Consider the following 144,179-nt stretch of genomic DNA (forward strand, 5'->3'; position numbering starts at 1 on the left):
CACTTGTTATTCTTGCAAAGGACACAGGTTCTATTCCTGGCACCCACATAGAGGCTCACCACCTCCTCATACACTAGGCAGACATTTGGTGCATAGATGTATATGCATTTTTAAAAAGCACTCATGCACACAAAATAATACAAATAAATCTAGTTTTTTTTGTTGTTGTTGTTGTTTTGAGACAGTGTTTTTTTCTGTATTACAGCTCTGGCTGTCCCAGAACTCACTTTGTAGACCAGGCTGGCCTCAAACTCACAGAGATCCTCCTGCTTCTGCCTCCCAAGTACAGAGATTAAAGGTGTGCACCACCATGCCCAGCTAATTTTTTTTTTAAAGTTTTATTTAATTATTTATTTATTAATTATACAGTGTTCTGCCTGCATGTGTCCCTGCAAGCCAGAAGAGAGCACCAGATCTCATTATAGATGGTTGTGAGCCACCATGTGTCTGCTGGGAATTGAACTCAGGACGTCTGGAAGAGCAGACAGTGCTCTTAACCTCTGAGCCATCTCTCCAGTCCTAAAATATTTTTAAACTGAAATTCCTACCCAAAATTAACTGAGCCCTTCAAAAAGTCAATGCACTAGGGCGAAAAGTTAGAGCCACTATTCCAAACTAAACAAACAAACAGGCATCATAACAAACTGTAGTTCATAAAGTCAAGAGTTGGGTCCTAGTTTAAAAGGAAAAGCAACCCTGTGCTGTGCAGTCACAGCACTCAGGAGGCTGAAGCAGGAGAACTTCAAGTTCAAGGCCAGCCTGGGCTTCATAGCAAGACCTGATCTCGAACAAACAGGTCCGAGAACAACATGAGATATTTTTGCAATAACTTGTAGCAACTGAGAACAGGCTGACCTTAGGTGGCATGAAATTACCTTTGGTTTGCACAGGATATCATTCTTAGGAGGCATACACTAAAATATCCAGGGGTACAACACACTTTCAAATGACAGGGTGAAAACATTAAGTTTGTGAGTACCCTTCATGTAGTTACATGTAACCATTCTCCAATAAGATAACTTCCATTCTCTCCAGTAATCTATTGCATGAATATAGCATGATTTAGTTATCCATTTTTCTGCTGATGGAGTTTAGATTGTTTACAGTTTGATATTATGAATAATGCTCTCCTGAACACTTTTATGCTTCTAACGGTCAAAGACAGGCATTTCTATTATACACATCTAGGGGCAGAATCGTTGCCTATTAGTGATCTTAATAGCTAATGCTAAAGCATTCTTCCAAGAAGTTGGATTAGTTTCCTTCCCCACTTGTTCTGGTTGCTCCACATTCTTTCTAACACTTGGAAATGTATTTTTTCTCTTAGTCATTCTGGTACATGTATGCACACATGCATGCATGTACACACAGACATGTGTATTTGAGACAGGGTCTCACTATGTAGTTTTGGTGTGTATTTAGAAAGGACTAGTTTTGAATTCAGATTTTTCCCTGCCTTTTCCTCTGTGTTTGGGTTATAAAGATTTGTGCCCTATTTAGAGATACCTTGCTGTGGCTTTTGTTTCTACTTCCCCAACTTCTAGTAAGGTTGAACATTCCTTCATTCCTTTGTATGGATATGCTAGTAGTTTGGTTCCCTTAAAGTGCCTATCCTGTGTGTGTGGTGTCTATGTCTGTCTGTGGTGTGTGTGTGTGTGTGTGTGTGTGTGTGTGTGTTTCTTTCCTTTCTGGCACTGGGGATGGAACCACCCAGGGTCTCATGCATACTAAGTAAACACTCTGTAACTAAGCTATATCCCCACCCCTCTGGCCTTGAACTCACTCTGCAGCTCAAACAGGCCCTGAGCATGCAATCCTCCTGCTTCAACTTCTGGAGTAGCTGCAATTAAAGGCCTATGCCACCAGACTTATCTTTTTCCTGTTTGGCATGATTTCTTCACATATTCAGTATTCTTATTACATGTTTGGAGCATCTTTTCCTGTGTTGTGGCAAGTCATTCATTCATTCATACATACACACACATACATATATAAACACACATAATACACACACACATATATATATATATCTTCATTGTTTATTGGGAGAAAATACTCCTTAACAAGCCTGGAGGAAGGTAGCTAAGTAACCAGCAAAGCTGAGAAACTTGGAAATTTAGCAGCCTACCACTGTTGAGGTCCGGCTTCTTCATGTCAAGGACACCAGGGTCCTCCTCCTTCTTCAGGAAATTTTAAAGTTATAACTAAAGAAGCAAAGCAAAAATATTCTTTTTTTCCCCCCCTTTGAGACGGGGTCTCAGTGTATAACATTGGCTGTCCTGGAACTTGTACTGTAGACCAGGCTGGCAGAAATCTACCTCCCTCTGCCTTCTGAGTGCTGGGATTAAAGGCATGCACCACCACTGCCCAGCACAAAAATAATATTCTGACCTTGTTTGTTCCTGAGAGTGAGGCAGACAGTTATTTTGCTTTTTCTTCATTGGTTTGGAAGTCATACTCTATTTCTTACAAGCAACACTTGAAATCCACATGTACATTTAACTTAGCACAGCCTGCTTCTCTACTTTTAAGCTTATTTCAGTTTAGTCTTCAGCCCACATTAGTACATTTCCAGCCGTACCATCCCTATGAAGAAGCTGGTATATGCGTCAGATGCTGAATCCCACAGTCCCTTCCCTGCCCACTTGGCATCTGTGACCTCTCCACTGGTCCCTAGGGTGCCCTGGTTTCCCAGGATGCTCTGATTGCATCTGTGACCTCTCCACTGGTCCCTGGGGTGCCCTGGTTTCCCAGGATGCTCTGATTGCATCTGTGACCTCTCCACTGGTCCCTGGGGTGCCCTGGTTTCCCAGGATGCTCTGATTGCATCTGTGACCTCTCCACTGGTCCCTAGGGTGCCCTGGTTTCCCAGGATGCTCTGATTCTACATCTTCATCCTCACCCCATCTTCTCTTTTTGGGCACTTCCTCTTCAAGCCCTACTCAGAATGAATTGTTCCCCCAAGGTTCTTTTCCTAGCCCACACTTCTCCTTTCACTAATTCACTGTTTCTGATTCCATCCACTCCTTCCATGGGGCTAACTCTCAAGTTACTTATTTCCAGGCAACCTCTTTGAACCTCAGACTCGAACCCAATTTCCAGCTGTCAGACTTGACAGGCAGCCTAAATGCAGCATGCTTGTCTGCTTCTTCCATTAATTCTTGGCACGCCCTAGAAACTCAGAATGCTGACCTCCCACCTCTACCTCCTGGTGTATTTTTCTGGTTGCTTTTTCCAAGTGGTAGTTCATGGACATTAGATATTTTAGAAAAAATAGATTCTATAGTAAAGTTAGACTGCTAAGTGCTGGAAAGCTATGGAAAACTGTTTCCACAGGAGACACTCCATGGCTATTAGATTCTAGGTACACGAGGTGTAGTCTAGATACACACGAAGTGTGAAATCTTTCCCAAGATTATTTTAGGATTTCTACAGGGCACTGGATAGCCTTGAACCAGTCCATTCTTCCCTAAACCATGCCAGTGCCCTGGCATTGGCTCATCTTGCCTCCTTAGACATGTTATCCACAGTGGAACAAAAATAAGTTATTTAGAACTCAAATGAAAAAAAAAAAGACAACTATTGTTCATTTTGGGGGGGGGGGGTAAGGCTGCTTCCTGTGTGGCTTGAGAAGCATTCTGTGACCTGGCCAGCTCCACCTGTCTCGTCTCACACCACAGACCTACTTATACTGTAGGAATCTCTACCTACTCTCTTCTCTCCAAATACTTTGTTCACATGGTGCCATCTGGAATGTTCCTTCCCTTTCCTCTCCTCACTGGATAACTGCTACCTCTCTAAGATTTAGCTTGGATGCTACTATTCTCCAACCCTAGCTCATAATCCATCATCAGCAATGATTAAACATATTGTGCAAAGCTTAAGATCAGGAATTTATTCTTTTTCTTTGTTTTATAAGACAAGGTTTCTGTGTAGCTTCAGCTGTCCTGGAACTCACTTTGTAGACCAGTCTGGCCTCAAACTCGGAGCTCTGCCTGCCTCTGCCTCCCAAATGCTGGGATTAAAGGCATGCACCACCACTGCCTGGCTAGTTTATTTTTTTCTTAAATCCTAAAACCTAGTGGGTCCCAGGGTTTAGCCCTCTTCTCTTGATTTGACCTCCAAGATAATCCATCTGTACTGATACCTCCCAACTCACGTCTCCAGCCAGCTCATTTTCAGGGCTCACATTTGCTTTACTCTTCTCTAGAGCTCCACCACACTGGTAGCTTATTCAGGTCTATTAGAATATAACCTCCTCCGACACATTCCATCCAAATCCCCATGCTCAGCGAGGTTGATCTGATTGTCCATCTTTCCTACTGAATTACCCCCACACAACCAGAGCAGCTCCTTACTGTGCTGTCTCTAGTGCTTCAGACAGTGTCTGGCACAATGTTTACAAATTAAATACGTGCTGGATGAATTAATGTCTTACACGTCTGACACATAATTCTAACTGACATTTGAATGCTTGCCAACTGCCCTGTATTGTGTTAAATGCACCACAGGAATTACTTTGTCTCAAGGCTACAATTAGCTCCATTTTATACTGAGACCCTTAGGGATAGTAGTTTGTTGGAATTCCGGTTAAAAAGGACATGGATAGCAGTGGCTCACTGTGCACGGACCGTGCTACTCTCCCACTTACATGGGTAACACTCAACCATGTGCTCAAATGGAAGGGTGGTGAAGGTCGGAGATGGGGAGGGAAGGGAGTCAAGTAGAGGACATGCACTGCTGACCCAATGTTGTCCTTTGCATTTTGCCCTCCCCACCCTAGCCAAGCAGAGCACCATCCTTATTTCATGATGGAGAAGTCAAGTTCCTCCTAGCTTTCACTGCTTAGAGGCTGGGTCACCTTTAACCAGGCAACCAAATGGAGCTACTGCTCCCTTGCCAGGGAGGAGTTTCATCTACATGTTTACTCATCTGGGTACAGGGAAAGAACAAAATGCTCACAGATCAGTCTTGGAGTCTACTGTGGGCTCTGTCAAGGAAGGGTTGATGCCTGGTAACTGCATTCCTTGTCTAGGTCTCAGCTTTTCCACCTTAGGGCTACACACTCCAGAGTCTGACGTTTCACAACCCTTACAGTGCAGAGCCCCAGACCCTTCTGCTCACTGCTCCGGATACCACTGGAGGAAGGTCTCCTTTCTATCTTCTGGCCTGGCCTGGCCCTTGGCAAACCAAGAAAAGAATTCTTTAAAATGCAAGTGAAGGTGAAGATGCCCTTGGAAAGCAAAACTCCTGTGTGTGTGTCTTACTGTCTTCCAAGAGTGACACAGTGACAGCCGAGCAAAAGGTCCTTCCCTGCAATATTTATTAAGGAATTTACACATACACAGGAGAAAGGCAACCAGGCGCTGTGGTTCCCACACATGAGATCTTTGAAGCAAAGTTTTCTTGTTTGAGTTTTCAAGTGGGGTGAACAATGGCCGAGAGAAAGCTGTCCAGGCTCTCTGCCTCTTACACCTGGAAAAGGCGGGCAGACAGCACTCAGACACGAGGGTATCACAGATGGTGGATGGGAAAAGGGAAAGCAGGAGGGAGCTATCAATGAGATGGCAAGTTTTAAACAGTTTTAGGCTGTTGAGAAATTAATTCCTCTCTGTTGTAAACCTAGAACTATAAAAACAAAACACCCACAGCAGATGGGGAAGTGGCAGGTGGGCTCGACACCCCCCCCCCACACACACCCACACACACACACACACAAGCCGTGCACACATTAAGCTCTGCATTTCCTCATAGGGGCTGGTCTTTCAGCCACAGGGCCAGATCCTGCCCTAGGGCAGGCAAGGGGTGTGTGGGACCTTCATGGAATCTTTGGTGCTAATAAAGGCTGACTGAGCAGCGAGTCCTGAAGCTCTCAAGACGGAGTGATACTGTTGCTCATCCTCATAGGAAGGGGCTTGCCTCACTCCAGGACCAACTTGACCCAAGACCCGAGGAGTATCTGGCTGCAGAACTTCCTTCGTTCCCACAAAGCTGGGAACAATGCCTCCCTCTTCAAGCAAAACTGCCAACATTTAGAAACAGCTTAAAACAAATAAAGGACTGCCCCACGTTCCCCCTGCCAAGCACTCAGACTCTACAGACTTTCCTGGGGGCCTGAGAGGAGGCTCAACCTCAAGGCAAGGTACTGAGCAGTTCATGTACCCTCTTCTGCCGATAATTTCTAAGGTGCTGGTGCCGGGAGAGGGTGGGGAGGAAATCAGGACAGTCGGGATGTGACCAACACAAAGCAACAGAGAGGTCTGTGAGTTGGGAAAGGGGCTGGATTGGGCATGATGCCAAATCCCAGATGACTTATGTGCAACTTCTAAATCAAACAGAGAGAGCTAGGATAAAGAGGAGGAGATGGCTGGGAAAGAAGAGAAAAGGGAAAGCAAGGGCTGAAGAGTGGCAGCCATACAGGCGCTTTGCTTTTATTTCCACATCTGAGGACTTAGCGTCTGATTGGCTGCCTGGCCATTTCCACTGCCCATTGACTGTCCATAGTTCATCATGCCGTTGGCGCCGTAGAAGTTCATCCCAGCCATCTGCTGGGTCATCTGAAAAGGACAGAGATTTCTGGATCAGGCCTTGGCCACTTAGCCAGTTCGTGCACAGAGCAGGGGAGGGGTCCTGTCTGTGGGAGGGGAAGGCGTCCTGATCTAGTCACCAGAAGACCTCCAGTGAGCTTCTCTTCTTTCCAGGCCCTCTCCTCATCTCCTCACTTGGGGCCCACTGTCAGCTGGCCACAGCCTGCTCTGCAGTCTTAAGAACAGGCCCCTGCTGCAGTGCTCCACCTCACCCCCAGCAGAGGGCACTAATGCAGGTATGAGACAGGGTCTTACTGTGTAGCCTGACTGGCCTGGACCTCACTGTGCAGATCAGACAGGCCTCAGACTCGCAGTGGTTGTCCAGTAGGGACTTCTTTGTAATTAGATAAAAGACAGACTGAAATTTGCTAGATAAACTCTTTTTCTTCCATCAGCTTTTCCCAAAAAATCTCAGTTTTCCTTAAAATTGAAAATTAGGGAAAACTGGAAGAACAATGTAACAAAATCCATGTTTTGTCTTTAAATCCACAAGTTGTTACAATTTTAGCCTCATCTTCTTCTGTGTACACATACATACAGGTATAGGCATACAAAACTTTTAAGGTAATTTTGATGTGCAGGTATCACACCACTGCACCCCCTGCCCTGGAGGTGAGGGAGCATCCCACCAGGACAGGACAAACACTTTCCCAGAACCATGCGCCAGTCCACCCAAGAAATGTCACGCTGCTACCACTGTCCATACTGCCTCACTGCCGCAACTCTTTCCTCTCTAGCCTGGGTGTTTATTTCTGTTTAATGTGTAACTGACAACTTCGTGTGTGGGGTGATGTGCAGAGGTGGCCTCAGCCCAGAAAATTTTCTTGTTCTTTGGTGCACTCCTTTAATCCCAGCACTTGGGAGGCAGAGGCAGGCGGATCTCTGAGTTTGAGGTCAGCCTGGTTTACAGATCGAGTTCTAGGACAACCAAGGCTACACAGAGAAACCCTGTCTCGAGAAACAAACACACAAACAATACAGGGATCCTCCTTTTATATTATACTCTTATTTCCAGAGGTGTTAGTTTGTTTTTTTTTTTTTACAGTTTTAATATATCAACCCTGTCCTGTGATCTTATTTTATTCTTTAGTTATCTACAAACACATATGCTACCCATTCTTTGCCTGCTTCTATATTACTTTCTATGATTCTTTTTTTTAAATCGATCTATTTATTTTTATTTTATGTATGTTTTGTTTGTGTGTTTGAATGCGTACCATGAGTGTGCCTGGTGCCTATGGAGGCCAGAGGAGGGCACCTGTTCCCTTAAACTGGAGTTACAGACAGTTGGGAGCTGCTAAGTGGGTCCTGTGGGGAGCAGCCAGTGCTCTCAGCTGCTGAGCCATCTCTCCCACGCACTCCGGTTTTTACACCTTTGTTTTGTTTTTAGTTTGTGTCTGTGCGCCTATGGGGGAGTATGCACATGGACACTACCCCTTTTTTTATATCTAGTTTCCTTCTCCCACTTATTTCACGCCTTTTGCTATCAAATATATTTTTTAGCTGAATCCATTCACCTCATTGTAGTCTTTCTTTCCGAGATTATTTTGTCTTTTCCTTCAATTTGCCCCGAATACAGTGAACTTCCATTTTATAATTTACAGTTTTCACAGTTCTCCTGACTCATCCTCCTGAATTCTGGGATTTCAGGTGCTGGCTGCCATTCCTGGCTTCAAGCAGTTTTTCTTATTTGCAAATGTTTGTTTAAGGGGCCTTCATTCAGGTTGGTATTCTTTTTTTTTTTTTTTTTTTTTTTTTTTTTTTTGTTTGTTTGTTTGTTTTTTCCTGCTTTATGATTGGGGGTGGGTTCATTATAGGCAATTCTTTGACTTTTAAAAATGAGTTCTTTGGGTGTGGTTCATGTAACCTGTTTCGATCATATTTACCCCTCACCCTAACACTTCCCCATTTCACCCAACTTCCTCACTCTCTCAGCTGTGTGTGTCTTTCTTCTTCTTTTTAATCCCTCAAGAACAATTTGTTAACCAAATATTCTCAGATATGGCCTTCTACTGGAGCGGTCAGTTTACCAGGGCAACACTCTTAGGGAAAGCTCTCTCCTCCCCCCAGTTCCGTGCCCTAGCTCCACGGCTCAGGGTGGGATCATGTGCTCTGACTTTTGTTTTCTACTTTCACCAGCTACCACGTTCTGCTTACTTCCTAGCACTTCATTCTTCTGAGGCAGTGATCATGCAAACAGATATGAGGTTCGGGGACATTACTAGACAGGAGTTCCAGAGCGCCCTCTCCTGTTAGTGGAATGATTGCATAGATGAATGGATGGTGTGTCTTCTGATTTGTAAGTCTGTGTTCCATCCCTCACTTCTTTCTTTCCCATCACCCAGTTTTTCAGACTTTCGCCTTCCTATGTCATGGTCTCCTCCCCACACAGTATCTTTCCAAGTTACCAACCAGAGGTCTGTGTGTTTCACTCCCATGTCTGTGAGGTTCCAGGTGCCCAGAGCTCTACTCTGCCATGCCTTCTGCCTGTTTTCAGTATGCCTCTACCAGGACGGGCCTTTCTCCTTCTGGTTTCATCACCTCTAGGCCTCTGCTCCCTCTCCTCTTTTTGTGTAGCCTCCTCTCTGGCTTTGTGGGGATTCAGGCGCTCCTAACATTAATGTCACGTCATGTGTCATGTACTAGCACTTTTGCTCATGCCCCTTGCTTGTCTATAGAGGTTTGTTTGGTTTTCAGAAGGTGTGGGGAGACTCAGACAGTCTATGGGTCTTGTTCTCTAGGAGCTCAGGAACCCTCAAAAAGTCTGACTTCACCAGGCCTTCTAGGGAAATAAAACGAGGTGTATCTCTGGCATTAGTTTGTCCATGTGGAAAGGACTTGGGGGATGGAGGAGTGGCGCCAGGTGGGACAGTGAGGACGGCTCTCAGGTCCCATCCGGGGTACAGTGAGGCTGCTCACCTGAGTAAGGTTCCACTGTAGCTGCCGAGCTGGCTGAACCCCATACACAGTCTGGGGCACAGCCGCCATGCTCGCCATGTAGCCGGCCTGCTGAGTGGTCACCATCCCGTTCGGTACTCCCATCATGGAAGCCTGCATTCCCCCCATGTAGCCTGCAGGCATGGCCATGGGGGCAACCATTCCAGAGGCTCCTGGCTGAGCTACCATGCCTACTGGCGGGGGCATCATACCCCCCATGATACTGTTAGGTGGTGTAACCCCAGGGAAACTGGGGTAAGCTGTGGGATATGCCATCTGAGCAGGAGCCATGAACATTGCTGCCAAGAAAGCACACATAAGGGTCTGTTAAAGAGTAAAAGACAGAGTTAGCCCGAACCCTCTGCAGCTATCCCTCTCCTGGGAGTTCTCCGATTACTCACCTTGGAACCCTGTTATCTACCCACAGTGAAGCAGCAGGGTGGGCTCTCTACAAGTCTCTCTGAGGTTACACTGGGCCTTGCTCTCATCACCCAGGGCCCCGTCCCTGCTGTAGTCCCTCTCCATTACTCCTCCTTCCAGTTTCTTATCACATGTGTCAATAAAACCTTCCCCTCTCGTGAGCCCCTTTCCAGTTTCTCAGACTCTAGCCTCAATTACTCTCATATGTGGATTCTAGCACATAATTTTTGCACGTTTACTTATGTGAGAGCAACATTAAACATGTGGTATATGCATTTCTAAGCCTGGGTTATCTCAATATAATTTTTCCCAGTTCTAGCCACTGTTTACGAATTTCATTTTCTTTATGGCTGAGTAAAATTCTAATATAGCATAAATTCTTACATGCTTGCTCTCAGTCTTCCCTGGAGCAGCTCTGTGACTTCACAGACTTTACCTTGGGCAGGCATTTGAGGCGTCTGGGACCCATACAGTGACAGGATGGAGTCCTTGGAGAGCTGTTTCTTGCCTGTTTCTTCTGATTTGCTCCCTGGCTCAGGAAACAGGTTCAGGTTCTCAGGGACAGAACCAGCACTCCCTGCAGTAGGCATGGAACCCACAGCCTAGGGCACAGAGGACAGTGGGACAATTGGTTGGCATGGAACCTATAGCTTTAGGGCAGAGGGCAGCAGGACAATCAGAACGGTTGCCTGTGTAAGGATCCTAGCAGTTTCTGATACTTCTATCATCTCTGATTACAATTAAGGGCTCATGTATAGTTGAAACAGCTCACACCTACAATCCCAGAATTCAGGAGGCTCAGGCAGAAGGCTAGATGGAAATCTGAGGCTACCTGGGCTACACAGTGAATTCTAGGTCGGCCTGGACAATGTTGTTAAAGTGTGAGACAATGGGGGATAGAGGAGTAGAGAAAGAAAGAAAAGGATGTATGGCGTATGTTAAGTCAGCAACTTCCTGAAAATTTCATCACAAAAACACTTGACAAACCCTGTAAGTTTGTTCTCCAATAAAGCAATAAGACTGGATAATAACTAAATAAAAACAACCCCAAAATGATGCAGCACAGAGAGCTAAGTTTGGTTCAGTATACAGGCTGGGACAGCTCAGTGCCAAAGTGTTTGCCTAGGATGTATAAGGTCCTGGGTTCAATTCCCAGCCTTTCTCTCTTACACATACCAAAATCCCAGAGTAGCTATTCACATAATACAACCAGAAGAAACTTCCACAACTAAGTGTTCTCATCAGCAAAATACACATTTTAGAGAATTCCTGGGAGACATGAAAGTAAGCAAAATATACAAAGTGACACTGTGGTAGTTTGAATGTAACTGGTCCCCACAAGCATGAGGAGGTGTGGCTTTGTTGGAGTAGGTATTGGAGTATGCCTTGTTGGAGGAAGTGTGTCACTGTGGAGGTGGGCTTTGAGGTCTCATATAGGCTCAAGCCATGCCCAGTGTCTCAGTTCACTTCCTGTTGCCTGTGCAAGATGTACAACTCTTATCTTCTTCAGCACTTGTCTGCCTGCATGCTGCCATGTCTCACCATGATGATAATGGACTAAACCTCTAAACTGTAAGCCACCCCAATTAAATGTTTTTTCCTTTATAAGGGTCATGGTGAGTCTTCACAGCAATGGAAACCCTAACTAAGACAGACACAGACACCAGTTCTGGGGTACAGTAGCAAGTACTCCACAAATAAGAACTGCTGAAGTTCAAGTCTCTCATTTGCACAATACCCTGGCAGGGGTTCAGACTGAGGGGCTCATCTCAAGAATCAGCCTTTAAATAACTGACATCCCTGTGCCACAGACCCATTCAACGAGTCACTCTCTGGGGGCAAAAGACAAAACAGTATGAAACAGCAATCGTGGACTAGGATAAGATAACACAATTCCAAAGAGAAAATGAGAAACAGAAGTTCAGCACTACCAAGGAAGCATGAGTCAACTCCATAGTCAAGCTACCAACTTTCCTAGAATGTTCTTTAACCCCGAGAATTGCAGAAGACTCACCTTTCTGGAAACTGAAGAAGGGGATGGAACAGAGGCCAAGAGATCTAGATCCTTTTCTAGGGTGTTGCTGGTCTTACTGTTTGCAATTGAGCAGGCCACAGGGGCATCTAGGAGGAAAGGCAGAATTAAATACAGCACAGCTATGGAGACATGTCCTCTATGTGAGACAACAAATGGACACAGCAAGGCCACAGGTTTTGGCCCAGGGAGCCTGCATAGGGTTTTCAAAAGAGGCCTCATCCCACATTCCCACAAGTGCTCTGGAGTAGGCTATAGCCAGTCAGAGGGCAGCAGAAACTCAGAAGACCTCAGTGCCACAGCTGAGCGGCTGGCTTCCTCCTGGTTACTAGAAGGACAAAGTGTGTAGGACTCACTTTGAGAGAGAAATGAGGTATGGAAATTGGAGCCATGGTAGTTGTGACCTGAATTAGCGGCAAAGACCCGGAGGTACAAGGTCTGTGAGAGAGAACACATTTTCTCCTTGAAAATGGCAAAATCAGGGCTGCACAAAGAAAACGGCTTGCAGGGTAGCAGGCCATCTCAGAAAATGGCCGCACAGGACTAGTGGCTAGCGGGGGGAGTTCAGGAAAGTGGCAAAGGTGTTGATGTGAAATTGCCACCATTTACTAAGGGCTTGGCGGAAGCAGGAGAGGGACCAGCAGCCTCAGAGGTAGAGACTGACCCGCCACACCACACGGTTATGAAAGTAACATTCAAGGTTAAGTAAACTACCCACGATCCCAGACAGTAGGTCATACTTCAGGGCCAGAGGCCCTGCTCTCAGACACTGCACTGAGATGCTGCTCTGGAAAAGGCTGAGCAAACACTCTCTTAGAGTAACTGTTCAGAATTAAACAGGAAGAGCATCTGAGGACAGTCTTAGTGAAGCAGGCACAAACATAAGCCCTGACTCCCAGTCTGCCTGCAGTGGCTGAGAATTCACCGAATCTGCAAGGACACAGGAGTTGAAAGGTCTAATTCTTACCAAGGCCCAACAAGTCCATGACAGGGGCTGCGGATTTCGGGGAGCTTTTCCGAGGTAGCTGTGCGTCTTCTTTTTTCTGTGGCTAAGGTGAAAACAATGTTATAAAAAAGAGCAAGCAGTTGTTTTTGACTACACCCCCATCACTGTAAAGCCACAGGTATTCTTGTGGTATGGCTGTTTGTCAAAGACAGTTACCAAAGAAACAAGACTCAGGAAGTGCCAGAAAGCATAAGTGCATGAACTGTCCACAAAGTGACAGTGTGTGGAAACAGTCCATCCTGTGAGCAGGCACCAACAAAAACTGGTTTTGGTTGGGGAGGGGGGAACACACACACACACACACACACACACACACACACACACACACACACACACACACGACAACACCCTGAAGGGACTACACAGCAGATAGAGCAGACAAAGCCAAATCTGACAGCCTGAACTCAGTTCCCAGGACTCTCGGGGCACAAGGTGACAGCAGATTCCCACAAGTCACATTCTGACTTCCACGTGTGTGTGTCACAGTACATGAATCCCACAAATAAACAAATAAATTGGTTTTTGTTGTCCTTTTGTTTTTGAGACTGGGTTTCTCTGTGTAGCCCTGGCTGTCCTGGAACTGAACATGTAGACCAGGCTGGCCTTGAATTCATAGAGATCCACCTGCCTCTGCCCCCGAGTGCTGGGATGTGTGATACTATGTCTAGCCCAGTTTTACTTTTTAATTAAAGAAAAAGTCAGGTGGCACAGCCTTTAATCCCAGCACTCAAGAGGCAGAGGCAGGCAGGTCTCTGAGTTTGAAGCCAGCCTGAGTGAGTTACAGGTCAGGCTCCAAAACAATACAGAGAAACCCTGTCTCAGGGGGGGAAAAAAAAAAAAAAAAAAAAAGGAAGGAAGGAAAAGTCAAGAACCAACATATTTCTCATTTTGTTTAGAAGCCCTTTTACTCTATACTAAAGGAGATCACTTTAAAGAGTCCCAGTCTTCTCTACCATTATCACATGGACATGGACAGAGTCTACAGACGCGCTTCACAATGACGCAAAGAACCTCTCCTTAAGTAATAGTAAAAGTAGCATTAAAAAAAAAAACAAAGTCTGGAGGGATGGCTCAGTGGTGAAGAGCACAGGCTGCTCCTGAAGAGGACCTGGATTTAGTTTCCTGCAACCCACATGGTGACTCTAGTTCCGGAGGACACAGTGACTTCTTCTGGTCTACTCGGGCATCAGACACACATGTGGCACACATATTTACATGCAGGTAAACATTCACATATATAAGATAAAAACAAATAAGCCTTTAAAAATAAAAACTAATTGACCATCTTTTCTCAGAGGATCTGCTCACAGCCACAGTGCCCTCTGGGGAAGAAGTGGGTATGACCTTACTCCTGGGCTGCTTCACACTGCAGCAGGGAGAGGAGATCAGAGGTCTGCCAAAACTAACACAGAGGGAACATCTGCTTATAAGGCATCACATTGCCATTGTACATTGGCAGAGGATATGCACCTTGCTCAAAAGGGAAAGATACAGTTCCCAAGCTTCCATCTAGCCTACTCTCAGAGAGAAGAGCTATAAGCTAGACGCAGTGTGGCACACCACTAATCTTAGCATGTGGGAAGCAGGTCTCTGTGAGTTCAAGGCTAGCCTGGCTATACAGTGAGACCTCTCCAAAAAGGGAGTTGGGAGAAGAAAGCTGGGGTGTTGGGGGGGGAGGGAGGCAGACTACAGAGCATATTAGACAGCACCAGGGACAGGGCAAGCAGCAGGTTGGTCTGTACTACATGTGGGCCTTTAGTCCCAGTAAAACAGTACAATATGGTTTCAACCCACTCACCCTCCTCCTCCATATATGTGAACACGAGACCACCCACATGATGAGAGGTTCCCACTTACCATTTTTACTTTCTCAAAAACAACAGGCTCCATCTTTTTCTCTGGAACAGGTTCACTCCCTCGTTTCCACTTATCATCCTTCTCTTTCTAAAGTGATTTAACAGACAGGGATGTCTTAGCATTAGTACAATCCAAATGCAAACAGGACATCAGAGCTCCCTAAGATTCTGATGCAGCAATTCATCCAACCTGGTATGAGGAATGAGCACTGACCTCCTCTGCCTGATTTACTCATCACCTTGAAATTTGTAACACAGGCTATCTATAGAGGTTTAAAAGATGCCACCCATTTGTGCCCTTTTAGAATCTCCTCTGTGTTATAAACAACTACATGAAGTCAAAGGAATATAGAAAGTAAGTACTAAAGACAGGCATGGTGGTGAATGCCTGTAGTCCCATCATTTGGAAGACTGCGGCAGGAGGGTTTTGCATTTGAGACGAGTCTAGGCTATACAACAAAGACCCTCAAAACAACAATCCTGAAACAGGAATAGCTCCGGCCGGGCGGTGGATCTCTACAAGGCTAGCCTGGTCTACAGAGCTAGTTCTAGGACAGGCTCCAAAGCTACAGAGAAACCTGTCTTGAAAAACCCAAACCAAACCAACCAACAAACAAAAAACCAAAACCAAAGAAGTTCAAAGGTAGCTTTGGCTACATATCAAGTTTGGTTTATTTGAGACCTGGAAGAAGGAAGAGAGGGAGGGAGGAAATGATGGAAGGAAGGAAGGAGGGAAGGAGAGAAGGAAGGAAAGAGGGAAGGAGGGAAGGAAGGCAGGTAGGAAAGAGGGAAGGAGGGAAGGAAGGAAAGAAGGAAGGAGGGAAGGAGGGAAGGAAGGAAAGAAGGAAGGAGGGAAGGAGGGAAGGAAGGAAAGAAGGAAGGAGGGAAGGGAGGAAGGAAGGAAGGAAGGAAGGAAAGAAGGAAAGAAGGAAGGAAGGAAGGAAGGAAGGAAGGAAGGAAGGAAGGAAGGAAGGAGACCAGGCATAGTAGCTGACACCTGTAATCCTAGCAATTATGAGACAGGGGCAGGAAACTCAACCTGAGTTTGAGGCCACCCTGAGCCACGATGAGACCTTGTCTCAAATAACTTTCATATTTCCTGTAAAATAATTTTATCGTTAATAGTATTTTGTCTTTCTGGGTATTGTGTGGCACTGGAATTCAGAACACTATTCCTTTCTGTCTCTGTTTTTGGAAATGTTAGTCCAGGTTGGCCTCAAACTCACTATAGCCAAGGTTGACCTTAAACTCCTGATCCTTCTGCATTTATAGCCAAAGTGCTGGGATTACAGACAGGCCCAGCAGAACACTATTTACAAACTGAAGTTGAAAATGGTTTGTCTATTTTTAAAATGAACTTTTGATGGGAGTAGTATGCACACTTTTAATCCCAGCTCTAAGGAAGCAAACATGGATCTCTATGAGCTTGAGGTTAGCCTAGTCTACACAGTAAATTCAGGCTAGTCAGAGCTATATAGTGAGTTTTTTTTTTTTTTTTTTTTTGCTTTGTTTTTATTGTTGTTATTTCCCTTTTTCAGACTATCTATGTAGTTCATGTTGGCCTCAAACTTGCGGCAATCCTCCTGCTTCAGTCTCTACAGGCTGGTGTTACAGGTATGTGTCATCATCCTGGCTGCTGAAAATACTCTTCTTCTTTATGGTGCTAGAGACTATAGTAACTACTAATTCTTGGTATAACAAGAATGTAAAAGCATCTAAGCACACTGAATAAGGAAATGACTGCTTCAGTTCAAAGGAAGCATTTCCTTTCCAGATGCAAACACTTGTTTTGTGGGGGTGGCGATACAGCAATACCAAGATGAGCGCTAAGTGTCTTCCTGCCATGTCCTCAACCCCACCATCTTCTGGATCACTCTATGTATTCCCTCATTTAGTTTACACTTAGTACAGTGAACACAGCTTTTATTTTCTATAACTAAAAGAAACTGTATATGTTTGGGTTCAAACTCTTTCTAAAAGATTTACTTTATTTTAAAATTGTGTGTAATGTGTGTGTGGAGAGAGGTATGCTGTACACAGGAGTGCAGAGCACAGGAACTGGAGTTACAGGCAGTTGTGAGCTGAGTGCAGTGGACTGGGGACTGAGCTCTCATCCTCTGCTATAGAGTAAATGTTGCTGACTGCTCTAGCCCTGTCAAATCCTTTTGGATGATGCTCTCTGGGTGTAACTCTACAAGGAGTTAATTCTTTCTTGGAACCGTTAACTGATAACCTTATTTTTTCAGATGACTGTGAGGAGTCCTTCGTATTAAGCTGGGAAAGAGTTCCTCTTCCCTGACTACCTGCACTACCTTGCATTTACCTGCCTGTCCAGACTCACCAGCTAATGCCCTTCTCCTATGCTGCCAAACGTCCATCTACAGCTGGCTCCAATTAGCTTAACTTTTAACTATCTGGGACAGCTTTTACATGAAATGGTTTAGGGAGCCCCATGAGAGCATAGTAACTTCACTGACTATTATATCATCCATTAGAATAAACAGCAAAAGGATAGGGTATGTAGCTCAGTGGTAGAGTGATTCAAGCTCTAGCAATGCAATAAAGAAAGTGAGCAGTTGAATAAAAACTAGAAGACAGACAGATGATGGGTGGACGTGACCTGTGCTAGGACTACAGAATTTCATACTTCCTATAATTCCATGGCTGGGAAGAAAACATCAATTATTCTAAAGGATCTCGGCAAAGCTGACTGAAGCTCTAGAGTGGCATCTTTACTGCTTCTTCCTTAGTCATCATTAGTGGGCACACTCTCTAGAAACTACATTGCATTCCCTCCTGTGAGTTGTCATTGTCCCAGTTATACACATGGCAACTAGTACCCATCCCTCTCCTTCTGAAACTCTTCTAGGGACAAAGGAAGTGTCCCATTGGCAATGAGTGCAAAGCAGCGACCATCAGCACATCGCAGTGGTCAAACTGAGGAAACCCTGATGAGGTAACTAAACCTGCTTCTTTGGCTTCATTAATAAACAAAAAGTGTATGTGCACATTATTAATGTATACATACACATGCACGCAATATCATTTTGCTTGACCTATTACATCCAACATGTCCATCTCTAAAAAATAATCTGAGGCCAGCAGACAGCTCAGTGGATGGGGCCTTGCCTTGCGGACTCTCTCTCTGAGTCCACTCTCTGGGGCCCATGAGGTGGAAGGGGAAAAGGGACTCCAATAAGTTACCTCCACATGTAAACCACACACACACTAGATTAAATAAACAGCTTTTAAGGTAGGAATTTGGGATCAGATATAGAAGATTCCTATAATCCCAGGACTCAAGACAGTAGGGACAGGAGTTCTGAGGCCAGGCTGAGCGGCATAGTGAGACCTTGTCCCAAAAACTCAAAAAAGGAAGGTGGGAAGGAGGAAGGAAGGAAGAAGGAAAGGAAGGAGGGGAGAGGAAGGGGAAGAGGGAGGGAGGGAGGGAAGGGAGAGAGGGAAGGAGGAGAATGGAACTGGGAATCAGTAGCACTTCTCAATATAGAGCAGGGCAAAGAATCCACTGGTAACTGTCCTGCTTGCTCAAGAGTTAGGCTCAGAGGGTGTTCCATATCATGACCTTTCTCCTACTTTCACATTTTACTTTTGTTTGTTTATTTATTGTAGCCTTAGTTTGAGACAGGGTCTATATTTGTTCATTTACTGTAGCCTTAGTTTATTTATTTGAGACAAGGTCTGACTATACAGCCTTGGCTGGCATGGAATTGCTATGTAGACCAGGCTGGCCTCAAATCTGTAGTGATATATTATTTGTGACTTATTAAAGCTTGACTGAGGATTCAGAAAAGTCGAGTCAGCCACAAGCTACAGAGATCAAGCACTGGTGATATACACCTTTAATCCCAGCAGCCAGAAGCTAGGAGAAGGTGGTATATACCTTTAATCCTAGGACTCAGGATTAAGAGATAGCCGGATCTCTGTGAGTTCAAGACCACCCAGATCTACACAAGAGTGAATCAGTCTAAAAGAGAATTATAGCTCATACCTTTAATCACAGCATCAGAGGGGTGTAAAAGACAGGAGTGAGGGTGGAGTATGAGGCAGTCATTCTCCAGCCACACTGAGGAGAGGTTACAGTCTGAGGCTTGGTGAGCACTCGTGGAGACAGGATCAGCTCATTCAGCCTGAGGTAGAGGTAAGAAACTAGTGGCCAGCTGCTTTGCTTTTCTGATATTCAGCTTGAGGTTTGAGCCTCAGTATCAGTCTGTGGGTCATTTATTTATTCATGTTACACAAATTCACAGAGATTGCCTGTCTCAGCTGGGATTAAAAGTGTCACTGCCATGACAGGCTACTTTCACATTTATTAACTGACCCTTTGGGACACTTTGCTGCTTCACTGATATTCCGTTTATTATGTGAAAGTCTCAAATTCTTCCTGGCCTGATTAAAAAGTAAGCCACTAGAATAAACAAAATGAAAGATTTACAACCAACCCTAAGGGCATTGATGTCCAGACTTCGGTCCATATATTTCTTCTTCTCATATTTATCTCGAATAAATCCTTCAACAGCTCTGTAAACACTTATTAAGGACAAATCAAGAGTGACTGCAACGGTGGGAATGTGAAAGACCAATTTGTCCCCACAGCGATGCTCTCCTCTTTCCTTCCTGCCTGGTTTCCCCACAGGAATCTTACATGCAGCTTCCCTGACCAAAACCTTGAAATCATCCCTTCAAAGTTACTGCAGGTGGCCACCATTTTCTGGTGTCCCTTAGGACTGATGACAGTGGCAAGTGGGACAACCTTCACTGAGGGCGTGGCACCTGTGGCTGCTGTATTAACCTTCACTGAGGGCGTGGCATCTGTGGCTGCTGCAGGATGCAGGAAAAGCAGTAGGTGATCTGTTTTAAGGTGATCAACAGATGGCAAAGGCACCTAAAGGCCTCCCCGCAACAAGCTTAGGCCTAGCTGCCAGATTCTGACTGATGGGTCTCTGCTACCTAACAGGCTCCACCAACACCTACCAAAGTCAAACCCTAAAGAGGTAAAGTCCCCCTTGAGGAACACCACCTTCAAATGGGCTTGTTCAGCCCCTGCTGAGGGAATGGAGGAAGAACAATACTGGCAGCCTGGTCAAAAGTGATCAGTGCTTTCACACAAGCTAGTTTTAAGAAGCAGTAAAAAATGAGTGCCAGTTTTGCTAATTGCCAGGGTTCAACAGAGCACAGTAAACCATTCTTTTCATCAAACAATAGTTTCAGAGATTCAGAGACTATTGGAGCTGTCACTCTATGGAAGAATTCACAGTAAAGTTGCTGCAGCCCTAATTACTGTGCTTTCCCTGCATGAAACTACATGACAATTCCAACATCAGCACACACGTGCCTTTTCTATCTTGGGTGAAGGAGAAAGAAAAGCCAAAGTCTTTGACTAATCCACACAGAGATGCCCAGTCCTCTCACAGCCCTTGAAGGTCATCTGGCTCTTCCCCAACATCAAAACTGCACTCAGTTACCACTCCAGTAAAAGATACGGGTCTATCTGAGGCCGCCGAAAGGTCTCAGGAAGGTAGGCTTCGTAGAGTCGGTTTGCCTTCCCATTCCCCATCTCTTGCATGCACTGCAACGAAAGAGAAGAAGAGCAGATCAGACCAGAGTGCATTCGTCTCACCCAGTTCTGCCACTGTGCAGACGAAGAGCTGACTCCAGAGAGTGGCAGAACCACTGGGTTCTGGTTTCCCAACATTTTGTTGCTACAGCTTTTCCCTCTCCATAGGTTACTTCAATTTTTTTTTTCTTTCTGCGTATGGGTGTTTCTCTAGCATATACATCTGTGCACTGTGTGTGTCCAAGGAGGCCAGAAGAGAGTACCTGATCCCCTGGGACTAGAGTTACAGACAGTTGTGAGCCATCATGTGGATGCTGGGAATGAATCCTGGGTTCTCTGGAAGAACAGCCAGTACTCTTAGTCTCTGAGCCCCTGGATAGTTGCTTCTGTTGCTGTTATTAATTGAAAGAAGTGTCTAATAAGAGACAAATAATTCAGTAACAATTCATGCTACATAACTATCCATCAAATTTCTACAGGGCCAGCACTAATGGGTGCTATGATTCTAAGTTAATAAAAGTGTCTTTTGGCAATGCTGAGATTGGACTCAAGGCATAGTACATGGTAGGCAAATGTTCTACCACTAAGCTACCTCCCTCGGCCCTTCTAAACTTACACTTTTAGCTAACTTATTCAGTTCTATTATCAGTAAATAATGTTTTTTCCCATTAAGCATTTAAATGGACCCCTGTGCTGACTATAAGCTTGATACAACCTAAAATAGTCTCAACTGAGGAATTATGTAGTTCTGATTGGGCTGTGGGCATGTCTATGGAAGACTGCCTTAACTATTAATTGATGTAGGAGGACCCAGCCCATTGAGGGCAGCACCATTCTCCAGGCAGAAGTTTCTGGACAATGTAAGAGAAGCAAAAGCTAGATGAAAGGCAGCATTCACCTGTGTCTCTGTGCTCTGACTGCTGGTGTGAAGCGACCAGCTGCTCAAGTTCCCGCCATGACATACCCCAAATAGTGGCTTGTAACCTAGAGTTATAAGCCAAATAAACCCTTTCTTTGCTCCATTATGTTGCTTTTGGTCAAGGTGCTTTACCACAGCAACAGAAATGAAACTAGAAGAAAAATGTCACTCACCATTTAGACCTACAGTGGTCTATAAATACAGTCAGATCATTTCTAAAGCCTCTTCAGACATGAATGATATAAAACCTAATTTCTCCCATTAACTTTTAGCTAGTTTTCTTTGGATCCTCCCCCTAATGCCTCTGCCCAAAAAAGAAACAAACAAACAAACATACAAAAACCAACAAAACTTCAATAAAGTGTTTCAATATAGGAAGAAAATAAAGAATAAAGCTACACCAGGGAGCAGACCTCAGGCCACCTGGCAACATTGATTTATCTGTCACCCTGAGCCTTCCAAGCTAATAGCATGCAAGATAGATTCATGCATTTTAGCAATATAACATTTCTCTAAGGCCTGGAGCATAGCTCAGAAGCACAACTGAGAGTATCTGCTTAGTATTGTGTGGCCATGGTTCAATCTCTAGAACAAGGAAGAAAAATGAGTAGTCTATAATTTGGAAAGTTTTTGGTTTTGCTTAAATCTAGCAAACTTCTTTCAAGCTAGGCAAATACTCCCTCACTGAGCTATACCCTCAGCCCAGGAGGTTTTGTTTAAATGACTGCCTACATCTAAAACTACAAATGTTATATCTGTCAATGCCAAAAGTCCTAGGTAGTCACAGATGTCTTGAAAGAGTAATAGTTTTATCAACTAGAAAGACACATCTGTAACCTCAGGACTTGGGAGGCTGAGATAAGTGGGAAAGAGTTAGAGGCCTGATTGTCTCAAAACAACAACAAAAATAACAATTTTCTGGGTATAGTGGTACATGCTTTTAATTCCAGCACCCAGGGGTACACTGTGAAATCCTGACCTAAATAAATAAAATAAAAATTAGAATTTTCAAATGTGTTTGACAACTAAATTTCCCTCTTCCTTTCCCCTCACCTTCATGACCAGGTTAGAGTTCACCTAGAAATATTATTCATACTCAGGGACAAGAGAAGTTGGCCATCCACTGTGATCATACCTGGATCTGCTCTTGAGTCCACTGGTCGAGGTTCACTGATTTTACCCTGGATATATGTACCCCCAGATTTCTGTGGATTCCAGCACACCGAATGCAGATAAACACGCCAATGTTCCAGGAGGCCCATCGAGGCCCTGTGAAGACAGAACAGGACAATCACGTACAAATTATGATAACGTTCCCGCCCATCTGTGCAATTTAGATTATCAAGCAACATTTATGCTAAAACCAAAAGAGAGAGATTTTACTGCAATTACCTTTATATTGACTTTATTCATTCCTATGAATCAACATTTGATTTTTCATCATAAATGGTTCACAGGGCATCACAGAGCTGTGCAGTGACCATCACTCTAATTCTAGAACAGCTTGATCACTCAAACCCCAAACCTACTAGCAGGCACTCTGCATCCCCCTCCCCACCTACCCCTAGCTCCCAGGTCTTGGCAATCACAGATCTATTTTCTGACTATGGCTTGCCAGTTGCAGACATCTAATCTCCATGGAACTATGCCATGTGCAGACACAGGACAGGTTTTCAGCATCTAGTGGGTATTACTTGTATGATGAGAACTCCCAGTAGAGTGGTGGGAAGCCACGTCACAGCCTCTCTAGCCTGGTACCTTACACCAACAGTGGAAGACACTGAAGGAGAGGGGCCTGCCTTCAGCTTTCTCCTAGGAAAAAGGATACACACAGTGCAGGCTAGTCAGGTAATACTGAAACTGAAAACGCCGTAACCCTCTCTTCTCCTCCGGCCTATGAAATATGCATCCACAGTAACCTAACAGGATCCTCTCCCCTGGCCTGATGTCCCTACTTTACCCAACTACAGAATTATCTAGATTCAGAATTGGCAGATAATATAATTACTTGAATGTTTATTGGTACAAAAGAGAAATCTCAGACTTGAATTTAATAGGCTGTTTCAGAATCTCTTATCCCCTGACAGTTCTATTCACCCTAATAATATCTCTGGAAAATCCCCAAACTCCTCATAATTTTATATGAAAAAAAATCACTTTTATATGACAACTGCCAAAGACTGATTGAAAAATCTGGCATAGTTCCCTCTCCATCATTCCTCAGAAACTGATGACATAAATTAGGCACAGTATCAAAATTAGAGGCTTTGATTAAGCATTGAAGTGACACCAATACTGACTTTCTACAGAGCCCGTGCTTGGAAACAGACAGTTGTCCAGCCTGTGGATTTTCACAGCAGTTTTAATGAACAAATGCTAGAATTCTGTGAGAAATCTTCGAAATCTGAATCCATAATTATTACCAGAATTTTTGATTCAGGTAAAGTTCATTACGGCAAAATACAGCACAGGAAACGCACATCCTCCTAATCACCACCAGGAGGCGCTCTCTGCTTGAACCGTTATTGCTATTCTCCTGACAGGCTCGGGTTTATCTTCAAAAAGATCGGCAGCAGCTCCAGGTCGGGAGCCAACTGCAGTCTTCCACAGACTAACAGACACACAATGACTCATATACTTGTTTCTGGTAGGGGGGTGTCATACAGATGCAAAATGAACGAGGTTTCTCACAGTCCTGAATTCCTGTTTTTGTGAACAGTTTTCAAAATTCCCATATGGTCTTTAAAATTTGTAATGGGACCAAATATCATTATTTCATGTTTCTTTGACACTTTTCCTTTGTTCTAGATTCTAAAGTCTTAAAATCAAGACAGTTGAGATTGGGCAGGTAAGATAGCTCAGCAGGTGAAGGTGTTTGCCACAGAGGCCAATGACCTGAATGAATAACCCGGAATCCATACAGTGGAAGGAGAGACTGCACTCCCATAATTGGCCTCTGGTCCCCACACAAATGCAGTGGAATCCCCTCTCAATATCCCCCCCCACACACACACACAATAAATAAGGTAAAAGTAAAAGCAGGCGTTGGAAAGCAGTTAGTTGTGGAGTATTAGGCTATCTGCTTCCTGGGTCTGAGTCAGAGAAAGCAGTTTGCAATCATCGCAGACACTGGCATCACTGTGGAGTTTCTCCAGACACTCTTGGGTTGAAAGTCTTTCTGCCCAAGTCTACAGGGCCCCTTGCAAAGGCCCCAGAACAGAAATACAGCAATTATCTTTTAATAAGCAACCCCATGACAGCCTCCTCTTCCTCTCCCACGGGCATTTTCCCAGTGAAATAGTGAGGCTTCTCATTCCTGCCTCACGCAGTCTCTTTCCCCCTCACCGCCCTCCCCAAACCCGAGTCTGAACCAATGACCTCATACTTTCTGGGCAAGAGCCCAACTACTGCCCTACAACTTGGGTTCTCTTTTAATTTTCAGCAACTAGACTTATTTGTCACCAATTGCATAATCCATAAGACAGTGAAATCAGGGAGGACAAAAGTCACTTCTGGGCTAGGAGTAGGGCTCAGTGGTAAAGCACTTGCTTACTATGCTAGATTCTGGGTTCAAGCCCCAGCACTCTTCCCACAACTTATATGGCTGAAAATGTGAGGAAATGGTGTGGTTATTTAAAGTATAATTTGTGGAGTCAGAAACGACTTAGGTTTGACTGCAACTCCATCAGTGACTACACATATGACCTTCAGCAACTTCTTCTTCCTAGGCCTCAGTTTCCCTGTTTATAAAATGTATATAATAGCATCTACCTCCAACTGCCTAGAACACAGAGAAGCAATAAATAGCAATTGCACATAAGAACCTGGTACAGGGGGCTGGAAAGATGGGTTCAGTAGTTAAAAGCACTGGCTACTTTTCCAGAGGCCCTGAGTTCAATTCCCAGCAATTACATAGTGGCTCACAACCATTTGTAATGAGATCTGATTCCCTCTTTTGGTGTGCATGAAGATAGGTTACTCATACACATAAAGTAAATATTTTTTTAAAAAAGAACCTGGAACACAATGAGAATTCTAGAACACATTTCCCATTCATCTCCACATGTGTAACCCAACACTGTACAATACTACAGAATGCTAGAGGTTTGTGGTTTGTTTTGCTGTTAGCCCTGGCTGGCCTCAAACTTGTAGCAATCCTTCCTCTCTGCTTCTGCAGCATTAGGCTTATAGGCAGGTACCACTACACCTGGCTTCCCCCCCCCCTTTAGTTTTGAATTCGATTTATCGTGTTTCATGGTACACACTAAATTATAAGATACACGAAAATGGTTACTACAGTGGAATGGACTCAGTTTCAGTGTTTCAAGAAACATGAAAAAATAACTAATTGAGCCCCAGACTCCTACCAGAAGAATCATGTCTCTAAAATACAAGTTTATACCAATGAGTCCTAATTATAACTATAAACCTTCCATGGTATTTCATATACAGGGGTAAAAGTGAATTTCATTTGCACATGAGAACACAAACACACACAGAGATAGATAGATGATAGATAGATGATAGATAGATAGATAGATAGATAGAGAATTAAAAATAAATCTTTAAAAAGAACAAAATTCTCAATAGTCTCCAAGGGCCTTTTAACTTATTACTCTTTTGTTACAGAGCTTGTTATGTAGCCCAGGCTGGCCTGGTACTGGCCATGTAGCCCAGGCTGATTTGATACTGTGGCATTCCTCCTGTCTTGGCGTCTTGAATCCTGAGATTAGAGGTGTGCACCAATATCCCTGGCCTCCAAGGTCTTGTGCCTACCCATGCCTAGACATACCCGACTGTTCCCAGTGCCTCAAATGCTCTTCCCTGACCAGCAGCCACCACTGTAGCCAAACCAGCCACATAAAGTGCTTTCTGCCTAGTGTCTGGGGCACCAGTGGCACAGTGCTTGTTTCAAAGGTGTGAGGCCTGGGGTTCCTTGGTTATTAATCTGCACAGTTCACAATCCTCCTTCTGTCTTTCCTTTTTCATCTTACATTTTATTATGGAAAACATCAACCACACGACAGCAGAGTATAACTAACCACCAGCTTCAGTGATTCCCTACCCACCCGCCATCCACAAACCTCAGATTAACTAGAACAACTGAAAGAAATGTATAAATCCCAATCCCATCTTTTCACTTGAGTGTCTTCCAACCTACATCTTTAAAGCAGTAGGGTGTAGGTGCTATGAGCCTGATTCTCCGTTTTCTAACTTACACTATGCTTTGTTATTATGTACTTATGTCTGTGATTGTTCCACACTTCTTTCCTGTTAAACTATAAATGTCACAAGAGTCGATGGCCCTCATTGTCATCATTAAGGTACAGCATAGCTCCCCACATATAGCAGAGAGGCAAAATTTATTTAAAACTCATTTAAAAGTTAGCAAATCCTTTGCACCCCTCTCCCCATCACCTGTAGGAATACATTAAGGGAAAAGCAGGTCTGATACATGAATATGTTAAAAATTGTTTATTATTGTTGGGCATGTTGGCATTCACTCCACTCCTGTTATCCCAGACATTGAGTTCTGGGCCAGCCTGGGTTACAAAATGAGACTCATTCTCAAAAAAAAAAAAAAAAAAAAAAAAAAATATATATATATATATATATATATATATGTATGTACACATATACATATATATATATTATACACACAATTATATATGTATATGTTAATTTTAAAAAAATGGTCTCACAATCTAGTTCCAGATTGGCCTGGAACTCACAGGCCACTTGTGTCTCACCTCTCAAGTACTAGGACTGCAGACATGAGCCACAATACCTGGCTTAATGTTGCTTTCTAAAAGCTAAAAAAAATACATTGTTAGACTATATAAAGGAGTTATGAAAATTTAGGTCTCCATTTGAATAGAAATAGTTCTGTTCTGCTGGGCTTGGTGTTGCACACGTTTAATCCCAGTGCTTGGCAGGCAGAGGTATGGAGATCTCTGGAAATTCAAAGCCAGCCTGATGTTGTGGAACTGTCTTTTTGTCCACTGGGAAGATGTGTTGCTCTCTCTAGTTTAATAAGAAGCCAAATGGCCATTAGCTAGGCAAGAGGTATAGGTGGGACAGCCAGACACAGGATGCTGGAAAGAAGAAAGGCAGAGTCTCCAGCCAGATGGAGAGGGAGCAAGACAGGTAAATGGCACAAGCCACAGTACTGCCACAGGTAAATGCCACAAGCCACAGCACTGCCACAGGTAAATGCCACAAGCCACAGCACTGCCACAGGTAAATGCCACAAGCCACAGCACTGCCACAGGTAAATGCCACAAGCCACAGCACTGCCACAGGTAAATGCCACAAGCCACAGCACTGCCACAGGTAAATGCCACAAGTCACATGGCAACATGTAGACTTATTTAAAAAGGGGGGGGGTTAATTTAAGTTGTAAGGGCTAGTTTGTAACAAGCCTAAGCTATCAGCTGAGCATTTATAATTAATAAGAGGTCTCTGTGTGCTTATTTGGGAGTTGGCCTATCTTTTTTTTCTGCCTTGCTCAGTGAAGGATGGAATAGTTTCCAACATGCTGAGCACTCACAGGAAGGAGACGAGCTAACAGATGAGGCCATGCATAGATGGTGGCTGTCCCATGCTCTGGGAAGAATATTCTAAGTGAAAACAAATGGCACACATCCAGAAACAGAGAAGTCCCACCAGGGGCAGAGGCTAAGCTCTTGGGGATGGCAGAGAATGAGCCTGTGTGGCAAAATCAGTGAGCAGGTGAACAACAGGGCTTCGATTCCTTTCTGCTGTTACAGTTCCAGCAGATGACTTGCGGGTGACTTTTCCTGTGATAAATGCAGCTTGAGCCTCAATATTCTACCATTGAGCTATATTCCCAGCACCATGGCTGGTTGTTTTTTAGGTTCTTTCCTGTGTTTAGTCACTGTGACACTGTTTGAGCGTAACAACTCAGGGAAGAAAGATTTATTACAGTTTCAGTTCTTAGCCCATCGTGGTGAGGAGAGAACAACAGAGCTCATGGCATAGTGATTAGGAAGCAGAGAGGGAATGCCTGACTGCACCAGACAGATCCCACAGCCTCCCAGGCAGTGCTACACATATGCAGATCTCCCTTCCTTAGTCTTCTCTAAACTTTATTAATCTCCTAGGTAGTTCACAATCCATTCAGACTGACAACATTAACTTCATGCTCCTTGGCAGCCATTAGTGGCTTTACAAATGCCAAATGAAGAAGTGAAATAAAATAGCTCAGCAAGTAAAGGCATTTGTTTCTAAGTCTGATGAGGGACCCACATGATAGAAAGAGAGAACTAACTTCTGCAAGTTGTTTTGTGTCTCCATATGTATGCCATGGCTTGTGTGCATAGGTATGTGCAGTGTGAGTGTGTGTGTGTTTGTGCGTGTGTGTATGTGTGTGTATGTGTGTGTGTATGCAAAATAAGTACATGCCAAATGAAGATGTCAAATGAAATAATCAGATTATAGACATATTAGATGTTAATGAAACTAAAACAGTCAAATTCAGTTCATGAGCCTAAAACTGGCACTGAAAACTGGTTTAAATGTGATAATGTCCTGGTTTTTGTGTCAATTTGACACAAACCTAGACATATCTAGGAAGAAGGACTCTCAATGGAGAAAATGCCCCATTGGCCTGTAGGTAAGTTTATGGGACATTTTCTTGATTAATGGTTGATATGGGAAATTAAGGAGGGCTGCAAGAGGTTATGTTTACCAGCCTGTTTTTATTTATTCAAAAAAGCATCCATCCAGTTCCCTATACCAAAACAGTAAGAAGTAACTTCTGTAAATACAAGCAATGTAAGGAACATGAGACTAAAATAGGGCTTGCTCAATCAAGCTCTGCAAGAGAAGCCACGTGTTCCTTCCGGGCCAGATTACAACAGTGTTGCTTCTGTCTGTCAAACAGGGGCATGGTCCACATGTACAAAGTCAAGGAAAGGACAGACGTTACACTTCCTAAATGTCTGAGACAAAGAAAACAGAAACATTTCTCAGGTCACTTAAGGGATGAAGGAGAGTACTACACTAAGGAGTTAAAAAGTCAGAGGTAGAGCTGGGCACACACCTTTAATTCCAGCACTTGGGAGGTAGAGACAGAAGATCTCTGTGAGTTCAAGGCCAGCCTAGTCTACAGAGTAAGTTCCAGGACAGCCAAAGCAGAAACCTTGTTTCAAAAAAAACAAAACTAAACTAATCTAAAGTCAGAGATGGAGAGATTGGAGAGATGGCTCATTGGCTGCTCTTCCAGAGGATCAAGGTTCAATTCCCAGCATCCACATGACAGCCTTCATACTTGCATACATGCAGACAAAACAACAGTGCACAAAACTGAAAAATAAATAATTTATAAATCATTTTAAAAAAATCAGAAGGCTGGAGAGATGGCTTAGCTGTTAAAGGCTAAACTCTCTCTCTCTCTCTCTCTCTCTCTCTCTCTCTCTCACACACATACACACACACACACACACACACCAAAAGGAAAAAAAATCAGAGAATCACAGGTACAAAGAACCTTGAACCTCAATGAGCCCAGCTTCCTGAACTGGATGCAGGAGACCCTTCAGGTTAGCAGTTTTAACCTGTGGGTTGTTACACCTTTGGGAGTCTAACAACACTTTCACAGGGGTAGCATATCAGATATCTTGCATATCAAATATTAAAACCCATAACAGTAGCAAAATAATTAGTTTTGAAGTATCCACAAAAAGTTTTGTTTTTGTTTTTTAAGACAATGTTTCTCTGTATTTCTTTGGAGGCTCTCCTGGAACTCTCTGTAAACCAGGCTGGCCTCGAACTCAGAGAGATCCATCCATCTGCCTCTGCCTGCTGAGTGCCGGGAATAAAGGTGTGTGCCACCTATGCCCAGCTGACAAAAAGTAATTTTACGGTTGGGGGGGTCACCACATTATGAGGAGCTGTACTAAAGGGTTGCAGCATTAGGAAGGTTGAGAGCCACTGCTTTCTTTAGGTAATGGCTGGCTCTAGAGTGGTAGTGAGTTAGGGATCATCTCAAAAGGTAGCAGGTTCTACTGTTAGATGGCAGACTGCTAGAGAGGGCCAGGTTCCAGTCATCTGCAGGGACCACTTCCATCTCCCAGGGCTGCTCTTCACTTCTCCTAGATTTACATAAAATATGCAAGGTGGAGGCTAGGAGATTCTAGCAAAGAAGAGTAGTGCTTCTTACAGTCAACAGAGTCGACATAATCAAGGGGATCAATAAATGAACAGATGCAGCAATTGGATTGCTATGGTGTCAGTGGAGGTGCAAAGCAGCCTTACCTCCTACCAGGAGCCAGGGAAGGAGGTTTACAAAACACAACACTGCCAAGTACTCACTGATGAAATAAATGATAACCAGAGCTGATCTGTGCCGATTTCAGCAGCCAACAGGGCCTTTCTCAAAACACAAAACAATTATCCAAAAGTGAGAAAATAAAATTCATAAAAAGCAAAACAAAATAAAACAAAAACTATTTGGATCCTTCTCCACACTGTAAGGAAAACACCAATCTCTGGAGTCCCTACATTCTACATTGATGCAGGATATAAATCAGGAGATAGAAGTAAGGTGGTTCAAAGCCCTTATAACTGTGCAAAAGGCAGATTTGTATGTCATTCTAATGGTACTAATGGACTTTACAGAGCCTCTCATGATAGTTACTGACTCTCAATATGCAGAGTCATCTTACTACTGAATATATTCTTGATGATACAGAATTAACTTCATTATTTATACAATTACTAGAAATAATCAGGAATAGGGATCATCCCAAATATATAACACATATCAGATCTCATACAGGTTTGCCAGGTCCTCTAGCACAAGGTAATGATGAAATTGATTAATTACTAATAGGAAGTGAGCCGGAGGCCTCAGAATTTCACAAAAAAAAAAAAAAAAAAAACAAAAAAAAAAAAAAAAAAAAAAAAAAAAAAACACCATGTGACTAGCAAAGGTTTAAATAAAAAAAGATTTTTTTCCATCACTTGGCAACAAGCTAAGGAAATTGTAAAAATCCTACTTGTTCCTTCTATAACCAAGCTCCTTTACCAGCATGAAGTAACCCTAAAGGTATGAAAAGAAATGAAATTTGTAAGTGGATGGGTTTCATTTTACAAAATTTGGAAAATTAAAATATGCACACCATATAATAGACACATTTTCAGGATTTCAATGGGCAACTGCTTTGAGCTCTCGAAGGGCTGATTCTGTAATTACAGACCTATTAGAAATAATGGTATATCTGCAAAAATAAAAACTGACAATGCTCCAGCACATGTCTCCATTAAATTAAAATAGTTTTTTAAAAATATTATAACATAAAGCATATTATAGGTATACCACACAATCCTACAGGATAAGCAGTTATTGAGCGATCTAATCGGGCCTTAAAGGAAAATGCTCTATAAACAGGCAGGGCGAACCAAGACTCCCAAAAACAAACTGCATAATGCTTTACTAACCTTGAACTTTCTCAATGCTAATGAGAAAGGAACAACAGCCACAGAAAGACATTGGACAATAGAAAAAACTTCTGAGCTACATCAGGGATGTATTGACCTCACAAACCAGGATATGTGCTACATTGGGGAAGGGGTTTCACTTTTGTTTCTACAGAAGAAAAGCTATGAATACCATCAAAGCTAATTTGATTTGAACAGGAGAAACCCCTTGATGAGGAGAAATGACATCTCATCCACCAAGGTAAAATCCCACAAGTTGTAAAGAAACTTCACAAAGTTGGGACAGGGTTCTATTCTTGTCTTTACAGGAAAACAGCAAACACCCATCTTCAAGAAGCCAAAAGACATTGGAAGTATAGATGCCTAAAGAAGAAAGGATAGCTATCCAGAAAGAATCATCAAATAAAGAAGAATCTGATTTATGGTACCAATATGTAATACAGGATAAAATCTCATTACCTAAACACCGATATCTCCTTACTTCCATTATAGTGGTATTCCTGAGTCACTTAAAACTCAAAGTTGGCTTTCGAGTTGGACCGTGGCTCTCTCCTTCTCTAAATTCAAGCATGTTGTCAAAAGAAAAATTCAGTTTCTGTCTCATAAGAGCCAACTGGTATGAGAAGAAAACAAAAATCTAGGGACTATTACAGTCAAAACTGTTATCTCTCAAAAATCCTAACTTTCCTCATACTTATTTTCATCCTTATTGGTACCTTTCCTCATTTGCATACCTTTACATTTTGATATTAATGTTTAATATTAAATAATGGAAATAGTGAACAGTAAAATTTCCTAACAGCAATCTCTGAAGTCTCCAGAAAGAAGATGGGGCCCCACAACATTGATTCCACTTGATTCAAAATGATGTCTTTGAACTAGTAAACACCACTCAATGATTGGTTTTGGACTAAAACTGCTCTAGACAATTCCATATTTTATAGCTATGATGGTCTGCCTTCTTACAACACTGTGGCCAGAGCTTCAGATAAGCATTACCTGCTATTCAGAGACCAGCTACAAATGTTACAGCTCTTGAGACTTAACCATTGCTTTAGTTTTTTGTTTTGTTTTGTGTTTTCCTACAGGATCCCATAGACACCTTCACCCCCATGGCAGCTGGAAGTAACGCTAAGAAAACAATGCCCCTTTCCCTATATTTGGCTTAGAAGGTGTTTTGTTTTTTCCTAAGGATATAGACAGCTGTCATCTGCTTAGGGTTGGTTTTAAGTTGTGTACGGTTGGGGGTGAAATATGACATTCAGGATCAGGAATCTCTTTTAGAAAAATATAAAGGGAATGGATGACATGGGATATAGGTAGATTAGTATCTCTTCTTGTGAGCTATTTTAACAACTATTAGCTATAGACAACTCACATTGTTATAGGTTCTTGTATATTGATACTTATGTAAAATTAATTTTGTCTTCCTGTCTTGGATAATTTGTAGATTGTTTAAACTTGAAATTATATTTGTCATACTGTGTAGGCTTCTCTTCCTATTTACAATGTTTTTGCACACAAATGTAAAGTTAACTTTATCATATTGTATTATGTATGTTTCTACATATGCTTAAGATATTTTATATATTGATAAAATTTAGGATATTCTTATCATTTTATACAATACAGTTCTATATCTGGTCAAGTTATTTCAGTTCTACCTCTGATCTAAAGATTTACACATATATGTACATAGTTACAAGTTTGAGGTCACTATCCACATGGTGCACATCTGTTTAAAGATTGTTTAATTGCTTCAGTCAGTAAGCAATATATGTTCCTGAGAATTACAGATTATAGTCAACCATGCTTCTTTTACCTAACAATGTTAGTCAGGTTCCCTATATGCTCAGAGGTGTACTCAACATAGATATTTGATCTTCAAACACTTCAAAGACCTACAGAATGGCATTTAAATGTTTTAATGATTTAGAACTCCATTGACATAAGACACAATTGCTCCTGCAGCACCAAGCAGTTCCAGAGAGTATGATGGGCACTGATGACATTCCATTTGGAGTTCATTTTCTTCTTGGGCAAAGAACTGTCCTTGCCTTGACTGATGACATTGGACACGCTGTCCTAAGTGGACAAGCAGGAGATAAACAAAAAAAGACTGCTGAATCTTGTCAAGTCAGGGTAGGACAGTCTTTCAAATTTTCCTGCTTCTGATATGGTCTGTCAGATACTTTAAGCCTTAGCCAAATTTGGTTGCCCCAATGTGACTGTGAGACCTTGGGTGTCTGTCCAGGTAGCCTGCTGTTTCTGCCATTTCTTGCACCTTTAGAAAGTTGCCCACTTGCACTTCCTACTTACCCTAGTAATGTTATTTCCCTTCTCAAGTCTTTGATGAGGTTGAAGACTAGATAATCACATCTAATACCCTCTCTTATCTTAGGCTAGAGCATATTAGTACAAGACTTAGACTTTCCAGAATAGGAAAGCAATCAAAGTAATCTCTGTTATTGCCATTACCCTGGGACTGGACATCTAGTATGTGTTTCTTGCTTAATGTTGCTCTTACTGGTAGTAGGTCTAAATTTGTACATGTTTTTACATTTCTTTCTCCTGGACTATACTTGAGATTTGTTATCATTATACATAGGGTTTGTTGTTGTTGGTTTTTTTTTTGTTTGTTTGTTTTTGTTTTTAAGCAGGCTTAAAACCCTCTTATTTAGACAAAAGGGGGAATGTAGTGGCATCTTGCTTCACCAGTGGACTTGAGTGGTAACTGCATCCTAGGAGCATGACTTCAGGTATGCAAATGTAACTCCTTATGAGGAAAAGGAGGGGTTGGCTCGCTGTTTTGGGCTGTGGTTGGAGCATCTGTAAGGGCAGAGACTGCTTCTTCAGGAACAGGAAGACCTCGTGATTATTTAACATAATTGTGTGAGTATTCCCCTAATAAATACCTGTTAATCATTTATCAAAACTATCAAGAAATTACTGAAATGTTAGGCAAGAAAAGGAGGAGGATTTTCCATCTTTCTCAAGTGGTAGCCTTGCTTCTTTGTCTTTCCTCAGCTCCCTGAAAGGAAGGGTCACAAAAGAAAATACCGTCGAAAAACATGAAAGGATTACAAGTCCATAGTAACCTAACAGCCAAAGTGCCAGGAAGTATCACCAGGAATTCCCCATGAATCCTAGGAAACCCAGTACTTGGTCTGAACTGGTTACCTGCCTGATCCCTGCAATCCACAGAACTAAAGATAAAATATGCTAACCCATTATGTGACTTTGTCAACTCAACTCTTCAATTTCCTTACTTAGATTAGATTATCTCTAAAATCTAGCTCTTTTGAAGCATAGTTACAATGATCTAAAATTCATTAAACTGCTAGGTCCTATATTACCAGCTACGTGTAATCTTGTAATCCCAGCCATTGCTGAGGGAAGATTGCAAATTCAAGGCCCACCTAAGTAGCTTGGTTTGACAATGTCTTAAAATAAAACAAAATATAATAATATTTTTTTCTTTTTCCTTTTTTGGTTTTTCAAGACAGGGTTTCACTGTGCAGCCCTGGCTTTTCTGGAACGTGCTAGCCTCGGACTCCAAGATCCACTTACCTCTGCCTCCAGAGTGCTGGTATTAAAGGTGTACACCACCACCACCACCGCCGCCCAGCAATAATAGTAAATTTTAAGAGAGAAGTAGCACTGGCAGAGTGCTTGCCTAGCATGTTTGAGGTCCTGAGATAGATCTCTAGCTGAGTGTGCATACACAAATGCTTGCTCACGTGCACACACACACACACACACACACACTAAAATACAACACCCACAAAACATTAAAATACTAAACTGTATGGTAGCCCAAGCCTTTAATCCCAGCAATTGGGAGGCAGAGGTAAGTGGATCTCTGAGTTTGAGGCTAGCCTGGTCTACAGAGCCAGTTTCAGGACAGTCCAGGCTACACAGAGAGACCCTGTCTTGAAAAACAACTCATCAGACAGAAGAGCTCCTGGGTGTGGTAAGTTACTGATAACAGCCACAAAAATCTACAGCTACACATGTGGAAACACCATGTTGCAACTCATATATGTGTATGTAATTTCCATGTCAGGTAATTCCTTAATTTAAATAATTATGCACAAGGCCTTGGGCTTAACCCCCAGCACCAAAGGAAAAGATCAGAAAAACAGTTACTAGGTGGGTGGCTGTGCATGGCTGTGGTAGTGCTATCTAAAACTTTGGGACAAGCCTAAGTGTCTTGGCATTTCCCTAAGAAATTCTGGTATGTGCTGCTATGATTTTTTTTTTTTTAATAAAAACCAGACATATTTTAAGGAAAGAGGGGGAAAAAAAAAAGCTGGTCAAATGATTTCCTGCCTGTGTTGAAGAATCTTGTTAAGTAAGGAAGTGAATTGCCCAACCACAGAAGCCCAAAGCTACTTCCAGTAGAGACCAGCCCTCTAAATTTACAAGCCACTAAATATCATGGATTTTGATTTTGGTTTTGTTTCATTTTGAGACAGGTTCTATGTAGCCCTGGCTGTCCTGGAACTCAGAGAACTGCCTGCCTCTGCCTCCTCACTGCTGGGATCAAATGTGTGCCGCCATGCCCAGTGACTATAGTACAATTTTAATGAAAGAGCTGGACATGGATTTCTATTCTTAAAATCTCAGTTCTCAGGAGGTTAAGGCAGGAGACTGTGAGTTCTAGGATGGTGAGCTAGAGACAGCTACCCTCAGGATAGGACAGGTTGAACTACAATACCCAAGAAGCCTCAGGAAAGAAGCAAAAAGTATAGGAACTGGGAACTGAAAAACAACAACAAAGCATGCTGGGGAAAAAAAACTCAATATATGAGCCAACTATGCTCAGTTCTGGGGCATCCTGCACACTCTTCAGGCTTCTGTGGACATTAGGTATGCACGCAGTACAATTACATACACCCAAGCAAAATACTCAAACACATTCTAAAATATACATTTAAAAAGGCATATAAAATAGTAAAAAATTATAAGTGAAAACCTAGTAGGTATATTTTTGTGAAAATGACTTTTTATAGAGGAATGACACCAAGTCACTGTAAACATACCACATAGAACGTCAGAGGAATAGATGTCTATAATGTTTCACGTCCCCCAGCCAGCCCACGACAGTTTGACTCTAACTAATTCCCTCTATACAAAGACCTGCTTAAAGCATTTATGAATAAGCTATAAGAGTAGTGGCTGAGACATGCTTCTCTGCAAGGGGTTGGGGGGGAGACAAAAAATAGCTGCTTTCATGAAGGGCAGGAAGGAGGTTGCTTCATGAGGAGCCAAACAGTGAAGACTATCTCAGTACAAACGATTGTTTGGCTTGAAGGCTCCATGTGGGGAATTACTCCAGCAAAGGCTCAGCTGGACGAGAAGCAGAGCCTGCCAGAACCCCAGGACAGGGACTAACACAGGCTCGAGTGTCAGAATCATGGTACTGGGATCCCAGCACATCCCTTTGAGGATGCCCACAGAACACGGCCTCCTTTTCTATGCACCACTCTGAACCTGAGCCAGTGAAGACTGAATTTAAATAGTCAGTGGGAACAATTTCAATGTTATTCCTAAACTGACATTTTATAGCAAATGTTAATAAGTAGAAAAGTTCGATGTCTTGAGATCAATACTTCTGGAAATCCAACATGTTTCAATCATCATTTCAAAGAATAGCAGCAGACTGGTGGAGACTGTTCTTGCAAAGGGTTGCTTAACAGCTAGACAGGTGCAACAGATTTGAACCCATACACATGACATTTCAAACCAACCATCCCAATTAAGCTATGTTCCTAGTACTCATGACCTCACTTCAAGTCGTGAAGCTAACTTGGTTTGTCAGGAATCACTGTCTTCCCTTCTGAGAACATTCAGTTCTCTGGTGATTTATAGGTTACTTTAGGTTAAAATTTCCTTACTGTAATAATTTTGTGATAAATTATTTTAAAATTTAATATTTATTAAAAAATAATCTACTCATGTCCTTAAAACATACCACACCACACACCCCCCCACACACACACAGGAACAACACTGGGCAGAGTGATGCATGTCTTTAACCCCTGAACTCAGAAGGCAATACATGTGTGAGTGTGTATGTGCGGGGTTCAGCCCTGAAAATATACATATAAGTAACATACAAACTAAGCAGGTTGTATTTAGGGGTATGCGTGTGTGTGTGAGCTCAAGTGTCTGTATGTGTGTATACATGGAATGACAACAAATAAAGAGGTCAAGTATTGAAAGAGAGCAAGAAGGGGTATAAGGTAAAGTATGGAGGGAGGAAAGGGAAGGAAGAAATTATGTCATCTTATTATAATCTCATAAAGAAAAAAAAACCCACTGGAAATGCAAAGAGAGTATGCCCACTGGGAGAGATAGCACAAATTTTTGGAAGAAAAATGAAACTAACCCATGAGTTGTTCTGCATCCTCCCTCCATAGGATAGATTTCTCTGCCTCTACCTAATGATGAAAAGCTGATTGCTTCCCTGGGTAGCTGAAGGGCTAACTGTCATAGCACTGGATTCTCACACAGGACCCAGCCCTGACCAATGACTCACATTGCTCACCCAATAGTCTCTGCATAGAAAGGCTCTCTCTCCTGCATGCAAGTCACTACCTCATGCAGCCACTAACAGCAGACCAAAGTAAGCAGGTAAGCAGGGAGGGTTGGCTGAGCTAATAGCTATATAACCATATCAAAGCCAGCCAGCTGCATTTGTATTTCAAAACCTGGAATTATCATCAGAGTCCCTCCACTGAATACAAACTCGTCGATAAAACAAGTGAGAGGCAGCAGAGGAACAACATAAAAATGGACAGTAACCCCACCCATATCCAAAGAGTCCCCCTCTTGTCCCTCTAGACCTATGGTGCCCAACTAAAGCAATCTCTACTTTAAGATGTCTCTGGAAATTTTTGGCTGTAACAACTAGTAGGAGGTGGAAACATGCTAGGCATCTAGAGGCCAAAGAATGCTGATAAATTCCCAAAAAACACAGGGCAATTCCCACAAGGAACTACCAAAATGTCAGCAGCGCTGAGGTCAATATGCTGCTCTAGAGGAATCAGTCTTAAGCCTTTAGTTTGAAACTGGCAAGATTAAAAAACAAAACAAAACAAAACAAAACAAAACAAACAAAAAAAAAAAAACCCACAACACCAATTCTGCAGATCCGTTTTCTCTTGTTCTGTGGCTGACAGGCATTTACAGTCTACTGTAGCTTGCATGGGTGCTCCATAGGCCCATATGTCAAGTCCAGGGTGGCACTCCTGGAGATGGTGTAGCACTGAGAAGTGGGGTCTTGTGTCTGCCATCAGAGGGGGTTGTGAGACCCTAGTCTCATCCTCTTTGTTACTTCCCAGTTGGCCAAATCACGTACTCCAGCCATGATGTACTGCCTTGTCTTGGAGGGACCCTCCAGAACCATACTTATTTTATGTATATGTGAGTTTTGCCTGCTTACATGTATATGTACCATGCGCACACCTGGTGCCCCTGGATGCCAGAAGAGAGTGTTGAATCCCCTAGACCTGGGGTTACAGATAGTTGGATGTAATCTGCCTTTCTCTCTCCTCGAAATAGGGTTTCTCTGTGTAGCTCTGGCTGTCTTGAAACTCACTCTGTAGACCAGGCTGACCTCAAAACTCAAAAGAGATCTGCCTGCCTCTGCCTCCTGAGTGCTAGGATTAAAGGAGTGCATCACCGGACTTTGAAATTTTCATTATAGTGACAGAAGGCTGACTAATACAAATATATTATTCTAAAATTTGAAAAATCTTCGAGATTTTCTAGTTCAAGCACAGTTGAGAAACTGAACTCAGAGAGTTCAAGCTCATTAAAGAAATGATCATCAGTTGAACTGAAATTAGAGTCCTCTTTACACACCCAAATGTATCAGACGGTGGTTAAAAGAAGCAGATGCTCAACAGTAGTTACTAAATGACTACTCACTCTTTAGGCATTCTTTTTACTATAACGTGATTGTGTAGCTAGGGAATGGAGCATCTGAGACTGAGTGTGAAGACTATTCTCAGGTTTTCCAGACACACTCCTCCGCTCCTCAAAAGGAAGCCCAGAAGAAAGAACATAATGACACACTGGGTCTCAGGACCCGGCAGCCAGGACACATGGAAGAGGAATGCCATTTACCAAATCACAACCATATCTAAACAAGTTAGTCAGCTTTGATCTCTAAACAAACAGCAGCATAGAAATTAATTCTGGGATCAAAGTGCAAATGGCTAGTCCAGTGGCATGCTGAATGTCAGTCACAGAAACAGTCCTGCCTGACAGGAGGCCAGCAGGAGGTGATCTGCCCTCTCCCTGAAATGATCCATTATGGTGTTTAAAGCTAGGCACATCAAAAGCAAGTATGAGATATACACATAGAAAGATTTGGTATGGGATAGGGCAAAGATGCTAGCCCTGCAGAGAGATCTGCACAGGGACCTGTATGCAGAGACAAGGGTGGGTCCCTAGAAAAATAATCACAGCTTCCGAAGACTCAAAGTAAGATTCTTCAGTGAAGCAGACCTGTTCCAGTGGGGACAAAGAGAGCCTCTAGAACTGCTATAAAGCTATTATTAATTTCACTAGAATAGTACCTAAATATTTACTCCTGCTCCAGGCAAGGGCTAAAGGACTGCTATTCCAGTCTCCAGCTTCACAGCCCTTGCTACATTTCCCCCAGATGATGTGTCACACTGAAGCCTCCTACAGAGGGCAAGGGATCATCTTCGTGACTGGTTCCAGCTTTCATGTGGCACAGATGCCAGGAGTACACAAACCAAGCAGTGCAAAGAAGCAATTACCACAAAGCAGCCACGAGACTCGCCTCTCGGCTTCCTAGAATGTCACAGGTCTCCAACCATCTGAGACAACAGTGTGAAGGGGGCTGTTACAAACCACAAGGAGAATGTGATCTGAGCACACAGTATCAAAACAACACTGTGTGGTGGGCACAGGGCACTACCAGACATCATGCATCCAATACGCACACAGGAAGACATAGTCCTTTGTCTCTATTTACAGACTAGGAAAACCCTCGCTCAAAAAATAAAAGCTATAGCAATCACCATTCCCTTTCTAGCAATGTAGGGCCTCTAAGCCCTGGATCTGAGTGGGTTTGAGTGAAGGAAGACTGTGACACCTAAGGGGCTAATCATGGTGTGACAACACAGACAGAGTATGGTGTGCTGGCCCATCCCGCTATGATGTGACACATAAAGCTGCCCTATGGTCAGCCAGGACTCCCCAGCTCTCCACTCCTTGCCTCAACAGATGTCTACCACAGAGAAGCAATTCAATGACAGCTGCTACAGCATAGCTATCTCCCAAATGGTCCCAACCCAGGAGATACCGCCCACTTCTTTAGAGGGGCCCCTGACTACTCAGGGCTGAACATGTAAATAGCTCATCAGCCTAAAAAAGCACAAAAATTCACCCTGCACTATTGTCTGTAATGACGAAAACTGAAAACCCAAATGTCAACCCTTTGTGTTATGTAAAAGATGACACACTACCACAACAGTATGTTTTTTTAAAGGTATTTACATGTTTTAACACCATGAAAATACCTATGACAAATGTTAAATGAAACAATAATGTCATAAAAATTGATGAAGTACAAACTCAAGTAAATAATGAGCAATGAGAATTCGGGGATTCTGTTTTCTCATACTTTCCAATTATTTTATCATGAATACAGGCAAGTGCCATGGTCAGAAAAGCTGGAGGCTCTGCTTTTAAAGGTAACAGCTTCTAATGTCTAGAAAATAAGCACACCTCTCCACTCCACAAATTTCATATGATTAAGTTAAAAAAAAAAAAAAAAAAAAAAAAAACCCTGCTCTAGGAGTCTGTTCCCATAGCAACAAGCCTTCCCCTCCCCCCTTAAAGACATGAACAGTCTAATGAAATGAGGATCTATTTTTACTCTGCCATAATGTAGACCCTCAATTGGAGTCATTTTGTGCCAAGCTGCTTCTGCTCAGACAAGGCTCAGAACCAAGGAGGATGCTCAAGGGATCTAAAATGCATCCTTCTGACCGGAAAGCTTCATTTGAAGATGCACCTTGCTGTCTTGTCTGAGCTGGAAACACACAGCAGGCCCATTACAGGAAAGACCTTTTCTTAGATTCCCTGTCTGCAGCAATTCCTCTTGCCAAAGTCCCCATGCCCACTTTCAGAGTGACAACGCCAAGCCCTTGCCAAACCCGGCATGAGAGCCTGACTGAATCTTTTTAATTTTTTTCTTTATCTAGTCAGCTGTCACACTGAAATTGGTTTCCAACAGCTCTGCTGTTTGCCGCCTAGTAAGGGCAGGATCCTTGCTAGCTCTCCTCTAAGGGCTTGTGTCAGTTATCACACAAGCTAAAGTATCAACAGCAACACAAAGACCCGGAGGCTGCAGACTGCAGCAGACTAAGGCCTCACGATCTACAGAGAAAGTTCTTGTAAGAAATCATATTTCAAAAGCTAAGGACTGCTGGGTGTGGTGGCACACACCTTTAATCCCAGCACTTGGAGGAGGCAAAGGCTGGCTGTTCTCTTAGTTTGAGACCAGCCTAGCCTACAAAGTGAGCTCCAGGACACACACACACACACACACACACACACACACACACACACACAAAAACCCTGTCTTGAAAAACAAAACCAAACAAAATACAACTTAAGAACTAAAACCACTATTAAAGTGATATTAAAGCAAATTCTTTCAAGTCAAAGCCAAAAATGCCAGGGAACTCATTTCTAAATCTGCACATTTGGGGACTTCCAGTCAGGTAAGAAAAGAGGAAGAAGCTGAAAAGAACATGAAGCTGTGTGCACTTGGGCAAAGGAAGTGAAGGAGCGCAATAGGACGTGCACACAAACCCACAGCAACAGATGGGTACTCTGGGAGAGGCTAGGGATTTAGTCTAGCCTTCACTAGCAACTGTTGGAAAAGACAGTGTGCTGATTGGTTTTTATCAACTTGACACAAACCGGAGTCATGTGGCAGGAAGGGGACCTCACCTGAGGAAATGCCTCATCAGACTGGTCAGTCTGTGGGCATGTCTGTTGAGCTATTTTCTTGATTGTGGATTGATGTGCCAGGACCCAGCCCACAGTAGGCAGTGCCACCTCTGGGCAGGAGGTCCAGGAAAGTATATGATGGGAGTCTGGCAGCAAGTGAGCTGGTAGCTTTCCTGCCTTGATGTCCCCAATGTCAGGCTATAATCAGGACATGTAAACCAGATCAACCCTTTCCTTCCCAGGTTGCTTTTGGTCATGGTGGTTATCACAGCAATGGAGAGCAAACTAAAACAAACAGCTCTCTGAAGGAAGAAAGGAAAAGATGTTTTCCTTGCTGTAGTCACTGCTTTGGGACACAATTACCCACATCGAGTGTACTCTCCCTTTCTCCTGGGTCCTTTATTATTTTCAGTATACCACAAAATGGGACCATCACACATTCTCCAAGTTGGGGGTGAGAAAAACAATAACAGGAAGCAAAAAGGATCCAGTTTGGGACTAAGAAATTTCCTGTAAAAGCTGAGTTGAATTTTCTAAAAGAAAAGGGGGGGGGGGGGAATCAACAAAATCTCCTGCTGGTAGGCTTATAAAACCTGGTACGTTTTAAAACTGTATTCTCTAGGTGTCTAAAATGAACCTGGGATGAAAACCTGTTCAAAGACTACATGCATCATCATGAAAAGAAGGAACAATAGAGAGCCCTATTCCTCCACAAGTTATGAAGGTGGGGTTGGGGGCAGGTCTCGGTCACACAAGAGGGAGCAAGGGGAGAGTGGAGAGTTAACAAACTGAATATAACCCCCACAGCAACCTTACACTGCTGGATGGCCACAGCTGAAGGTGAATTTGGCTCATCTCTGGGGCTTTCCACTGGGGAAGGACCTGCCGTTCAGCCATCAACGGACCAGCCTTCACCAAGCCTGTGGGGAAATACAGGGTCCAGAAGAGCGGGGAGGGAAGGAGAAAGTTTGAGAAAGGGAAGAGTCAAACACAGTAAAAAATAAATACCATTATAAAACATGAAGCTTTACAAAGGCATAGATGTGCCTTTAAGATGTACCCTTAGCCTGGCAGTGGTGGCACACACCTTTAATCCCAGCACTCAGGAGGCAGAGGCAGGTGGTTCTCTGCCTGTCTACAGAGTGAGTTCCAGGACAATCAAAGCTACACAGAGTAACCCTGTCTCAAAAACAAAACAAAACAAAACAAACAAGGACAGAACTGCCACAAGATCGAGGCCAGCCTGGGCTACAGGGTGAGTTCAGGCCGGTCTGGTCTACACAGTGGGTTCAGGGCAGCCATAGACACATGGCAAGACCATGTCTCAAAAGTAAATAAATAGTAAATAAATAAAACCCAAATTACATTTAATTTTATCTGTGAATTATAGGAATGCCTGTCAAGAGGAAATTAATTTTTTCAGAGAAAAATTAAAAAAAAAAAAAACATGTGATTTTCATAGTTGATGACAATTTAAACAATGGCAAGCCCTTAATCTGTGGAAAGTAACAGCCCCAAAACAAACATACTCACACTGAACTGAAACCTTTTGTTGGCCTAGTTCCACCAAAGCCATTAACGTGGTCAGATCCCAAATGCAGGTGACCTGATTGACAAAAAAAGCGCTTCTAGAAAGTGCTGAACCGGAATCACAGAACACAAATGCTTTTATAATCAGGAAGGAAACGATCGGCCGTAACTTGGCAAGCTTTGCATTCAGATGGAACAGTGACATTCCTTGTAAGACTCTAACACTTTTCAGGGTTAGTGCAGAAGATAGATCTAGTGATATCACCCTCTTTCTTCACCCAGTACTAACTAACCCACCTGAAGTTCTTGGGAGACACCAGCCACCGCCCCCCCATGCCTCACCCCACAAGCCTAAATACAGTGGTGCACGACACAAGGAAAATTAACTGCACTGCAACTACCTTCATTATCTAGGAGAGATTAAGCCATGCCATGTTTTAAGGCTTCCATCCACAAAACTCTGCATCTTTGTATTATTGACTCAAGTCACTCAGTGAGGACAGGGCAACATGCCAAGACCCTAGGCTTCCCAGAACTGGAAGGGTAACCAAGTGATAAATCAATACATAGCTCCTGTCATAGTCATAGTCAAACAGTTTCATTCTGGCACACACCCTTACAGGCTATAACTTATTGTCTCATTACTACAAGGGACTAAGTTTGGATCCTTTAGAAAAGCACATGAGGTATCCCTATCTCTTGTCCACATTTACCTGAAAGACTTCTATAGCCCTCATCCCTAATAACTAAGGAGCACATCTTGGAGATATTTTCAGTGTCTTTATGTCTGTCAGTACTTGGATCTTACCCTTATTCTCCTCTATCACAGGGGAGCAACTACATTTCCCAGCCTCTCTTGCCAAATGATTTCTGGATAAATCCTCTCAATGACAGACTCTAGTAAGGATAAATGGCAAAAGGAGGAAAGAAGTCAAGAGTTCTCTTATTCAGCCTGGGTTTCAGCTGCCATCAAACAATTCCTTTTTTCCATGCCTCTGGAACATACTACATGGCTTCTGGCACTTTCTAATTTCCTTAGTCACATGGTAGCTCCTGGATACCCAATGCCTAGGTGTCTCAGCCACTTAGCTGTAACTGATTCCCTGACCTACTGGTTTCTATTTTCCCTAACTGGTCCTGAACTGAGGTATGTCAAACATATTTTTAAAACTGTATTTTTAGAAAATAATTTTCTTTTATCCAGATACCCTGTAGAAAAGTTTCTTCTAGGGAACAATGTACAGATGATAATATACATTCTTTCACTCAATGATTTGCTTAGGCCTTATCACTGCTCAGAAGATTAGTGAACATAGTCCCAAGTCCTTAGCTTAGTGGTAGGGTGCTTGCCTGGCATGTGAAAAGCCAAACCCCAGCACCACAAAAAACAATTAAGCAATACAGGATTACTGTCTTAACAGTGGAGGACTGAGGTAATTGAGTTAATATTAAGGTATGCTGTACTGAGCTCAGAACTCCAGGAGTGGTAGAGAATTTCCTCAAAGTTACTATCTACTTAAACTAACCACTTGTTCAAACAGAAGTACAACTGTGGCAAGGTCTAAGCAGATACCATATGGTTGGAAGGTACAACAAGTGAGTATGACACACTCTTGCTGGGCATCTTTGTAACAGGAGATATCAACTGGAGAAAGAGTCAAACTCTGCTTAATGTAACTTACTCTTTCTCTGTAGCACAGGTAGAATCCACCAACATAGCATGCAATGTAAGTAATTAATAGTGTGTCACTGCCACCAACTGCACATTATTTTCAGATTGAAATTTACAGGCAGAAGAACAGAAACAGACAATGACTCATATGATGAGCAGTTATATAGACAACTGTGCCCAAGAAAGCTGCCACCTACATCCTATAATGACATCAGATGACAAAGGCAGAAGGGGTAGTTTTCAGATTTATCTGGAAACAGCATTTGCTACCAAGAAAGTACCTTACACAATCCTGAAGACACAACAAATATTCGACACAGAATCCTGCTCAGCTTCCAAAAGAATAGGCACTGGCTGCAGAGATGACGGATAGCCAGGGCTGCCATTTCACTAGACTGTTCTATGAGGAATGCATGTGTCCGTGAAAGCACACCGCCACACTGATGAGCAGGCTCAACACTCAAACCTCTTTTACTACTTGGCAACAACCAAGTATTTCATGCCTGTGAGACTTATAACCCCACTGGAGAAGCAGATGGACCTACAATGTAGATGTATACCAAAAACTCTAAAGCATAATGCATATTCATAATTTCAAAGCCATAAAAGTCACCAGGAGAGCTATAATTTTAACCTTATAAGCCTCTGGTTAGCCACCAAATTCTAACCCACACACTACACAATATGTAGTCAAATCACCTTAAATAGAAACACAGACACACAAAGATAGACAGACAGACAGACAGACAGACAGACACACACACACACACACACACACACACACACACACACGTGAGAGAACAGCACAGAACATCACAGAGGCTCTGTACATTTCTACCTCCCCTTCCTAGAGTATAGCTCCCTAAGTTCACCTGGCAAAGCCCTGTGTACTCACTCCTTCTGCCAGCTTAACTGCCTCTTTGAAACCTTGATTTAAGACCTTTTGCCTTGTTTAGTGTTTTCCCTGTTCCTTGTACACAATGTCATAATGGTTTGCTTCATACATCTACTTTCCCACTAGAATATAAAACCTTTGAGATCAAAGACCTCATCTTTGAATCCTATCATATGTTCCTACACAGTGTCTGGTACAGAGTGAGTATTTAAATTTTTTTTGTTGTTTTATTGGGGTGTTTTGTTGTTGTTTGCTTGCTTTTTTGGAGGGATCTTTTAAGACAGAGTTTCATAACTACGCATGGTGGCATATGTCTTTAATCCCAGTATACGGGAGGCAGAGGCAGGTGATATCTGTGAGTTCGAGGTCAGCCTGGTCTAAAGAGTGAGTTCCAGGACAGCCAAGGCTACACAGAAAAACCCTGTCTCAAAAAACAAAAAAAAAAAAAACCCTCAAAAAAAAAAGGACAGGGTTTCAGTAGATGTATCCTAGGCTGGCTCAGGATAATCATGAATTCCTGATTCTCTGGGTGATATGGTTACAGGTATGTACTACCACACCCAACTTTAGGATACATTATTGAATATGTATGTATATGCACATATGTACATACATACATACATACACACACTTACAGTGTGGACTCTCCAGTCTAAAGTAAGCTCTTCCTAAAGGAACTCTGTCTGTCCTCTTTTCCTCATTACCACAGGGTGCTATTTAAAGGGAATGCAGAAGAGACAAGGAAATGTCTCCCAGAGAGCAGTCTTAGCATATTAAAATTATGAGGCAGTTTAATGGTGCCTTTATTAATTACTATTAGTAAACTTGTCAGTATACTCGTGACTGTCAATTAATACATCAGCTGTAAAAGCTCAAAAAGTTATTTGATCTTGGGTAGAGGATATAACAGCAAGAAAACTGGGAATAGAGAACTATGTCTACATCTGATAGATTTTATTTTAACCCCTCAAGAAGGTTAAAAAATGTTTCTGCATTATTCATATGCCACTGGCATGTAGCTTAAACAACTTAAAACTGACAGGAAAGTTTGTGTTCTGAGGCATGATAATTAAAAAGCAATGCTGCAGCCATTGATAAACAAATAAGAGAGCTAAGATTAAAGTTCAAATGTTAAAACTGGGCTGGTGAGAGGCCTCAGCAGGTAAAGTTCTTGCTGCCATGTTTGCCCATCTGAACTCAATTCCCAGATCCACACTAAAGATAGAACTGGTTCCTACAAGGTTCCTACATGTTTTGTGGCATGAACACACACACACACACACACACACACACACACACACACACACACACACTTAGTTAAAATGTAATAAATTTTTAATTTTAAAATTTAGGGCTACTACTAGAAAAATCTCTACACAAAGAAATTCCCTGGTCTAATCTTTCATACATGTCTGAAGAGGCAGGAAACATCCAAGCTATCCTCAAGGGTCACGTAAAGCACATTTGCAAAAATGCCAGAACTCCCATATATAGGAAATGGTTTTGGCTTAAGGACTAGGGAATTACTATGAGTCATTCTAACTGTGGCTTCCAGTAACCAGAGTATTTTAAGGATATAAAGTTAAAAAAATGAAACTAATGAACTCAAGATAAAGTATGAAAGACCAAGAGTGGTAAAAAATAAAGGATGTTGACATCTGAGTAACACTTTCGTTTACAAGGCACCTTCATTTTTTCAATTAAGAAATGAAGCTGACAAAGCACTTTATTGCTTTTCCAGAGGTCCTGAGTTCAATTCTCAGCACCAGCATGGTGGGTCACAACCATCTATGGCAGTACCTGATGCCCTCTTCTGACCTGCATGTGTACATGTGGAAAGAACACTCATACAATAAAAGAAAAGAAAATGATGCTGAGAGAGTGGGGCGGCATGCTGAAGGGTCAAACCTGGAGTTCCATCGCCAAGGGGACGTCTTTCCACCACTGCCACCATATGGATCCTGGGAACTAAACTCGGGTCCTCTGCTAAAGGCCCACGTGCTCCTAACTGCTGAATCATCTCTGCAGACCCATGCACACTTTTCAGTGCTGTCTTCCATGAGATAAACTGTCTTCCAAATTGTTATCTCCAAGCTTAACAGAAGTACAGCCTGTGTACAGCCTTGAAATAATGCAGAAGCTCTTCAGTGTATAAGGACAGAGAATCTTCACTGTCTCCATGTTATACTGTTGACTGAAAAATCCAAGAGACCAAAAGCAGTGGGTAATTGTGCTATTTGCACAAAAGTGCTGAAAACCTATACATTTAATGTCATTGTTTAATATCCACATGCACACACACACACACACACACACACACACACACACTAAAGAAAATGTGACTGTTCATCAATGCATGTATTACCTCTCAGAAGTCAGGAATGGGAGGCTGGGGAGAAGGCTCAAGAGTAAACCACTCCCCCTGCAGGTGTAAGGACTGAATTCAGATCTCCAAAGCTCACCTAAAAGCCAGGTGGGCATAGCAGCCTGCCTACAATCCCAGAGTACAGGAAGCAGGCACAGGAATCCTCAGGCCAAGGTGGCTAGATTGGCCAGAACCAATGACAAAATCTGTCTCAATAAAAAAGGTGGAGATCTATTGAGTTAGACTCCCAAGGTCAACATCAGTCTTCTACACAGACATATGTGTATGTATCCTCACACACATGTCCCCACACATACATTTAAAACTGAGGTCAGGTAAGGCAAAGCACTTGGGAAGAAAAGGCAGTAGGATCACAGTACATTTGCATCTAGCCCAGTCTACATAGGAGTTCCAGTTCTGCCAAAGCAAAGTAGAACTGTTTGAAATACACAGGTAAGAAACCAGGTACAGGGGTGCATGCCTGTAATGCAAGCTTTGGAGAGATGATAGGGAGTTCATTTACTCAGGTACACTGAGGTTAGGGCTTACCTGGACCACAAGACCCTGTTTCAAACTAATAAAAGATAGGTAAGAAATGGCCAACACTGGTTACACCCAGGAAGAGAACAAAGGTGGCTGGGTCACTTTAGGACAATGACTTTTCACACTTTGTTGTCTTTTGGAATTTTTGAATTTCAAACCACAAGAAAATCAACTTAAAGAAAACATATGTAATGGGAGATGAAATAGGCAGTGGGGAGGTGATTGGGGGAGACATTTCACAGACAAGGTGTAGTAGAAAGTGGAAGGGAACCCAGCAAAGCCCTCAGACTCCACAACCCCACGATGTGTTTCAGTCTCTCTCATATCCCACAAGCCCTTCATGTACCCCATGTCAGCTCCTCATTAAACAGCTCTCTGTTCCTCACAAACCTTGACACTGGTGATGTCCCAAAGGTGGACAGGAGTATGCAGGTCTTCAGGAAGGCAGACCCTCCAATGGTAAATGGTAGCATCTGGCTTTAACCAGTCTCTGAATGGGTTAACGCCCACACATGGATAAACACTTGGAGTTTGGAGCTAGAGTCTAGCCTTGGGCCACCGTGACCCCAAGTACAAAGGAAGTAGATGGAGCCAGGTCGCAAGCAGCCAGTTACTATGGAGATATTTGAGTCTTACACTAGTTTGCCCTCTGCCTGTCACTACTGAAGTCATTTAAGGTATTAACATGGGAGCTTTTATGACAAGGAAACTGTATCTTGGGCTAAGAATAAGTCACACATGTGGGAAAGGGAGCTTTTTGAGACAGGGTCTCACGAAGCCCAGGCTGGCCTCAGACTTGCTGAGGATAACTGAACTGATCTTCCTTCCTGCCTCCAGCTTCTAAGCACTGGAATTACAGGCCTGGCCAATTCAGATGGTTTAAACTGTGCCATTTTGTTTGTTTGTTTGTTTGTTTTTACAAAGCAGTGTCAAAGCAGTTCTGGACACACGGGAACCTGGTTCAATTGTTCCAATCTCTATTGTAGCGGTTCCCAACATTCCTAATGTTGTGACTCTTAATGCAATTCCTCATGTTGTGGCAATCACCAACCATAAAATTATTTTTTTGTGTGTTTGCTTCAGTTTTTTCAAGACAGGGTTTCTCTGTGTAACCTTAGTTGTCTCAGAACCCTTGTAGAATAAACTGGCCTCAAACTCACAGAGATCTGCCTGCCTCTGCCTCACAAGTACTAAGATTAAAGATGTGTACCACCATGCCCAACTCCATAAAATTATTGTTGCTACTTCATAACTGTAATTTTGCTACTGTTATGAATTGAAATGTCAACATTTTTGGAGACAGAGGTTTGCCAAAGGGGTTGAGACCCACAAGTTGGGAACCACCATTAATAAATTACATCATTTTAAGGATCAACTAACAGATATTACCCCGAAATATGATGTTACATAGAAGACTCAGGTGACTATATAGAGAAGTTACTCTGTGGTTCCTAGTTCCCTGCTCTTTAGAAGGCCTGAGTTCAGTTTCCAGCACCCACCTCAGGTGGCTCACAAACACCTGTAACTCCAGCTCCAGGGAATCTGACACCTTCTCCTGGCATCCACAGGCAATGCACTCACATATACACATAATTTAAAATAAAAATAAAATCTTTATGAATGATAATTTTCATAAAAAATAAATAAATAGAAAAGTCAGGATGGCAAGATGTTTCAGTGTGTAAGGGAGGGTGTTTGCTACCAAACCTGACCATCTGAGTTCACTCCCCACATGGTGGAAGTTGTTCTGTTACTTACAAACACCCCCCCCCACACACACACATTAAAACATAATACAAAATTTTAAAAAGAGGAGTCATTGCCGAAGCGTTATTTTAGAACATTACAAAAGTATGCACTTATAGGTCTGTAGTCCAAGCTACATCAATTAGGGCTAACAATTAATAGATGAACACTCTCCAGACCCTGTCTGGTGAGCTCTGAATTTTCTGAGAAAGGAAAAGATAAAAATAAATAAATAAATATTTGTTAAAACAAAACAAAAACCTCAAACCCAAATCTTATTTGGTGAATAGTTTTAAATTCTTCCACCAAGTAACAGCCTTTTATCAGAGCTGAGCAAGTCATGGTGAGCTGGTACAAACGCCTTTCCTTCCCACCCTCTGAGAACTGCCCACATGTTCATTACAAAAGCAGAAAGCAAAAAAGAGGAACAAAAGGAATGAGGGGCTTACCCCTGGACTGGGCTGGATAATTCTCCAACTAGATAAACAGAGGCCTCAGCAAAAGCCTGTTTAACAGAACTGAAAGGTAACGGACACATGGCATCTCTTTTTTAGTAGTGGTGAAATGTGCTCAAAAGCATGTCTGACTTTGGAATGTTCAGGATCTAAGGTTTGAGCATCAGTGGCTACTAGTTTTTGCTTTTGTTTTTTTACATTCTATCTGCTGATTTTGTAGGGGTTTGTACATGTACTACAGCATCCACACAGAGGTCAGGGGATAACTGTGGGAGCGGGTTCTCTCCTCTTATCACATGAGTTCTGGGGATCAGACTCAGGCTGCCAGTCTTAGTGGCCAGCACCTTTATCCACTGAGCCATTTCAAAGGCCCCAGTTACTAGTCCTCATTATGAATTAACTAAAGCTTCATGTCTGAGTTCCCAGTAGGACCATGAATAAAGGGCAATGGGAAATTTGGAGGAAAAACTAGTAAATTAACCTCTCTCTTCCATATGGTATATTTTACTGGAATGAGTAAGTGTAAGAGCAACGTGTTCTAAAAATCACCAAAACGGTATCTGATTCCCCAAATGTGGTTGTGTGCTTGCTCACCCAGGGGCTGCCTCATTGTGACTTAAGAGCTGTCAACTGAGAACACTGGAGTATCTGAGTGAAACCAAGGTGCTCCTAAATTTTAAATCAAACCTTCCAATAGCAAGAATCAATCTAGCCAGGTGGTGGTGGCCCTCATCTTCAATCCCAGCACTCAGGAGGGAGAGGCAGGCAGATCTCTGTGAGTTCGAGGCCAGCCTGTTCTACAGAACAAGTTCCAAGACAGCCAGGGCCACACAGAAAAAAACCTTGTCTCAAAAAAAAAAAGGAGGGAAAAGCAATTAATAAATAAAAATTCAGGAGAGAAATCCAGAAACATACTTCCCTAATAGTACATTCCATTTCCTACTGATAGAGGTCACTAAAAAAAAATATTACTAGGAGTCTAAATCAATGCATCATCATTCCTGGTGCCCTCCTTACATAACCCTATTCTAAAATAAACCGTAATCACATGAAGCATAGGTTAAGCATCTACTGCTTTTCTCAAAATTAATACACACACATTTGAATTTGTTCTATCCTACTTGCCCACATGCGATACAGCAAATGTGGGAAATGGAACTAGGGTACATAAACAATAGCTCCCCAAAATATAATTGCTTACATCTACGAAGCCAAGTACAAATATTTCACTAGTAAATTTTCCTACCATATTGACCTTTAATTATACCAAAGCATGAACCTTTAAGGGCACAACAAAGGCCAAATGGTTGTAGCCCATGTGTAATGATCCTTCCTATTTCTCCTCTAGAAATGTAAACACAAGGAAGCAACGAATTCCATGAATTCCTTTTCTCCTTGCCTGAAAGGGTCCTGCACTACAGCCCAGATCCTGCTGGTTTCGGCCACCACACAAGCATGAGGCCTCCAAAGACCAGGCTAGGCTATCTAGAAATCTGCACTGTGTCACTGCGTAAGGCAGCTTCCCAGTGCACACATCCTTAGTGAAGAAAGCCACCTAAGCACTCTGTCGGAGCTCAGCAAGGTGGTAAAATGACTGGAGTTGCTAATGAAATAACAAATAGCAAGGAATACCACCTTTAAAATTCATTTCGACAGTTTTCCTCTTCGTCATCTCACCTTCCTCCTCGCCACCCCCCCACCCCCACTACACTGCAGCTCACCCACAGCTTTGCCAAGTGAAAGGCTGCCAGCTCTGGATGACAGCGGGCCCAGAAGCCATTCAGAGCCTGCAACACAGATATTTTCACCTGAACACATCGGGCCACCCCACCCCCCCACTATACCATCCTCACCACTCACACACACCAAACCCCAAGCCCCAGGAAACCCAGCAGGCTCTTGAGCCAGGGTGGCACCCGTTGCCATCCAAAGAGGACTCGCCCCTGGGCTCCAGAATCCCCTCCCCACTCAGGCCACCAGCACGCCGCCGCCCCGCAGCCAGCCCCTAGTCGATGCCGCGGATGTGCTACCTTTGGACTGGCAATCAGCACAGAATTTGTTATCTTCCTCCAGCAGCAGGTTGGCCAGGACCGCCTGGTACCGATCCACGTCCTTCACCGACTTGCCCGTCATAGCCAGGGTGCCGGCGGGGGCAGAGGGCGACGCGCCCCCCGCGCCCCCAGGAGCCCCTGCCTCGGTCCGGGGCTGAGGCCTCGGGGCCCCCGCCTAGGCGCACCTCCCGAGTGGGACAAGCCGTGTCCTCCCGCCCCGCCCCGAGCCGTCCCGGGGTCAGGGTCTTCTGCCTCCCGCCCCGCAGCCCCTCGGCGCGGCGCCCCCTGGCGGGCCTCGAGCAAGGAGGGGACCCGCGGAGACTGCAGGACCCGGGATGCGGCCTAGGCGGAGTGAGCCCTCGGCCTCAGGCGTGTGGGGCGCACAAACGACCCCGGGGCTGAGGGTCTGCCACCGCACTTCCCGCCTCGGTTTCCCAGGCAGCTGCGGCCAGCTCTGCCGCCACCTCCACCGCCTACTTCCGGCAGCTCTTCCTCTCCTCCTCCGCCCAGCCCAACCCGCGCATGCGCCCCGCCCACCGCTCCGCACTGGGCTGTTCCCTCAGCTCCGCCTCCTAGGAGCCAATCCGGGAAGGGGAGGGGGCGGGGCTTAGGTGAGAGCGGCAGGAGGAAGGACACGCCCCCTTCATGTCCTTGGAAAAGAATGAATGAAGGCTGGTGGGAAAGGAAGGTAAGTGAAGAGAATAAAGTAAAGGTAACTACGAGCACTTACTGAGTTCTTACTGTGTGGTAGGCACTGCGCTGAGCACTTTATGTCAATTATCTCGGTATGCTCTTCACAGCAACCTTTATGAAATGTATAGTTGTTCTCTTTATATAACCCAAGTGTTATGGATATCACAGACGCTCCCAGCTTAGGCCTTCCTTCTAGAGACAAAATAACTCACCCTTTGACCCAAGTTAAAAAGACATTACACCCTCCCACATGATCACTTCTTTTTGTTGTTATTTTCCTTTCCTTTTTGGTTTTTCAAGACAAGTTTTCTCTGTGTAGCCCTGGCTGTCTTGGAGCTCACTCTGTAGACCAGGCTGGTCTCGAACTCGAAGATCTGCCTGCTTCTGCCTCCCACGTGCTGAAATTAAAGGCATGTGCCACCACTGCCCAGCTCTTATTGTCACTTCTAACTTGGAATACCTCCTGCCTACTGATATTCATTAGTCTTTGTCTTGTGACTACCACCCTCTTTGAGCAATGTTCTGCCATTTTGCTTTTCTTCTTAAAAAAAAAAAAAAAATAGTTGTGAACAGGTTCTCCCTATGTACCCCTGGATGGTCTGAACGCCATATTGTGGGCCAGAATAGCCTTGAACTCACAGAGTTTTGCCTACATTTACTTCCAAAGTGCTGTGTGTGTGTGTGTGTGTGTGTGTGTGTGTGTGTGATGTGATGTGTACAGGTTTCCAAGGAGTCCAGAAAAAGGGCATTGTATCTCCTGAAGCTGGAGTTATATGCTGTTATGAGCTTCCAGATTTGCTGACCGATTTGGACGTTAGAAACTGAACCAGGATCCTATGGGAAATTACTGGAGTCTCTCAACTGCTGAACCATCTCTCCAGCCACCTTCTTACTGAAGTCCTCACAAAGCAAAGAAGCAGTTTTGTGGAGAGACTTTCACTAAAGGTTGTTTGGGAGAAAGTCAGTTATAGGTGGGTATGGAATAAGCAACTACTTAAAATGGTTATTAAATATTATTTCCCAAAGCCATTCTTGCTACAGATAATGTATGATGGCTGTCTTGAACCAACTGTCATCTCACTTGGGTTCACATTCCTCCTCTTATTCTTTGAAGGAAAGGAAAAAATCATTCTTTTACTCAACAAATTCTTACAAGAAACAGATAGGAAACTTTTTGATTCTTCTGAACACTGGAGTAGTAGATCAGGGATGCTAGCAAGGCCAAGTGTGCAGCTCCCACTAAGACATCCCTCTTGTCCATCTCTACTTTCTTCAAAGAACAGGTTTCTCTCAAAATGTTTATATTTTTAATGGAAAATGCTTGTTACTTTATTAATCAGAATAGTTTATTACTCTATCCAAAATCTTTCCATTCTAGCTAAGCCTCAAAGAATTTACTTTCATAGGTGTACAGTTCATAAAGTATTTTCCTAAGACAGATCCATCAGACTAGATATCATCTTAGCCATCTTTTAAATATTTTATTACTTTATTTTATTAAGACAGGGTCTCACTATGTAGCCCTGGCTGACCTGAACTCACTATGTAGACTAGGTTAGCTTTGAACTTAAAGAGATCTGCCTGCCTCTGCCTATAAATGCTGGGATTTGAGGAGTTGCAACATTCTGGCCCAGAGATTTTAAATATTCAATGATGCATATGTGTACTTGTATGTGGATGTGTACACATAAGTGCAGGTGCCCTTGGAGGCCAGAAGTGGGTGTCCAAGTTTCTGGAGCTTGAGTTATAGGCGGCTTTGAGCCACCTGACACCTCTTGTTTGACAATCACACTGAACCAACCTCACTGGGATGACACGCACATGCCATGAAGCCTGAGATTCACAGTTCCCATACTATTTTTGTGGCTTTGGCAGATTGCTTAACTTCTCCATGCTGCAGTATTTCATCTATGAAGTAGAAATTATAGCAATGCTAAGAACCAGCTTTGCAGGATTGATGCAAAGCTTTACTGACCTAATACTTCTAACATATCTAGAACAACTCTTAGCACATAAGGAATGATAGGCAATTAATACCTGCTGCTGAATATGTCTGGCTTTTGGCATTATCAGTCTATGATAGTATTTATTTCCTGATCTGTTTGTGGTCAGACATAGTCAATGGGCCAAGCAGAAACATGTCATTTTGGGGGGTTTTTTGTTTGTTTGTTTGGTTGGTTGGTTTTTTGAGACAGGGTTTCTCTGTATTGCTTTGGAGGCTGTCCTGGAACTAGCTCTTGTAGACCAGGCTGGTCTCAAATGCACAGAGATCCACCTGCCTCTGCCTCCCAAGTGCTGGGATTAAAATTGTGTACCACCACTGCCCGGCTCAGAAATACGTCATTTTTATGCCTGAAGCCTTTATTTGCTGCTTTGGCTGAGACACACTATCCACAAAGGTCAGAACAGTTGTGACTATAGAAAACAGAGCCAGTTTCTGATCTCTGTAAGGGCAACCTTTGAGGTTCCAGACTGGGCTGCATAATGATTGCTTGAATTTGTTTCAAATAGGCAAGAGCTCTCTGCTAGTCCACAAAAGATAGGAGGTGATGAGTAACAGAAAAGCCTTCTTTGTGTTAAGTTATGAGTTGTTTTCTCACCAAATTGTAACTTAACTAATCCTACATAAAAGGGTTAGTCAAAGCCAGTTATTGTGCCTGTGATCCCAGCACTTGGTAGGTGGAAGCAAGCAGATCAGGAGTTTAAGGCTAGCCTCAGCTACATAGTGTATATTAGGATCTCCTGGGAGATCCTGTTTCAGAGAGAGAGAGAATCATTAATACTCAGGTATATTTATTCATTCATTCCCTTTGTGTTTGTTTTTGTAGCAGAGTACCTTGCACCATGCCTGGCTCAGAAGTCAGTTTTCTCTTAAGTGGCTATGTTAGAGTAAACACTGCAGCAGTAAAATGCTCAGAGCGCGACTCCAGAGGCACTGTGGGTGAACGTTTTTGGACTATTACCACAGGGAGCTTTCCATTCCTGCACCTTCTAGCTAAGAAAGCAAACCTCTTGAGTCGTATATTGAACTAAAATGGTTTCCAACCCACTGGTTAGTCAGACTACCACTTTAGGGTAATACTAATTAAATGGCTTTGTCATTAAGCAAACTGGACTAATTTTCTGCTTTCCTGTCATCTCCGTGTTAGATGTCACAGTAAGTGGATTCTGGATCTCCAATGAACTCATGGCCCATTCAGCCAACTGCAGCCACTTTTCTTTGGATGTAGAGAATTTGCCATGACTTAGCAGAAGACTGCTCTGCCAGCCTTGAAAATGTGGCTGTACATAAACCAGCTGTGAGCCCTGCTTTCTGGCCCTTCTTTCTGTCTAGAATTCCCATCTGTCCACTTCCACAGCCTGACTCTGAGAAGTGCCTTTGCTGAAGGTGCCTGACAGGACAGGGTCAGTGCTCTTCTTAGTGGCGCTGTGTCCTGATGTTCACACTGCTTGGGATTCCAGCAGTCATTGGTCCCTTCCAGACAGAGAAAGGTGCCCCATTATCTGTTTACACATTGTATTCTAGACTCCAAACTTTCCTCCCTGCTTGTGGACAGTCTCATGAAGACTTTCTTGTGAGCCTATTGGCTGTCTTCCTCCAAAATTGAAGCCCGGGCTCAATGCCAGGACCAGGGAACCTAATGGGAATGGACTTTGTGCTAGGCCAATCTGTCATTCTCCTTACAATAAATTGAGTCCCCCATCTATCAAGCGCCTTTCTCTGCCCTAATTTCACTAAAACCCTCCACAATTATTTAATGACATGGGTGCTGGGAGAGGAGGCTGGACCAGCTGTGTGTAACTATGGCACAGCAGCTCACTGCTGTCACCGGGCCATGCTGATCTTGCTTGCATTATCTCCAGCTACATGATAGTACGGACAGCATCTGAGAGCACTCTCATTTCCCTCTGAACTGTATCAATAGCTCCTGCATTGTCAGGGCCTTACAAAGGACTGGGTAAGCACACCTGGCCTGCTGGGAGGGACACTGAAGGAAAGGAAATCACTCCACACCGCAGTTTATCCGCTGTAAAAAGCAAAACTGGTGGGGGGGGGGGGAGGAGGTAAGGCCAGGAGTTTCCAGAAAGGAAAAACAAGTCACATGTAGAAGGTCCAGAAAGGAGAATAGCACAAAATTCTCAACAACAGCTGTGGAAACCAGGAGACATGGAACAGTGCCTCCAAAATTCTGAGAGAAAGAGTTGCCAACCCAGAATTCCAAGCTAGCTACCCAATCTAGAAGCAGTGTGGAAGAGGGCAGTTTTTTGTTTTGTTTTGTTTGTTTGTTTGTTTGCTATACTTGCTTTCAAAGTTGTACCTCCCCCTGTGGCTGTGTTCTAACACCTCCCCTACACACACACACACACACACACACACACACACACACACACACACACACACTGTCTCTGCCATCATCGCTCCCTGGGCCCCAGAGTCTACAATGGAGAGCATCAGCCAGGTCCCTTGCAGGCAGGTTCCTGGTTGTGCTCAGCCATTAGCCAACAGGAGGAGCAGGCAGCAGACCAGAATGATGCTGAGTTATTTATTTCTCTGCTTTCTTCCTGCTGCCAGAAGCACTTCCTTCCTGTACTGGCCGCCAGCATTCCTGTGAGGAGTGCTTCTCCCACAACTATAGCTCTTACCATGATCTTCCAGAACCCCGCCCCCCCCCCCCCCCCCCCCCCCGTTGCTCCAGAGTCTGAGGGTAACAGCTTTTTGGTGAGGCTGCCCTCAAGATTTTGAGGACTTTCCTTAACTGCCACTTTCAGACTGGCCACGAGCTCCTGCTCAGATCCTTGCCAAGCCACCTCCTAGGCATACAACTATCCAAAAAAGACAGAACAGTCAATACAGAGAGATAAACCAACTGTGGAAAACAGAGATACAGGCTCTTCTCAGTGATATGAAGGTCAAGCCCAGGGTGAGGGACCTGTGGCAGAATGGACCAGCAGAAAAGAAGCTTTGGCATAGACAATGCCAAGACTGGGAAACTGACAGACTAGCTAATACGTTGGAATTTATTAAGAGGTGGTGGTGGCACACACCTTTAATACCAGCACTCAGGAAGCAGAGGCAGGCGGATCTCTGAGTTTGAGGCCAGCCTGGTCTACAGAGCTATTTCCAGGACAGCCAGGGCTACACAGAGAAACCCTGTCTCAGAAACAAAGAAAGGAAGGAAGGAAGGAAGGGAAAGGGGGGAGGGAGGAAGGAAGGAAAAGGAAGAAAGGAAGGAAGAGAGAAAGAAATAAACTCTTGGCCAGGTCAGTGTTGATAGTAATTCCAGCCCTCTAGGGGTACAGGCAGGGAGAGTCCAAGGTTTGTGCTGCACAGAAGCATAGTGAATTTGAGGCCAGCCTGGGCTACATAGCAAGACCCTTGGTGAAACTGGGGAAGGAGAAAGAAAAAAGAAACACCCTCCCCACCCAAGGATTAAGAGATGAATTAATCAGGGGCTGGAGAGATGGCTCAGCAGTTAAGAGCACTGACTGCTCTTCCAGAGGACATGGGCTCAATTCCCAGTACCCACATGGCAGCTCACAACTGTTTATAACTCCAAGATCTGACACCCTCACACAGGCATACATGCAGGCAAAACACCAATGCACATAAAATAAAGATAACTCAACTATTAAAAAAGAGATGAATTAATCATAGAAATTAAACACTTCAGCACAGAGTGATCATTTGGCTCCAGAGAAAACAAAGGCTTAAACATCATAGAAAATCTATCCAGTGATTCCAATGGTCAACATGATATTATAGACATTATCATCACTCAACTATATCAGGAAATCATTGGAGAGGAAGTCTAGGGATAGAATAAAGAAATTTTTGTCATCTTGTAGGGCAGAAAGGGATAAACAAAGATGGAGAGTAAATAAGAGTAATTCAGCAAACTGTTTATTCAAATTCCTCAATTACAAAAGAAAGCTCTATAAGAGTCAAAAACAGTTACTTCAAAGGAGTGAGCATCTAGTGGGCAGGGATGCGATTGGGCAGTACTGGCTGATATTATAAACCCTGTACATAGAATCTTGGGGTTTAAATTTATTTCTTAAAATATTTTATGTGTGGGAGTGTTTTGCCTGCACATATGTATGTCTGTCATATGTGTCCTGACACATATGACAGTAGATCCCTTGGAACTCCAGTTACAGATGGTTGTGAGCTGCCATGTGAGTACTAGGAATTAAACCACAGTATTCTGGGAGGGCAGCCAGTGCTCAATTCCTCAGCTATCATTCCAGTTCCATTGAATTGTTTTTAAAACAATTTTTTTTTTTACAAAGTCAAAGGACAGTTTGAGAAAGTAAGCTCTTTCCTTCCCTGCTGCGTGGATCCCAGGGACTGAGCTCAGTGCTCAGGCTGGAGGTGGGCACTTTTACCCACTGAACCATCTCACCCATCCTTTTCAGTTTCTTACTTCTTTTTGTGTTTGGGTTTTGTTTGCTTGTTTTGAAATAAGGTCTCAAGTAGCCCAGGGTGGCCTTGAATTTACTATTTATGAATATGACTTTGGACATCCTGATCCTTCTGTCTCCACTTGCAAATGCTGGGATTATGGATGTGAGCCACCAAGCAGGCTTATTGTGCAGTGCTGGGCTTTGAACCCATTGCTTTGTGCACTCTAGGCAAACTCCCTACCAATTAAGCTACAATCCTAGCTCCAAGTTCAAAAACCTTTTAAGTGGAAATGAAAAGAAATCAAACTGGGCTTGAACAAACAGTGGTTAATTCTCACTGAGTGAGAAATTCAGAACCAGGGCAGTTGTTTAACTGACTCAGCTCCCTGAAAAGGAGCACCAGGGTACTATCATCCTGCTCTGCCTTGCTTATGTTCAGTGATCCTCAAATGATTCCCAGATGAGCAGCATCATCATCACATGGAAACTTGTTAGTAATGGAAGTCCTCTCTCCAGATCTATCAAGCAGACCCTGGGCTATATGAATCTCAAAGAGAGGGAGAGAGAAAGGGAGATGATAGATAAAAGGATAGATAGATAGATAGATAGATAGATAGATAGATAGATAGATAGTATGAAGAAGAAGAATGGAGGATGGATGCATGCATGCATGGATGCATGGATGGATGATAGATATACACAGAAGAGGAGGGGGAAGAAGAAGAAAGAGAAGAAGAAGGAGGAGGAGAAGCAGCAGCAGCAGCAGCTCAACAGCCAAATGGCTCAGCAGGTAGAATATTTGCCACTAAATGTGGTGACCAAAGTTCAATCCCCAAGACCCACATGCTGGAGGGAGAGAATTGATGCCTGAAAGTTGTCCTCTGACTTCCACGTGCACATTGTGGTACCCATATAACCCACCACCACACACACTTTATATACATACAGGATAATAATAATAATAAAGTTTAAAGGAAGGTTCTTCACCTGACTAATTCTGTTCACTAATGATGATGTTTGGGCTGTTTCCCATTAATTCTTGAGCTCAACCCTTTCTTTAGGTGCTGTGTTCCTGAAATATTCAGCTGAGTGGCCCCAGTAGACCTGAAAAGAATGTCCTTGGTCCTGAAATTAAGGTGGGAACCTCCCATGACTCGTTGGTCGGGGCTCAACTTGCCCAAACATATTTCACAACTGGTTTCTGAGCAGGAAGTGGCCCAGATTTGCAAATCACCATGCATACAAGCTGCACAGTCCTGCTCTCCCAGGAAACAGATGTGTCACCCATCAGCACCACCACCACCACCACCCCCTTTTTTTTTTTTTGTTCTCAAAGATCAAGAGAGTACAACTTCCTGGGCCTTTCCTGCCCTGGCCATAGGCTTACACCATGCCATCATGGGGTAGGAACCTCAGATTAACCTCTGCAACCTTTGCTGATCTCAAAAAAGGTATGATGGTCAGATTTCAATCTGTGGCTCCAGTGTTGACTTATTGGCTGTTTGGTGATCCTGTTACCCCTACTGAGAGCCTTCACTAGGAAACAGGTGGCTTCCTCTTATTTATTTATTTTATGATACATATTATCTCTGCTTTATGATACATATTAGCTCTGCTTTATCAGAGCTGATCATGGTAGTGTGAGCTTGTAGTCTCAGATATGTAGAAGGCTGAGGGAGGAGGATTGCTTGAGACCAGGAGTTGGAAACCAGCCTGGGCAACATAGCAAGCCCACAATTCAAAAACCAAACCAACAAGCCTGGGAACCTGATGGCTGGGGAATTATCAGCCTGTTCAGACTGCAACTGATTTTAAAACAAAAGCCTTCATCATTAGGAATGTGTATTTTAGAGAAAAAGCTGAGGCTGTAGATCAGGGATCAGTTGCTAATACGATCAAAATGTCAAAGCATTCCCGAGAGAAAATGCTTTTAAGATTAAGTGTGTGGCACACATATCCCCTCAGTTACCTCATTGGAAGCCAAAAGTAAAAATGGTTGTGGACCGTTGACCCGTGTGTTGGCTTGAGCCTGCTTTCAGTACCCAATGCTTTTACTCTCATTTCTAATGAATCTGTACTTTCCCTTGAAAACAGACAGGCTATCTAGGTTAACAACAATGGCACATGCCTGTGGTCTCAGCACTCAAGAGGCTGAGGCAGGAGGATCACAAGTTCAAGGATTCCCAGGACTACATAACCTTGAGCTACACAGGGAGACTCAAAATCCAAAAGGAAGAGGCGACGAGGGGAGGGGAGGGGAGGGGAGGGGAAGAAAACAAGGCCATCATCTAGGGAAGAGCCATAAAGAAATCTGATGGAGGGAATGACCATGACATACACAAGGGACCCACAAGGTTACTGAGGATTTCATACCAGAAAAAAATACTGGAATATGGACTGAAGGGGAGAGAGTACCAAATGACAGGGAATGCACTCCTGCAAATCCCACACACAGGCAACTACACAGCTGCACGTGTGTGCTCCTTTCATGCTGTCTGGGCTGGGGCGGGGGTGGAGGCCCATGAACCACAGGGCATTGGCCATCCCTAGGTCCTAAGCCTTGTTTTGAAACTGTTTGGGGCTGTTTCTTCCACTTCCTCCTTCTGCGTGGGACCATCTATCCCCGTTCTCCCTTGTCCATCCCAAAGCTGTGTTTCTAGCTCCATGCATCCACAGAGAGTAAAGTATAGTTGGTGTGTCTCATCCAACACATAACACAGGTCAGTTCGATGATGAGATTTGATGTTCTTGTCCTGAAGAGACTTAGGATAGACTGGGTTTTAGTGGACTGAGGGTAGGCTCCAGGAATAATTACGCACCAGAGAGAGGCTGGCAGTAGGCAGAACAATGGCCCTCCAAGCATGCTTATGTCCTTAGTCCCTCAGAACTTGTGAATCAGACATATTAAATTAAAAACATAGAAACTCTATAAGAGGAGATAAAGTTAAGGTCAGCACAGGAAATGATAGAGTAACTGATGGGCCTTATCTATGTTCCTGCCTGGGTCCTTCCATGTGGAAGAGAGAGGCAGAGGGGGGTTTCACTATAGCTGGACCAGTGAGATGATTTGGAAGGTAAAAGTGCTTATAGCCAAGCCTCATGGCCTGAATTTTGTCCCCTGAACCCACATGGTGGAAGGAGAGAAGAAATCCCTAAAAGTTGTCCCTGACACAGGAGCTGTGGTGCATGCGAGCTCGCACACATGTATGCATACTCTAATAATTAAAAAAAAACATTTTTGAGAAAGAGTTTCTCTGTATAGCCCTGTAAAAACAAATTTTTATTTTATTTTATTTTATTTATTTGGTTTTTCAGGACAGAGTTCCTGGCTGTCCTGGAACTCACTCTGTAGACCAGGCTGGCCTCGAACTCAGAGGTCTGCCTGCCTCTGTCTCCCAAATGCTGAGATTAAATATGTGTGCCACATATTTAATGTCAGAGAGATGTAATTTTGCAGACTTTGAAGATGGGCACCTTGAATGAATGCAAGAAGCTTCTAGAAACTAGAAAGGATGGAAAATGGACTTATCCCTAGAGTCTTGAGAAAGAATCAGAAGCTGCAAACAGAGATACAATGGACATCCAAGAGTCTGGCTAAGCAGCACACAGCTGGTATGTGGCCCAGTTAGTACAGAGCTTGCCCAGCACTCACAAAGCCCTGGGTCCCTTCCCCAACAGCACTTAAAACCAGGTGTGCTGATTCCAGCTCATGGGAGGAAGCAGAAGGACCAGGTGACCAAGGACAGTAATGTAGTAGGGATGGAGAGAACTGAACGGATTAGGAAAATGTGTGTGAGAGGTGTAGACACTGGGTGTGGGGAAGGAGGGATGGAAGAGTTGAGGCTGCTAACCATTTTTACCTTAACTAATAGGGCAAAGGGTGAAGCCACCTGTGGACTATTATTTTAACTAGGCAAAGTGTGTTACATTTGTATAGGCTGCAGAATATTACTTAAACTGTCTAAAGGTGTATTGCGGTAAATAAGGATCAGGATAAACAAATAAGCCGAATAGATGTTTATTCAGGGAGAAATAACTTACAACCTAGACAGATGAACACCAGGAAATTCAACCCGATCCTCTCCTGTCCGAGTCACGCCAGAAAGAGAGCGCCTTCCTGGCCCCCTCCGACCTCCTTCCTCAGGTCACCTCCGCCCATAGCTCCACCCCCCAATGGGCGTGGTCAGTGCTACAGAAGGACTACCTCACTACAATTCCCCTTTTAGTCTAAAGAAAAGATTTAGGCTTAATACAAAACTATATACAAAACAGTGAATAACAAGTGTGCTCTAAGAAAAGGAAAATCGAGAACAAAATGACCTACATATCTAGTCCTAGGGTGAGGGCATAATGGAGTTTACAATAGAGTTGTCCTAAGCTGGAAAACGTAAGTCTAGTACCTAATATATCTAACTAGGAAGAGAGAATAATAGTTGTGATAGTTTAATCTTCAACCTCATCAAGACCTGAGAAGGAAAATAACAATACTAGAGTAGACAGGAAATGCGGATGGACAACTTCCAAAACGGTGCAGCAAGGACAGAAACAGCAAGCCACCTGAACAGTCACCCTAGGTCTCACAGCGATGTTGGTACACCCAGATTTGGCTAAGGCCAAGAGAACTTGACAGACCACAACAACAGCAGGGAAATAGAATGGCTGTCTTACCCTGACTTGGCAAGGTCAAGCAGTCTTCTATATTTGTCTCCTGCAAGCACATAGGACTGCATGTCCAAATCAGTGGTCAAGGTGGGGGCAATTCTATGCCCAACAGGCCATTAGCTGAGGCGAGATTGAACTCCAGCAGGAGCAACAACAGTGTCCAACATATTTTCGGGAAAATGCACGGTGCTGTCAGGAGCAACAGTGTCTCATGTCAATGGAGTACTAATATTAAAACATTTAAATGCCATGTTCTGCATGTCTATGAAGGATTGAAGATTAAGCATCTATATCTGACTAATCTCATAGGTACAGGAAATGTGAGTGAAGATAATCTGTAATACTCGGGAACTTAGCTAAAAAGACTGATTAAAACTTTCCTGAGTAAAGCAGGAACAAATACTTAAACAATATAACTATTTACATGTACCTACATGTAAATCCCTAAAATAGAGGTAGAGTATAAGTGCCAAGACAAGAGGTAGAACTATAAAGGGCAGCAAGATAAATATCCCAAATTGTATCAATATACAAAATGTCTTGAATACAGGAAAAGTATACATACATAGAATATGGTAAAAAATAATGTGCGTAAATATTATAAGTGGAAACATTTAACACAATATAACAAAATATAAACTTAATTTTACATAGCTTACCACATAGGAATACATAACAATGTAAGCTGTAAAATACTATCTCATTCATACTCAAATTCTCAAGGAAATAGGCTAATCTACTTATATCCCCTCTAAACCATACCTTTACCCACCATTCCCTATTCCTGTCTAAAAGATAAACCCGAGTGTAAGCATCACCCAATCCCAAATAACTAAAACCAACCCAAAGACGATGACTATTATCCCAAAATTCCAAGGGTAGGGAAAGGGGGCGTAGTCATATAAAGATTACTTCCTGCTGAAATGGGACGATGACTGCTCCAATGGATCCTGTAGGAAGAAAATTTTTAGCAACCAAATTTCTCAATAGAACTGGCTGTGACATATGTAGTTAGGCACTGTGTGGCAGAAAATTCTTGACTATAGTTCTATTTGAAACTGGCCAGGGTGTAATAAAAAGGTGCACCATTACAGCTAGCTAGTCATGAGTTGTCTCGAGCAAAACAGTCTCAAACCGGTTTTAGGGTGATGTTTGTAGTTCCGATGCATCAGGTTGAGTCAAGTGGAAATGATGATGTGGGGCCCCATCTTCTTTCCGGAAAGTTCAAAGACTGCTGTTAAGAATCGTTATTATTCCTTGTGGAAAAGTTACACATCAATATTAAAGTAAAATTTTCAAGTTTTAAGGTATGCATTAGGGAAAGACAACAATAAGCATTAAAAGTATGTGAGAAAATTAGGATTTCAGAGAGAAAATTGCATAAGATATGAGTCCCCAGATTTTGTTTCTTCTGCCTTACACCAATTGGCTTCTTGATTTAAGGCAGAAACCATGAATTTAATCTTAACAACATGCTTGAATTTAGAGAAGGAAAGCCAAATCCAACTCCAAAGCCAGCATTGGTTTACAAAATTTGGGACTTCAGGAATACTAGATAATAGAGAGAAATAGATTTCTATATAGAAATAGTTTACTACAATTAAATATTTTTTTTTTTTTTTTTTTTTTTTTTTTTTACCATATATCAGATTCTGCTTCCTTAAGTGATTGTTTCTGAAGAGCTGTCTTCTCTTCTGTAGGCACCTACATGTTCAGTGTCTTTTGGCTGTTTGATGATAGGTTTTCTCTGTTTTCCTGTAAAAACAAGAACAGAACACTTCCCCTACCTTTGAGAGGCCTCCGCACACCTCATAGGACCTAGTTTGTTGGATGACTTGTCATTTCTCTTCATTAAGATGCTTCTCTTGTTCAACTCGGATCTTGATTAACTTAGATGGTATCCATAGTTTTTCTTCTCCTGTAGATACAAATGCAAAACCCCTACCCCAACGTAACACATATCCTGATTTCCATTCTGAGGTCAGTACATCCTTGAAATACACTGGCTGATTTAGTTCAGAAGTTTTTTCTATCGTCCAATGTCTTTCTGCAGCTGTTTTTCCTTTTTCATCAGCATTAAGAAAGTTTAATGTTAATAAAGCATTATGTAATCTGTGTTTGGGTGTTTTGGTTCCTCCTGCCTGTTTATGGAGCATTTCTTTTAAAGTACGATTGGATCTCTCAACCACTGCTTGTCCTGTAGGATTGTGTGGTATACCAGTTATGTGCTTTATCTTGTAATACTCAAAAAACTCTTTCAATTTGCTGGAGACATATGCTGGAGCATTGTCAGTTTTTATTTGTGCAGGTATGCCCATAATGGCCATTACCTCTAAAAGGTGCGTTATAACAGAATCAGCCTTTTCAGAGCTCAGAGCAGTAGCCCACTGAAACCCTGAAAATGTATCTATAGTGTGATGTACATATTTTAATTTTCCAAATTCTGCAAAATGAAACACATCCATTTGCCATATTTCATTCCTATTTATACCTTTAGGGTTACTGCCTGGTGGTAAAGGAGTTTGGTTATAGAATGAGCAAGTAGGACATTTCCTTACTATTTCCTTGGCTTGTTCCCAAGTGATAGAAAAATCCTTTTTTAAACCTTTACTGTTCACGTGGTGTTTCTTATGAAACTCTGAGGCTTCTAGCACACTTCCTATCAATAAACGATCAATTTCATCATTGCCTTGTGCTAGAGGACCTGGCAGACCCGTATGGGATCTGATGTGTGTTATATATATAGGATGAGTCCTCTTTCTGATAGTATCTTGTAACTGTATAAACAATGAAGTTAATTCTGTATTGTCAGGAATAAATTCTGCAGTCTCAATGTGTAAAACGACTCTCTCTGCGTATTGAGAGTCAGTAACTATGTTGAGGGGTTCTTTAAAATCCATAAGTACCATGAGAATGGCATACAATTCTGCCTTTTGTACAGAATTGTAAGGGCTTTGAACCACTTTGCTAATATTTCCTGATTTATATCCTGCCTTACCTGATTTATTTGCATCAGTGTAGAATGTATGAACTCCAGAAATAGGTGTTTTTCTTACAATGCGTGGAAGAATCCAAATCGTTTTCTTTATGAATTTGATTCTCTCAGTTTTGGGATAGTTGTTGCTAATTGTTCCCAAAAAGTTACTGCAAGCTCTCTGCCAATATTCGTTATCTTTCCATAAGGAAGAAATTTCCTCATTAGTTAAAGGTACTATAATTTCTGCTGGGTCCCTTCCTATTAGCTGACGAAGTCTTAATTTACCTTTTATAATCAAGTCAGAGATCTTTTCTATATATGTTTTCAGTTTTTTATTCTGTTTATGTGGTAGGAATATCCATTCTAATATGATATCTTCTCTCTGCATCAAAATCCCTGAAGGATATTCTCTAGATGGTAATATAACCAGAATACAGTCTAGGTTTGGATCCACACGGTCCACATGTGCTTCTAGTATCCTCTTTTCTACCCATTCTAATTCCTTCTCAGCTTCAGCTGATAGTATTCGTGGACTATTCAAGTCCTTATCTCCTTTTAGGGCCATTTTCAAGTTTTTCAAATCATGCCCTTCTACTCCAATTATGGTTTGCAATTGAGAAATCTCTCCTAGTAATTTTTGAAGATCATTAAGAGTCTGGTAGCGATCTCTTCTGATCTGTACTTTTTGTGGTCTAATTTTCTGTAGACCTATTTTATATCCTAAGTAGTTGATAGACTCTCCTTTTTGTATTTTTTCAGGTGCAATTTGTAATCCCCAGCGAGGTAAAACTTCCTTTACTTTCTCAAACATTTTTTTCTAATATTTCTCCTTTAGAGTCAGCTAACAATATATCATCCATGTAATGATAGATTATGGATTGTGGAAACTGTTTACGAATTATTTCTAACGGTTTTTGTACGAAATATTGGCACAGGGTGGGGCTATTTAGCATTCCCTGTGGCAAAACCTTCCATTGATATCTCTTCACCGGTTGAGAATTGTTATAATTAGGTACCGTGAAGGCAAATTTCTCTTTGTCTTGTTCTTGTAAAGGTATAGTGAAGAAGCAATCCTTTAAATCAATAACTATAATAGGCCATTCTTTGGGTATCAAAGAAGGCAAGGGCATTCCAGGCTGTAGAGAGCCCATTGGCTGGATAACTTTATTGATGGCTCTCAGGTCTGTAAGCATTCTCCATTTACCAGATTTCTTTTTGATCACAAATACAGGAGAATTCCAAGGGCTGGTTGATTCCTCAATATGTCCAGCATTTAGCTGTTCCTGAACCAGGCTTTCTAAAGCTTCTAACTTCTCAGAGGTCATAGGCCATTGTCCTACCCAGACAGGTTCCTCTGTTAGCCATTTTAAAGGTAGGGCTTTTGGTTCCTCTGTTTGTTCAGCATTTGTATTTTGTTTTTGTACTGCCTGGATATTTGGTCTCTGTCTTGTATAGTACTTAACAGTATTCTTTCCACAATCATGAGGTCGTCTATGGTTCCTATCTAATACAGGAGGAATGTTAATCTGTGTATTCCATTGCTGTAATAGATCACGACCCCATAAATTTATCACTACATCAGCCACATATGGTCTCAACCTCCCTCTCTGTCCTTCTGGTCCTATACAGTCAATCCATCTCGTGCTTTGTTTTACCTGAGCCAGGGTTCCAATCCCTAAGAATTGAACATTTACCTCATGCAGGGGCCATCTTTGAGGCCAAGATTTATTAGATATGATAGTTACATCAGCTCCTGTGTCCACCAGACCCTCAAACAGTCTATTATTCATCTTAACTATCAATCTAGGCCTATGACTATTTATAGCAGTTTGCCAAAATATACGTTTTTCATTTCCTTCTGTCATGTTTGATTCAACTTCCGTCACTAGTTCGTCATCCAGAGCAGTATGAGTTTTTATAATAGGCACAGAATTTTCTAATTGTCCTGTGGGAGATTGTCTTCCACTGTGACTGGGAATGTTCGAACCACCTGTGACGTGGGGGCCTTCGAGAGGCCCCCAAGGAGTTTCCCGATGGTAAAGGGTTTCCTTGCTTGTCTCTGGTCGATCTACACTCATTTGTCCAGTGTCTGCCTTTGCCACACCTTCTACATAACCCAGGAGGCTGAGGCCTTCTGTTTGATTCATTCCTGGGGGTGTTACTTCTAGGGAAGCTTTGCCTACAATTTCTTTTTAGATGTCCTATCTTACCACAGTTATAACATCTGACATTATGATATCTTTTCAAACCTTTGGGGATGGCTTCTCCTACCCAAGCTTCTAAGTCACCATAGTAAGGAACTCTGTTATCTTGATATCTTCTCTGACCTTTAGATATGGCTTCTCCTATCCATGCTTCAGTCTTATTGTCATTATACTCAATGTTGCCTGTATATAGGACCCATTCATCCAAGGGTGCTGATCGCATTTTTAAAGGCCAAAGCACCTGTTTGCATTGAGGATTCGCATTCGTATAAGCTAAAGATTCTATGAGTATTCGCCTAGCATCTATGTCTGCTATCTCTAATTGTACTGCCCTAGATAATCTTTCTAAAAAGATACTAAAACGTTCTCTAGGTCCTTGCTTTATCTTGGTATAGGGTTCTATCCTCTCTCCTAATTCATGAACCTTATCCCAAGCATTCAAAGCTGCTGTACTGCATAGAGACAAGATGTGTTCATCATAGGCAGCTTGGGTTTCTGGGTCAGCATAGAGACCCTCACCAAGAATTTTATCTTGGGGAGCTTTATACCCTTTCTTTAAGCCCTGAAGTTCAAGAGCTTTTGCTTCCTCTCTCCATAAAGCCCTCCATTCTATTTGAGAGGCGCTTTCAAGGACAGCTGATATTAATTGATCCCAATCCTTAGGGGTTACCTTGTTATTCCATGCCCATGATTCTACTAATTGCTTCACATAAGGTGAATGCATGCCATAAGAGACTACTGCTTCCTTTATACCTTTTAAATCTTTCATACGTATTGGTTCCCACTGATATGCAACGACACCTTTTGGATGTTTCTTCGTTGCTGGCTTTTCATGAATAGATACAGGGAAAGCTCCCCTGACCCTAAATGGTGTGGAAAATTTTAAATCTTTTTCATGCCCTATTACCTGTAGTTCTTCTTCTGATGTATCAGACTGAAGGTCTTCTAAAGCCTGAAATCTATTCACCATTGTTTCTTTGAGTGTCTGAACTTCTTGAATCAAATAACTTTCTAGAGACTTCATTGTATCAGTCAGTTTCTTACTTTCTCCAACTACAAATGATTCCATGTTTTTAATCTTATCATCCTTAGATATTATCTGAATGGCGTGTAAACTGCCTTCCAGAAACAATGTTCTATCTGCTAGCTTGCCATTATCCTCAGACATGGAAGAGATTCTGTCATCTAGTCTTTCTATCTGATGTTCCAGTTTTTTAAACTTATTAGTAGCTTCCTCCGACCAGGAGTGGGCTGTTTCTGCTAGTTTGTTAATGCATTGCATTGTTTCTGTTCTGGTTATTGAAGTATCTGACATTAAACAAATTATACCTTTCAGCTCGCCAACGCCATCTTCAATATTCTGAATCTTTCTTTCTATATTTTCTATGCTTTGAATTCTATCATTTTCAATGTTTCGAATCTTTGTCTCTATGTTTTGAATTCCATCATTTTCAATGTTTTGAATCCTTGTCTCTATGCTTTGAATTCTATCATTTTCAATGTTTCGAATCTTTGTCTCTATGTTTTGAATTCCATCATTTTCAATGTTTTGAATCCTTGTCTCTATGCTTTGAATTCTATCATTTTCAATGTTTCGAATCTTTGTCTCTATGTTTTGAATTCTATCATTTTCAATGTTTCGAATCTTTGTTACTAAGTCTCCCATGGTTTGTACAAGTTCCTTATTGTTTGCTGTAATCTCAAACCATTTCTTTAAGAATATCATGTTAATGATGAAACCCATTGCTATTACAAAATAAAAGTATATATTGGTCCAGTCATAAGTTTCTTCTGCTAAAATCCCTTCTACATATGAAGTAAAATAATTCCTAAAGTTCTGCATAGTAAAATTATCTGCCATAGTTATAGAACAATTTATCTCAGATTTTATATCAGCTTAAATTGCAAAGGATGTTACAATTACCTTAGGTGTAATTCTGCTGTCCTGGAACTTTGATGCTTTTAGTTGTATATCTCAGCTTGTGGTAGCTACGCCTGGAGGTGTGTCATCAAATAGCGCCTAGCCGCCCAGGCTCGTCTGATCCCGGTTCCTGTAAAAAGTTCTTAACAAACTATGGCAAGCAGAATTTTGTTAAAAGGGGACTTTTGGAGTTACTTGTAACACAAGACGAAACGCGTGCAAGCCGGGCGGGTGCCGCCGGGCGGGTGCCGCCGGGCGGGTGCCGCCGGCGGGGCCGCCGGGCGGGTGCCGCCGGGCGGGTGCCGCCGGGCGGGTGCCGCCGGGCGGGTGCCGCCGAGAGGCTCTGCGCGAATGCAAAGTCCCGTGCGGAAATGGGCAAAAAATGTTAAGCGGTAAGTGCCTTCTCAGGTCTGCTTTAGCGGCAAAGATCTCCTTTGCAGTAAGGAAGAGGCAAATGTCCCAAAGCTGTGGTGAGTCCACCTGGTTAAACCCTGCCTGTTGGGGAAGGTGGGGGAGGGGGGTGGCTTCTGCCGCCTGGGGGGCAAAACCCAGGTAAATCCCGCTTCTGACACCAGATATTGCGGTAAATAAGGATCAGGATAAACAAATAAGCCGAATAGATGTTTATTCAGGGAGAAATAACTTACAACCTAGACAGATGAACGCCAGGAAATTCAACCCGATCCTCTCCTGTCCGAGTCACGCCAGAAAGAGAGCGCCTTCCTGGCCCCCTCCGACCTCCTTCCTCAAAGGTGTGTTACTTTTGTTTACGATGCATTTGTTTAACAATGTAAGGATGTGTTTAATTATGAAAGATGTGTTGCATCTGTTTCTTCTTGCCTGCCTAATTTGCCTAATTGGTCTAATAAAGATCTGAATTGTCAATAGCCGGACAGAGAAAGGATAGGCAGGGCCGGCAGGGAGAGAGAATAAATAGGAGAACCCTAGGCTTGAAAGAAGAAAAATGACAAACAAGAAGAGAGAGGGTGAAGCCAGGGCCCAATCACTCAGCCAGCCACAGAGTAAGACAGGAAGAAAGACATAAGAATAAAAAAAGGCAAAAAAGCAACACATAGATAAAGAGAAACAGGATAATTTAAGTTAAGTTAAAAAAGCTTGCTAGAAACAGGCCTAAGTTGAGGCATTTGTAACAAGGAATATGAAGTCTTCTGTGTCTTTATTTGGGACATGGTGTTAGCCCTCCAAAAGAAAAAGCCTGGTACATCCATTGACTGTGTAGGCCACACAGGAAGAGGAGTAGGTTTCTGGGCAGGAAGATAATTTCATTCTACACATGGGGAGTTGGTAGTACCTGTGGGACACTGCAGAGGCAGTTGCAGAAGTAGGTCTGGGGCTCTGGGAAAAACAAAACAACCAATAATTAAAGCCAATGTGGTGGATCAGATGGCCGGGGGAGAGGGTTGAGGGTGCAGCTAGTTGGGAGGGTGCTTGCCTGGCATGCTCAAAACCCTGACTGGGTCCCATCCCAGCACAATATGGCCCAGGCACGTGGTACTTCTCTGTAATCCCAACACTCAGGAGGCAAAGGCAGGAGATCAGAAGTTCAAGGTCATCCCAACTACATCCTCACCTAGGGAGTTTGAGGTCAGTCTGGGCTACATGAGACCCTGTCACAAACAAAACAAGCAAACAACCAACCAATATATAAGGCCACTGAGGTGGCTCATTGGGGTAAAAGATCTTGCTACGTAAGCTGGTGAACTGAGTCCACATACCGGTGTAAGAAAAGAACTGACTCTACACTCTATAGTCACATCACTCACACACATACACACACACACAGTAATAATAATAATCAATACGTAAATGGTTTTGGAAGAGCATGACAAGTAAAAAGAGAGGGGCAGGACAGACCTTTGAGGAAGAGCCAAGCCAGGGTGTGCAGAGGAGAAACTCCTAAAGGGAACAACTGGAGAGAAGGAAATCAAAAGAACAGAGCTAAGGTGCCGCTCTGCAGTGGTCGGAGCTGGCTCAGGACCAGGGAAAAAGCAGATGCAGCCTGTGGGAGGGGCAGACAGAACCAGAGCTGGGGGTGGCTGTTCAGAGATGGCTGGAGAAATCCGATGTGGTGGTGCATGCCTTTAAGTTCAGTACTGGGAAGACAGAGATAGATGGAGGCTAGCCTGGTCTCCATAGTGAATTCCAGGCCAGTCTTGAAGAAAGGGGAGGTGGAAGCTGTTGATTGGTGTTTGGTGGTTGGGGTGTCTCCTGAGCATGAGAGATAGCCACAGTCCAGGGGATCGAAACTGCTGGGAACTAGGCTCAGCTGAGGATGGGCAGCTGATCCCAGGAGGGATCTTGCTCTTCTCTTGTAATGTGTGCGTGCGTGCGTGCGTGCGTGTGTGTGTGTGTGTGTGTGTGTGTGTGTGTGTGTGTGTATTTTTTTTTCTTTTGAGGTAAATGTAGGAGGTATGCCTGAAATCTCAGCCCTCAAGACGCTGAAATGGGAGGACTGTAAATTCTAGGCCAGCCTGGGCTACACAACAAGAAATTAAAGCTGGAGGAATAGCTCAGTACTTGAGAACACTTGCTGCTTTTGCTAAGGACCAGAGTTCAGTGCCCAGCACTCAGGTGGGCAGCTCACAGCTGCCTGTGAGTACAGCCAGGGGACCTGATGGCCTTTCCTATCCAGCAGGGAAGAGGGAGGAGCTACTGCCTTCTGAATGCTCACTGCCAGCCCTGCTCCCTACCTTTGCTTACCATGTGCCATGTGGGTCTGCTTAAAATAACCATCTAAAGCTTCCGGGGCACCGTGTTAAATATGCCCCGGGTGTAAAGAGGGGCTGATGTGCACACATTCTACACTTTACACGTGAGGAAAACGATGACCAAAGAGATGAAGTGAGTTGCCTGAGGTCATTCAGCCAATACATAGTAGAATGAGAATCTAATTCTATTTGAAGCCAAATTCCAAATTCTTTTTAAATTGTCTTTGATTATGCATATGCTTAAAAATTATGTTTATATGAAGTTCTGGTGTGTTGTGCACATGTGTGCCCAAGGAGTCTAGCAGTGGGCTTCAGATCCCCTGGAACTGGAGTTACAGGAAGTTGCCAGCTGCCCAGTGTGGGTTCTGGGAACTGAACTTGGGTCTTTTGTGAAAAGCAGCAAGCTTTCACTGGATAATAGTGACACTTGCCTTTAATTCCAGTAATCAGAAGGCAGTGGCACACAAATCTCTGAATTTGAGGCCAACCTGATCTACAGAGAGAGAGAGAGAGAGAGAGAGAGAGAGAGAGAGAGAGAGAGAGAGAGAGTTCCATGGATACACAGAGAAATCCTGTCCAAAAAAAAAAAAAAAAAGACAGCAAGCTTTCTTAGCCTCAGTCATCTCTCAGCCTCAATTCTGATTCTCAAAAGCCATGATCTTTCCTGAAACTGAGTTCTTTTTCAAAGATACACACACGGAGACCAGAGAAGAATTTTTAGGACTTGGTTCTCTCTTTCCACCATGTGGGTCCCAGAGTTGAGATGCTGATCCTCAACCTTGACAACAGGTGGTCTATCTGCTGAGCCATCCCAGCAGCTCTTCCCAGGAGTGTTCTCACAGTTTGGCTTCTTCCTCTAGAGCTCCTGAGAAACGGGCTTTTCTTTTTTCTTTTCTTTTCTTTTTTTTTTTTTTTTTTTTCTTTTTGGAGCCAGATGAAGGCTTTTATTTTGGAAAATACAACTGAATTAGGTTTGGAGGGGCCAGAGGGGTACTCCAGATGGAAGATTCTTCCCAAGGTTGCCAGAGGGCTAGGGCTGATACTCTGGTGGTTCTCTTATTCCCTGCACTGTGCCATACTGCTGTCTCCCCTGGACAGCTGCAGAGCACTGGCTGGCAAAGGCTCTGGTGGCCGTTCACTTGGGCAGGATATCAGAGGACTCCGACACCAGCTTCCCATTGCCGGTTTCAATCTTCTTCACAACCACAGCCTTGGTGCGACTGTAAGTGCTGGAGCCCCCGACAGAGCTGAAGCTAGGCTGGAAGGAGCTTGTACCATAGCTGAAGCCAGGGCTGGTGAGTCCCCCATAGGCTGAGTTCAGCCCTCCTGAGTAGCCACTGGTGGTCTTTGTATGGATACTCAAGTTCTGCATTCCAGACTCCAGCCTGCTCTCCTCGCCCTCCAGCAGCTTGAGGTAGGTGGCGATCTCAATGTCAAGCGCCAGCTTGACATTCATGAGCTCCTGGTACTTGCCATGTCCTGCTTGGCCTGCTGCAGGGCGGCCTCCAGCTGGGCCAGCTTGGCATTGGCATCCTTAATGGCCATCTCCCCACGTTGCTCAGCATCAGCAATGGCAGCCTCCAGGGTTGCTTTCTGGCCTTGGAGGCCTTCGATCTCCGCCTGCAGGCGGCTGATGTTGCGGTTTATCTCAGAGATCTCAGTCTTTGTACGGCGCAAGTCATCCCCATGCTTCCCAGCCAGGGTCTGCAATTCCTCATACTTAATCTGGTACATGCTTTCAGCCTCAGCCCGGCTGCGGTTGGCGATGTCCTCATACTGGGCACGGACTTCAGCGATGATGCTGTCCATGTCCAGGGAGTGGCTGTTGTCCATAGACAGCACCACAGACGTATCTGAGACTGCAGCTCTCGGATCTTCTCTTCATGGATCTGCAGAAGGAAGTTGATCTCATCAGTCAGTCCTTCCAGTCAGGGCTCCAGTTCCACCTTGTTCATGTAAGCTTCATCCACATCCTTCTTGATGAGGACAAATTCATTCTCCATCTCTGTATGCTTGTTGATCTCGTCCTCATACTTATTCTTGAAATGCTCCACCAAGCCCTGCATGTTGCCAAGCTCTGCCTCCAGCTTCAGCTTCTCCTGGCCCAGGGCTTCCAGTTGCCGATGAAGGTTGTTGATATAGCTCTCGATCATGTTGTCCATGTTGCTCCTGCATGTCTTCTGCTGCAGCAGCAGGCTCCACTTGGTCTCCAGCATCTTGTTCTGCTGCTCCAGGAAACATACCTTGTCAATCAAGGAGGCGAACTTGTTCAGGGATTTAATCTGCTCCTTTTCCTGGGTGCGCACAGCCTGGATGTTCGGGTCCACCTCCAGCTTCAAGGGGCTCAGCAGGCTCTGGTTCACCGTGGCTGCTATGATACTTCCTATACTAGCCCCGCCGAAGCCGCCCAGACCCATGCTGGTACCCAGGCTTCCCCGGAAGCTGCTGCCGCTGCCCACCCGGGAAAAGCTGGAAGAGCTGATGTGCGCACCGGGTGCACTCGAGTACGAGCGGCTGCTGAAGGCCCGGGGTCCGGAGGTGGACACCTTGTAGGACTTCTGGGTCACCCTGATGGACATGGTGAAGTCTGGAATGAAGGCAGTGAGCTGTGAGGTTCGAGAGCCGAGCAGAGCAGCTGCTTCTAGGCCGTGGGCGAGAAACAACTTACTCATCAGCGTGACGGCTGCAAGTGGTGACCACGAGGTGGCGCCAGAGCACCAGCCAGCCTGATTTGGATCCTGAAGTGTCAGGTCTGTCTTCCTGCTAGAGGTGGAAGAAAAGTCTGGGAGATTGGCCAGTTTAGAGATCTGAAACACTCCTAGAGTTTCCTGGGCCTCGCATCAAACAAAAGATTCCAAGGAGTCTTCTCGGAAAATCTAGAACCAGCTAAGTAAAAACTTGTAACAGGCTTGTGGTTCCTCGGCCCTCTTGATCTCTGTCATCTATTTTTGTACATAGCCCATCAGGCTGACCTGTAGGCAAACCTGTGGGGGCATGTGGAAGTCCACTATGGGAGGCGCTGTCCTTGGGCAGGTGGTTCTGGGTTGTATGTTCTTCTAGGGTCTCTGAGTTCAATTCCCAGCAACCACATGGTGGCTCAGAACTGTCTGTAATGAGATTGATGGCCTCTTCTGGTGGGCAGACATAACATGCAGTACAGAACATTGTATACATAATAAATAAGTAAATAAATATTTTTAAAACAAGTTTTAGATCATCTTTGGGTGTGTTGCAATCCAAGGTTAACCTGGACACATTAGACTGTCAAAAAAAAAAATCCAGAATCCAGTTTGGTAACCATGGGGCTGTAGGCAATACAAAATGAAGAATGGCTGAATAGCTGAAGTGAAACATGAATGAAAGCTAGAACTCTGGAGCTGGAGGGATGGTTCTGACATTGAGGATTGGGATTTGGTTCCCAGCACCCATGGCAGGCAGCTCCAGCTCCAGGGAATCAAACGCTCTCTTCTGGCCTCAATAGGTGTGTGTCTCCCATATGAACATTAAAACAATTCAGTTTTAAACACTTCATTTGCTGTATTATTGGACTCCAATCCTAAGAATAAAAATATTATGGTTCTTGTGGAAATAAAGCATCTTGTTCATATTTCTCAGAGAAAAAGAAAAGGATGGACTATTTAAAGTAAAATATGAACAGCATATGACAAGTTTAAAAATGAATTCAGAAATAAGATATGCTAAAAAAAAAAAAAAAAACAGTATGATGAATGCCAAACATGGTGACACAAACCTGTGGACAAAGCTTCTGTTCCACCTGGTCCCGCAGCCATTTAGCCCCAATAAACACACAAAGACTTATATTAATTATAACCTGTTAGGCCAATGGCTCAGGCTTCTTACTGGCTAGCTCTCTCTCTACCCAAACCTGTAATTCCAGCACTCTGGGGGTAAAGGCAGGAAAATCAGAAGTTCAAAGTCATCCTCTGTGACCAAGTGTGAGGCCAGTATTGGCCTCGGGAGGAGAGGAAATAAAAGGAGAGAAAGGAAAGAAAGGCAACTGGAGAAATGGCTTGGCGGCTCTCTCATAAGCCCTGGGTTCCCAGGACCCACGTGTCAGCTCTGAAGTCATCTGTAACTCTAGTTCCAGGGAATTTGGCACTCTCTTCCAGCTTCTGATGGCACTAGGCATACAAATGGTACACATACATACCTGCAGGCAAGGCACCCATACACATAAAATAAATAAATCATAAAAAAACCCACTAAACCCAGCTATGTCACAGAAGTGTTAAAAACTGAAAGAGCAGCCAGGGTGGTGTCACTCACCTTCAATCCAGCACTCGGGAGGCAGAGGCAGGTGGATCTCTGTGAGTTCAAGGCCAACCTAATCTACAGAGCCAAAACTACACAGAAACACCCTGTTTCAGGGAAAAAAAAATAACAAAAATATTGAAAAGCAAATCAAGACCCAAATATATTCCGTTTAGAAAAAAAAAAACTTTAAATATAAAATACAAATAAGATTGAAGCAAAATGATAAAAGATGATATAGTGTTAAAAACATGAAAGTTTAAGTGACTAAATTGATATAAAAGTAGACTTCAAGTCAGGGAGTGTTGCCAGAGACTTACCATCTGAATGAAGAATTCGTCAAAAACACATTCCAAATGCTAATGTGCTTAGTAACAGAGCTAGAGCTACAACATGGCTTCTTATGGTTTCTATTGCTGCGCAGAGACACCATGACTATGGCAACTCTTATTAAGGAAAGCACTTAGCTGTGGCTGGCTTGCTGTTCAAAGGTTCAGACCACTGCCATCGCATGGCAGCACAGAGGCACACTTGGGGCTGGAGAAGAAGCTGCAAGCATTGCACCTGGATCTGTAGGCATCAGTGATAAAGACATTCCAACCCCGCTGAGACACAGTTAGTTCCTTTAAGAAGGCCACACCTCCTAGTCCCTTCCAAGAAGTGCCACTCCCTAATGACCAAGCATTCAAACCTATGAGCGTCTGGGGCCATTCTTATTCAAAGTACACAAAGTACACATGCACAAAGCAAAATTGACAAATGGCGGCTGCTCACTTCAACACCACATCTGCTAAACCTGGAGTGGCACAGAGATTACTGTGGTGCCCGTGGAAGGATGGCATGCACATTTGTGAACTGCTTCGTTAATTTTGTTGTTTTGTTTTCGAGACAGGGTTTGTCTGTATAGCTTTGGGGCCTGCCCTGGAACTCACTCTGTAGACCAGCCTGACCTCGAACTCACAGAGATCCACCTGCCTCTGCCTTCTGAGTGCCGGGATTAAAGGTGTGTGCCACCAGTGTCTGGCCAGTGTTATGTATTTTTTGTATATCAGTTAATGAATCCTGGAGACAGAACTGGCTGGTGACTTCACCTGCTGAGGTATCTTGCTGGCCCAGATTCTTTTTCTAATTTTAGTTTTTTTTATAAATTTTAAATTATAAACAATCTTATGTTACATATCAATCCCAGTTCTTTCTCCCTCCCATCCTCCCATGTTCCCCCTCATCCCATCCCCCATTCACTCCCCAGGGAGAATGAGGCATTCCATGAGGGATCATCAAAGTCCATCAAGTCATTTGGGGCAGGGACTAGGTTCTCCCCCATATATCTAGGCTAAGAGAGTAGCCCTCCATGGGGAATGGGCTCCCGAAGTCCATTTGTGAACTAGGGATAAATACTGGTTCCACTGCCAGAGGCCCCATAGACTGCCCAAACCTCCTAACTGAGACCCACATTCAGGGGTCCTGGTTCTGTCCTATGTTGGTTCCCCAGCTGTCAGACTGGGGTCTGTGAGCTCCCACTTGTTCAGGTCAGCTGCTTCTGTGGGCTTCCCCAGCGTGGTCTTGACCCCTTTATTCATCACTCCTCCCTCTCTACAATTGGATTCCAGGAGTTTGGCTCAGTGTTTAGCTATGGGTGTCAGCTTCTGCTTCCATTAGCTATTGAATGAAGGCTCTAGGATGGCATGTAAGGTAGTCATCAGTCTCATTATAGGAGAAGGGCATTTAAGGTAGCCTTTCCACTATTTCTTAGATTCTTAGTTGGGATCATCCTTGTGGATCTCTGGACATTTCCCTAGTGCCAGTTATTGTTTATTTATTTGAGACTTTATGCCCCTATGAGCAGGACTCTGAGGACTCCACAAGAGCTCAATTTTTTTTCTTCTGAGGCTGTATACCCCTTTGGGGTGAGGATCTGAGGAGTAAACAAGAACCCAGAATAAAGGGAAGTTTGTATTTATTGGGGAATCACTCACAAGTAACAAAGCAAGGTAGAACACCGATTAGGTTTTTTGTCCTTAGCAGCTGGATGCTGCCATCTGCCTTCCCAGCACAATGCAAGAGACCCAGTGCTTCTACCAGCCCACATGTACCCTCCGAGCCCTGTCCCAAAGAGGCTGGTACCTTAAAGACTATTGGCTTGAAGAATTCCCGAAAGACATCTTAAAATTATTTTCTATCTTATGTGTATGTTATTTTGCCTGCCTGTTTGTCTGTGCATGGCTTGCATGCTGGTGCTCTAAGAATCCAGAAGAGAACATCAGATCCCCTGAAATTGGAGTTAAAAGTGGTTATAAGCTGACAGATAGGTGCTGGGAATTGCACCCAGGTTCTCTGCAAGGGCAGCTGGTGCTCTTAACCCCTGAGCCATCTCTCCAGGTTTGTGGCATACTATTTTTAAAAAATGAAATGTCGAGGGTTATTTTTACATTTATTTATCTCATTTTGTCTATGTGCATGTGTTTATATGTTCACCGTGTGTGTGCTGGTGCCTGTGGAAGCCAGAAGAAAGCGTTGGATTCTATGGAACAGAAGTGTAGTATAGGTAGTCATGAGCCTCCTGATGTGGGTGCTGGGATCCAAACCCCAGACCTCTACAAGAGCAGCAAGTGCTCTTAACTGTGGGGCCATCTTTCCAGCCCTTTTCCTTGGCCAGTTCACTTGATTTGCTTGTGTTCAGCTTCCCATACTGAATGCTGGCTGGATAAAAAGAGTAAATGATAGTGAGGAATAAAAGTGTATTAAGCTCCACTGTGTGCTGGTGCAACATTAAGTATCTGCCACTCATCATCTCCTTCAATCTTTACATGAATTCTTTAAGATAGGAATGGTATCGTCCCAGTTACAGAGGAAGAAAGTGAGACTTCGTATATGTAGTTAGAGGTGCCTGTGGTCAAACCTGTAGTTAGTGATAGCATGAAATCCACAGCCCTGAGTCAGTGTCACTTAAGTAAATGAAAGGGAAGGAAAGGGACTCTGGGCAGAGGTGACTAGACAGGTGGGTTTGGAGAATAGTGTTAATTGTTTCCATGAACACGGGAAAAGGATGAGTGAGAAGTCCTGGTACAGGAGACATAGTGTGTGAGCTGCTGCAGGGGAGAGGCGGTAGAGTCCTGCATCACTTGACACTTGGCTGATGATGGACCTCATACATTCAGGTGGTTCCACAGGATTAGATAGTCTGGGTACAGTTTAGTTCCTGAAATTACACTTTGTGATATTTGCTAGTCTAAGGGACACTTTTCACAGAGCGTGTACTCCTCCTTAAGATGCAATTGTAGGGACCTGGAGAGATGGCTCTGTGAGTAAGAGCACTTGCTGCTCTTGCAAAAGCCCCTGGCTCTGTTCCCAGCACCCATACCAGATCTCTTCTGTAACTCCAGTTCCGGGGTATCTGATCCCCCATGGGGCTCCAGGCATGCATGAACTGCACAGCCATACACAAAGGCAAAGCACTTATACACATAAATAAAGACCAATTTTTAACAGACATAATTGTAGGGCTGGAGAGAGATGTTTCAGGGGTAAGAGCATGCACTGCTCTTCTAGAGGTCCTGAGTTCAATTCCCAGAAGCCACATGGCAGCTCACAACCATCTGTAATGAGATATGGTGCCCTCTTTTGGCGTGTGGTCATACATGCCATCAGAACACTGTATACATAATAAATACGTATTTTTTAAAAGATATCATTGTAGAAGGTCAAGTGGGATGCATGTGGATATTTGGGAGGGGAAGACTTGAAGGGCAGCGCGGCAAGGGCAGGTCCAAATGCTAAATAGCCTCTTGCCTCAAGGATGGAAGATGCTTGGGTTTCACTGATGGCCCCCCGGAAGATCAACCTCTTATGTTGATAGAAGGAGGGAGGTAAGAGGAAAGGGGAAGTTTACAGGGTACAGACAGCTCCTCTGGAATTGGCAGTGGGAAGCTAGAGAAGAAGGAGATGGAGAATTCCGGAGGAGGCTGGTTCAGGAAAGATTTTGATGTGTTTTCACATGGCAAGGACCCGTTTGTCTGTGGAGTTAGAAAGGACCAGTCAGAAAGGACCTAGTAGTCGGGTGGGGTCCTGGCCAGGTCTGCAGAACGGTGAGCCCTGTCCCTGGAGGCTAGAGGATCCAGACAGGCCTGGCTCTGTCGGTTAACGGACGGGGCTGCCCATCAGGAGGAAGGTGTTGATCCTGGAGGGCAGGGTGGAAAGGAACTTCGCTGGTCTTCTGCCTTTTCACAGAGAAAGCGGGTCATCGTAATTGGTCCGGCATCCAGGGACGCTTCTAGAACTTCCTAGCTGGGGCTTCCAGTCAAGCCCAGAATGAGGTCCCAGGGTGGGCGCAGAAGACCCACCCCTGGCCGGGCGGAGCTGGACACCTCCTTCCCGCAGTACTCTCAGGTGACAGGCCTGCGGGTCCCTGCTCCGCCCCGCCGCGTATTCAGGGAGGTCCGACCCGTGGCTCAGAGAGCAGTCCCTGCTGCCCGTGCGTGCGTGGATCCCGCATCCTTGCTCCAGAACCCTCCGCTCGCCATGATCCTCGCTCCCGCGCCCCGCAGCTTGGTGGTTCTCCTCCAGGTGCTGGGGCTTGCCCTGGCTCAGATCGTAAGTCCCTCTGCCTCTCTGGCACCGGGGTACTGGGTGTAGAGTCTGGGTTTAGGATCCAGGAGTTTTGGGACCTGTTCTACTCTGTCTGTAGCTCCAGGGGAAGCTGAGGACAGAACAGCTGGGAGGGTGCACAGGACACGCAGCGGGCAGTGGGCAGTGAGGGGAGATTGACCAGCCCTGGAGTCAAAGGGACCCTGTCCGGGGATAGTCGGCCTTGCCTGAGACAGGCAGCGTCGGGCAGGAGCTGGCGCAGGGTCCTGGCAGCAGGGAGAGCCCAGGTGGTGGCGAGACAATGGTGGCCATTCAGTAGACAGCGGAGCCTCCGCCCCCGGAGTCTCCTAAGGGGCCCGGGCTCCAGCCAGACTTCTCTGTCGCCCCACTGTGTCTCCTCTGTATGGCTTGTGAGCTCCCGTCTCAGGTCGGAGGAGACAGCTGGGGGCTGGGAAAGGGATGCTCCAAGTGGCACCTAACGCGCCAAGAGGAGCTAGCGTGGGGTGCAGCTCGCCTGTGGGGTGCCAGCCTGGCACTTCTTGACCCGGGGAGGGCACCTGGCGCCAGCGGGACATCTTTCTGACTCGGGGCTGGCCTGCTATGAGGACCACCTCACAGAGGACCAAGCAAGAAGAGTCCCAGCTTCCCTTCCCCACATCTCCCTTCTCTGCGGACACTTAACCCGCACCAGGGGAGGAGGGAGAGGTGGCCGTTCACCGCTGTATCTGTGGTTGGTTAGAAAACAATAATAGTTCAAAGTGCCATTCATTGAGGACCCGGCACTGTCTCCATCATCTGTGATCTGAACGGAACGGTATCTTCATCTATTTCCCACCACGACAGTGCAAGGACAGACAGAGTAGTCCAGGGGAAGACTGGCCGACCCAGGATGCAATGGAGACTTCATCATTCACTCTGTGACCACGAACCTTTACTCTTTCTGTGTGTGTTTCTTCACCCTCCTCCTGTCACCCCTAATAGTACCCCCTACAGTTCTGAATAGTTCATAAAATAATGAGTGTGATGACGCACAGTACCGGGTACACAGGAGCTGCTCAACAAACTCCCCATGGAGTTTCCTTGGGGAATTGCTGCCCTAGTCCCCTTCATTTTCAGGGTCTCCAGCAGCCCCTGGGAGCCCAGTTCTGCTCACTGTCTGAGGGCTGCACTCTTGTGTGTGTTTTCAGAGAGGTCCACCGGGAGAGCGGGGTCCTCCAGGGCCACCAGGGCCACCGGGAGTGCCTGGTTCTGATGGCATCGACGTGAGTATCTAACTTCAGACTTGAACGGAAGGAAGGCTGTCCACAAAGGAGAACTTTGTGAGCACGGGGTGGGGGATGCCTGGAAGTTTAGCACCCCCTGTTGCCAGTAGGCGGCGCCTGCAGAGACCACAAGGAGCCCGTTTGTTCAGTGAAAACCCCAAACCAGCCCTGCCTGAAATGCGCAGTCTGTCATAGCCACCCTGCAACAAGGACCTGCTGTTCTGATGCCGGCCTCAGCTCACAGTGCCCCCTTATCCCCCTCCCTCCCTTCCTCCTCTTAACCCCTCACGCAGTCCCCCGACACACTTTTTTAAGGTAACTGGGGAGTCTCCTGTAGACTGCTGACCTGCTGGGGCCGCACTCTGGTCTCTTCCGTTTGCTTTAGCTTCTCGGCTTAGAATCGGCTGGGCTTGTTCTCTGCTCTCAGTGTGCTGAGGGTTAACTGCCTCATTCCAGAGGCTCCCCCAGGAGGTCGGCTGCCTGTTTACCGTTTGGACAGACTTCTATTCAGTCTGGTGCCCCCACCCCCAAACGCAGGGCGCTGGGCCCCAGCCAGGCTCTAGCTGCTGCATGCTCCGGAATTCCCGGGGGCCTCTTTGGGGCTAAATATGACTCCACAGCCATGCCAGTCTCCCACCAAGGGTCCTTTGTCACATGGGAAAGAGATCCTTTTGAATCTACCCCCTTGCCAGCCCCCTTGATCCTTGCCTCTGCAGCAGTCTCTGGCTTTCCTGACTGAGGGCTACTACTCATTTCCCTCCAGACATCTCTAAACGCCCATATTATTATTTATTTATTTTGTCACTTGCTTAAGGCATTAGTTCTCCCAACTAGCTTGAAGCCCCGGGACTCATAGCTAGTACCTTACCAATGTTCCCATGTCTAAAATCAGTTTGGCTAAAATGCCCTTCTCAGTCGGCTGGCTTGGGGTTGATGCACTTATATTGATGTTGATGAACTTATATTTGTTTTGTGTTCATTTAACTTAGACAAGGTTTCTTCACGTTAGGAAATTCGCTGTTAGACTAGGCTGGCCTTGAACTGACAGTCTTAACACTTGTCTCTGCCTTGGACTAGGACTAAGGCTTATGCTAGCTGAAGTTTGTTTTGAGCAAAGGAGGCTGTTTAAAAAAAAAAGTGCAAATCTCAGCACTAAGGAGAGAGGAGCAGGCTCTGGGACCATCAGTCAGACTTGTCTACACCCACTGGGGAAGCATGAGCCATAGATGCTGTCTCATTAGCTTATATCTTGCAGGGTGACAAGGGGCCTCCAGGAAAAGTTGGTCCTCCGGTGAGTGCTTTTTTTTTCCCTTCCACCTTTGCCTCTTCCAGTACTTGCTGTCCTCTGGCTAATGTGTTCTGCTTCTAATTTCAAGGGATCCAAAGGAGAGCCTGGCAAGCCAGGGCCAGATGGGCCAGATGGGAAGCCAGGCGTGGATGTGAGTACCTGAGGCTGGAGAGAGTTTGATTCTGGATTCTTCACACATCTTGTTAGAAGGGTAGCAAGATGATAACTCTACGGCCATTCAGGCCTCATTTCATACAACTGTGAGCTCATCCTGACTGGAAGCCTTGGGGCTCTGGCAACAAGAACGCAGAGAGGGACTTTACTTTCTGTGAGGTGCAGGATTGTCACACTTGCTGCAGGTATGAGGACTTAGTCTCACTTTTCTGGCCTCTGCCCTGCCTGATCCCCTCTGCAGCTCAGGGAAGGAACATCCAGGGACCTCAAAGCCACAAACTCCTGAGAACTGACCATCTCAGTGAGGTGGGGACAGTTATTTAGTGGAAGTATGTGGGTGGACTCTGAAAGATGGGTGGGGGTAGATGGGAGGAGGGAAGCCTCTTAGAGTTGTGCCTACTTTGTTGATTCAAGGGGTGTGACCAGGGCTGCCTGACAACAGGGTCTCTTTAAACTCCTCATCCATACCTTGTAAGATTACAAAACATACTGCCTCACTCTGGCTTATGTCTGCCCAGAGAAGAGTGCTAATTCATTTGCAATGAGAAAATGAAGTCTTTCAGAGGTTAGCAAGAGCAGACATCAAGCGCATTTGACCTGTCCAGATCCAAGTCTGGGTACCCTGGACTCGAACTGTGAGGAGCGAGGCTGAACCCATAGGTCCAGGTCATTGAGTCTTAGCTTCTAGTCTCTCATAGGAGGGTAATTGGGTTGAGAGTGCTAGCATCACAATTGGGCGTGGTAGCACACATCTGTAAGCCCAGCACTCAAGAAGTGGGGAAAAGAGAGTCAGAAGTTCGAGGTCACCCTTGGGAAGTTAGTGAGTTGGAAGCTACTATATCAACAACACAACAAAAGGATAATTGCCAGTCATGGTTGTGCATGTCTTTAACCCCAGCACTCTGGAGGCAGAGGCAGGTGGGTCTATCAATTTGAGGCCAGCCTGGTCTACAGAGCAAGTTCTAGGACATCTAGGGCTACACAGAGAAACAAACCCTGTCTCAAAAAAAAAAAAAAAAAAAAAAAAAAAAAGAGAGAGAGAGAGACAAGTAAATAAATAAATAAATAAAAATTTTAGGGGAGAATAATTGTTTTGTCTACCTCCCAGGATTCCTTTGTTTGTTTGTTGTTGTTTTTTGAGACAGGGTTTCTCTATAGCTTTGGAGACTGTCCCAGAATTTGAACTCACAGAGATATGCTTGCCTCAGCCTCCTGAGTGCTGGGATTAATGGTGTAAGCCACCACCACCAGGCAAGGATTCCTTTAAAAAACAAACAAACAAAAAACAGAGAAAGGGGAGAAGGGAAGTTAAGGTCCCCAGGCCTCCAGCAGTGTGGGAAGGCTAAAGAGGCCCCTAGACTTACCCAGTAAGGGCAGGCATACCTCAATGATCACACCATCTCTTTCTTCCCCAGGGTTTAATGGGAGCCAAGGGAGAGCCTGGTCCCATGGGGACCCCTGGAGTCAAGGTAAGTGGCTCCTGGGTGCTCATTGAAGACAAATTGAGGTCAGAATTTGGGGAGGGGGTATGGACCCAAGAGGCTCCAGGCTCTGAGTTGCTCCCATTGTTCCTGCAGGGTCAGCCTGGGCTCCCAGGACCCCCTGGTCTGCCCGTAAGTAGCACCTGCAAGGGTGTGGGGGGACCCTCTGGAGGCTGGGAGGACCTGTAAAAGGGAGCCATGAATCCAATGTCCTTTACTTCTATTCCAGGGTCCTGGTTTTGCTGGCCCGCCCGTAAGTTCTAGGGGGTAGGGCAGGGAGCTAGGGAAGGAGAGGAGGAGGGCTTCTCCCATCTTGAGGAACAACCTGCATGCTGTGTTGGTGCCATGAATGGGCTGCTTGATGAGTCTGGAGTAGTCTGGGCCTCATAGCCCCACAGCCCAGTCTCTGGAATTGTTTGGAGAGTCACAGTGGGGAAGAGACTTTTGGTGCCTGTCCCTACCTTCCTGTCTAAGGTATCTGACCCTGTGAGGCATCCCCGACAACCGCCTCTCTGCCCGACAGGGACCACCTGGACCTGTGGGCCTCCCTGGTGAGATTGGAACTCCAGGCCCCAAGGTGAGCCTACTGCCCTCTAATTTTATGTCCTGCATGTGGAGGCTGACAGTCGGGAGCAGGTTTCCTGGGAGTGTCCGGCCCACAGGGAATTCCTCCAGGCCTGGGGCAGGACCCTCTCCTGCTGAACCTGGGACCATGGCTAGTCTGCCCGGGTGCCTCAGGGCTGGTGCCACCTGCCAGTCTCCTGGATGTCCTTACTGTGGCAGCTCTCTGGAGGTGCCCAAAGGGCAGCATGGATGGAACAGTGGTAGGAAGAGAAGGAGAAGCAGGGATGACCTGGGACTCTGTAGAGGATGCCATTGTGATGTGGGTGGGCTCTTCTTGCTTCCAGGGGGATCCAGGACCAGAGGGACCATCAGGGCCCCCAGGACCCCCTGGGAAACCGGTAAGTGTCCCCAACCATCCTAAATGGCCTTGGGTCCTGAGGAAGTGGCTTGCAGTAGGGATGGGGCAGGTCATGTCTTATCTTATATATCTCCTCTCAGGGCCGACCAGGAACCATCCAGGGCCTGGAAGGGAGTGCAGATTTCCTGGTGAGAATGGGGTCTGAAGAGACTGACAGGGTTTTCTCCTCTGCCCCCCCCCCCAGAGTTTTCAGTGGGAGATGGGGAGGGGAGTCTGAGAAGCATTTCCCAGCTGGTCCTGGCCAGGCAAGAGACCTTATAGAATTTTCTTTCCAGTGTCCAACCAACTGTCCCGCTGGTGTGAAAGGACCCCAGGGGCTGCAAGGAGTGAAGGTGAAGGGGTGGCTTGTCCTGGGAGGGTGGAACAGGTGCTTGAGGGGACCTGGGGTTGAGTTCCCTCCTTCCCTTCAGGGGCATCCAGGCAAACGGGGGATTCTGGGTGATCCGGGTCGCCAGGGGAAGCCGGTGAGTATAGGAACTAAGGGCCAGGGATGAGTGAGGGTTATGGGGAGACAGCCCTACAGGCATCTGCCCCATTCTTCATCCCTTCCCTTGTCCCTATGGATCCTTGAACTGGGAGGCAAGAGGTCAATGTTACACACCAATGTCCCCTCTCCCTCCTTCTCTCTGTCCCTCCCTCTCCCCCCTTCCCACTCTCTCTCTAGCTTTTCAATACATAGTTTCTCTGTGTAACAGCCCTGGTTGTTCTGGAACTCACTCTGTAGACGAGGCTGGCCTCGAACTCACAGAAATCCACCTGTCTCTGCCTCCAGAGTGCTGGGATTAAAAGCTTGCACCACCACTGCCTGACCCAATGAGTCTCTTGTTGAGTCCCTTTTTCATGCGATATGGGACATCTTGGTTATTAATTGCCTTGTCTCGCTGGCTGGCTGTGTTGGAAAAGGTTGCTGTTGTCTGCTTGTCTTGTATTTGCCTGCCAGTCTGACAGCTCTTCCTTGCTCTTAGGGCCCCAAGGGAGATGTGGGTGCCTCTGGAGAGCAAGGCATCCCTGGACCACCGGTAAGAAACACTTCACTGTTATGCTTTCTATCACCCCAGCAGCCCTTTAATGGGACCATTCACCTGCTTTGGCCTCTATGAAAGAAATCTGTGTCTGGCTGGGAGTGCCTGGGTGGGGTGAAAAACTGAGGTTGGTTGCAGGGATAGAGTGAACAGGACCAAGGCTGCCCACCAGATGGCCTGGCCAAGGTCCAGGCCTGCCACTGTTCCTGAAGTGGCCCTGGGAGGGTCCTCTCTACATCTGAGCAACTTTGTACTACACAGGAGATATGGACACTCTGCCTACTTCAAAAGGGGCATTGTGAAAAGGGGTGGAGGTAAAAAATGGCTGTTGTCTTCACTGCTGTTTATTTGTTTGTTCTCAACAGGGTCCCCAGGGCATCAGGGGCTACCCAGGCGTGGCAGGACCTAAGGGGGAGATGGTGAGTTTATGGGTATCCTGTAAGAGTTGCTGTGACCAGTGTTCTAGCTTTCAGAGTCCAATCAGGACTGACCCACATTCTGTTCCTTTCCCCAGGGTCCTCGTGGCTATAAAGGCATGGTGGGCTCCATCGGCGCTGCTGGGCCACCGGTAAGTCTGCTTCTGTCCCCAGGCCACACTCTGGAGGTCCATGGCTTCAAAGTGGGTGCTGGTCTTCATGGGGTCATGTGACTTGGACTCTTGCCTCCTTCATGTCAGGGTGAAGAAGGCCCAAGGGGGCCACCAGGCCGAGCTGGGGAGAAGGGGGATGTGGTAAGTTCTCAGGTACCCTTTGTCTGGCCAGAACCCTGGAGAGTGCCGGGAAGGGTTTGTTTCCATGTATGAGTGCACACATAGGCATTTATGCATGTGCCTAGCAGTCTGTGTGGGGTGACTTCTGTGTGTGTGGGTGGGTGTCTGATGATCTGTGCTGAGAACTCAGTTAGTTTGCTATGTTTACTAGAAGCCTTGGGATCCAGTCCTGTTAGCCACTGGACCCAGACAATGAAATTCCAGCAAATTAACCATGGAGCTAATAGGATTTGGTCTAAATCCCAAGGCATCTATCACAATCCCTTAACTCTTACTTTCTTCTTTCTTCTCTCTCTCTCTTGCTTGTTTGCTTTTTGTTTTGTTTTGTTGTTTTTATTATTATAGGTCCCTTTTCTGAGCAGGCTTTTTTGTTTGTTTGTTTGTATTGAGACACAGTCTCTCTACATAGTCATGGCCGTCCTAGAACTCACAGAGATCTCTTTGTCTCTGCCTCTTTAGTGGTGGCATTAAAGGTGTGTGCCACCACTTCTTGCTTTAAAATCACAGAAAACTGAGCAGAGTGTGGGGCTTGGGAAGCCTGAGTGGTTGCCTGGGGAAGGGGAGTCATTTTCTTCAGGTTGCAGCCACTAGTAAGTTGTCCATATTCTAGTAAATAATTCCACCTATGCCCATACAAAACAACCCTCATCAAACTCAAAAGGGAAAGCGATGGACTGAGTTCAGTTCCTGGAACCCACCTAAGGTGGAAGGAAGGAAGGAAGGAAGGAAGGAAGGAACTAAGTCCACAGAGTTGTCTTCTGATCTTCACGCAAGTGTGTGCATGCACACACACACATATTAGAAATAATAACACCAAACAGACAAAAAGGCATGAGAATAAGTGGGGAGTGGGGGTTGGTGACAGAGGACATTAGGATTGCGAATGCCCAAAATACATTATGTACATGTATGAAATTGCCAAAAAAATTTTAATTTTTAAAATAATTTTTAATTTTTGAAATAAAAATATATGAGCTTGGCATTGTGGTGCACACCTTTAATCCCAGAAGTTGGAAAGTAGAAACAGGTGGATCTTTGTGAGTTCAAAGCCAACCTGGTTTCTATAGAGTGTTCCAGGCTACTTTTATCTACATGGTAAGACCATGTCTTTTAAAAAGGGGGCTGAGGGCTGGAGAGATGGTTCAACCATTAAGAGCACTTGTTATGCTTCAGGGGACCTACGTTTGAGTCCCAGCACCCAGATGCTAGCTCACAAGCTTTTATAACTCCAATTCTAGTGGATCCAATACCCTCTTCTGGCCTTCTAGGGCATTTTGTGTACATGTAGTACAAAGTTACATTATATTTAGGAAGAGCAAGGCCATTTGTGGAAATGGTGATTTCAGTGGCTTGGTGAAACATTATGTACTTTCTGTGTCACTGCAGAGTGTTAATTGGTATACTCCATTTGAAGGACACTTTGACAGTGTCTGTAAGATTCTCTATCTACTTTGCAGGGAAGCCAAGGTGTCCGAGGACCCCAGGGGCTAACAGGCCCAAAGGGAACAACTGTAAGTGATCAGAGTCCAGGCCCTGTCTCTGGTCAGTTTGTCTGCATTCTAGACGGAGAGGAAACTTGGAGTCTCTGTAACCTGACAAATAGGCTTTCTTTTCTGAAAGTTTGTTTCTTTACCTGCAAATAGTGGGGAATCCCGAGCAATTGAGCAGTCACCCACACCAAGGAAGGGTGTGGCCTGCCCCTCCCACACACCCCCAACCCCCCACCCTGTGCTCTGCTGTTTCCTGGAGTGCCCAGAGCTGCTCTGCTTGTACACTGCAGCTGTCCCAGGGGCTCATGTCACCGGGCGGGTGGCTTGGTCCCATGGGTCTTCCCATTAAGAGCCTCCCTTAAACTTTCTTCCTGAACAGGGTCCTCCAGGCATTGATGGCAAGGATGGGACCCCGGGCATACCTGGCTTGAAGGTGAGAGTGAGGAGCATTGGCGGGGCTGGGCAGGGTCAGGCCTATTCCAGGCCAGTGAGCTCTCTGACACTAATCCTAGAGGCTTCAGCACCTGCAGCTCTCAGAGTGTTTCAGTCATGTCTTCTTGCTTCTGGATCTGTTTCCCTGCCCGCACATAGGTGGGAGCCATGGGCCCCTCGGGTTGGGGCTCTAATTTGTGTTTCTGCTTGCTTGTCTCTCCAGGGCAGCGCAGGACAGGTGGGGCGGCCAGGAAGCCCAGGCCACCAAGGCCTAGCTGTGAGTATCACCTAAAGCCAGGAGGGCTTCCACAGGCAGCTTGATCTTCCTGGGCCTCCGAGTGCCAGCCACCATGTTGCCTGCCTCTGTGTGAGGGCATGAGAGGCTGAGGAGGTCAAACTGCACCTGAGTTCTGACCCTGTCACCATGTCACCTCATTTCCGTCTGGGTGGCTCCTGGCCTTGAGTAGGCTGCTTCATCATTTGGACAATTTTGTTTTCCAAAACAGGGTTTCTCTGCGTAGCGTTGGTTGTCCTAGAATGCACTCTGTAGACCACCAGGCTGGCCTCGAACTCACAGAGGTCTGCCTGCCTCTGCCTCTGCCTCTGGAGTGCTGGGATTAAAGGCCTGCACCATCACTGCCCAACTGCAGGGGCTTTTCTATTTTCAGATCACTAAGCCTTTGCTGGTCTCTGGCCTTCTTGACTCACCTTCTCATTTCACAGACCCCTCTCTCCTCCACATTTCTGGAATTTAGCCTGTGAGTGCCCATCCTCCACCCCCACAAGGGCACAGCCTGCCAGGGCCTGTGTAGAGTTGTGTTCACTGTATACTTTCCTCATGGACATGAGGCTGATAGACAAGCCATTGTCCTAATCCCACTCCTCTCCGACCAGGGCTCATAGCAAGGGTGAAAAATAGCCAAGCTCATGATACCATGGCTGTATCTTTGGTTGTTTAGCTCCCACAAGGAGGAAAAATCTGGATCTGGCATGGAGGCAATGTGACAAGTGCGCCCGTTTCCCCCTGGCAGGGCAAAAACCAATACCAACTTTTTTTCTTTAGGGTGTACCCGGTCAGCCTGGGACGAAAGGAGGCCCTGGAGATAAGGTGAGGAGACCCCTCAGCCAGGAGACTTGGTTCTATCTGAACAAGATTGTGAGGCCCAGTTTTCACCCAAGGCTTGACATAGCGTAAAAATGAGCGGAGCGCCTCAGGACACACAGCCACCACCTTGCCCCTCCCTCATCCTGGCTTAGTAGAAGCAGGATGTGGCCTGGAATCAAGAGGAGAAACAAACTCAGGAAAAGCAATGGGGCCCAGAAGATTTGATCAAAAACACCCAGCACCCAACCCTGCTTATTTGGTTGATGACTTTGTTCAGGGTTCCTGGACCTACCTGAGGCTCAGGGTTGGTCGGCAGCTCCTAGCCTGACACACAAGAACTGTGTTTTCCTGCAGGGTGAACCAGGCCAGCAGGGCTTCCCCGGAACCTCTGGTCCTCCTGGGAAAGAAGTGAGTATCCGTCTCTACGCTCCCAGGAGGTTTTGGTCCTTTTAGGTCTAAGGTCAGGCAGGCCTGACCTTAGTGTAGGGCCAAGGTGAGGCTGAGGGATGGAGCCCAAACCTGGGGAGTGTCTTGAGTCTGGCGTTCCTTCCCACCGAGGGCACAAGCAAGGCTCTTCTGCTCTCTGGGCCAGCCTCCTTAATTGAAGCCAATTAGCTGATCCAAGGATGGAGACAGCTGGGCCAGGGGTGGAAGGAGGGACCCACCAGGCATGCTGCTCACTATCCATTCTTCTCCCAGGGGGAGCCAGGGCCTCGAGGAGAAATTGGTCCACAGGGCATCATGGGACAGAAGGTAAGCTAGCCGTCCTTCCCCAAGGATCCTTGCAGCAGCTGGCACTGGATCCTCTCTGGCAAGGGCTCAAATGAGTATCTGTGAAAAAGAGTAGTAAGAGGGACCCCTGCTGGCGACAACCAGAATGGATGGCACTTGTCCTGCTAGAGTCCTGCCTGACATAAAAGGCTGGCCCTGCTGAGAGCCCAGACGTGACCTCCTTTTTCCTTTTCAGGGCGACCAGGGTGAGAGGGGACCAGTAGGGCAGCCAGGCCCTCAAGGACGACAGGTGAGCATAGGCCAGCTCATGGCTGGGGGTGGGGGTGTGGGATGGGGGTCACAACTGGTTCTTTAGTTTACTTCATTGTTTTGTTTTCCTGCCACCTCAGGGCCCCAAGGGAGAGCAGGGTCCCCCAGGAATTCCAGGACCCCAAGGCTTGCCAGGCATCAAAGGAGATAAGGTACCATCGGGAGCTGGAGAACACCAGTAGTCCGAGTCTGGGATGCGGTGGGTGGGCCATGGGGTTGGGTTAGACGATGAGGAGCAGGGAGCTAGGGGGCCTCCCTTCCCGGGAGAGGACATTTCGCTATGCCCAATATCTTTTCCCAGGGTTCCCCCGGGAAGACCGGGCCCCGAGGCGGAGTGGTGAGTACCAATCAATGCCCCAGTCTAGCTACAGACTTGTCGAGTGCCTGGGGCACTGAACACACCTGCAGACAGACCCTGCACCTCTCCGTGTCGCAGCACTTGACACGAGGTTCTCTTTCTGTAGGGTGACCCGGGGGTGGCCGGCCTCCCGGGTGAGAAAGGAGAGAAGGTGAGCGGGGCACGGCAGTGGGATGGGGAGTCGAGGAGCTGGTTCGTGTCCCTGTCACTTCTTGAACGTGCTCTTTCTGCAGGGCCAGTCAGGAGAGCCAGGGCCCAAGGGACAGGTGAGCCCCTCCCTTTTCCCCTATACTGATGCCATCCCCCTCCCTCTGGCCCCGCCCTTTCCCTTCCCCCCTACTTTCCCCTCCCTCTGAGTGCCTTCTTGCTCCACACGGTCCCGGTCCCACGGCAGCAAGGAGTCCGCGGAGAGCCTGGATACCCTGGCCCCAGCGGGGATGCGGGCGCTCCAGGTGTGCAGGGCTACCCCGGGCTTCCCGGACCCCGAGGACTGGTGGGAGATCGAGGCGTGCCAGGACAACCTGGAAGACAAGGAGTAGTGGTGAGTGGACCCCAGGGCTAGGGTAATCTCTAGGAACGACATCTTTTTGGTGGTGCAGCACATTGCTTAAAGCTGGGAGTTCTCAGAGGTCCTCTGGCTGCTCAGAGACTGGCCCCAGATCAAGAGAATATTGTGGCACATGCTCAAAAATGCTGGGATGCGGCCGGGTCGGCGGGTAGCAGGAGTGGTTGGATCTGGCAGCCAGGGCTTCTTCATGAATTGTGTCCTTTGCTCTCAGGGCCGAGTTGCCAGTGACCAGCACATCGTGGATGTGGTGTTGAAGATGATTCAAGGTAAGGGACAGCCTACAGGCCCTCCCCACAGCCCACTCCAGTATCTGTTCATCCTTCACCAGCTTCTGCAAGTGAGGGTCTGGAGCCCTGGGTGTGCATTCCAGCTCTGCCTCCAGGAAACTGTGGGACTTTGGATAGACTTCCATAACAGGGCCAAGGGAAGGAGAGGCTCGATGTTGGCCTTTTCTATCTGACCAAGACATCAGGAGACCCTGTCTTCTCCAGGCTCACCTCAGACCCTTCTCCCTTTCCCTCCCTTCAGAGCAACTGGCAGAGGTGACTGTGAGCGCCAAGCGGGAAGCCCTGGGTGCCACCGGAATGGTGGGTCTTCCAGGACCTCCAGGGCCCCCTGGGTATCCAGGCAAACAGGGACCCCATGGGCATCCAGGCCCTCGAGGCATTCCTGGCATCGTGGGAGCAGTGGGTCAAATTGGCAACACTGGGCCCAAGGGTAAGTGCTACTTCAGAGCTGGAGTTGGGCAAGGGGATTGGGTCAAGGGCAGCTTGGTACATAGTAAGTGCTAGTTCTTTGTTGTTGTTGCTGTTTGTTTTGTTTTGTTTTTTCCAGACAGGGTTTCTCTGTAGCTTTGGAGGCTTTCCTGGAACTCACTCTGTAGACCAGGCTGGCCTCGAACTCACAGAGATCCACCTGTGTCTGCCTTCCCAGTGCTGGAACTAAAGGCGTGTGCCACCACTTGGCTAGTAAATGCCAGTTCTTAGTACACTTTCTTATAATATACCTTATCTAATACATAATCCCAAATTTTACCTGGATCTCCCTTTATCTAACCAGTCCTCTGTGGTCATTTACCAGTAGTATACTGACACATAGATGTGTAGAAAACAAGTTAGATAGTGGAAGAAATTTTTCTCAGTTTGATAAGGCCATTCCTTTTTGTCTGCAGGAAAGCGTGGAGAGAAAGGTGATCAAGGAGAAATGGGACGTGGGCACCCGGGGATGCCGGGGCCCCCAGGAATCCCAGGTAAGACCTTGGTCCTGTGCAGCCACCCTTCTGTCTCTGAGCTTGGGAATGAATGCTTTGGGGTTTTCTGCATGGAAGCCTGGCACCCAGCCAAGCTGGAGCACCTAGGAATGTCTGGGAGCGTCTGGCTGGGAGCTGGCAGCTGGGATTCTGAGTCGGGCAGTATCTGTGATTGATAGTCCTGGCCTAATTTCCTCTGCCTGAACAATCTCCCAAGGTCTCGCCTCCCCTTCTCACAGGTCTTCCTGGCCGGCCTGGCCAAGCAATCAATGGCAAGGATGGAGACCGAGGATCCCCAGGGGCTCCAGGAGAGGCTGGCCGACCTGGCCGGCCAGGCCCAGTGGGGCTGCCCGGTTTCTGTGAGCCTGCTGCCTGCCTGGGGGCTTCAGCCTATGCCTCTGCTCGCCTCACAGAGCCTGGGACCATCAAGGGGCCGTGAGCAAGCAACCAGGACAAAGCCTATTTATTAGCATCCTGGGTCCCCTCTGGCACCAGCCCAGGAAGCTAGATTTCTCATGACCTTGTCTGGAATCCAGGGGTCCTGAAGACAAGTTCAGTGAGGGAGGGGCTGGGGAGAGAGACCATTGGAGTAAAGGTGAGGCCAACAGAGCAATTGGAACAGGGTGGTCTTTCTCCCCAGAGTATCAGCCATCCCTCATCCATGCCTTTCTGCACTGGCCATCCTACCCTCCGGGCAGGTATACTGAGGCCTCTGATGGTCCTCCTCCCATTCTCACTGTCGGACTTATTTTTACTGAGTGTCTGCTGAGGGTGAGGACCCTGAGTTGGCAATCCCAGGCCAGCCCCGCTATTGCCTTTCTGCCTCCCATCCGAGTATTTAAACACCCACCTCCCTTTGTTTCTGGCATCTGTTTTCTAGCCCCCTTTGCCCACATTCACTCTGGCCTTTGTGTAAATAAAAGTTCCCAACTTGGTTACAAACTGACTTCTTGTGGATGAGGATGAGAAGTTGTTGCTAGATCTCCACCGTTTGGGAAAAGTGGCTAAGGGCTCACAAATGGGAGGAGAGGTCTGGAGCCTCCCTCCATTGGGGCACTTTAAGTCATGAGCATTGGGAAGCAGGCCTGTTAGAGACACTTCTGAGACACTTCTGTGGTGAGAACCTGAGGGTCCAGGCAGGGTATTGATCCACCTAGTAACTTTGGGCAAACCTCTTAAGTGTCTTTGTATAGACTTTGTATGTAAGGGCTTAGCCATACTGTACGTGTAAGAGTAAACCATATCCGCTGGGTTGCCAGGGACATATCTCTGTCTCTCTTCCGCCCTCCTCTACTCTCCCCCTTCCTTTATCATTTCCCTTAGTTTTGGCCAGGTCTCATGTAGTCAGCCTGGCCTTGAACTTGCTACATAGCCGAGGATGATCTTGAACTTGTGAGTTTCTGCCTTCTGCTGGGATCACAGGTGTGTACCACCACACCATTTTTGTGACACCCAGGCCTTTAGTCATTGCGTATCAGGTGAGCACTCTACCAGCTGAGCTACAGTCCCAGTCACACACACTCCCACCCCTGCCCTGTCTCAGTGGCCCCTGTGTGCTAGCTCTGGAGCAAGCTTGGTATGGGAGATCGGAAGACCCAGCTGTTGCCTTCAAGAGCTCCCGTGTGTGTGTGTGGGGGGGGGAGAGGGTCTTGATAAAATGCTAAGGGACACTGGCTCAGATCTGGTCTGTCTACCCTGGTCATTGTTCTATTGGCCAGCCAGGACATTCTGAAATTAGATAGTGTCTTAATCAGGGTTAGGATTGCGGTGAGGAAACTCCATAACCAAAGGAGCCTGGGAAGGGAAGGGTCTGTTTGGCTTATGTTTCCACATTAGAGTTCATCATCAAAGGAAGTCAGGACAGGAATCAACAGAGCTGGGCCCCAGGGGCAGGAGCTAGCTGATGCAGAGGCCATTGAGGGGTGCTAGCCGTCATAGTTCCACCTCTCACCCCCCCAATCCTTACCTAATATGAAGACATTTTCTCAACTGAGGCTCCCTCTCGATGACTCTAGCTTGTGTGAGGTTGGTATAAAACTAGCCAGCACAGATGGCTCATTTTTCCGTTTCAGTATCAATCTGGGTGTGTGTTGTCCCCAGAGGAAGCACTCTCCCCTCCTGGAGGCACACAGCCCTACAGCCCAAGGCCAAGCACCCGCTGAAGCCTGTCTTCCCTCATCACTCAACACACATGCACCATTAGGGACTTAGTCCCTTAATCACAAGCTGGGGTCAGCCAGGAAGGACTGGGTGTGGCAGGGCCAAGGGCCACCAAGGTGGCGTTATCTTTAGTGCTTCAGCCAATCCTGTTATGGCTCCACAGAGAGCCCCCAGTACGTGGCTACCAAGGAGCCCTTGGAATAGAGGACACAGGGCCTAGTCAAGGAAGAGAACAGAGCTGCCCTGGCCTGGGCAGGTACTCAGATATCCACAGGGACATGGTGGTGGCAGTGACTTTCTCAGATCCCATACTTGGTCTGGTGCCTGGAACCTTGGGCTTAGAGAACCTGACTCCTTGATGTCTCTTTATGTGCTGGCTCGGGAGACCTTTCCTGGTCCTCTCTGTGACTTAATGAAGCATTTGAAAGGGCAGAAAGGGACTAATTCCTAAGGACTGGTGGCCTGTGCCTTCTGCAACTTCCTGGTGGGTGGGTTTCACTCTGATCACTTGAATGTGACCTGTGAGTCTCCCACATGGCCCTCTGAGTGCATCCCTGTGCTCTGTGGCCCCAGTCCACCCTACTGTAACCATGATGCTCCCTGGGCTATTTAAGCATGCTATGCCACACATGCTGTCCTGCCACTTGGAAAGCCGTTCCATCGACTATCCTCACTCCAGCATCCTGCTTCACCCTTGGCTCAAAAGTGATCTCATTCCTTCCCGGCCTTTCAAACACCCCTTCTGTGATGTCTGTTTCTCCTCTGTGCTTCAGTCTGACCTAAAACCCCAGAATATAAAGTCTACAAAGGAAGGAGTTGACCTTTTGTTCACTGTTCTGTTTCCAGCACATAGTGCCTGGCATGCTCACTGCGGGAGCCCCGGGAAGTCCAGCTCCCAGGACTGCCTCCAGGATAGCAGTAAACAACTTCAAAGCAGTGAGGACTTGGGGGACATTTGAAAAAGACATAGACATACGTGATCTGAGGGTCATGTTTTTTTATTTCCAGCTCTCATAGTTTTAAATCTTTGGGTCCAGTTCTCTGGTTCTGTCTTTAGTTCCAATTCCCTACTTTTATATCATTAGTTTCAGTTACCACTAATTCCTCTGCTCACATGGCTTATATACACATTCAACAGCAAACTTTTGGTGATGATTAAAAAAAAAAAAGGTTACAAATGCTATTTTCTAGGGTCATAGTCACAATGCATTCCTCGAGTAAAACAATAAGGGACAGCTGTGGAATAAACTTGTCAGCTTCTGATTAGTAGGCAGCTGTAAAAGGGAGTATCGGCTGTAGCATTCTCTTAAGAAGGCTGCTTACAAGGGGCTATAGCAGAGAAAGGATAAACTATTGAGAGGTCTAAGGAAAAAGTAAAGAAGTTGTGTACTATTCTACATTTCTTAAGTGTATTAAGCCTTCTATAGACTGACATTGTGTGATTAATAAGATGTAAAGGTGTCAGGTGTGTGTGTGTGTGTGTGTGTGTGTGTGTCCTGTAGCCTTTAACAGGAAGAGTGCAGCTGCATGGCTGGGGCCCTTTGTGAGCAGTCTGTGAGTAACCAAGGCAACCTGTTGTAAACCAATGAGCTGGGTGAATAGTGCTGAGCAATTTGCTTTGAGTCCCAAGTCTAAAGATACAGTTTTCTACCCTGTATGTAGCCCCAGAGCACAAGAAGTGAGTTTACAGGTGGGAAACTTTTGATTTGAGGCTGTAAGGCTGGGCCATTTTTGGCAGTTCTGGCCATCTTTGAAACTCTTCCTATGTAAAGCTGTTTCTCTTTCTCTCTGGATTTGGTTAATTGGTTGTTATTATTGTCCTTTATATAAATTTTTAAACAGTTAGCTGAGCCTTGAGTTTTGTACCATAAACTGAGGTCAGAAGTTTCTGCAGTGTTAATTGTAGGGAGTGGCTGCTGGTCTCTTATCAGCCTGGCCTGGCTAAAGAAGCCAGCAAGGCAGTTTTAGGCCACTTTGTGCTCATAACCTCAGTTTAGCCACCTGCTTGTGCATATCTGCAAAGTTTAACCTACGGGTCCCTTCATTCAGTTTTGTTTGAATTTGCTCTTGAGGTTATGACTCAATTAATGCATGTAGCTTGTCTTAGAATTGAGAAGAAATTGTTTTCTTTATGCCTGTCTGAGCTAGTGCTAAAAAAACAAAAACAAAAACCAGGGCCTAAGTGTATCATAGTCCTTGTGGAATAATACATCTGGTTATGAAGCAAATCCTAGTATATTTTCTATATATCACAATTATACAGTTAATGAGAAATCATTTTCCTGACTATCCACAGATATGTGTCCATAAGACTGAGATGCAATCATGAGATTACATATACACATCACATGAGATTATACATTACAATGCTGTCCTTGCACTTGTAAATTTACATACAGAAGCAGTCAGTATTTATATACAACGTTTTCATAAGCATTGCCTATGAATTTCCTCCGTAAGATTAGTTGATCATCTGGTGGGTTGCCCATATAAATATCTGCTGTCATCTACTATAACTGCATCATGGCCCTCAACAGCTTGTGACAATTCATTAAATGAATGAAAAATATATCCAGAAACAACTCTAATCATCAAACTAGGAATGAAGTAACTTGGATTCAACTTGTGTGTGGCTGTCCTGATGGCTCAAGATTCCCTGTGGTTCTTTGCACCCTCCATAACTGAATTGTGAGCAGTCAAAACGCTGTGGGGTACTTCAATAGAACACTTGCCTAGCATGAGTGAGGCCCTGGATTTGACCCCACTAATACACACACACACACACACACACACACACACACACACACACACACACACACACACACGGAGGAAACGACAGTTAACAGAAAGGACACTACACCTAGATAGTTCAGCTGCCCAGAGATTCAACATGGTTCTTCCAGGTCACACCTTGTAGTACCTTCCCAACTACCACTCCACCGGAGCACCGAGGTTACTTGCCATAAGGGTGAGAAGGTCCCACCATCATCCCACTTCTAATACAGAATCCAGGGCAATCCTGTAAAACTAAGGCACATCATGCCCTAAGCCTTCATGCCCAACACTTCCTACACAAACAAGTAAAAGTTTAAAAGTAGGTGTGGCACAGCACGCCTTTGATCCTAGCACTAGGTACAGAGGCAGGCAGATCTCTGTGAGTTAGAGGCCAGCCAGAGGAGCCATCTCAAAAAGCTTAAAACTCTTCCATTTCAAAGCATTAGGGGCCTTGTGCATCCTAGGCAAGTACTCTAATTGAACAGTATCCCCAGCCCCCAAAGTCTGAATTCTCACAGCAGTTACAATGTACAGTACAATTTGTCCTCTCTGTTTCATCTCCCAAACTCTCTACTGGCCTTCTGGTGTTGCTCACCCATTTCAATGCCTTTATACCTATAGTTCCCCTTTTGTAAGACTCCTGCAGATATGTACAGGCCCTGTCCCTGGGCCCCATTATAGTTTTTTCTATACACACATTGTTAGTATTCAGGCATCTGTACTGGCCTGCCCTTGGGGTTCTGACAGGATACACCCTCAGCTGCAGCCACTGAGAGGACCACCTGTGCACAGTCACCATGTTCCCGTTTAAAAGGGCCCTGCCCACCTCCCATCCTCCTCTCTCTCTGTCTGCTCCCCTTTTCTCTCCCTTTGCTCCTGTACCCAGAGGATGGTCTCCCTGCTCTCCTTTCCCTTTTTTAGGATCCCATTCCCCTATAAAAACCCCTGTTTGAACCCTGTCACATGGCTTCTTTTTCTCTTCCGGCCTCTTTCTGAAAATTACAACACGCATACCTATGATAAAGTTTAGCTTCTAGGATATGATAAAGAAAAAAAGTTTTGCTTCTAAATTAGTCATAGTGAGAGATTAGTAGTAACTAATAAATCAGTTATGATAACACATTGGGTGTAGGGTTTGGATTATGGCTCAATTGATAGAATGCTTCAACTCTGGGTTTAATCTCTTGCATCACATAAACACGGTGGCACATGCTGGTCACCATATAATGGCACATGTAATTCCAGCACTCAGGAGGTGGAGTCAAGAAGACCAAATTCAAGGTCATCCTCAACTACACAGTAGCTTTGAGACCAACCTGGGATACAGGAGACCATATCCAAGAAAGTTTTTCTTTAACAACTTGACAAATGTTATTAGTATTTCTGTAATGGACTGAATAAAAGAAAAAAACCTATAGGAAGAAGGGACTGGTGTATCTTACTCACTGTTAGCTATAATTGAGGATCAGAGGCAAGCTCTGACCCCGACAGGCCAGTTATCTGTCCACTGGTATAGGCAATCCTGGTTTCTTGGGCTTTAGAATACCCGTGGGTATTTCCTGATTAATCTGGATGATAGAGAGGATCCAAGGGGCTGGAACAATAAAAACCAAGCCCAAGACAACCTGAGCTTACAACAATGGAGATGGGCTTACTCCAAGGCTGCTTCTGAGGTAATGCAGCAATGATGTATGTGCTGGGAAGGAACAGGAAGCAGCTGTGAGCCCTGGTGGCACTCAGATTCCGGCTGTTCACAGGACCCTTGGACAGCACTATTCTTGGAGGCGATCAACACATCTGGGTAACAGGACGCACAAATCACAACACAAAACCCAACATCAGGACGTAAATCTGCATTGGCAATTTTTAATGTCTCACTTGTGCAGGACTGAAACGTGTATTTAAAGGCACAGAAGGAAGGAAAGGCAATTATCTGAGCATGAAGTCATAGGGAAAGACGCTGGGGAGAAACCGTGGGCTGCTCTGCTTAGCTGAGGAAATAAACAATGCAGTGCTGAACTAGAGCTCTGAGGCTATTATGGTCTGTGTGAAGGCACCACTCACACACCAGGACATGGACAGACATTTGAAGCCGTCAAGCACACACCTTTTACCACTGGAGATCTTTCATGAGGCTGTTTCTGAAAGGAAATACCTGCCTGCCTACCAAGACTTAGAATTTAAAAAATGTAATCTGGTTTAATTATAACTTATGAATAAAAACATTACAAAATGAAGGCAGAGACTCTGCCTTGAACAAAGATAAAGTGTACTTTTTCCTGTAGTAAGAGAATCATGAATATTTCACCTTTACATCTTTTCAGATGTCATCTCTTCTTCTCATATTCCACATTTAACATCAGGAATGTGTACAAAATGGCAACTTCTGCTAAGTGAAAGGATGTACTATCAATTGTTGGGGAGAATGAATGAGAAAGGGCTGGTTTACCTCTAACAAGGCCAGGTGGGAGGAAAGGGGAGAATTAAACTTTCCTTTCCCTTTCTTTCTTTCCTTTGTTTAGACAGGGTCTCACTATGTAACCCTGGCTGGCCTCAGCTCACAGATCCACCTGCCTCTGCTTCAAGCACTGGGATTAAAGGTAAGTGCTACCAAACTTGGCTTAAAATTAAGACTTTCTTAAAAGATTTCTAATTTCAAGCACTATTAATTCCTAAGCTGGGTGTGGTGGCTCACACCTGCAATTCCAGCATTTGGAAGGCAGAGGAAGGAGGCTTGATAAGAGTTCTAGGCCATCCTAGGCTAAAGAATAAACTTGGGTCCAACAAGGGCTAGAGTGAGACCTTATCGCAAAAAAGACAGGGAAGGAAGGCGGGAAGCGGGGAGAGACAGGGAGGGGACTCCTGATTGGTGTGCCAAGAAACAGAAAGCTCTGTGACTGCGGCAGCACAGTGTAGACTAACAATGTCCATTTCAGTAGCATTAGCCTCACTGATTTGTACTTTTCTTTCTTATTTAAAACACTGATTGGCCAAGTTAAATCATAACAGCATGAAAGTAAAAACAAACTCCATGTAGGTATAAACACAATGATTGGGGGCCACTCTTTCTGTTTCTGTCTCGCAGAAACTACCTGGAGGTGATGTTTCTTCCTTTAAACACACAACCCGAATACCCTATACGCAGATTCCACATAGTGAAGAAATAAAACGAGCTGTGCATTGCCTTGACTAATTTTTACAAATTGATGGTAAACCAGATGTTAGATAAGACTATGCTTTAAAAATATTAAGCCTCAAATTTCTATTCAGTATTTTAAGAAATGGATTATTACAATCGTTTTTTTTAAATGAGATAGTAAATGTATTTAAATCTGGACTTTTATGTACTTAATCATTTTTCTTAAAAAATTAAGAACATCAAGAGCTGGAACATGCTGCCAGGACAGAAATAACCAGAAGTGTGTGCAGTCACGAGCGGCTCAGTCTTGTTTTGTGTTTTTCAGAGCCTGAAGCCTCTCTAATAGCGGAGGGTGCGAGTAGTGCCACGTTGAAAACAACCAGTCAGAAACTGGGAATCCCAGGTTATCCTTGTTCAGCTTGATCAAAGCAGAGTATAAGTCTTTAGCCATCCCAAGTTTCTTGGCAAAAGCATCGGCCTGGAACTCAAATCTGCGGCTCAGGACTGTCAGGCAGAAAGACAAAACCTGCAGAAGAAAAGAAAAGGGTTTAACCACCTGGTACCTTTATTGTCACCTAAGTCTTCATGAGTCAGGCTGCGGAGGAAGGCTGGTCAGGACATGAGAAAGGCAAGCCAAACCTATCGGGAGACTATGACTTAGGAACACAGGATGGGGGGGGTGGGCAGCATGTCAAACTGAGGTTTTCCCACCTCAAGCAAAAAGACCAGAAATGGGTGTATGTAGTGGAGCTCTGAGTTACACTTATCAAGGTTTTTATTGCTACTCTCCAATTCTCTACTTTTACCACCTAACAGTATTCTGTGCACTTAACTGTTTAGACTCAGATTTCTCTGCCGCCTTAATACTGTCCAGTATAGCTTTTATCCTCCTATACAGTGAGGAACTAGAAGGTTCTATGGTTTTGTTGATTTCTTTTCATATTACCCTAAAGAATCCACATCTGAAATAGGGAAAAACATAAGCGTAGTAATTTTGGAAAGTGTACATTACCTCATTGTAAGGTGAGAAAACAAACTGAAAGATGATCAAGAGTCCAATCAGGGTGGGTTGGCTGTCATAAAAACCAAAGGCGGCAAAAAGCACCTTTTGACCAATTAACACAGCAAACAAGAAGAAACACAGGAAAGAATTTATCTAGAAAAGAGGACATAACACTGGGTTACTATGATGCTAAGCAGGCCAGGGGGGCACTGTCTTAATCAATGATTGATGGGGGAGTGCCCATCTCACCTGGGCAGGTGGTCCTGGGTTGTATAAGAAAGCAGGCTGAGCAAGCCAGTAAGCAATGTTCCTCTATGGCAGTGGTTCTCAACACATCAGTTATCACATGGGAAATAAGATTCTGGGGCACAACATTGGCTAATGGATGTTTATTCGGGGAGAAATCACTGAACACCAGAAACAGATGACCGCCGCAGGTTCCTATTCAAAGGATGCCTCCCGATGCTCTCTGTCTCCAACCAGGAAGTAAGAAAGAGAGCTGGGGTCTAGGACCCCAGACCTAGTCCCTACAGGTCATGCTCGCACCTGTCCCCACCCCCCAATGGGCATGGTCAGTGCAGCAGGTGCGGGCAGGGGGGATATCTCACTAAAATTCCTAATGCTTCCATTCTTTAATATAGTACCTTATATTATGGTGGTTCCCCAATCATAAAATTATTTTACTGCTACATCATAACTGTAATTTCACTACTGATATGAATTGTAATATAAATAGTTGATATGCAACTCCCAGAGGGGTCATGGCCCACAGGTTGAGAACCGCTGCGCTGTGGCCTCTATTTAAGCTCTTTTCTCCAGGTTCCTTAAATGACACCCTCAGTGATAGAGTGTGACCTGAGATTTGTAAGATGAAATAAATCCCTTCTTCCACAACCTGAGATACAAGTTATGTTGGCACCAGCTCAAAGTATAGTGCCTCAGCACTTGGTGTCATGTAGGGATGGTCCTGGAAGGCACTGGCACAGATAAACTTTTTGGTTTTTTTGTTTGTTTTTTTGAAACAAGGATTCTCTGTGTAGCTCTGGCTGTCCTGAAACTTGCTCTGCAGACCAGGCTGGCCTTGAACTCAGAGAGCTGCCTGCCTCTGCCTCCCAGTGTGAGGGTTAAAGGCATGGGCCACCACCGATTGGTGAGAAATATTCTTGGTTAAGAGAACTTTAAATAGTACAGCTACCTAGCTATGGAGATATGAGATGAAAGCACGCACTAATTTGCGTGGGCAATTAGTGGTTTGGTCGGATGATCAGAGGCCTCAGAATACACTACAGGGAGGCTAGCTGCTTCCACAGATATTCTAGGTCTTGACAAAGGTGCTTATGACTAGTGGCCAAGGTGACAGACAGTCAGGGTATCAGTAAATAACACAGACCTTTTGTCAGAAGAGGTACCTGACTCCTACTAGGTACCCAATGTGTCTTCTGGGACAGCCCACTATACCCATTCTTTTATAGAAGGGGCAGTGATTTTCCTTATAGATCAAACACTTAGTTAGAATTAAATTTGGAGTTATTTAAGCCTTAAATCTTGTGTACATTTTTACAGCACAACTTCAAGCTAAGGAGCTAAGTTTCAACTAAAGACCTATGGCACAGGAAAACTGGGCTCACAAGTCTTCCCACGTAGCCCAGCATCTACTGGCCTTTCAGGAACAGAGACCCACCTAAGACTTAGTGAAGCATGACATGATGGTAACAGCCTGTAATTCTAGCACTGTGGAGGCAGGATTGCAAACTGAAAAGCCATCCTGATCTGCAGAATGAGATTCTATCTAAAAAGAAAACAAACAACCCCCCTACACACATAAACAGGATTCAGTTAATGCTGTATGTACTCAGAACCAGACAACAGAGTAATTGCTATTTCAGCCAGAGCTTGAGAACATCTTGGTTTGGAGCAGCAGTTCTCAACCTTCCTAACGCTGTGACCCTTTAGTACAGTTCTTCATGTTGTGGTGATCCCCAACCATAAATTTTTTTTTCACTGCAACTTCATAATTTTGCTAACGTTATGGATTGTAATATAAATATCTGTGTTTTCTGATGGTCTAGGTGGCCGCTGTGAAAGGGTCATTCGACCACAAAGGAGTTGTGATCCACAGGTTGAGAACTACTGGTTTAGAGGAACTCGCAACACCCTGAGGAGGAGTGGTGCTGGAATTGCTGACTACAATTTTCAGTGAATATATAATGACTTTGAAAGGAGGGGGAAGGGCTTTGGGTTAGTTTTGGCTTGGTATTGTTTCATCAGAAACAGGATGTGCCAGTCAGTCTTTGTCATGTCTGGGAAGAGGAACCTCACATGAAAAACTGTTCCCACCAGATGGCCTGGGGGCAAATCTGTAGGGATTGAATTGTGGGTGGTGCCAGTCCACCCCTGGGTAGGTATCCTGGGTGATATAAGAAAGCAGGCCAGTAAGTGGAGTTCCCTGGTGGCATCTGCTTCAGTTTCCTGCTCTGACGTCCCTCAGTGACAGAGTGTGACCTGAGAATTTTAAGATGAAATTAATACGTTCCTTCCCAAATTGCTTTTGGTCATGGCATTTTATCACAGCAATAGAAACCCCTACAACACAGGGTCTGACTAAGACACAGGGTCTGGCTATATACATACCCATGTTGGCTTCACACTCATAATCCTGCCTCAGTCTCCTGTCTGCTGAAATTAAAGGCATACATTTTTTTGTTTGTTTGTTTTTTATCACAGGGTTTCTCTGTGTAACAGCTCTGGCTGTCCTGAAACTCACTTTGTAAACCAGGTTGACCTAGAACTCCGAGATCTGCCTTCTTCTGCCTCCCAAAGTCATGTGACACCACTGCCTGGCAAAGGCATACACCTTTAATCTCATAATTTCATCTATAACATATACAAATAACAAGCTATGCTGGCACCAGATGAAAGTAGGGTGCCAAAAATGAACACTGTGGAAAAAAAAGGGGGGGGGAATGGAGAGATGGCTCAGCAGTTAAGAGCACTTGTTCTTGTGAAGGACCTGGGTTCGGTTCCAGCACCAACATCACATGGCTCATAACCATCTTTAACTCAACTCCAGGGGATCATATGCCTCTGGCCTCTGTGAGTACCTGCACTCAAGTACACATACTCATTTGGAAGACACATACCTTTATGTGATAAAGAATCATAAAAGCAGATCTATTGTTTTACAGTAGATTCTTTTTTTTAAGATGTATGTATTTATTTATTTATCACATACACAGTATTCTGTCTGCATGTATGCCCTCAGGCCAGAAGAGGGCACCAGATCTCATTATAGATGGTTGTGAGCCACCATGTGGTTGCTGGGAATTGAACTCAGGACCTCTAGAAGAGTAGCCAGTGCTCTTAACCTCTGAGCCATCTCTCCAGCCCCTACAGTAGATTCTTTTACAACCTTTTACACTTTTATTTATTTTTGTTTGATGGGTGTGAGTTTTTGTGGCAGCATGTATGTCATGGTAAGCATGTGAAGGTCAGAGGACAGCCTGCAGGAGTCAGTTCTCCCCTTCCACCAGCTGGGTCCCAGGAATCAATCTAACACTGTCACTTGATGGCAAGTACTTTTATACACTGAACCTTTTCACCAACCTTGAAAAAGCATTTAATGTTTGCCACTTCTTGGTTTTCACAGTTCATGTGTCTGAGCAACTCTGGTAGTGACAGCAATGATGGTGACAGCAATAAACACTAATATATACTTAACATGCTCTCACGATGCTCCCGGTACATTCCAAACTCTACCAACACTAGTCATATAATGCCTAACTAGCCCTAAGCCATATTATTCAATGAAGAAATGGAAGCAGAGAGAAATTAAGGAATTGCTTCAGGACCCTGCCTCAGCCTCCTGAATGGTAGGATTACAAGCCTGTGCCATCACTCCTGGCCTAATGAATGTCTTGTTCCCATTACTATATAATGTCTCAGGCCTGATATACTTTTATTTACTTACTTAGCTTTTCTTTTTAAGACCAAGTGTCATGTTACTGTGTAGCTCAGTTTGGCCTGAAAGCTACTATATAGCTCAGAATAGCCCTCAGTTTCTAAAACAATTATTTATTTATTTTCTTTATTATATGTGTGTGTACAAGAACACATACTACATTGCAAGTGTGGAGGTCAGAGGACAACTTGAGGGAGCTGGTACTCACCATGTGAGTCCTAGGGGTTAAACTTAGGCTTGGCAAAAAACAAACAAAGAAACAATCTTAGGCTTGGCAGTAAGCACCTTTAACTGCTAATCATCTTGCCAGCCTCTCTGGCTGAGATCCTTCTGTCTGGGTGTCCTATGTACTTAGGTTACAGGTGGGTACCACCACACTCATTTTTCCTGCCATTCTAACTATTCTTTTATAAAATGTAACTGTGAGCTGGGGTGCTGATGCACACCTGTAATCCCCAAACAAGGGAGGTGAAGGCAGAAGGATCAGGAGTTCAAGGTCATCTTTGGCTACATAATGAGTTCCAGGCCAGTCTAGACTACAGGAGACCCTGACTCCAAGTAAACAAAACAAAATATAATTGTCATTCCAAACTTACCTGACTAATAATGATATTTTTTATTGTATGTCCCAACTTCCAGTGTCCCAGTTCATGGCCAAGTACAGCCAGCACCTCCTCATTTTTACATCCTTGTTTCTTATTCTGAATCAAAGAAAAAAAGAGAAAGAAACCTATTTATAGCCTTTAATTTGATTGTATCTTTAGCTTTGATCCAGTAACATCCCTTCATGGATTCTAACAAAAACAACAGACTTCAGTACAGAACCTTTTTGCTTAACACAGCATTAACTACTACACCCCTAAAGATAGAACTATAAACGAGACAGGCTCTAACTTCACTAAGTTCAACACCCTTGACTAACTTAAATTAGGGGAAAAAAACGAAACAAAACTGGAAAAAGCACAAATCTTTACCCATCTACTAAAGAGTTAAACAAGTCATAATGACACCCCTTGACAGCCACATCCCAAACCCATTAGAAACTTCATCCTCAGGTTTGATCTGACATGGAAACTCCTTGTGTTGAGCATGATCAAGGAGCAGTCATGCAAAGTCACTGGGAACCCTGAAGGGAAGACTGCACGGTGTCAGCAGCACAGTGTCAGGAGCAGTCAACTGTATATGACAGACACACACAGTCACCAGGGACACCGACAGGAAGACAGCAGTGTCAGGAGCCGTCAACTGTATATGACAGACTAGAATAACAGGACCAGCTGAATGTCTACAAATATGCACATCTTGAGCATGACTCAAAAATACACCAGTAACAGCTGTTTAAAAATAGATCCTCAGGGGCTAGGGACATTCAAAACCTGTTGCCTAATATGCACAAGGCCCTGGTTCTAATCCCCAGCACTACAAAAAAAAAAAAAAAAATTAGAAAAATAAAAATTGATTCAAATTATAAGATAATGCCAGGAACGTAGGAGAAATAGGAAAGGTGAAATCAGCAATGTGGGGGCAACTGAAGCAGTCGGAGCTGAGTCACAAGGCAGCAGTGGGGAATACTGAGAGGCAGCTGAGTGCATTGCTGAACTTTCAAAGGACATGGTGAGCAGCAGTAAGCACCTCTAGCTAGAATAAGATCCGAGAGACCAGAGAAATGGCTCGGGGACAAAGGTGCTTGTGCCAACAAACATAAAACAAAAAGTTGGCTCAACAGATGAAGGTGCCTGGTACCAAACTGATGACCTGAGCCTGATCCTCAGGACTCACACAGTAGGAGAGAATCGACTCCTCAAGCGGGTCTTTTACTGCCACACATACAAGGCACATGAACACACACATACAGTAACTAAACTTGGTTAAAAAAAAAAAAATAAAGAAACCTAACATTCAAGTAATGATCTCTGAAAAAAAGAAAATAGAAACAAAAAGGAGCTCTGTGTGTGTAATGTGTGTGTGTGTGTGCGCGCGCGCGCGCACATGCTCGTGCACATGCATGCTCTCGAGAGTGTGTATGTGTCTACCAGGTCAGACAAATGCAAATCTTCACCAGGCCTGTACTCTATAAAAACCTCAAGGTTCTTCAAGATTAAGGTCAGTCCAATGGGCTGGAGAGATGGCTGCTCTTCCAGAGTACTGTGGTTCAATTTCTAGAACCCCCATTATAACTTACAACTGTCTGTAATTCAACTGATGCCATGTTCTGGCATCCTCGGGCACCGGGCATGTATGTGGCTGGCACACATATAGGCATGCAGGTCAAACACCCATAAACATATAGTTTTTTTTTCTAAATCAGTGACAAATTATAGTAAGAATCTCCAAGTACTTAGGAAACAAGTCACAACGAGTGAAAGATAACACAGAGCAGCATTAGTGCCGTAAGAATTTGTATAATGGTATTATCAGATTCAGAATACAAATAAGGAAACAGAGTCAGGCAGTGGTGCACACATCTTAAATCCCAGCACTCGGGGAGGCAGAGGCAGGCGCATCTCTGTGAGTTCCAAGGCCAGCATGGTATACAGAGTGAGTTCCAGAACAGCCCGAGCAACACAGCAAAACCATATCTTGAAAAACAAAACCAAAAGAATGGCAGAGGTAGTGTACACCTTTAATCCTAACACTGGGTAGGCAGAGGCAGGGAGGCAGCCTAGTCTACATAGTGAGTTCTAGGACAGCCAGAGCTATGTAGAGAGCCTGTCGAAAGAAAGAAAGAAAGAGAGAGAGAGAGAGAGAGAGAGAGAGAGAGAGAGAGAGAGAGAGAGAGAGTAAGAAAGGAAGAAAGAAAGAAAGAAAGAAAGAAAGAAAGAAAGAAAAAGGCAAAAGGCAAAGACATGACAGCGTAATAAGGAGAACATGAGAATATGGTAAACAATTGCCTTGCATGTGTTAAGTTCACCTTGGTTCACTTCCTAGCATGGGGATTGAAGACAGGATGACACACAACATGGGAATCATACTCAAAGCCATATCAGCGTGTAATGCAAAAAAGAAAAAGGGTAACTTGCCACCAAAAGGAGGCTCAATGATTTGCAGTGAAATGTCAGAAAGAACTGGTTTTCTTTCCTTCCTCATTAATGCCACATAAAAGAACACAAATAACACACAGTATGTGAGCACTCTCCTCTCCATAAAGCTCATACCTAGTCTCATTTGATCCTTAATAACACTGCACTGGTAACAAATGGAACAGCTTCACTTCAGACATAAAGAAAAGGACGCTGAGAAATCAAAATGTCTTGGAGGGTGGGGGATGATAGAATCCCAGCACTTGAGAGGTGGAGGAGCAGGGTCAAGGTCATCCCCAGCTACACAGAAAGTTCAAGGTCAGCCTAGCTACATGAGATCCTGTCTCAAAACAAAAAACTCTGTTCAGTCCCCCATGCAAAATCCTGCCTCATTCACATAGCCTCTTCTTAGAAACCTCCCTGTCTATTAGAATCTGCAGTAACACCTTACTTTTAAGATGGATACAGTCAAGGGAGACTGGGAGACAGGTTGAGGACCAAAAGTTGAGGCCACCTTGGGATACATTAGACTCTATCTCAACAAAAGAACAAAACACCAAACCTCAAAAAATTTTGTTTGTTTCCAAGACAGGGTTCGTCTGTGTAACAGCCCTGGCTGTCCTAGAACTTGCAAGCAGGCTGTCCTAGAACTCACAGAGATCTGCCTGCCTCTGCCTTTTGAGTGCTGGGATTACAGGCATGGACCACCATCGCCCAGCTATCCACACCTCAAATTTTAAAAAGCCACACTACTTCGGCTATTCAAGATATTTCATATATCTCAGCCTGTCTCAAACTATGGGCTCTTTGTCACCCCTACTCATGGATTTATTAGGGTAGGATGAGGTCTAAGGGATCATGGCATATAATTTATATCTAAACACTGAAGTTGATGAAATAAAAGCAGGTTCTTCAAGAAGCCAGCAAAAGGCGGCATGCTCAATTTACCACACTTCGAAGAGGTACTCGAACATTTATATTTTGTACTGCTGAGGACTGAATGCAGGCCTATGACATGCTAGGGAAGTATTCCTCTGAGCTACCCCAGCTACCAACTGTGTTTATAGCCAAATAAAACTGTTTTCAAAGATACTAAAGGTCTGCATTCTACTTCCATTGTTGCATCCCCTAAATCACTTGCTAGTGTGTAAATTAACTACAATGTCATAGGCCCTGAACTGGACACCCTTAAGCAGGCTCCCTGCTGAACCTGCAGGACTCTCAAGTTAACTCTTACTGACTCCCCCTTTCTCACCTTTAATTCCCTTCTTATGAAAATGACCTTGAGTCCTTGCCTCAGCTTTGACCTTCTTTGTCTCAGTTGGTTAACCCTAAGTGGCTTTTATTCTAATAGCCTAGTTGGCAAGGTAATTCCACTAAAAGTATTAACTTTATAAGTTAATGGTAGCTCATACTTATATTCTCAACACTCAGAAGCCTGAAGTAGGAAGTCCCAAATTTGAAGCCAGTTTTAGCTGAATACACAGTAAGTTCCAGGCCAATATGGGCAATGCACAGCAAGCCATGGTTTTCTGTGTGTGGGTGTACATGTATGTGTGTGGGATATGTGTGTATATGTGTGTGTGTGCATACAAGCATGTACACCTTAGCCTTGAGACAGGGTCTCTCACTGAACTGGAAGTTCTGTTTTGGCTGTCAGTGAGTGCTTAGGGTCTTCTTGTCTCTATACCTCCTGGCTGTTTACATAGGTGCTAGGGATTCCAATTCAGGTCCTCAAATTTGTAGAAAAAATGTTCTTACACACTGGGACATCTTCCCAGCTACACAAGACTCTGTCTTAAAAAGGGGGAGGGATAATTGGAGACATAGCTCAACAGTTACAAACATCTTGCAGAGGGCTCAGGTTCAATTCCCAATACCACATGGTGCCTCAAAAATCATCCATAACCCCAGTTCCAGGATATCTGATACCCTCTTCTGACATCCACAGGCACCATGCATGCACACGGTGCACATTCATACATACAGGCACAAACATTATTTTCCAGAACCTAAAAGGAAAAGCACAAGAGATTTCATGCGTGTTTTTTCACTTCATCTCACAACTCTAAAAGGTGAGCACTTTACTCCAACATTTCCCAATCATGAGATCATGTATCAGTCTGGCTCTACTCAACTCCCACCCAAGAATACCTAATAATATCTGGGGACCGTTTTGGCTGTAATATGTGAATGAGTGTGTATTGATCTCTAGAGGGGACAGGTTGATGATGCTGCCAAACATCACAGACTATCCAGTCCAGTAGTGCCAAGGTTGAGAGATCCTGCCAGCCTCTCCTCTGCCTCAAGGAATCAGACGTTCAGAAACCTTAAATTACTTGCTCATAGTTATGCAGCTGGTAATCGAATAGGGATCTAAAATCATCTAACATGACACCAAACCAAGGGCACATTCCATCCCATATAAAAATAGTGCAGGTTATTGCTGAAGATTTCTTGCTATTCTCCCTCATCCAGTTATTCTTAGTGCTTTACATTTTACTAGTCAGCATTAGCTGACCTCATCCAGCAATGTTTTTAGGCTCTCAGAACAGTTTTCTTGGGGTTGGGGCTAGGGCACACACCTTTTTTTTTGGGGGGGTGGTGTTTTAAGACTCCTTTAATCCCAGCATTTGGGAGGCAGAGACAGGTGGATCTCTGAGTTTGAGGCCAGCCTGCTCTACATAGTGAGTTCCAGGACAGTGAGGGCTGTGTATAGAGACCCTGTCTCAAAAACAAATAAAAACGACAAAATAGGGAAAGTTTTCTTGGGCTGGTGAGATGACTTGATGGGTAAAGATCTTTGTCAACAAGTCAGGAGACCCGAATTGACCCCTGAAACTCATGAAGCCGTGGAATTGATTCTACAAAATTGTTCTCTGATCTCTAGACACATGCTATGGCATGCACATATGTCAGTCACATGAGTGTGCACATGCACACAAAATAAAAAGTAAAAGAAATGCCTTCTCTTCTACTCCTCTGTATCTTGTATCTCTAGCTTCCCAGTCCCAGAGCAAAGGATGTTTGCCTGACTATCCCCTTTCACACTGTAAGCTTATAAAGATTAGACTTTTCTTCAACACAAGAAAAAAACTTTGTTTTTCGAGACAGCACCTCATATATGCCAGGCTGACCTTGAACTCAGAATAAAAATGAGCCTGAACTTCTGACCCTCCTGCCTTCACCTCCTGAGTGCTGGGATTATAGGTGTGAGCCATCATGACCAGTTTATTTGGTGCTTTGTATTGGATGTAGGCTTCATGCATTAGAGGCAAGCACTTTACCAACTAAGCCACATTCCAAGTCCCTACTTTTGGATTTTCTGTTTTTGTTGTTTTGTTTTTTGAGACAGTGTTTCTCTGTATAGCCTAGCCTTGGGTGTCCTGGAACTTGCTCTTTAGACCAGGATAGCCTTGAACTCAGATACCTGCCTGCCTCTGCCTCCCAAGTGCTGGAATTAAAGACACATGCCACCACCGCCCAGCTCTTTTGACAGCCCTGTCACTTGCTCTGTAGACTAAGCTTCAAACAACTTACCTCTGCCTCCTGGGTGCTGTGATTAAAGGTGTGAACGATCACCCCCAGTACTTCTGAACTTAATGTCCAGCAAAGTAGTTCAGTACAGAGCACATATTTCATAATTACGTGTTAAAAACAAATAAACCGATTTAATTATATAATGCACCCAAGAAACCTCAATGACTAAATGACAGGACTAGGTCTCCACTCTGTCCATTGCCAAAGTAAAGCCTATTAACTGCTACGTCTCAATTATACCAAAAAGTAAATGCTCATCTTCTTATTTTGTCTGCAGAAATTCTTTGATCAGAAACATAAATGAAATATGGGCCAATGAGATGACTCATCAGATAAAGGTGATTGCTGTAACAGGCCCTCAGACCTTAGCACAACTGATTCCATGATGGAAGTAACATTCAAGCCATAAAATTCAGCATGTGGGCAATGCCACCAGCCAAAATGAAAACAAAGACCCAATTCACCAGAATCCATAGTTCTGGGAAAGTCTCTAACCTTGTTTTCTGGCTTCTGTAGTTCTGTTCTCACTAACTGTTCTTGTTAACTGAATCATGCCAACTCAGGGTATGGTTTTTGTGCTTAAAAGTTCATCCTAAGGGGACTGGAGAGATGACTCAGGGGTTAAGAGCTGCCTGCCCTTCCAGAGGTTTTGAGTTCAGCAACCAATCACATGGTGGCTCAAACCATCTATAATGAGATCTGGTGCCCTCTTCTGGCTTGCAGGCATACATGCAGGCAGAACACTATATACATAATAAAGAAATCTTTTTTTAAAAAAAAGTTCATTCTAAGAAAGGCTTGGGACTACAATGGTGCGTCAATGATTACAACCAGTGTAGTCATCAGCCAGCTAACAAAGACATTTATTGGCTTAAACCTGTGTGTCCAAGTCCTAGATGAGTTCAATCCCCAGGATCTACAGTGGTAGGAGACAATTAACTTCTACAACTTGTCCTTCTGATTTCCATGTTTGCCACACATACATGAACACACATGTAAAGTTATTACATGATTTTTAAAAAATAAAATCTTTCAATTTTAATATGTACAATTTCACATTGTAATATGTGAAAACTTGCAAGGTAGTTTACTTAGCATGTAATAATGGTAATCATTTCTCCCAAACAGCAGAACTTTAAAGGGTCCATAGTATTTCTATTTGGTGGTCTCTGTGGACCTCACTTCTGTCAAATAAATTATGTATAAAAACTAAGTCAGAGTCTCTGAGGAAAAAAGAACTCACTTTCACTTTAGTTCTTATTTCTTCACTGTCCCCTTCACCATCATTGCGGGGTTCCATGACAGGCTCCTCCTGGTTGTCTTTGTTTAGAACAGAGTATTCTTCTAGTAGAGTGTCAAACAAAACTATTCTCTTGTTCTTGAAGAAGCCATAAAAGTAAGCATTGCTGTGGGAAGAGCGCTTAGATCCTATGGAAAAGACAGTCCAAAGCACGGAACAGAATTAAAACATCTGGGGTCCTTCAGAACTAATGGAGAGGACATTAACATTTCCAAGTTGTTTAACACCTGGAAAAAAAAACTGCATTAATAGAAATCATTAGCAGCAGTGGAATGACTGTCACCCTGCTCCATTTACACTCCCTGGTTTGTAGCAATAGCACACTAAGCCTAAATACCCAATTGAAATGATTTTTTTTTTTTCCAAGACAGAGTTTCTCTGTGGTTTTGGAGGCTGTCCTGGAACTGACTCTTGTAGACCAGGCTGGTTTCAAATTCGCAGAGATCCGCCAGCCTCTGCCTCCCAAGTGCTGGGTCTAAAGGCATACACTACCAACCGCCTGGCTGAAATGATTAAATTCTGGTAAAGCTATGAAGTGGAATTTTAAACAGCCAGAAAAAAAGTACATATACCTAATGGAATTTAGCAAAAGAAAAGCTCACCAAAGTATCATAAAGAATGCAAAATGCCGTGTGTGTGTGTGTGTGTGTGTGTGTGTGTGTGTGTGTGTGTGTGTGTATGTGTGTGTATGATTACTGTATTATCAAAAAAGTACATATAGATAGAAAGGCATAAACCCAAGGCTATGAGAAAAAACACCACAGTAAAGAAGTTCAGTTCAGGGGACCCAGAAGTATGGATGTCATTTGTCTTTGTTCCAGGGCTTTTAAAAAAAGCAGACAGCTATTATCAGGGAAGGCTCTGTGAGACTGGAAGGAAACTTTCAACAGAGGCTGAGAGTGCCGAACTGTGGTTGATATCACTTTCTGTTTTATGTATTTCTTCAATTTCCAAATGTTCTTCATTGTGCAGTGAGTTGAATAAAGTGACTAAGAGTACACTCTTGCATCTTTAATCCCAGCACTCAGGTGGATCTCTGTGAGTTCGAGGCCAGCCTGGTCTACTGAGCGAGTTCCAGGGCAGCCTCCAAAGCTACAGGGAAATCCTGACTCAAAAAAAGAGTACACTCGGAGCTTTGGTATGTATCCTGACTTTAGTATGTATCAGTTTTGAAAATGTAGGAACTGTTTTAAAGCTTTAGCTTCCTGCTTATGAAGCAAGGCTAATAATATGTACCTCATAAGATATTATGAAAACATACCTTCACCCACACTAAATACTACAATTATTTATATGTGTGTGTGTGTTTAAATGAATGACAAAATATTTCTCTTGAAAACTTTAAGTTTCCTAAAGAAAATGTGAATTATGCATCTACTCATTTTTATTTTTTAAAATTACCTACTTATTTTCATTTTGTATGCATTGATGTTTTTTACCTGCATGTATGCCTGTGTGAGAGTATCAAATTCCCTGCAACTGTTATGAGCTGACATATGGGTATTGGGAATTGATCCTGGGGCCTCTGCAAGAGTAGTCAGTGTTATTAACCGCTGAGCCATCTCTTTTATTTTATCAAAAGATTTATTTTTATTTATGCATTTTGCTTATGTGAGTGTGTACCACCTGTGTGCAGGGGGTGGCAGAAGCCGAGGGAAGCCATGGAGTAGAGGGGGTTGGGGAGATGACTTGTCATTTCAGAAACTTACTGCTCTTGAAGAGAACCTAAATTCAGTTCCTAACACCATATCAGGTGAATCAGAGCTACATATAACTCCAGTTCAAGGAGTTCTGATGTCTCTGATCTCCCATAATCAGACATACACATAACTTTTTAACACACACACACACACACACACACACACACACACACAAAATATTTTTCTCTGGGGGTTTATGTATCCCAGACTATTAACCAGTGCTATAATGGAGAACTTTGGATCCTCCTGCTTCTACCTTCCAAGTGCTAGGTTTATAGATGGGGCACAAAAGAAAGTTTATGTGGTGCTGGGCATAAGATCCTGGGGCTTGTGCATGCTAGGCAAGCATTCTACCAACTGAGCCATCAAGCATCTACTCATATTTCTAATATGACACACTTGGAAGTAAGTTTAGAATATAGTAAAGCCTTGATAAGTAGTAGCTATTATTATTTATTGTACTATAATATCATTTTTTTGGGTATAGTTGCCTGGAAGTTAAACAAACACATGGGTCTATTTTGTAAGTACTGTGGTAAACTTTGCTATCATTCTCATACTGCTTTCGTTTTAAGTGTGTGTGTGTGTGTGTGTGTGTGTGTGTACATGTGTATGGGTGACCACAAGGCCAGAAGGCGGCTTTGGGTCTTTGAATTGGAGTTACAGTTCTGGGTCATTCATCATGGGTTCTGGGAACCAAACTCAGTTCCACTTCAAGAACAACAGGCACATTTAACTGTCTAGCCCTCTCTCTAGCCCCTCATACTTATTTTTCTAAAATGAGGAAGGACCCTAGGACCTCATGCTTGCTAAGAAAGCATTCTACCAGGTCATATCCCCAGCCCTCATCTCCCACCTTGTAACATATAGTTCAGCTCTTCTAGATGCCATCTGAAACTATTGTTGGGGGTGGTCAGATCATATGCAGACAAATAAAACTGATGTCTCAATAGTTCCCATTGGTCCAGGCTTCTTCAAGTATGGTTCAAGGAAGAGCCACATCAAAATCATAGACACTGGCAACACCTATCAAGCCAGAGTCTCTAGAGTGGAAGCCAGGAACCTGTCTTTAACAAGTGTTCCAGGGAACCCATATGTAATTAACATTTAGAAGTTTCTGTACTACACTGTAAATCTTTTAAGCTACTGTGCCTGGCAAGTAGTGTATATTTGATAATGCTTGTTTACTGACTGAATTAATACTACCAGTAAAACAGTGAAGTAATGCATTGAGAACTCAGAATAAAGATTCAGTGTGAATGAAGGCGCCACACCCGTGTCTTCACACTTTGCTCTCCACTGGACTTTGGGCAGCACCTGACACAGATACATACACACCCTCCTGGTACACTTAGCCTCATTGCTGTCCATTCCTCTCTGCCAACTTTGAGCCTGGTGTTGCCCTCATCTTTGGCCTTAAACACCAGCCATGAGCCAGAGACTTCTAAACCTATGTTCCAAGGATAAGCTTTTCCCTGAAGTCCCAGGCTTGTGTATGTAGCCACCTGTGTGACATGTCTACACTGGAAGTCTACACACATATCTGTTAATTCTACGTTTTTAATTGCTGAATTTAATTTTTATTCCCTCTACAAATAACACTAAATTCTAAGCCAAAAATATATGCTTATTTTCCAACTTAGAGTTTAAGTATAATAACTCAACTATTTAAAATAAATACATTTTAATTTAAGGAAATTCATGGGGCTGGAGAGCTGGCTCAGTAGTTAGGAGCACGTGCTCTTGCAGAGGACCAGGGTCAATTCCCAGCACCCATAGGGTGATTCACAACTAGCTATAACTGCAGTTCCAATGGATCCAGGGATCCAATGCCCTCTTCTGACTTCCATGGGCACCAGGCACACATGGGGTAAACCGACATCCATTTGAACAAAACATGCATACACACAAAATAAAAATACATAAATCTAAAAAACCCAAACAACCCATAAAATTTATTTTAAAAAAGAAACTCACAAGTTGTGACTTCTTCTTTTGCCCAACAAGGTCACCTTAGTTTCTCCTAAACTTAAATTCAAGATTTCTCTTCAAGACAGTCCTTTAAAAAATCCTGGCATCATTTCGGTCTACTTGGACTCTTCTCCCTCTACCTGAATCGTGGACATATGGACACAACTTCAAAATTTCCATCTAAGAACTATGGAATTTCACTTTAAGCAATTTCCTTTAGGATCACTTTTAGGCTAGATGGGTTTGTCTGCTTCTCAATGCAGTCAGCTCCTCTGAACATGAACAAGTTCAGCTCACACTCATTTATAAGCTGTTACCCAGGATGATTAGGGCTTTCATCAGCTGTTAGCTGTCCTACAGTCCCTTCACCAGACCTGGGAACTGGTCCTGTGTGCAATACAAAAGCAATTATCATATGAGGGGTTTCCAACAATGTGCAGCTACAGAAGCCCCACAATAGATTTCAATGTGCCTGTATTCTGTAAGGAATTTTAAAATTAATTAATGTATGTGTGTATGTGTGGTGGTGGGGGGGTCTGAGACCAGATGAGGGTATCAGAGCCCTTAGAGCTGCTAAGTTTTTAGGACGTCCGACTTGCTAGAGGGGTACTCCGGTCCAAACTCTACTCATGATTTCAAAGCACTTTTCAATGTTGAGCCATTCTGCAGCTCCCTGTTAGCTTATTTATTTTTTGCATTTATGTATGCAGCATGGCTCAAGTGTGGAGGTCAGAGGACAATTTTCAGGACTTTGTTCTCTCTTTCTATCATGCAAGTTCTAGGCAATCGGTTCAGTCCTCGGGCTTGGTAACAAGTCCTGTACTCACTGGGTCATCTCTCTTGTTGGTCTTTAAGATTAAAAAAAAATTATGTGTGTGTGTGTGTGTGTGTGTGTGTGTGCACATGTGTGAGTGTCTGCAAAGGCCAAAACAGGGCAAAGGATCCCCTGGGTCTAGAGTTCCAGGTGGTTGTGAGCCACCCAATATGGGTGGCTGGGATCCAAACTCTGGGCCTCTGGAAGAGTAGCAAGTGCTCTTAACTGCTGAGCCACCTCTCCAGGCCCTGGATGTTTATATTTTTAATCTGTGTTTTTTTTTTTTTTTTTTTTTTTTTTTTTTTTTCCATTTGTTACTGGAATTTCCTGTCAGAGGGAATTTCACAGTGAAGGTCTTGTGTGAGACTACTTCTTATTTGGGAAACCTAAAAGCCAGATATTTGCTTCCTCAGCAGTTCCTGTAACTAGCCCCATGCACCAGCTTAGTGGGTAAGATGGAGCCCTGGGAATTCTGAATAGTCCAGAGAATCACACAAAGAAGCAAAGCAGTCAAGAATTCATTCTACAGCTGCCAGCTGTGAAGGCTCCATTTTAAAACAAATTTACTTAAATTTATTTTTAGACTTATTTATTTTATTTTATATGCATGGATGTGCACCATGTGTGCCTGGTGCCTAAGAGTCCAGAAAAGGGTGTCAGATCCCTTGGAACTGGAGTATAGATAGTTGTGAGTCACCATGTAGGTGCTGGGAACTGAACTTGGATTCTCTGGAAGGACAACAAGTGCTCTTAACCACTAAGCCACCTTTTCAATCCTTTCTACAAAAAAAAAAAAAAAAAAAAGTATAAGTGCATATATGTGTGCACATGTATATGTGTGCATGTGGAGGTCACAGAACAATCTCAGGTGTTATCCTTACAAATGCCATCCACTTCCTTTGAGATAGAGGCCCAGGGATAGTGAGCCCCAGGGATCCTCTGCTTTCTACCTCCCCAGTGCAGGGAATACCACTGAGTGCCACTGTAAAATGCATTTTTTTTTCCTTTTTTTTTTTTTTTTTAAGGTTTTTTAAGACAGAGTTTCTTTGTGTAGCTCTGGCTGTCCTAGAACTTTCTCTGTAGAACAGACTGGCCTTGAACTCACAGAGATCTGCCTGCCTCTGCTTCCCCAGTGCTGGGATTAAAGACACGAACCACCCCCCAACACACACACAATGCATTTTTATATCTGATCTGGAGATCAAACTCAGGTCCTCACACTTGCAAGGCAAGCCTTTTATCAATGAGGTTAAGTTATGTTAAGCTTCAAATACAGGATTCTGCAGTGGCCAACAACAGTAATTTCCCCATACTGGATCTACCCACAATTCTGAATTCAAAGCCACCCATTTAAGAGTCTATTTTCCAAGGTTGGTAAATAGCTTTTTGAAGATTTTGTAGCTCTCAATAAGAAATTCTTCTGCTTAAATTAGCCCATTGGTTGCAGAGCTGTGAGTAAGATGATATGTAAAGGTATCTGAATACTAACACAGACATGAGAACTTCAATTCCTTACAAATCTGTTATTCTTCCAATTCTATTCCCATCTATACGACTGTCCATATCAACTCTAGGCATTTGTTACCCTTGATTATTCACTTGACTGTTTCTTCCTTATTTCCCCTCTATGTAATCTATTAGCAAATGGCATCAACGTTCCCTGCTTCCTGTGGTGATATTTTGTTTGTGCTCTAACAAATAAAGCTTGCCTGGAGATGAGAGGGTGGAGCTAGCCACTAGTTAACCACAGAGGTCTGGAAATCTGTACAGACAGGAAGTGATAAGGCTGGATGGAGATAGGACCTAGGCCCCTTTCCAGCTGAGGTGTTGCTAGGTAAGAGGTGGCTGTGGCTTGTTCCTTTGTCCCTTTCATCTTTCAGCATTCAAACCATATCTGGCTCCAGGTTTTTATCATTAAGAGCAATTAGAACACATGAAACAGTTTCTCTTCATCAACTATTGCTTTAGTCTAAAATAAAGCAAAACAGAAGAAACGACAAAAAACACCCTTCCTTTCTAAGCTGGATTACATACAGCCTCCTACGCTCTCTCTGCTTCCATTCTTGCCTTGCCCTACAATGCACTCACCACACAGAAACCCGAGATCTTTTCCTGGTTGTGTGTGGTGGCTCATACCTGTAATCCCAGCGCTAGCGAAGCAGAGGCAGTAGGATCAGGAGTTCAAGGTTAGCCTCAATTGCACAGTAATTCTCAAGTCAGCTGGGGCTACTTGGGCTGTCTCAATCATCAAGAAAAACCACACTCCTCACCCTGACTGGCAGAGAGGCCTGTCAGGTTGCTGACCGCTTGCTTCTAGCTGCTCCTTCTAGTTACAACCACCTTTGTTCCCCCTTCACTTTGCACTTGCTTCTCACTGGTGACATTTTAGTTTACAGTAGGCACCAGAAAATGATGGCTTCAGGCTAAATCCAGGTGCTGCTTGTTTGCACGTGGTCTTACTGGAACACAGCAAGGGTCAATTGCTCATGCCCTGTCTGTGGCTGCTTCTGCCATACAGTGTTGGCCACAATCTCTGAACAGCGAATAGCTTGCTTTTTTTTTTTTTTTTTTTTTTTTTTTACACAGAGAACTACAGTTCAGAGGAAGCACTGCTGAATGCTAGAGAGAAGTGATTTGTTTAAGATCCCACAGCTAGTAAGCTGCTGAGACAGAATCATCTATATTTATTTTATACAGATTTTAATATATAGATTCTGATACACACGCAACAGTTTTCCTCTAAACTTGGTAGGTGTCCTTGAAACTTAAGCAGTCTTTCTCCACCCCTATCCCCCTTTGTTTTTTCAAGACAGGGTTTCTCTGGGTAGCCCTGGCTCTCCTGGATATGTAGATCAGGCTGGCCTCAAACTCAGAGATCCAACTACCATTGCCTCCCAAGTGCTGGGATTAAAGGCTTGCACCACTACCCAGCAAAATTTCAGCAGCCTTATGAAAGCTAAGAAGCAGTTTACCTCTCCAAGGCAATTAGAAAAGCTGTCTAACTAAGATGAGGTGCCTGACCGTACCACAGGGCAGAGTCCTCTGGAGCACTGGTGTTCTGCTAGGGGAAACAAAATCAAGAGAACCCTAAACTAGTGCTATATAGCTGATCATTCAAGAGTCCAACTCAATTACCCAACGAGCCAGGCAGATAACAGGGTGAATGACTGGTCTACTGCTACGCAGCACAGTACGATGCAGCAAAGAGTAAGAACAGTGCTTTATAGCTTACCAAATGGAGCTGTGGGCAGGAGCAGGATGTGGCATCAGGCTACCAGTGTCTACCCTGGAAAATGGTGCCGCTTCTATAAACCTTTTTTTCTTTATTTTTATTTCATTTTAAAAAATGTGTTACAGGCAATTATAAGCCATTGTGTAGGTACTAAAAGCCAAAGCTGGCCCCTCTGGAAAAGCATCCAGGGTTCTTAACTACTGTGCATCTCTCTCCTTCAGTTCCTATAAATCTTAAAAAGCCAAATGTAAAATCTTATCCTATTTTTTAGGTAACAAATTAAAAACACACAATAAAGGTTGATTTATGAATAAAGTGCTCAAAACAAACCACCTGATAAAGCCTTCTCACATCCAGGTAGTCTTACCTTCAACAACATACACCTTAGTCAGAGGGAAGTCAATACTCTTTGCCAACACTTCAATTTCTTGTTTAAGCTTTCCTTCAGGGAGAGGTGTGAATTTGTCAAACAACGGGGCAATGTAATCAGCATAAATTGTGACCAGAACCTGAAAATTAAGTAACAAAAAACTGCTCATTATTAAGAAATCCAATTATGTGATACAATTATGCTCACCCAACCAACACCTGGGGCAGTGTCTATTTAGTAAATTACATCAAAGTAGCAGTGTGATAGCACAGTAAGCAAGTCAACTTAATTTTAGAAAACAAAGCCACTAACTGTGAAAAAGAGCTCTGGGGCCAATCAACAGCTGTTTCTTGGGGATTTCGGGCACTGTAAGGCAGTTATAATATACACTCTTGTTTACTCTGCTTGAAATGGCACTTCTGGAGGGTTTCCTCAGCTCTCTGCTCCTACTCCAGTTTGCCATACTATAGGTCTTTGCAAATCCATGAACAAATGGAAATAGCCCTCATCACCAATGGAGATGAAGAACTGACAGATGTTATTTTCTAGGTCTGTGAACACCCCACTCCATTGTATGACTCAATGTCTGTGCGATGAAGCAGTTTAGAATACGAGAAACTGAAAAGGGGGTGTACAAGAGGGAAAATGGGGGTGAGGGAAAGGAGGGAGGGGTGGACAGGAGGCGGTAGTTGGGAAGAGAAAGGGGAAAGAAGAGAATGAAGGAAAGGGTGGAGAGTGGGTAAAGGAGAAAGGGGAGAGAAGGGAGGAGGGGCACAGTGGCACATGCCAATAAGAACTCAGCAGGCTGAGACGGAGGATTGCCAATCTAGACCATACACTAACTGTAGCCAGCCTGAACTGAATAGCAAGGTATTTCTTTAAAACAACAACAAAACAATTAATTAAATAAATAAAAGAAAGGAGGAAAGGGATACATTAGAAGGGAAAACAGGGAAGGAAGGGCAGGAGAAAGCCAGGAAAGTAAAGCATGAGCTTTATTTTTATGGAGACAGAGTCTCTACTCCAGGCTGGACAAAATATATAGCTCAGGATGGTCTTAAACTTCTGATCTTCCTGTCTTCACTTCCCAAGAGCACTACTATACCTGCTTTATGAAGTACTGGGGATTGAGCCCAGGGCCTCATGCTAGACAAGTACTCTATCAACTGAGCTACATCCTCAGCTCTATGATTTCTTGTCTGTCATAAATCTATTTTTCTTCAAAACATTAAGGCTTTTTAGGTACTGGGGGATGGAGGAAGGACTATGAGTCAAAAGGCATCCATTCTGGTCAAACTTACAAATGTTCAGTCCCAGTTGCCAAGCAGTCAGATCATGAAAAGTGACTAGCAGCTAGCTTTGGCAAATGTAAGAGTCAGCACAAAGAGAAGAAAACATATGGTAGATCAGTTTTATATCCCAAAGCAGGAACTGAGAGGAAAATACATATGTGATGGGAGATGTCATTCTGTAAATATATTTCTCTTTTGGTTAATGAATAAAGCACTGTTGGCCAATAGAAAGGCAAGATAGGCAGGACTAGGAGACAAGGAGGATTCTGGGAGATGTAGGAGAAGAGTCAAGATGTAGGGACTTGAGAGAAGAGGTTTGGACCCTCTCTCTGGTAAGACCACTTGGAAATACTTAGATTAATAGAAATAGGTTAATATTTAAGACAGAGCTAGTCAATAAGAAACTGCTAGTAACAGGCCAACAGCTTTATATCTAATATAGAGTCTCTGTATGTTATATTTGGGGCTGACATGGCTGTGGGACCAGGCTGGCAGGAAAATGGCTCATAACATATACGGGCAGTTGGTTATACTGTAACCTTTTCTTAGGAACTACTTACATGGCAATGAAAATGGAATCCTAGTAATCTTTGGGAATTTTTGCAAAGAAAATGAAATAATTAAAGAATAAGAGCCTGTGAGTTTGAGAAGTAGGAGGGACATAGGAAGAATTGGAGGAGAGGGAAGGAGAGAACAATGTAAATATAGTACCCTGTGGTAGTTTGAATGTAATTGGCTCCCATAAGCTCCTATAGAGTGGCACTATTAGGAGGTATGGCTTTGTTGGAGTAGGTCCTGGCCTTGTTTGGAGGAAATGTGCCACTGTGGGGGTGAGCTTTGAGGGCTCATATATGTTCAAGCCATGGCCAGAGTCTCAGATCACTTCCTGTTGCCTATCAATCAGTTGTAGAACTCTTAGCTCCTTCTCTAGCACCATGTCTGCCTGTATATCATGTCCCACTGTGATGATAATGGATTGAACCTCTGAACTAATGTAAGCCACCCAACTAAATTTTTTCCTTTGTAAGAGTTGCGGCTGTGGTCAAGGTGCTTCTTCATAGAAATAGACACCCTAAGACAACCCATATATAAAATTCTCAAATAAATGAAAATATAGCATTTACTTACCAGAGAAACAACTAAGGTGAACAACCAGGCATAAATAAAAAAGTAATCACCTCCAATTTTAATAATGTAAAGCAGAAGGGAAGACACAGGCAATAAAATACATTGAGTCACAACAAATTTTTTGATTGTGTCTTTCATAAAAAACTCCAAAGTCTGAAAAAAGAAAATATTACCACTATTAAACGAGGAACTGGTTTGCTTTTTAAACAGCAGTAAGTAAACACAAAGCACCTCAGTAAAGCAATTTTAAGATCAGCATGCAGTGAGGCTGTGTTAGAGGACACTGGGCAGCCTAGGACAATAAGCAAGTCTTGCATTTCATAATTTAAGATAATATAATTGATATTAGCTGAAAAGCACTAAGCATTTGCTTCTGTTTCTATCAAGACCTTAAACTAAGATCTTTGCCATATCTGTGGTTTCTGTTTCCTCAGTTGATTCATGCTTAATGGCAAACTATACCTAAATTACTGCCAGCATAGGATTAAGCACAGAAAATCTTCATATTAAAATCCCTGATAATTGGGTTAGAGAGATGGCTCAGTGGTTAAGAGCAGTAACTGCTCTTCCAGAGGACCTGTGTTCAATTCCTACCAACCACATGGTGGCTCAAAACCATCTATAATGAGATCTGGTACCCTCTTCTGGCATGAAGGCAGAACACTGTATACAGAACAAACAAACAAACAAACAAACAAATCTTAATACAGAAACAACAACAACAAAACCCCCTGATAATTTCAATTATACCTGGTGATTGAAGCCATGTTTTTCTTCTATCACAAAAGTATTATACATACTCCATGGCAAGCCAGTCAGTGCACTGTAGAGTGTGGCCAACAGCAGGAATGCCAAAGACTGAATGATCTAAGCACAAGAAAAAAATAAAAATAAAAAAAATAAATCAGCAAGTATGCACTAAGTGCTTATTGTATCCCAAGCAATGCACTTGATCTTGTGGAGAACAAGCCTGTAACAGCATCCCGCCCTGGGGAATCTACTTGGAAGAACAGACATGATTTGAAAGCAGCCCTAAATCATAGGCACAAAATTGTTGGTAGTATTCAGAAAAGAGAGAAAGCAATGTATGCTAGTTGGATTCAAGAAAAAATTATTCTTGGTATTGTTGTGTGTGTGGTCTCACTATGTAGGTCTGGCTGGCAGAGGACTCACTATCTGACTATGAAGACCAGGATAGCTTCAAACTCACAAAGATCCAACTGCCTCTGTCTCCCCAGGGTTGGGAATAAAGGTGTGACACCATGCCTAGCTGAATTCAAGAAACATTTTAAGAGCTGGTGCAACTTTGAGTCTACTGAGGGGAAGAAAGAAATGACATTTAAAAGGTCCAGAACCAGGGCTATGAGTCAGCCCACCTCAACATCCACTTCATCTATGAACTGCCAGAGCATGTGAAGGGGCCAGATCTGCAGATCCAAAGCTATAGCATGGATCTCCATGATACAGGAATTAACAACAGGATATCCAAGAGGAGTCCCAGAGTAGCAGAAGCCAGACCAACAATCCACGGCAAAGAACACTTACAGGGGTACGCTGTGAGACTCACTGGGCCACACTACCGCTTCCACGCCAAGATTTTCTTTGCTTTTTTGTTTTCAGGCTAGACTTTTAAATTTTGTTTTGTTTTGGGGGATAGGTCACAGGAACAGAGAGCAGAGGTGATGAGGCAGGGAAATGAGTGGGACCAGGATGCATGACGTAAAATCCACAAAGAATCAATAAAAAGTTAAAAAATAAAGGAGAGAAAAATTAATCAATACAAATAATCATTACAAACAAAACCTGGGCAGTGCTGGTACACCCTTTAATCCCATAACTCCGAAGGCAGAGGCAGATGGATCTCTGAGTTTGAGGTCTACAGAGTGAGAGCAAGTTCTAAGACATCCACAGAAAAACCCTGTCTTGAAAAACAAAAAAAAAAAAAAAAAAAAAAAAAAAAAAGGGGGCTCATCTCCAGGACAATAATAATATTCATCTTTAGTTATGACTAAGGATGTCATCACTTAGCTATTATTGCTTTATAACCACTGAATAAGATATATGAAATAATTTTTTTGTATATGTAGATAAAAAATATTTTATGTATATGGGAGTTTTACCCAAATATGTTTGTGCACTATGTGTGCATCTGGTGCCTGAAAAGGATAGAAGAGGGCATGGGATCCTCTGGAACTGGAGTTACAGTTGTGAGCTGCCATGTGGGTGCTGGAAATCAAACCTGGCTTACCGATTAAGAACACTGGCTACTCTTCCAGAGGTTCCAAGATCAATTACCAGCACCCACACGGCAGCTCACATTTGTCTGTAATGCCAGCCCTAGGGGATCTGATGCCCTCACACAGACATACTTGCAAGCAAGGCCCAATGCACATTAAAAATAAACACTGGGAAACATCCAGGACCAGCTTCTCTTTCAGTTTCTTTTACAGTGATTCCAAGGGAATTTAAACAATGCTCAGCGCCTCCCTGTGCATCTTATAGCATGAACAGCTCCCCCGGAGAGATGTCATACAGCTAAGGTAAGATCAGCTCTTTAATGTTTTATCCTTTGAACTTCAAAGTGAAATATCCCGAAAGGCCCTCCTTACGTGAGGGGCTTTATAGTACCTCTAGTTCTGGGATGTCTCCATCCTTTCATCACAACCATGGCCTACATCTGTGTCAACTGGGTTGTAGCCACACAGTTCTGCTGTGTGTCTACCCAGTCTCTGGCAGTGAGAGCACTGACACTCCCGCAGTCTGCCGCACTCTCTCTAAAATACAGTGCATTAAGTCAGACCCGAACCTCACCTTCAGGGTCATAACTTTTCATTTCTTTGTTGCATGTTCATTAGCCAACTCCATCTTGCTATCTAGATCTCTCTCTTTCTCTCTCTCTCTATGTCTCTCTCACACACACAAGACACAGACACACACACCCCATATCACTATGCTGTCCAGTCATGTCTTGAATGTCTGAACTCAAGTGATTCTCCAGCCTCAGCCTCCATGTAACTGAGACCACAGGCCTGCACCCACATCGACTACGCATTTTATAAATGTGTTTGCGCTTCTGCTGAAAGACAATCCCGCTCAGAATAACTGAATAACAGTTGTGGAGCAACCTGTTGAAATGAACGGGCCAACAAAACAAGTTAACAGGCCAACAAAATTATATCAAATTCAGGTCTCGGTGTGTTAATTGGAGCTGGCGCGGCAGCGGGACAAGAGGCGGGAGGAAAAACCGTACTCCTTACAGCAACTGATCATTTAGACTGGTGAAAATACTGATCCGACTGGTCCTGATTACCGCTTATATCATGATCTGTATACTCAACTGCTAACAGGGAAGTCTGTAGTTTATGTAACTATTTATATAATGCACCATGGTAACTGAAATTTGAGCCACAGTGTTGAGGAGCTGGTGTCACAACTAAACTATAGTAACTTACATTTGTATATATCAGAACTACACAAGTGAGGACTATCATGCAGCTAGAAACGAACTAAGGCCTAGCTATATAGACCAACAGGAAAAAAACCTAAGTCATTAAATACAAAATGCATCCCATTAAGATAAAGGCTCACCCCTAGCTGAAGAGCTAATGGCAGTTAATGTCTGCTGAGGGGGAGAAAGTCACTTTTCTTTGTCAGGGCTGGAGGGGAGAGCAGCCATCAGTTGCCCATGCCCCAGTGAATGTCCCGACATACATGTGCATATGGGCTGCACTACTTTCCCTAGCGAGACGTAAGTATTTCTTAGTGGCAGGTGTAGAAGTTGTGTTTACTCATTCAACAAAGAATATCTACTTGCAGGCTGTTCTGAGCCTGCAAGATGACTCGATGGGTAAAGATGCTTCCCATCAAATCTAATTATCTGAGTTCAAGCCCTAGAGCCCAAATGATAGAAGGGAGAATTGACTGTTGCAAGCTGTCCTCTAACACAAACACACGCGCGCACACACACACACACACACACACACACACACACACACACACACACGAGACCTGGTGCTTTAGAAAATGGTATATGGAAAGGGGAACAGGATGAGAAGAGCTGCTGTGGAACAATCTAATCTTGGGAAGCAGCTGCCGAGACATAGACTTAAAGCCAAGAGTACCTATCCACACAGCAGGTCCATGATGTTCAATAAAGAGTCAGGAAGGAAGTAATTGACTTGGCAGCTTCCAGAGAAAGTCAGGAAGCAGGGCTGCAGCACCCATTATAGACGGAGAATTCACTTAAGGAGATAAACTTTCTGCCTTCGTTTGAAGCGTCTGCTTACTATGTATGCCACAGATGTATCTGCTAAGTATGAGTTCCACAGACTGAAAGGTATATACCCCTGTCAACACACAGGGTTGTTTCTAAGAAACAGCAGCCTAATCAAGACTACATTTCCCAGCTCCTTTCCATCTGGATAAGATCAAATACTGCTTCACCATGTAATGCGACTGTACCACATCACAACCTTAGCATTACAGAAGTTAAAAAGAGGGGATGTCCTTCCCACTGTCACTGGATGACAAATGCATAAAATAAAAACAAACTGACTCCCTGCCTCACCACATGCAACAAAGTCACCTGCTAACCAAAAATACTCATACTAGCTATTATGTGATTGGGAAATAAACTGAAAAGCCACTAGAATTCTGGAGTTATAGTAACTAGCTGTGGTCGTTGAATGCTATCGGCCCCATAGGTTCATACATTTGAATGTTTGTCCCCAGTCGGCAGGAGGCATGGGCTTGCTGGAAGAGGTGTGCCACTGCCTCCTGTTTGTGTACACTCTCAGCTACTACACCACCATCATGCCTGCCCTGCTGACGTTCCCTGGCATGATGGTATGGACTCACCCTCTGAAATGGGAGTCCCAAATTACATGCTTTCTTTTAAAAGCTGCTTTGGTCATAATTTTTTTGTCATGGAACATTGGCATCATGCTAATATACATGCACCAACAAGGACTGCAGAGACTGAGAGGCTAAGTCTATTGATGGTGGAAGAAAAAAAAAAGGCAACTTCAGTGTAAAGCTTACCAAGCAAAATGAAGACTGACCAATCTGGACAAAGGAATCACATACCTCATACTCTGGTCCAAAGCCAGCAGAACCACAGAACCGTCCAGAAAGTCCCCAGAGGTAAGGAATTCCTCCAAAGAGAAGAATAAGCTGCAAAACAAGCAGATTACAGTCACATTTAAACAGTCCTAGCAACTATCATATGAAAGACTGGTATAAGGAAAATGAGTAAGTTACGGGGAAGGGGGGGGGCTAAGTCATTTAGAATAAAATACGAATTTGGAAGAACACAAACTACTGAGACACTAAGTTTACACTACCAAGATACTTTTGCCTTACACTGAATAAGGGCAAACTATATGGTATCTGGATTACATTTCAAAAAACCTGTTTAAAAGACAAGCCCAGGGGTCACACTCACTTTTGGGAGTTAAAACAAAATTAACATAGGGCCAGCAGGATGACAGTGAGCAAAGGGACTTTGCCACATAACCTTGATGACCTCTGGAATCAGTGAGGAAGACGACTGACTTCCAAAACTGGTCCTCTGGTGGGGGCACACACCCTCAATCCCAGCACTCAGGAGGCAGAAACAGTGGAGCTCTGTGAGTTTGAAGTCAGCCTGGTTTACAGATTGAGTTTCAGGACAGGCAGGACTACACAGAGAAACCCTGTATCAAAAAACAAAAACAAAAAAAAAAAAAAAAAAAAAAAAAAAAACCTGATTCTCTGACCTCCACATGTACACTGTGGCACACATGTATTAACCCCAATCATGTACACACACACACACCCCACCACCACCACCACCAACAAATAAATAATTTTTAAAAGATTTTAAAAAAATCAGTCTCATAGGGGAAAATAAAATAGTAGTCACCAGAGACTAGAAGGGGATGGGAGGAAACCTAAAGTGCTGAGAAGTGCTCAGTGAGCACAGTGTTTGTCTGCTATACAAACATGAGGACCTGACTTTGGAATCCGAACACCCACATAAAAATCCAGGCCCAGGGGCTCAAGCCTATAATCCCACTGCTAGGGAGGTGAGCAGGAGGGTCCATGGAGCTCTTTGGCCATCTAGTCCACCCAACTGGTTATCTACAGATTCAGTTAGGGACCTTGTCTCAAGCAATTAGATGGAGAAGAGTCTGAGGAAGACACTCACTGTCAACCTCTGGTCTCTAAACATGCTCAAGCTCACATGCAAAAACACTGTAAACCTGAGCTTTTCTACTCCATTCTTCTCATCCACTACCATAATAGTTCTTGATAGTGCTTGTAACAGCCTTGCTATACTGCCCAGGGCAGTCTCCATCTCTCAGTGATCCTCCTGCCTCAACTCTTAGGTGGCTAGGATTACAGAGCACAGTGTCACAGTGTTAGCCATTCCATTTCTTGGAAGGGCTCTTAAAGGATATCTGTGAGATATCAGCTAAATGCCTCAGAAAGTCTGGGCATTTCCCCTAGTGTTTATGTGGAAAGTAGTCATGATTGGTTATACAAGTTTTTCTCAGGTACAAAGAACAAAGGCAAAAGTGTATTTGGGGGGGGGGAGGAGGGGAGGTAAACTCAATGTTCCCTCACTCTGTAGACCAGCCTGGCAAAGTGTTCTCCCACTTGGCCATTAAATGGCTGTTTAATTTCTCTGAGCCTACATTTCTGCCCAGTAAAGGGGAAAATGCCATCCCTCTACTTTGCTGTCATAAATATCAAATAATAAACATAGACACTGGATGAGATGAAAATCATAACCAGCTTTAGTTCATCAGTACTGCTAAGAGGTGAGCCTCAGCACACTGTAAAATTCATACTCTAATGTACCTATCACCACCTACAACACACGACCATTCCCATGATCACCAACATCACCCAACTATTGGACATCTCTCTGGCAACTACTTAGTTGCCAGTGACAATCACAGAAAAACTGAAAATGCTTTTCTTGTCATTTTATCATGGTCATGTGGGGATAAAGTCCAAAGCAGCTTAGCTTATAAAAGGTTTTTAGCTCAATCTCCAGCAAAAGCAGGAAGAGAACGAGGAGGACGAACCAGGGAGTGGTAGCGCACACCTTTAATCCCAGCCTGGTCCACAGAGCAATACAGAGAAACCCTGTCTTGAAAAGAAAAAAGATTGGTCCTAAAAGACCCATTTATTTGAATGCATAGTCATCAGTGAGTGGGGCTACTTGAGAAGAATTGGGGGGTGTGAGTGTGGCCTTGTTGGAAAAAGTGTGTCATTGAGGGTGGGCTTTGAGGTTTCAAAAGCCTAAGCCAGACCCAGTGTTACTCTTTCTTCCTGCTGCCTGTAAATCTGGATGTAGAACTCTCAGCTCCTTCTCCAGTACCATGCTGCATGCAACCATGCTTCCTGCCATGATGACAATGAACTAACCTCTGAAACCATAAGCAAGCCCCATTTAAATGCTTCCTTTTATAAGAGTTGCTGTGGTTACTGGTGTGGTGGTGCACGCCTTTAATGCCAGCACTCGGCAGGCCAGCCTGGTCTATAGAGCAAGTTCCAGGACAGCCAGGGCAACACAGAGAAACCCCAACTGTCTCGAAAAATGAGTAAAAGTTGCTGTGGTCATGATGTCTCTTCACAATAATGGTACATTAAGACAATGTCAAAGTAAATAAATATAAAATTTTTTTTTCAAAATTTTTTAAAGATTTATTATGTATAGTGTTCTGCCTGCATGTATGCCTGAAGGCCAGAAGAGGGCACCAGATCTCATTACAGATGGTTGTGAGCCACCATGTAATTGGTTGCTTGGAATTGAACTCAGGACCTTTGGAAGGGCAGGCAGTGCTCTTCTTAACTGCTGAGTCATCTCTCCAGCCCCAAATACAAAAGTTTTAAGAAGGCATTCTAGCATTTGAAGGCATTGTTACCTTTGCATCACAAAATGCAAAAACAAGTATTACAAAGTATTAAACAACCCGAGAATTGTGTCTCCAAGAAATAAATTACTCACAGTGCTTTCCACCACAGAATAGAGTCCTGACCAGAAGCTGAATGTACTTTTATCCAGTTGATACAGTCGAGATTTCTCAAATGTGTCCGAATCCATGATCTGTTCTAATTCTGTTGGTACTCGAGTTGTGGTTTTGTATATCCTTCTCTGAAATATTTTGAGGAAAACACTTTAATGAATATTTGTCTGCAGTATCAGTCTGTCAAGTAAGCTTGTAGAATTTATTACATATAGGTGTAAACTGTATTCAGTCAGGGACCCTGACCACTGAAACAGGTGACACAGGAAAGAGCCAACAAAAAGATTCCAAGGCCCTACGTGGAATGGCCATCTGGGTTTTCAGCACAATTTGTTTGCCTGTGTGAATCAAATTTGTAACATCCTAAGGGGACTGCTCATTCCGAGTATGACATATATATTACAACACAGAAAATAATGTATGAAAAAAGAGAAGATGCTCACTTCACACATTAACAGATATACTTAATAAAATAAAGGACGATCATTAAATTTTGTCCTAGAGGTCAAATTAAGGAATAGAGCAGTGACAGAAACATATCAAATCCTTACAACAATTTTTCTCATTAAGTCAAATTCTAAAAGGTAATTTCAGCCCCTAGGACGTAACACAGGGAACAGATACCAAAAGATATAATAGACCAGATTTTAAACAAATACTTTTATTTTTTTAACCATATGTTAAGCAGCAGCAGCAGCAACAACAACAACATAAAAACACCAAACAAACAAAACCACCTGGAGGCATTAAGGAATAACCCTACAAAGATGTAACTAGGCTTATTAGTAAACTGTATCAGATAATTGCTCAGTATCTCAGCCTGCTGTTTTGACACCACATGCCGTGTGTTTGCTGCAGGTAAGGGTGCTTATGCAAGTATAAACCAATGAAGCTTTAAGTACCCAGCTGAAGTAATTTCATCACTTGGGATATACTAAAGGAGGAGGCTGAGGCATAAGCCTGATGCTGACAAGTTTGTCTGTTTTTTAAATGAGCTTGCAATTTAAGAGATCCATGAAGGGCTGGGGAAGTAGGTCCGTGGAAGAACTCTTGCCTGGCAAATAACCTCATACACGACGTAAATTAAAAGCAAACTGCAGGAGAAAAAGGCTGCAATGCTCAAGAAACAGGTCCAGCAGTTAAAGGGAAAGGGTCTCAAGGACAGCACAAAGAAGATTAAGCCAAGCCAACCGGCAGCAAGGCACTGAAAAACCATCAGTTACAAAGTCATCTCACTTCATTCAAATTTCTAATCAATCTGTTACCTATGGCTATATCCAGGAACTGTTAGCTTTCCCATTGCACTACTTAAAAATTTAAACAAAAACACGAGAGATATTTTAATAAAAAAAAAAAAAAAGAAACACATAAATATTTGGGACTCCAAACCACATATGCACTAATGAGGATTTTGAAAAACTGTGCGGGCCTTTAGGACTTACAAAACATTTTCAGGAAAAAAAAGAAATGTTTCCTAATCCTGCGGTTCAGCATGGCAATATCAACGTCATGGGAAGCTGTTTCCTAAAATGTTAGCATTTCCCTTTCGAAAGCTTATACCAATGATAAAGGGGGTCAAGCTTGGGCCCAAGGATCCTAAGGTGCCGTAGTGCAGGCACAGATAGACTCAAGTTTGACAGAGGGCAGCTCTTTCCTTTCCTTAGACGCTAACATGCTTGGGTCCCAATACGACGGTGCAGATAACTTCAAAGCCACAGTCGGCGCTGGTTAAAACAAACAAACAAACAAAACAAAACAAAACCCCCCCAAAACATTACGAAGCTCACTGAGAGTTAAGGAATACAGACTTGGTGCTACTAGGGGCTTGGGTCGAGGCACAGTCTAACCTAAGGCTGTCCCGGGGCTGGGGTCAGGGCAGGCCGTCTGTGCTCACCTGCCGCTGTGCTAGGAAGGTCTCCCAAAGATACACGGTCCAGGAAAAGAGCAACACCGCCCCGAAGATTCGCTTCTCCGCAGGGAAGTCCCACATAGCGCCTACCGATGCCCACATCCCCATGGTCACCCAATCCCACCCGCTCCTTCAGCGTGCACCGGTCCCACACCGACACGCGTCCCTCAGAGAGCCAGCGGTGTCGCAGTGATATGGGTCCCCCTCCCACCGCCGACAGCCTTTTCAGACTCCCATCCCCTCAGCGCTGCTAGCAGTGTCACAAAGACATTCTTCCCCTTCCTTACTCCCTCAGGACCTACTTATTTCTGCTAGAATTAAGACAAGCCCCACCTTCCTCACTTCCGGCCCGAAGACCGAGCGGAGGTGCACCTGAAACATCCCTCCGGACTCTGCGCCCGTGACTCCAACTCAAAGGTTCCGGATCTTTTCCCGGGAGGGTCCGCGTGGTCGCCGTCTGTCTTGCTGTTGCCCCAGAAGGCTGTGGACTGCTGTGCTTACTGGTGTTTCGCTGGCGGGCTGGTAGCCAGGTTTAGCGGAAACTCACAGGGGGGGCCCCACTCCCACCTAGAAGTATCTGGGAAGGATGGGAGGAGCTATAAAGCTTCCCTTTTCTTCTATTCAGTGCTGTTCAAAAGGTTAAAGGAGCATCGGAGCACCCCTGGGATAACTTCCCAGACAAGGCATTTCAGCTGGGGTCATATGGTTTGTCTTGGGAAGTACTGACTCCAGAACTATTAAAGAGCTGAACATTAAAGAGCTGAGGACTTTTTATTTACACATTTCATCTTATCCTCCCAAAGTCCAGTTAGAGGAGGCATATTGTCGTTGTGTTCTGAGACAAGGCAACTATGGATAACATTTCTAACCTCAAGCAGGGAGGATGGGCTTGGGGGCCACTGCCTGGAATCTCAACAAGACCTTATTTCAAACACACACACAGCTCAGTACCATTTTTTGCCTTGGAAATAATTAATGAAATGAGGTCATTTTGACCCATGTAAATACACTGAATTTACATGAGAAGTCAGAATTTTTCTGACCAAAAGTAAACACAATTTGGTTAATAGTTTCTAAAAACTGATGTTGCTAATTTGCATAATCATTTCTAATGAGTTGAGCTAAATCTGTAGCACCAACTAAAATAATATTTAAATTATGGTGAAATTGTAAATGCTAAAGATGTGTTGAGATTAACAAGGCTTCAAATTTCTCAGCTGTGCCTAAATTCATCCACCTGAGAGTAATCAGTATGTCACTTGACATGTGAGAATTACTTCATTATAATAGGATTACAAATTCTTTTGCAAGCCAAATGTTGTTTGGGGAATTTTTGCTTTCAGCAAAATTAGTGGTGTGCCTGATTGAACTGTCAGGAGAACTTTGAGTTTTGTAATTTAACTGAAGAGAAAAATGATTGACAGTACCAAAACTACCATTCTTTTATACTAAAAGCTAAAATTATTTTGTGTGTATACATGTTTTGCCTGCATGCATGTTTGTGCACCACATTTGTGCAGTGCCCTCGGAGGCCAAAAGAAGGCACTGTAGCCTCTGGGACTGGAGCTATAAGAGGGTTGTGAGCTGCCATATGGATGCTAGGAATTGAATGGACCTTGGTTGGTCTGGAAGAGCAGCTAGTGCTCTTAATCACTGGGCTATTGATCCAGTACCCCATTATCTACTTATTAAAGTAGTTCTGGAGAGATGGCTGAGTGTTAGGAACACTGGCTGCTCTTCCAGAGGGTCCAAGATCAATTCCTAGCAACCACATGGCAGCTCACAAATGTCTATAACTCCAGCTCCACAGAATCTAACACCCTCACATATGTACATACAGGCAAAACACCAGTGCACATAAAATAAAACAAAGTAGTTCTTAGCACTTCTAACACAGGAATTGAAAGCAAACTGACCCTGTTGGTTTAGCAGAGTGAAATATACATGCAGGAACAGGAATTGATGGGAAAGCCCCATTTGTAAGTCGCTGCTACCTGACACAATCAAAAACCAGGAACCAAATTTGTTTTATGATGAAAGCCAGCAGTCTGAAAAGAGTGACTCAGTGTCCTAAAGCTCAAACGTCTTCCCCCACCCCAACACCTCATTTTCAGCCAGCAGATTATATATGGGAGGAAAACAGTCATTTTAGTCAGTCTTGCATCTCTGGTAAGGTGGCCTGCTTTGTCTCTGAGTTTCATCCGATTGGAGCCTTCCCCCTTATCATCTTCATTCTTGTGTAGCAGGGATAAGGTTCGTATACACCAATGCCACTGAATCTTGTGTTGCTCTTGAACTCCCTAGATTGACAGCTAACATATGAGCCTTTAGCAGCATAGAGTCCCTCCATTATAATGAAACACGGGTATTCTTCTCTAATTCCCAGTAGAGTTCTTGTTCCCCTCTGAAACCTCAGGAGCTTAGCCTCCACTGGTTGCATTTGCATTGACAGTTTGGTCTTCTAAACTTGTCAGAATAGCCAGTAAGTTCGGCTATAGCACCCCAGAACTTCTCTAGCACGCAGCTTCAAATTCATCCACGTTCTTTCTATGAACCAGTTAGAAAGGCTTATGATACAATGGTTGGGTTTATCACAATAAAGATTATACTTCCTGGTGCTGATTTTCTGTATTAGTTACTTTGACAAAAAACCAGAAAGCAGCAACTGGGGATCCATTGTGGCACGTAGTTCTGAGAAAGTGCAGTCCATTGTGGTGGGGAAGGCATGGCCTCTGAAGTAACAAGCATGAGGCTGCTTGCTCACATGTCAGTGGACCAGGAAATAAAGGACTTAGGTCAGAATAGAAGCTGATATAAAAGGAGGCCCTAGCAACTTGTTTCCTCCAGTAAAGGTCCACATCCTAAAGATCCCACAATCTCCCAAAACAGTATGAGGATGAAACATGTGAACCTATTGGAAATACTTCCTATCTAAGCCACAACAAATAACCACCTCATCCATTAGAAAATAGGAAACAATTTGTTCCCATCTCCATGTCTGTTCTCAGCCTCCATCTCTAGCTGCTTTGTTTTGTGGTGGGGGAAGTTTGAGACAGAATTTCTTTGTGTAACATCCCTGGCTGTCCTGACTTGCTTTGTAGACCAGGCTGGCCTGGAATTCACAGAGATCTGCTTATTTCTGCTTCCCAGATGTTGGGATTAAAGGTGTGCACCACAACCATCACTCAGCTAATCTCTAGATTTTCTTTTAAAAAGTGCATACAGGTACAGGTGAAGTAGCACACACTTTAATCCCAGCACTCAGGAGGCAGAGGCAGGAGGATCTCTGTGAGTTGGAGGCAGCCTGGTCTACATAGTGAACTCCAGGACAACCAGGCTACAGGGCAGCCAGGGCTATATAGAGAGACCATGTCTCAAAATATGTTTATAATCATAACAGGGTATTGTACTTGGTTTTTTGTTGTTTTACTCTTTGGGGCCCACCAATCAGCTCCCAAATAAATACATGGAAACTTTTTCTTTTTGGGGGTGGGAGTGGGTCTTTTGTGACAGGGTTTCTCTGTGTAGTTCTTATTGTCCTGGAACTTACTCAGTAGACCAGGCTGGCCTCAAACTCACAGAGATCTACCTGCCTCTGCCTCCTGAGTGCTGGGATTAAAGGCACATGCCACCACTGCCTGGCTATAACACATTTTAAACTGACATTCCACAAAGGGGTATAGTGGCGTATGCCTTTAATCCTAGTACTTGGGAGGAAAAATTGGGCAGATCTCTGTGAGTTTGAGGTCAGCCTGCTCTACATGATGAGTTCCAGGACAGCCAGAGCTACATAGTGACACTAGTAGCCCTTGCTGGCCTTAAATCTTAAACTCAAAGAGATCCATGGGCCTCTGTCTCCAGAGTGCTGGGATTAAAGGCTCATGTCACTAGGTCTGATTCCTCTTCCTTTTGAAACCCTCTTAGTCCAATTATTGCTGCCTGTATGTGTGTGGGTGTGGGTCATCTACTAGAACATGGGTGACCTACTAGTGGCCACACCTCCAAAGAAAAATGATTCTGTGTTCCATGGCAGCCATTAAGTGGCAGCAAGTCCTCAGCTAAGAGTGAGGCCTGGTGAGTCTTGGCCTCGCCCATACTAGAATTTTGGCTATATTGATCTTGTGCTGAGTTCATGAGTGCAATGGCCATGTCTGCAGAATGCATTTTATAACACTCCTGCCCATCTCTGGCCCTTACATTCTCTCTGCTCCCTCTTCTTCAATGCTTCATGAACCTGGAGGGCAGGGTGGTGATAGATTTGTCCCATTTAAACATGAGCACTCATAGTCACTTATTTTTACTACTTGAACTAACTAGAAGTCTCTGCATTAACTGCTACCCACTGAAAGAAAAAGTGGTTTCTCTGGGACTGGAGAGATAGCTCAGCAGTTAAGAACACTGGCTGCAAGCCGGGTGGTGATGGTCTTTGATCCAGCACTTAGGAGACACAGGCAGGTGGGTCTCTGTGAGTTCCAGGAAAGCCTGGTCTACAGAGAAAGTTCCAGGACAGGTAAAAAAAAAAAAAGCTACACAGAGGAACCCTGTCTTGGAAAAACAAACCAAAACAAAAAACACTGGCTGCTCTTCCAAAGGACCTGAGTTTAATTTGCAGCAACTACATGGTGGCTCTCAACCATCTATAATGAGACCCAATTCCCTCTTCTGGAATGTAGATATACTTACAGACAGAGCACTTATATACAAGAACCACATAACTCTTAAAAAGGAGGAGGAGGAAGAAGGAGAAAAGAAGGAAGAAGAGGAAGAGGAAGGAGAAGAAACTTCCATGACCCAGGTTGAGAACAACACAGATCAGGGCCTCAACATTGTTCTTATCACCACACATATCAATTGATTCTACTTTCTTAGAGTGTTTAAATGCAATATTTTTCTATTTTAAAACCTCTCAATAGGGCACTGATGACACACACTTTTAATTTTAGCACTTGGGAGGCAGAGGCAGGCCCATCTCTGAATTCGAGGCCAGTCTGGTCTACAGAGCAAATTCCAGGACAGTTAGGGCTACACAGAGAAAAAAACAAACAAATGAAACGCCTCTCTATGCAGATGTATATTATAAAGTATACATTACATTTATAAAACAAACATATATTGTAAAAATTAA

The 144,179-nt window shown here is 44.2% G+C and overlaps 3 protein-coding genes and 1 pseudogene across 3 annotated transcripts; 1 reads left to right on the top strand and 3 right to left on the bottom strand.

Moving 5' to 3' along the window:
* Positions 1-5,301: 5,301 nt before the first annotated feature.
* Positions 5,302-54,577, bottom strand: Smap2 (small ArfGAP2). Its single transcript, XM_051188691.1, has 10 exons — positions 54,037-54,577; positions 22,468-22,601; positions 20,340-20,425; positions 19,299-19,377; positions 14,840-14,926; positions 12,944-13,025; positions 11,959-12,065; positions 10,381-10,546; positions 9,507-9,823; positions 5,302-6,557 (listed from the first exon to the last, which is right to left on the bottom strand). Exons 1-10 carry the CDS (start codon positions 54,137-54,139, stop codon positions 6,432-6,434), a joined length of 1,287 nt encoding a protein of 428 aa, XP_051044648.1. The 5' UTR covers positions 54,140-54,577; the 3' UTR covers positions 5,302-6,431.
* A 22,175-nt stretch (positions 54,578-76,752) lies between these two features.
* Positions 76,753-78,252, bottom strand: LOC127225289 (keratin, type II cytoskeletal 8-like; annotated as a pseudogene).
* A 5,829-nt stretch (positions 78,253-84,081) lies between these two features.
* Col9a2 (collagen type IX alpha 2 chain) lies at positions 84,082-98,667 on the top strand. Its single transcript, XM_051188703.1, has 32 exons — positions 84,082-84,510; positions 85,692-85,766; positions 87,022-87,057; positions 87,143-87,205; positions 88,644-88,697; positions 88,806-88,841; positions 88,939-88,962; positions 89,233-89,286; positions 89,618-89,671; positions 89,772-89,819; positions 89,967-90,023; positions 90,102-90,155; positions 90,657-90,710; positions 91,079-91,132; positions 91,228-91,281; positions 91,390-91,443; positions 92,940-92,993; positions 93,352-93,405; positions 93,628-93,681; positions 94,468-94,512; positions 94,864-94,917; positions 95,209-95,262; positions 95,477-95,530; positions 95,631-95,702; positions 95,852-95,887; positions 96,015-96,059; positions 96,142-96,174; positions 96,303-96,449; positions 96,688-96,742; positions 97,005-97,193; positions 97,648-97,725; positions 97,965-98,667. The coding sequence occupies exons 1-32, from the start codon at positions 84,229-84,231 to the stop codon at positions 98,162-98,164; spliced, it is 2,277 nt and encodes a 758-aa protein (XP_051044660.1). The 5' UTR covers positions 84,082-84,228; the 3' UTR covers positions 98,165-98,667.
* A 5,839-nt stretch (positions 98,668-104,506) lies between these two features.
* On the bottom strand, positions 104,507-139,411 carry Zmpste24 (zinc metallopeptidase STE24). Its single transcript, XM_051188685.1, has 10 exons — positions 139,040-139,411; positions 137,127-137,273; positions 134,213-134,299; positions 129,878-129,994; positions 129,128-129,280; positions 126,705-126,846; positions 118,564-118,748; positions 111,357-111,461; positions 106,812-106,955; positions 104,507-106,325 (listed from the first exon to the last, which is right to left on the bottom strand). Exons 1-10 carry the CDS (start codon positions 139,160-139,162, stop codon positions 106,101-106,103), a joined length of 1,428 nt encoding a protein of 475 aa, XP_051044642.1. The 5' UTR covers positions 139,163-139,411; the 3' UTR covers positions 104,507-106,100.
* Between the last annotated feature and the right edge of the window lie 4,768 nt (positions 139,412-144,179).

Source organism: Phodopus roborovskii, unplaced genomic scaffold, assembly GCF_943737965.1.
Source record: "Phodopus roborovskii unplaced genomic scaffold, PHOROB, whole genome shotgun sequence".
Taxonomy (NCBI): Eukaryota; Metazoa; Chordata; class Mammalia; order Rodentia; family Cricetidae; genus Phodopus; species Phodopus roborovskii.

What these genes read in the sequence shown, in the direction of transcription:
- Smap2 (XM_051188691.1), bottom strand. Translation starts at nt 54,139, where the DNA reads ATGACGGGCAAGTCGGTGAAGGACGTGGATCGGTACCAGGCGGTCCTG. An exon ending in CTTCTTCAGTTTCCAGAAAG is followed by an intron (nt 10,547 to 11,958) that starts GTGAGTCTTCTG and finishes TCTGTGCCCTAG; the next exon opens with GCTGTGGGTTCCATGCCTAC. An exon ending in GCCTCAAATGCCTGCCCAAG is followed by an intron (nt 9,824 to 10,380) that starts GTAAAGTCTGTG and finishes CTTTCTTGGCAG; the next exon opens with CAATGTTCATGGCTCCTGCT.
- Col9a2 (XM_051188703.1), top strand. Translation starts at nt 84,229, where the DNA reads ATGAGGTCCCAGGGTGGGCGCAGAAGACCCACCCCTGGCCGGGCGGAG. An exon ending in TTGGAACTCCAGGCCCCAAG is followed by an intron (nt 89,287 to 89,617) that starts GTGAGCCTACTG and finishes TCTTGCTTCCAG; the next exon opens with GGGGATCCAGGACCAGAGGG. An exon ending in AAGGAGGCCCTGGAGATAAG is followed by an intron (nt 94,513 to 94,863) that starts GTGAGGAGACCC and finishes GTTTTCCTGCAG; the next exon opens with GGTGAACCAGGCCAGCAGGG.
- Zmpste24 (XM_051188685.1), bottom strand. Translation starts at nt 139,162, where the DNA reads ATGGGGATGTGGGCATCGGTAGGCGCTATGTGGGACTTCCCTGCGGAG. An exon ending in TCACCTTAGTTGTTTCTCTG is followed by an intron (nt 126,847 to 129,127) that starts GTAAGTAAATGC and finishes CTTAATTTTCAG; the next exon opens with GTTCTGGTCACAATTTATGC. An exon ending in AAAATATCATTATTAGTCAG is followed by an intron (nt 106,956 to 111,356) that starts GTAAGTTTGGAA and finishes CCTCTTTTCTAG; the next exon opens with ATAAATTCTTTCCTGTGTTT.